Genomic DNA, 144,179 nt, shown 5'->3' with positions numbered 1-144,179 from the left:
TGGGTTCCGGGAGTTCACCGGGGGGAGGGGGGGAAACCCACCCCGGGGAAGCCCATAGGCCTTGGGGGTGGCACACCAGCCCTTAGTGGGCTGGTGGGACAGCCCAAGAAGGCCCTATGCGCCATAGGAAGAAAATCAAAGAGAAAATAAAAAAAAGGAGGAGGTGGGAAAGGGAAGAAGGACTCCACCCACCAAACCAAGTTGGACTCGGTTTGGGGGGGGGGGGAGACCTTCCCCCCTTGGCTCGGCCAACCCCCTTGGGGCTCCTTGAGCCCCAAGGCAAGGCTCCCCCTCTTCCCCCTATATATACGGAGGTTTTAGGGCTGATTTGAGACGACTTTTCCACGGCAGCCCGACCACATACCTCCACGGTTTTTTCTCTAGATCGCGTTTCTGCGGAGCTCGGGCGGAGCCCTGCTGAGACAAGATCATCACCAACCTCCGGAGCGCCGTCACGCTGCCGGAGAACTCTTCTACCTCTCCGTCTCTCTTGCTGGATCAAGAAGGCCGAGATCATCGTCGAGCTGTACGTGTGTTGAACGCGGAGGTGCCGTCCGTTCGGCACTAGATCGTGGGACTGATCGCGGGACGGTTCGCGGGGCGGATCGAGGGACATGAGGACGTTCCACTTCATAAACCGCGTTCACTAACGCTTCTGCTGTACGGTCTACAAGGGTACGTAGATCACGCATCCCCTCTCGAAGATGGACATCACCATGATAGGTCTTCGTGCGCGTAGGAAATTTTTTGTTTCCCATGCGACATTCCCCAACAGTGGCATCATGAGCTAGGTTCATGCGTAGATGTCTTCTCGAGTAGGACACAAAAGTTTTTGTGGGCGGTGATGTGCGTTTTGCTGCCCTCCTTAGTCTTTTCTTGATTCCGTGGTATTGTTGGATTGAAACGGCTTGGACCGACATTACTCGTACGCTTACGAGAGACTGGTTTCATCGCTACGAGTAACCCCGTTGCTCAAAGATGACTGGCAAGTGTCAGTTTCTCCAACTTTAGTTGAATCGGATTTGACCGAGGAGGTCCTTGGATGAGGTTAAATAGCAACTCATATATCTCCGCTGTGGTGTTTGCGTAAGTAAGATGTGATCCTACTAGATACCCATGGTCACCACGGAAAACATGCAACAACAAAATTAGAGGACGCCTAACTTGTTTTTGCAGGATATGCTTGTGATGTGATATGGCCAAAGATGTGATGTGATATATTGGATGTATGAGATGATCATGTTGTAATAGATAATATCGACTTGCACGTCGATGGTACGGCAACCGGCAGGAGCCATAGGGTTGTCTTTATACTAACGTTTGTGCTTGCAGATGCGTTTACTATTTTGCTAGGATGTAGCTTTAGTAGTAATAGCATGAGTAGCACGACAACCCCGATGGCGACACGTTGATGGAGATCATGGTGCGGCGCAGGTGACAAGAAGATCGTGCCGGTGCTTTGGTGATGGAGATCAAGGAGCACGTGATGATGGCCATATCATGTCACTTATGAATTGCATGTGATGTTAATCATTTTATGCACCTTATTTTGCTTAGAACAACGGTAGCATTATGAGGTGATCTCTCACTAAAGTTTCAAGACGAAATTGTGTTCTCCCCGACTGTGCACCGTTGCTACAGTTCGTCGTTTCGAGACACCACGTGATGATCGGGTGTGATAGACTCAGCGTTCACATACAACGGGTGCAAAACAGTTGCGCCCGCGGAACACTCGGGTTAAGCTTGACGAGCCTAGCATGTGCATATATGGCCTCGGAACACATGAGACCGAAAGGTCGATCATGAATCATATAGATGATATGATTAGCATAGGGATGCTTACCACTGAAACTATGCTCAACTCACGTGATGATCGGACTTGAGCTAGTGTAAGTGGATCATGAACCACTCAAATGACTAGAGAGATGTACTTTTTGAGTGGGAGTTTAGCGAATAATTTGATTAAGTTAAACTCTAATTATCTTGAACATAGTCTAAGTCCACTTTGAATATATTTGTGTTGTAGATCATGGCTCACGCGACAGTCACCCTGAATTTTAATACGTTCCTAGAGAAAGCTAAGTTGAAAGATGATGGAAGCAACTTTGTAGACTGGGCTCGTAATCTTAAGCTAATCTTACAAGCTAGGAAGAAGGATTATGTCCTTAATGCCGCGCTAGGAGATGAACCACCCGCTATGGCTGATCAGGATGTTAAGAACGCTTGGTTAGCATGTAAGGAGGACTACTCAGTAGTTCAATGTGCAGTCTTGTATGGCTTAGAACCGGGACTTCAACGTCGCTTTGAGCGTCATGGAGCATTTGAGATGTTCCAGGAGTTGAAGTTTATCTTTCAGAAGAACGCCCGGATCGAGAGGTATGAGACCTCCGATAAATTCTATGCTTGCAAGATGGGGGAGAACTCGTCTGTCAGTGAACATGTGCTCAAAATGTCTGGGTACTCAAACCGTCTAGCTGAGCTGGGTATTGAACTCCCGCAAGAGGCTATCACTGACAGAATCCTTCAATCACTACCACCAAGCTATAAAGGCTTTGTGTTGAACTACAACATGCAAGGGATGAACAAGTCTCCCGGCGAGTTGTTTGCGATGTTGAAAGTCGCAGAGTCTGAACTCCGTAAAGAGCATCAAGTGTTGATGGTGAATAAGACCACTAGTTTCAAGAGAAACGACAAAGGCAAGAAGGGTAATTCAAAGAAGAGCGGCAAGCCTGTTGCCAATCCGACGAAGAAACCCAAATCTGGACCTAAGCCTGAAATAGAGTGTTACTATTGCAAGGGTATGGGTCACTGGAAGCGCAATTGCCCCAAGTATCTGGCAGATAAGAAGGCGGCCAAAGAAAAATCAGGTATATTTGATATACATGTTATTGATGTGTACTTAACCGGCTCTCGTAGTAGTGCCTGGGTATTCGATACCGGTTCTGTTGCTCATATTTGCAACTCGAAACAGGAACTGCGGAATAGACGAAGGCTGGCGAAAGATGAAGTGACGATGCGCGTAGGAAATGGTTCCAAGGTTGATGCAATCGCCGTCGGCACAGTTTCACTTCAGTTACCATCAGGATTAGTTATGAACTTGAATCATTGTTATTTAGTGCCTGCGTTGAGCATGAACATTATATCTAGATCTTGTTTATTGTGAGACGGTTACTCTTTTAAGTCAGAGAATAATGGTTGTTCTATTTCAATGAGTAACATCTTTTATGGTCATGCACCCAATGTGAGAGGATTGTTCATATTGAATCTTGATAGCGATACACACATACATAACATTGAGACCAAAAGAGTTAGAGTTAACAATGATAGCGCCATATTTTTTTGGCACTGCCGCTTAGGTCATATTGGTGTAAAGCGCATGAAGAAACTCCATGCCGATGGACTTTTGGAGTCACTTGACTTTGATTCACTTGACACGTGCGAACCATGCCTCATGGGCAAGATGACTAAAACTCCGTTCTCCGGAACAATGGAGCGTGCAAGTGACTTGTTGGAAATCATACATACCGATGTGTGTGGTCCGATGAGCGTAGAGGCACGCAGCGGATATCGTTATTTTCTCACCTTCACTGACGATTTGAGTAGATATGGTTATGTCTACTTAATGAAGCACAAGTCTGAAACATTTGAAAAGTTCAAGCAATTTCAGAGTGAAGTTGAAAATCATCGTAACAAGAAGATCAAGTTCCTACGGTCTGATCGTGGGGGTGAATATCTGAGTTTCGAGTTTGGTGCTCACTTAAGACAATGTCGAATTGTTTCACAGTTGACACCGCCTGGAACACCACAGCGTAATGGTGTGTCCGAACGTCGTAATCGTACTTTATTAGAAATGGTGCGATCTATGATGTCTCTTACCGATTTGCCGTTATCGTTTTGGGGTTATGCATTAGAAACAGCTGCATTCACTTTAAATAGGGCACCATCAAAATCCGTTGAGACGACACCATACGAACTGTGGTACGGCAAAAGGCCAAAGTTGTCGTTTCTTAAAGTTTGGGGATGTGATGCTTATGTCAAAAAGCTTTAGCCTGGAAAGCTGGAACCCAAAGCGGAAAAGTGTGTCTTCATAGGTTACCCAAAAGAGACAGTTGGGTACACCTTCTATCTCAAATCCGAGGGCAAAGTGTTTGTTGCTAAAAACGGGGCTTTTCTCGAGAAGGAGTTTCTCTCGAGAGAATTGAGTGGGAGGAAGATAGAACTTGATGAGGTTGTCGAACCTCTCATCCCTCTGGATGGTGGCGCAGGGCAAGGGGAAACCTCTGTCGTTGCAACGCCGGTTGAGGAGGAAGTTAATGATGATGATCATGAAACTCCGGTTCAAGTTTCTGTCGAACCACGCAGGTCGACGAGACCACGTGCTGCTCCAGAGTGGTACGGTAATCCCGTCTTGTCAATCATGTTGTTAGACAACAATGAACCTGCAAATTATGAAGAAGCAATGGTGGGCCCAGATTCCAACAAATGGCTAGAAGCCATGAAGTCTGAGATAGGATCCATGTATGAGAACAAAGTGTGGACTTTGGTAGTACTGCCTGAGGGCCGTAAGGCTATTCAGAACAAATGGATCTTTAAGAGGAAGACGGACGCTGACGGCAATGTGACCGTTTATAAAGCTCGACTTGTGGCAAAGGGTTTTTCACAAGTTCAAGGAGTTGACTACGATGAGACATTCTCACCCGTAGCGATGCTTAAGTCCGTCAGAATCATGTTAGCAATAGCTGCATTTTTCGATTATGAAATCTGGCAAATGGGTGTCAAAACGGCGTTCCTTAACGGTTTCCTTAAGGAAAAGTTGCATATGATGCAACCCGAAGGTTTTGTCGATCCTAAGAATGCTAACAAGGTGTGCAAGCTCCAGCGATCCATTTATGGACTGGTGCAAGCATCTCGGAGTTGGAACAAACGCTTTGATGAGGTGATCAAAGCATTTGGGTTTATACAAGTGGTTGGAGAATCTTGTATTTACAAGAAAGTGAGTGGGAACTCTGTGGCGTTTCTAATATTATATGTGGATGACATATTGCTGATTGGAAACAACCTAGAGTTTTTGGAGAGCATAAAGGATTACTTGAATAAAAGTTTCTCTATGAAGGACCTAGGAGAAGCTGCTTACATTCTAGGCATTAAGATCTACAGGGATAGATCAAAACGCCTGATAGGACTTTCACAAAGCACATACCTTGATAAAGTTTTGAAGAGGTTCAAAATGGAACAGTCCAAGAAAGGGTTCTTGCCAGTTTTACAAGGTACGAGATTGAGTAAGACTCAGTGCCCAGCAACTGATGAGGATAGAGAGCATATGAGCACCGTCCCCTATGCTTCAGCCATATGTTCTAACATGTATGCAATGTTGTGCACTAGACCGGACGTTAGCCTGGCCATAAGTATGGCAGGTAGGTTCCAGAGTAATCCAGGAGTGGATCACTGGACGGCGGTCAAGAATATTCTGAAGTACCTGAAAAGGACTAAGGAGATGTTTCTCGTGTATGGAGGTGACGAAGAGCTTGCCGTAAAAGGTTACGCCGATGCAAGCTTCGACACAGATCCGGACGACTCTAAGTCGCAGACCGGATACGTATTTATTCTTAATGGGGGTGCGGTAAGCTGGTGCAGTTCCAAGCAAAGCGTCGTAGCAGATTCTACATGTGAAGCGGAGTACATGGCTGCCTCGGAGGCAGCTAAGGAGGGTGTCTGGATGAAGCAGTTCATGACGGATCTTGGAGTGGTGCCAAGTGCACTGAATCCAATAACCTTGTTCTGTGACAACACGGGTGCCATTGCCTTAGCAAAGGAACCACGGTTTCACAAGAAGTCCAGACACATCAAACGACGCTTCAACCTCATCCGCGACTACGTCGAAGGGGATGACGTGAATATAGGCAAAGTGCACACGGATCTGAATGTAGCAGACCCGCTGACTAAACCTCTTCCACGGGCAAAGCATGATCAACACCAGAACTGTATGGGTGTTAGATTTATTACAATGTAATTCGCATGATGATGTGAGGGCTAGATTATTGACTCTAGTGCAAGTGGGAGACTGTTGGAATTATGCCCTAGAGGCAATAATAATATAGTTATTATTATAATTCCTGTATCAAGATAATTGTTTATTATCCATGCTATACTTGTATTGAATGAAGACTTATATACATGTGTGGATACATAGACAAAACACTGTCCCTAGCAAGCCTCTAGTTGGCTAGCCAGTTGATCAAAGGTAGTCAGTGTCTTCTGATTATAAACAAGGTGTTGTTGCTTGATAACTCGATCACGTCATTAGGAGAATCACGTGATGGACTAGACCCAAACTAATAGACATAGCATATTGATCGTGTCATTTTGTTGCTACTGTTTTCTGCGTGTCAAGTATTTGTTCCTATGACCATGAGATCATATAACTCACTAACACCGGAGGAATACTTTGTGTGTATCAAACGTCGCAACGTAACTGGGTGACTATAAAGATGCTCTACAGGTATCTCCGAAGGTGTTCGTTGAGTTAGTATGGATCGAGACTGGGATTTGTCACTCCGTGTGACGGAGAGGTATCTCGGGGCCCACTCGGTAATACAACATCACACACAAGCCTTGCAAGCAATGTGACTTAGTGTAAGTTGCGGGATCTTGTATTACGGGACGAGTAAAGAGACTTGCTGGTAAACTAGATTGAAATAGGTATGCGGATACTGACGATCGAATCTCGGGAAAGTAACATACCGAAGGACAAAGGGAATAACATACGGATTATATGAATCCTTGGCACTGAGGTTCAAACGATAAGATCTTCGTAGAATATGTAGGATCCAATATGGGCATCCAGGTCCCGCTATTGGATATTGACCGAGGAGTCTCTCGGGTCATGTCTACATAGTTCTCGAACCCGCAGGGTCTGCACACTTAAGGTTCGACGTTGTTTTATGCGTATTTGAGTTATATGGTTGGTTACCGAATGTTGTTCGGAGTCCCGTATGAGATCACGGACGTCACGAGGGTTTCCAGAATGGTCCGGAAACGAAGATTGATATATAGGATGACCTCATTTGATTACCGGAAGGTTTTTGGAGTTACCGGGAATGACGAATGGGTTCCGGGAGTTCACCGGGGGGGGCAACCCACCCCGGGGAAGCCCATAGGCCTTGGGGGTGGCACACCAGCCCTTAGTGGGCTGGTGGGACAGCCCAAGAAGGCCCTATGCGCCATAGGAAGAAAATCAAAGAGAAAAAAAAGGAGGAGGTGGGAAAGGGAAGAAGGACTCCACCCACCAAACCAAGTTGGACTCGGTTTGGGGGGGAGACCTTCCCCCCTTGGCTCGGCCGACCCCCTTGGGCCTCCTTGAGCCCCAAGGCAAGGCTCCCCTCTTCCCCCTATATATACGGAGGTTTTATGGCTGATTTGAGACGACTTTTCCACGGCAGCCCGACCACATACCTCCACGGTTTTTCCTCTAGATCGCGTTTCTGCGGAGCTCGGGCGGAGCCCTGCTGAGACAAGATCATCACCAACCTCCGGAGAGCCGTCACGCTGCCGGAGAACTCTTCTACCTCTCCGTCTCTCTTGCTGGATCAAGAAGGCCGAGATCATCGTCGAGCTGTACGTGTGCTGAACGCGGAGGTGCCGTCCGTTCGGCACTAGATCGTGGGACTGATCGCGGGACGGTTCGCGGGGCGGATCGAGGGACATGAGGACGTTCCACTACATCAACCGCGTTCACTGACCCTTATGCTGTAAAGTCTACAAGGGTACGTAGATCACACATCCCCTCTCGTAGATGGACATCACCATGATAGGTCTTCGTGCGCGTAGGAAATTTTTTGTTTCCCATGCGACGTTCCCGAACACCTTCGTCCTCATGGCCGTGTACTATATATGAAGAGGAGATGAATATGAATATCAATCATGATAACAAAGAATGACGGGTAAAAATAGAGGTGTGAATGTTCATTGCTTACGTCGAATCTGTGATCCTTGTGCTCAGAGGTAAACGTGTGAATGGTCTCGCAAACATAGTATCCGCATAGATGCGTTCCCCGTGGCTGCTGGTCGCACTTTACGAGAATAGAATATATATAATCAAAATAATAATCTAGCATCATAAATGTATTGAAAATATAAGTATATCATACTACTACTTACCTGAGCCGCTCTAAAGGTCAGCTTCTCAGGCTCGATACCGGGAGTCACGCACTTGAACCGCTTCCAAACCCTGCCCGACAAGGATGATTATTTGCCAAGTTTTTCATTAATTGATATATCAGAAAATCATCGAAAGAGACCGATAGAGCGCAAGAATGATTGAAATTACCCTTGGAGCATGTCCTGCAGGCTTTGGAACTGTTCCAAGGGTCTCGATAATGGGTCGAAGGCATCAACTCTTCCCTTATCAATTTGAATGTCCAACAGAATCCAATGGAAGCTGCACATGTATATATATATATATATATATATGTAAGTAACTTATCAATTACACTTATAAGTTAAGGGACACAACAGAGTAAAGACCCTCACCTGAAGTTGTATGGAAATAGTATGTGGTCACAGAAATTTTGATCTGTTAGAAACCTTAGAAGGTTTTCCTCCGTCTCCTTGGGTTTATCAGTTAGCGTCGCTATATGTATTTTATCTGGGTCAATAAACCCAATATTTAGGATGCTCTTACTTCTACAATCCAGAATCTTCATTCTGCATAATAGAGTACAAGTTATATATAGACAATGAATTGGAATAACTAAACAAGTTATATGTAGACAATGAATTGAAAAAATTACAGACAATAGCAACTCATAAGCGATTTGTCGAGGGCGTCTCCATTGTACATCTGGAAGAGTTCATCAAAGTCGATATGGATTTCTTCGGGGCGGCCGTAGTACTCCCGTGGGACACTCACCACGATCATCGTTCCCCCATTCTTTGATTCACTTAAGTACCATGTATGCAAGTAACGCATATTTGTTGGGAGATCATCTTTGCTGACCAAAGGCGCTCCCATGACAAACTGTGGCTTAGGGGCTACCACAGCCTTGGGTAACCTGTCGTCTTGGGAAGCCAGAATGTCTTCAACCGGGATACCCCATTCAGCCGCCCACTTCTTTGCTAATTCGAAATCTTGCCCCTGCACCGGAGGGGGTACATTCTCGGTTAACACCCTGAGGGGTGGGATCGACTGTTTGGCCTGTTGTCCAAGCTGAGGAACGTCTGTTTTTTTCTTGCTTGTAGTTGAACTTGATTTGCTCCCACTTGCACTTGCACGTGTTCTGCTCTTTTTCACTTCCTTCTGCAATGTGCGTGTATAGTCATCAGGCTTATGGTGTAAGTCATACTGTGATGGAAGGGTCGTGAAGTATTTTGCAAATGCTATTTGCTTCTCGGTGTATTCCGGGCGGGGCTCGGGTTCCTTCTTTTTCATCTGCGCATCATGATGTTCTTTGCTATCCTGGCGTTTTCCTCGGGGTTACGATCATAAGGTCTGGTAGGAAGATTAGCATGAGGTACCTTTGGGAGGGGCGACCGTTTGCGCTTTGGGGGGCTCCGTCGCTTAGAAATCGTCGGCAGAGCGTTCTTGCTGGCACGCTTCCGCTTAGTATCCGGAGCGGGCGGCGGCGGAGACGGACGACCCAAGTCCGGCGGCGGTGATGGAGATGGACTCGTGTTGTGCTGGCCGACGTCATGTGGAGGGCTTGGAGGTAATGGAGGTGTAGGTGACGTGCGACGACTCGGAGGCGGTGTTGTCCTTGGGGCCGAGCCTGGAAGCATGATGTAGTTCTTGTCCCATAGGATGACTCCAACCAGTACTTCTTCGAGTGTCCTCTCATCTTCGGGTCCAGCTATGTCGAGCTCCATATCATGAAACCTCGCCATGATTTCATCCACCCGGACTTTGGCAAAGCCAGTTGGAATCTCACGGCCATGCCAGCGTGCATCAGAGCCAGAAGGTAAAGCTTGTCCGACGGCCACCTTCATGGATATGTTCTTGAATTTCTGATGGAGTTCACATGATGTTGACTCCTTGATTCCATCCACGGGGTAGCCGGGACCACACTCTATCATTCTTCGTGCATCGTCGGGCGGGGCCTCAGATTTAGCCACGCTGCTTTTCCGCTTAGATGGGGCGCCGGTAATATCAGATGCAGGATCTTCCTGGCGCGCTACTCCTGTAAGCTCATCAATCTGCTTCTGTTGCTCGTTAATCCTGGCAAGCAACTGGTTGAACTTGTCATTCTCCTCATCCTGCTGCCGCTTCTTTTCTCTCTCTCGGCTTCTGTAAGTGTCTTGGTCTCTGGCAAACCCAAGCCACCACGGGTAAGAAGGACTGAAGCCTCACGTTCGTCCTCCATGTTTGTCATTGCCGAGGACCAGTGTGAGCAAATCTTTCTCTCTATCTATAGTGAACTTTCTTTTTCCCTCCTTAATTTCTTTCACTATCCTTTTCCAATTCTCCCTGGGTATCCTAAGATCGTCACTGCAGATGAGGTCCCCTGTTTCTTCGTCGTACGAACCACCATGCGCAAGGAACCAATTTCTTGCTCTCAATTCCCACTCATCACGGAGTGGTTCAGGTACGATGCCTTTAGCTAGCAGATCTTGCTCTATCTTATCCCACTTTGGGATGGCAGTCTCATAGCCCCCTGGCCCCAGCTTGTGGTGATATTTCTTCTTGTCGGCATTTATCTTGTTCTTTTCTGATAATGCCTGGGCATCTTCTGACTCCTTGTACTCTTAAAATGCCTTCCAGTGATTCGCCTGCTTGGCTAGATACCCCTCGAATATTGGCACTTTCTTTGTCTTCAGATAGTTTTTCCATAGCTTTTTCTTCCAGCTACGGAACAATTTGGCCATCTTCTTTAGAATCCACTGCTTGACTTTGGCCCTCAGTTTGTCTGCGGCGTCTTCATTCTCACATTCCAAAGATTATCTTTGTACCTTCCGGCGACATAGTCACTATCGGCTGCCCCTTTGCGCTTGTTCCACTCCGAACACTGATCGGGACGTGATCCCTAACGAGAACTCCGCATTGCTTCTTGAATGTGTCAGCAGCATTCTTAGGAAGCTTGGGTTCACCCGTAGGCAATATCACCTCAAAGGTGTAATGCGTCCGTGCATCCAACTTTCTATTCGGGCCTCGTTTCGTAGCTTTGCTCGATGTGGAGGCCTAAGAGGGAGAAACATTCGTCAAATGAATGTATATGTATACAATATATAGCTATCTCCAATATTTTTCACATATTACAAGTGATTGTCGAACTTCATATGTATACCTTGCCGGACTTTAATATTTCTTCACCGGCTTCTCCACCGGCTTCTCCAACAGTGGAGCTATCACCTTCTCCGTCATTGGACCTATCTCCTGCCCCATCGGCTTCATCTTCGTGTCGGTCGACCTCCATTCCATATCCGGAGGGGTTTAGATATGACGACGGAGATTCAGCTGGTTCAACGTCGGGGCCGTCTTTGATTATATCTTCGAGAAGTTCTTCCTCTTCGAGGTTCCTGATATGTGGATCCATAGTTCTGGAAAAAACGGACATTTGATTAACTAATAAACTAACAAATTATATAAGAGGGGTTGGAAACTTCGAACTGTCATTTTATATAGGAGGACCTTTAGTCCCGGGTCTAGGCTAGAACCTAAACTCTAAAATATGTCTAACGGATTCTCTTAACCTTTGTACCAAAAAAGAATTATTCTATCAGGAACTCCGTTCCAAAACAACTTTAGTCCCGGGTCGTGGCTCCACCCAGGACTCCTAAATTTCTGCATAGTATTCAAAGTAGGAGTACTTTTCCAATTTGAGCATTCAATATGAAAAACCAAATCGTAAAATAGAGTAGTATTCAAATTAGCATGCATTCAATTATAAGCAAATACATCATCTCTTTTGTCCGTACATCGTCGAATATTATCACTAATACTCCTCGAATACTATCATACATATAGCATCACTGATACATCTAGAACCGTAGCGCCCGACGGGTATCGGCGCGGGCGGTGGACACCCAAAGAGAAGGAACCATCACAGGATCATAGCTCCAGTGAGATCCCCGAAGAACCTGCCAGGTATGCTCGAACCTGCCCTCCAACGCAACCATGTAGCGATGGACGTGCTCATCCTCCTCGCTGACACGGTGACGTACCACCGCCGCGGTGTCCGGAAGCCTCGGCACCCTCACTGGCCCACGCGACCGCCACCAAACAAGGATCGGGTCAATGACGGGCTGGCTCCTCACCAACCTACGCCCCCGGAAGGTAGCACCTCCCAATACCAGCCGGGCGGAGCCCAGTCCCGGACAGGGTCCCTCTGATCAAGCAGGTGTCCTCCGCCGAGTCGACGACGAGGATGCGAGATAGGCATCGTAAAATGAACTAAAAAAATAAACTAGTTCTATTAATTTTCTTGCTAAAATTAAACTATTAACACTTAAGCATATACAATAGAAAAATTAAGCAATAATCTAAGAAACACTATTAACACTTAAGCATATACACTATACAATAGCAAAATTAAATGACAAAAAAATATTTCTTCTTCTTGTAACCCTAAACTAATTTTTCCTCTTCTTCTATTTCTCCTCTTCTTCTACTTCTTCTTCTACTTCTACTTCTCCTCTTCTATTTCTCCTCTTCTTCTACTTCTTCTTCTACTTCTACTTCTCCCCTTCTTCTACTTCTCCTCTTCTTCTACTACTTCTCCTCTTCTCTTCTTCTACTTCTCCTCTCCTCCTCTTCTAATTTTTTCTCTTCTTCTACTTCTCCTCTTCTTCTATTTTTCCTCTTCTTCTCCTCTCCTCCTCTTCTTATTCTCCTTTTTCTTCTTTTCTTCTCCTCCTCTTCTTATTTTCCTTTTTCCTAATTCTAAATATTACTAACCCTAATAATCTAGCACAAACCTAATAACAATAGGAATTAAATGACAAAAAAAATCTTTTTCTTCTTTTCTTCCCTTTTTCTTCCTTTCTTCTCCCTTTTCTTCCTTTCTTCTCCTTTTTCTTCCTTTCTTCCCTTTTTCTTCTTTTCTTCTCCTTTTTCTTCTTTTCTTCTCCTTCCCTTTTTCTTCTTTTCTTCTCCTTTTTCTTCTTTTCTTCTCCTTTTTCTTCCTTTCTTCTCCTTTTTCTTCCTTTCTTCTCCTTTTTCTTCTTTTCTTCTACTGGCCGGAGTGTTGGGGAGGAGGGGGCGGGGGGCTTACCGGCGGGAGGTGTCGACGGCGCGCGGTGAGGAGGAGGGCGGCGCGCGGCGAGGAGGACGGCGGCGACGGTGAGGAGGACGGCAGGCGGCGGCGAGGAGGACGGCGGGCAGCCTGACGGCGTCGTCGAGGTCGTCGGTGTGCCGCGCCGGGCAAGAGAACGAGAGGAAGAAGAAGAGAAACAAACGATTTGGGTTGGAATTTTTCTAACTGCCGCTTATATAGGTGGATCTTTAGTCCTGGTTCGTGGCTCGAACCGGGACTAAAGACCCCCTTTAGTCCTGGGTGGAGCCACGACCCGGGACTAAAGGCCTCTTTTCGGGCAGACCAGAAGGCGGGAAGCAGGGGCCTTTAGTCCCGGTTGGAGCCATGCACCGGGACTAAAGCCCCTCCTCGGCAGGCGGCAGGCGAGGGGCTTTAGTCCCGGGGCGTGGCTCCACCCGGGACTAAAGCCCCTCCTCGGTTGCACGATAAGTTTAGTCCCACCTCGCCCAGCGAGGGGGACTAACACTTGTTTATAAGCCCCGTCGGAGCTTCTCCATCGAGCTCCTCTCTAAAGCAGTCGCCTAAACTCACTGAAAATTAAAACTATATTCGAAATTATGGAGAAAATTCAACCTGAATTCAAAGTGAATTCACTTTGAATTTAGGTTGAATTTTCTCTATAAATTCTCATATAGTTTCAATTTTTTTCTATTTTCAAAATTAATTATTTTGACTATCCGAACTATTATCTATTTTGTTATTTTCAATTAAAAACTATGTTTATTAAAAATTCTTTTTGCATATTTGAGAATTTGACAAAACTATGATAATGAAAAGTGTCTGAAATTGAATAAATAATTCAAAACTATTTTCTATTTTCAAAAGTAATTATTTTGACTATCCAAACTATTAACTATTTTGTTATTTTCAATTAAAAACTATGTTTATTAAAATTCTTTTTGCATATTTGAGAATTTGACAAAACTATGATAATCAAAAGTGTTTCAAATTGAATAAATAATTCAAAACTATTTTCTATTTTCAAAAGTAATTATTTTGACTATCCAAACTATTAACTATTTTGTTATTTTCAATTAAAAACTGTGTTTATTAAAATTATTTTTGCATATAAGCGTTTCGAACGAGAACTCATCTCTTACAAAGGGATTTCATTTTTTTGAACTTATTTGAACTCCATACTTTTTGTGTGTTCAAAATGCACCATTCAAAGGCACATCACAAAATTTCAACAATTTCTCACTACATTTGGTATTCTTCGTGCATTTACTTTTTTTTTGAGCTAGTTGACCCTGAAATTGAAAAGCACTACAAATGAACTCTGAAAATGTTGAAAGTTGGCATGCTATCATCATTTCACCCACATAGCATGTGTTAAAAAGTTGAGAGGGCTACGACAAAAACTGGAGGCACTTCGTGTACAAAACGGACAATCTCTCTCGAAGTATCACGGTTTCGAACGAGAACTCATCTCTTACAAAGGGATTTCATTTTTTTGAACTTATTTGAACTCCATACTTTTTGTGTGTTCAAAATGCACCATTCAAAGGCACATCACAAAATTTCAACAATTTCTGACTTCATTTGGTATTCTTCGTGCATTTACTTATATTTTTTTTAGCTAGTTGACCCTGAAATTGAAAAGCACTATAAATGAACTCTGAAAATGTTGAAAGTTGGCATGCTATCATCATTTCACCCACATAGCATGTGTTAAAAAGTTGAGAGGGCTACGACAAAAACTGGATGCACTTCGTGTACAAAACGGACAATCTCTCTCGAAGTATCAGCGTTTCGAACGAGAACTCATCTCTTACAAAGGGATTTCATTTTTTTGAACTTATTTAAACTCCATACTTTTTGTGTGTTCAAAATGCACCATTCAAAGGCACATCACAAAATTTCAACAATTTCTGACTTCATTTGGTATTCTTCGTGCATTTACTTATATTTTTTTGAGCTAGTTGACCCTGAAATTGAAAAGCACTACAAATGAACTCTGAAAATGTTGAAAGTTGGCATGCTATCATAATTTCACCCACATAGCATGTGTTAAAAAGTTGAGAGGGCTACGACAAAAACTGGATGCACTTCGTGTACAAAACGGACAATCTCTCTCGAAGTATCAGCATTTCGAACGAGAACTCATCTCTTACAAAGAGATTTCATTTTTTGAACTTATTTGAACTCCATACTTTTTGTGTGTTCAAAATGCACCATTCAAAGGCACATCACAAAATTTCAACAATTTCTGACTTCATTTGGTATTATTCGTGCATTTACTTATTTTTTTGAGCTAGTTGACCCTGAAATTGAAAAGCACTACAAATGAACTCTGAAAATGTTGAAAGTTGGCATGCTATCATCATTTCACCCACATAGCATGTGTTAAAAAGTTGAGAGGGCTACGACAAAAACTGGAGGCACTTCGTGTACAAAACGGACAATCTCTCTCGAAGTATCACGGTTTCGAACGAGAACTCATCTCTTACAAAGGGATTTCATTTTTTTGAACTTATTTGAACTCCATACTTTTTGTGTGTTCAAAATGCACCATTCAAAGGCACATCACAAAATTTCAACAATTTCTGACTTCATTTGGTATTCTTCGTGCATTTACTTATATTTTTTTGAGCTAGTTGACCCTGAAATTGAAAAGCACTACAAATGAACTCTGAAAATGTTGAAAGTTGGAATGCTATCATCATTTCACCCACATAGCATGTGTTAAAAAGTTAAGAGGGCTACGGCAAAAACTGGATGCACTTCGTGTACAAAACGGACAATCTCTCTCGAAGTATCAGCGTTTCGAACGAGAACTCATCTCTTACAAAGGGATTTCATTTTTTTTAACTTATTTGAACTCCATACTTTTTGTGTGTTCAAAATGCACCATTCAAAGGCACATCACAAAATTTCAACAATTTCTGACTTCATTTGGTATTTTTCGTGCATTTACTTTTTTTTTGAGCTAGTTGACCGTGAAATTGAAAAGCAGTACAAATGAACTCTGAAAATGTTGAAAGTTGGCATGATATCGTCATTTCACCCACATAGCATGTTTTAAAAAGTGGAGAGTGCTACGATAAAAACTGGATGCACTTCGTGTTCAAAACGGACAATCTCTCTCGAAGTATCAGCGTTTCGAACGAGAACTCATCTCTTACAAAGGTTTATTAAAATTCTTTTTGCATATTTGAGAATTTGACAAAAATATGAAATGAAAAGTGTTTGAAATTTAGTACATTCCATACATGCATTACATAAAAGGTTTAATACATTATTACATTATTGCACCAATATTCCTATCTATTATTTCTGTTTTCTTCTGGGTCGTAGCCATAGACAATCTTCATCATTCAGTAGGATGCTTGGGTCAGTTTTCACTTTGAAGGGTGGAATTTCATGAAATTTATTATAATCTTCTAACATGTCTGTCTTGTATCTACTCCCACGATGTTTCTTTTCCCTGAAAGAACTATGTGGCGTTTTGGCTCATCGGACGATATCTTCTTTTGCTGATTTCTTTTTCTCATTTTTGTAGACATGTCCTTCACATAGAAAACCTGAGCGACATCATTGGCTAGGACAAATGGTTCGTCCATGTACGCAAGATTGTTGAGATCCACTGTTGTCATGTCATACTTTTGGTCTACAACTACCCCGCCTCCTGTCAGCTTCACCCATTTGCACCGAAACAAAGGGATCTTAAAAGTAGGTCCATAGTCAAGTTCCCATATCTCCTCTATGTACCCGTAATATGTTTCCAAACAGTGTCCATTCTCGTCTGTTGCATCAAAGCGGACACCACTATTTTGGTTGGTGCTCTTTTTATCTTGGGCAACCGTGTAAAATGTATTCCCATTTTCTCATACCCTTGGAAAGTACATATAGTCGAAGATGGTGGCCTGTCCAAACAGTGCAGCTGATCTCCAACGGTGTCGTAATTCATGAGATGTGTCTGCAACCAACTGCCGAAAGTCTTCTCGTGTTCCCCTTTAATCCAAGAGTCAGCCTTCCCCGGGTTTTCAGAGCGTAGAATATTCTTGTGTCTCACGATATACGGAGCCACCACGATGGAATTGTGTAGAACTGTGTAGTGTGCTTGAGAGAAAGAATGCCCATCCATACATACTTTTGCTTTCCTTCCTAGTGTGCCTTTTCCTGTCAGCCTACCCTCATACCGAGATTCAGGAACACCAATCGGCTTAAGGTCAGGAAGAAAGTCCACACAAAACTCAATGACCTCCTCTGTTCCATAGCCCTTGGAGATGCTTCCTTCTGGCCTAGCACGGTTACGAACATATTTCTTTAAGACTCCCATGAACCTCTCGAAGGGGAACATATTGTGTAGAAACACAGGACCGAGAATTCTAATCTCTTCGACTAGGTGAACTAGGAGGTGTGTCATTATATTTAAGAAGGATGGCGGGAACAACAACTCAAAGCTGACCAGACATTGGACTACATCAATCTGTAACCCTGATAGACTTTCTCGATCGATTACCTTCTCAGAAATTGCATTGAGGAATGCTTTCCAGGCGAACATTTTCTGGTAGAATTCCCCTCAATACAACCGGAAGCAATTGCGTCATAAGCACGTGGCAGTCATGAGACTTTAGGTTTTGGAATTTTTGTCTTTCAAATTTACGTTTCCATTTATATTCGACGAGAAGCCAGTCGGGACCTTGATACTAAAAATGACTTCAAAGAAGATTTCCTTCTCTTCCTTAGTAAGAGCGTAGCTGGCACGCCCTTGAAACTGCCCTCGATGCATGCCATCTCTTCCTTTATGACGTTCCTGGTCCTCCCATGCTTCCGGTGTATCTTTTGACTTACCATACAAGCCCAGGAAGCCTAGAATATTCACGCAGAGATTCTTCGTCAGGTGCATCACGTCAATTGCCGAGCGGACCTCATGGACTTCCCAGTAGGGTAGCTCCCAAAATATAGATTTCTTCTTCCACATGGGTACACGCTTATCAAGGCCGTTAGGAACAAGTTGGCTGCCAGGACCCTTTCCAAAGATTACTTTTAATTCTTTTACCATATCAAATACTTCAGCACCAGTACGGATGACAGGCTTCCCCCGGGGTTCTGCCTTGCCATTGAAATGCTTGTCTTTTTTCTTTAAGGGATGCTTGGGCGGAAGAAAACGACGATTGTACGGGTACACATTCTTCCTACATTTATCCAGATATATACTTTCTGTCTGATCCAAACAGTGCGTGCATGCATTGTATCCCTTGTTTGACTGTCCTGAAATGTTACTAAGAGCAGGCCAATCATTGATGGTTACGAAAAGCAACGCTCGAAGGTCAAATTCCTCTTGTTTGTTCTCGTCCCACACACGTACACCTGGTTCGGCCCACAGCTGTAAAAGTTCATCAACTAATGACCTTAGGTACACATCAATATCGTTGCCGGGTTGCTTTGGACCTTGGATAAGCACTGACATCATAATGAACTTCCGCTTCATGCACAACCAAGGAGGAAGGTTGTAGATACATAGAGTAACGGGCCAGGTGTTGTGACTGCAACTCTGCTCCCCAAAAGGATTCATGCCATCTGTACTCAGACGTAACCATAAGTTCCTTGCGTCAGCTGCAAATCTCGGGAACTCTCTCTCGATTTTTTTCCACTGCCGACCATCAGCGGTGTGCCTCAACTTATCGTCTTTCATACGATCTTCCATGTGCCATCGCAACAACTTCGCATTATCTTTATTTCTGAACAGACGTTTCAACCGTGGTATTATAGGAGCATAACACATCACCTTGGCAGGAACCCTCTTCCTGGGTGGCTCGCCCTCAATATCACCAGGGTCATCTTTTCTGATCTTATACCGCAATGCAGTGCATACCGGGCATTTATCCATATTCTCGTTCTTCTCACCGCGGTAGAGGATGCAGTCATTAGGGCATGCATGTATCTTGTGCACGTCTAATCCTAGAGGGCATACAAGCTTCTTTGCTTCGTACGTGCTGGCAGGCAATTCGTTCTTTCTTGGAAGCATCTTCTTCATTAGTACCAGCAACTTTTCGAATGACGAGTCAGTCACACCGGTCTCTGCCTTCCACTTCAGCAATTCCAGTGTACTACCCAGCTTCTTCTGGCCATCTTCATAAGTTGGGTACAACAATTTGTTGTGGTCCTGTAACATCTGCTCGAACTGCAACCTCTCCTTTTCTGTGTCGCAACCTCGCCGTGCATCAGAAATGACCCGACCAAGATCATCAACGGGCTCATCTGGTTCCCGTTCTTCATCCTGTTCTTCTTCTTCATTGTCTTCCATTGCGGTATCAGCATACTCAGGGAACATAGATTGGTAGTTGTCATCATCGTTCTCTTCTTCTTCATCGTCGTCTTCCATCATAACCCCTCTTTCTCCGTGCTTGGTCCAAACATTATAGCCCGACATAAAACCGGACCGAAGCAGGTGGCTCTGAATGACTCTTGAGGAAGTGTAATCCTTCTCATTCCAACATTCAACACATGGACAAAACATATAGCCACCATCATGCTTGTTCGAATCGGCTGCATCTCGAAAAGAATGCACGCCTTCTATGTAAGCGGCTGTGCATCGATCACCGTACATCCATGGATGACTCATCTGTGTTATACAACAGTATATCAAATACAATCACGATCCTAAAAATTAGTACCGCACGGTCTAAACGAGGAAATATAGTTGCTAACCTTTTAGAATAAGTAGAAATAAAGAGGAAGAGGTTTAAGCATGGCTCGGGCATCTCATATCGTAGTTGTGTTCGGTGAACTGAAGCGGCATCGCTCTAACACACATTTCAACAAACACCTCTAGTGCATCCAAAAAAAATGGAGAGCTAGCACACACCCACACTCTTCCATCCAAGAAAAATGCAAGGAAGAGGGGAGAGGGGGGCTGTGCTATATATAGGCAGAGGACTTTAGTCCCGGTTTGAGACACAAACCGGGACTAAAGGTGGCGCACATGCGGGCTGCCCACCGCGTAGCCCTTTAGTCCCGGTTTGGGACATGAACCGGGACTAAAGGCTCCTTACGGGCCGGGACTACAGCCTCGAGGGAGGCATTGAGAATTGGGGCGACGTGGCCGGGCCTTTAGTCCCGGCCCAGAGGCAGGCTGGGACTAAAGGGTCCCGGCCAAAGGCCCGTTTTCCACTAGTGAGGGAGAGAAGAAAAGGAATGAACTAGGGTTAGGGCGAGGAGCCGAGGAGGCTTTTGTGAGTGGGGAGTTGGGCCGGCAGGCCGCACAAGTGCTGAGGTGCAGCCGTGCTGACGGATGGGCTGCTCGTGTTGTGTACTTCGGTTAATATGGCTATTTCGGGTTTTCACACCTACTAACCGAACCCGTACCCGAAGACCGAAACGTTCTAAAACTAGGACCGTACCGAAGCCCGAAACCCGAATTAACCGACATTTCGGGTATTACGGTTCGGTTCGGGTTCGGGTAACGGTTTCGGGTACCCGAACGCCCAGGCCTAGTCTAAACGACCTCCTTTCTTCTTAGCACAAACTATTGCAACTGACTCAATTTACATCCATATACTCCCTCCGTCCGATGAAGAGTGTACATTTGGTTATAAAATTTGTCCACAAAAGAGTGTATTTTATCTTTCCAATACACTTTAAAGTAGGAAGTTATGCTTCTCTCTCATCACACGGTAATCAAGACCAATAACATTCTGTACATTGTCTCTTTAATTCTACATGCACTTAGCTCATTGGGGGTTGGATAATTAAAGAGGAGAGAGATGGTGGCTTGCACCTTTCCATTGCATTTACTACTCCACTTCATAATTTGTTCTAAAAAATCTATATGTACACTTTTCACCGAACGAAGGGAGTATGTACCTAATCAAGACGTAGTACCCACGCTCGCCGCGGTCACCCCACCTACGCTTCCCTGTTGTGTAGGTCATGGCTTAGGGGGTGAGTATTGGAATAAGCCACACCCAACGGTGGTGACCAACGTTTGTGCGTCCAGGTCAAGTCAACGGCAGATGTGTGCATGTGTGTGCGTGTTTGCGTGTGCCTTGATCGTTGTGGTGTATGAGCTTGTGCTCCCGTCCGAGTCCACCAGGTTGCCCAGCTCGAGTCGATGGCCTTTGGCGATAGCTGTGAAAGAGGCGGCGTCGTTCTATTGGGGGAGGCCCGCGTCGTGTTGGAATTATGCCCTAGAGGCAATGATAAATAAGTTGTTATTATAATTCATGTATCAAGATAATAATTTATTATCCATGCTATAATTATGTTGAATGAATACTTAGATACATGTGTGGATACATAGACAAAACATTGTCCCTAGCAAGCTCTAAATTGGCTAGCTAGTTGATCAAGGATGATCAAGGTCTTTTGACTATGTACAAGGTGTTGTTGCTTGATAACTGGATCACATCATTGGGTGAATCATGTGATGGACTAGACCCAAACTAATGAACGTAGCATATTGATCGTGTTATTTTGTTGCTACTGTTTTCTGCGTGTCAAGTATTTATTTCTATGACCATGAGATCATATAACTCGCTGGCACCGAAGGAATGCCTTGTGTGTATCAAACGTCACAACGATGTGATCCACCTTCCAATCCTAGTTGGACTAGGATTGGAAGGGGAGGACTTCCCCCTTGCTTCGGCCGACCCCTTGGGGCTCTCTTGAGCCTCAAGGCAAGGCCCTCCCCCTCCCTCCTATATATACTGAGGTATTAGGGCTGATTTGAGACAACTTTGCCACGACAGCCCGACCACATACCTCCACGGTTTTTCCTCTAGATCGTATTTCTGCGGAGCTCGGGTGGAGCCCTGCTGAGATAGATCACCACCTACCTCCGGAGCGCCGTCACGCTGTCGGAGAACTCATCTACCTCTCCGTCTCTCTTGCTGGATCAAGAAGGCCGAGATCGTCGTCGAGCTGTACGTGTGCTGAACGCGGAAGTGTCGTCCGTTCGGCACTAGATCAGAGTGGATCGTGGGACGGATCACGGGACGGTTCGCGGGGCGGATCGAGGGACGTTCCACTACATCAACCGCGTTCCTTAACGCTTCCTGCTGTGCGATCTACAAGGGTACGTAGATCGGAAATCCCCTCTCGTAGATGGACATCATCATGATAGGTCTTCGTGCGCGTAGGAAATTTTTTGTTTCCCATGCGACGTTCTCCAACACGTCGTGCACGTGTGGAGCGCATCCAACGTGTGAACCAGGCCAAACAGATCGAGGCGTGCATGAAGCATAGTGTGTGTATGGTCACCGATTTGCCTGGGTATAAAACTCTTCGTGTACCGATCGTTGAGGTGGGGGAAGTGCCAGTTTGAGCTGAGAAAGAAGGTCGTACGTGCGGCTGGGTGTTAGTGTGCCTGAAAAATTCTTTTGTGTTGTGTATCTTGTTCTTCTACCTTCAGTTTGTGTGGGAGAGAGAGAGTTGTCCCTACATAGGACCAATGTAAATAAAACCTCAGACTCCCAATCCTTGAAATTGATACCATGAACTCGTTAATCCCGGTCAATTCCAACCCAAATACCGACACGATATTGTCACAGCCGGGATTGTCGCTTCTTTCACTGACTATGCGGTCCCGCTTGTCATTTTTATCTTCTTCAATGAGAGGCAACGGAGCCGTCGGAGGTGCCGGAAACTCAATCGACTCCGCAATCCTCGCCCATGGTGCCAAACGGCAGACCCGAAGCCGTCAACCACGGAGACCGACCATGGGGACGAGTTGTTGTGGTGTTGCACGGGGAGTCGAACTAGAGGGGAGTGGGGGTGCAGGTAGGAGAGAGTGAAGTGAGAGCATCTACAACCGCACCCCTCAAACCCTCCTGAAACACCGGGCAGGCCGGCGGGTCACAAAAATTCGACCCCGACAAGCCTCTCAAATGCCAGGGCTGACCGACACCCTCCATTTCGAGCTAAAATATGGGGCGCATGTGGGGGATCCCGAGCACGCCGGCCACATCGGATTGACGGCTTGGCCCCACGCGGACTCGTTGGGAAACCCGATGGTCCGACGAGCGCCTCGACCGTCGGTGCCGTGTGAACCCCGCGTGGCGCCGCTTTGGGCTCGGGCCGGCTCCGGCGCCCCCAGCCCTAGGACATCCGCCTCCTCCCTCTCTCCGCCGCGACCCAAGCACTTCTCTCTCCGAGCCCATCAGCCATGCCACCACGTCGTCGGCATTACATGATCCAGCATCGTCTCTTCCTCCTTCAGCAGGTCCGAATCTGAAGTAAAGCGGGGCTACCTCTCGAAGCGGGGGTGGATTTCAAGGAGGGGAGGAGATGGGAGAGGAGCCCGAGGAAGAGCCACATGCGCCGGAGGAGGAGGCGCCGACAGTCGTCGATCTGTGTCCGGAGTAGCTGGCCATCCTCAACTCCATCCGCTCCGAGTCGACTGCGATGACCAGGCGTCGGATGGAGGAAGCGCACGCGGAGGAGGATGCGGTGGAGGCGGTGAGGCTCCGGCGCAGGTCATCTCCGACATGGAAAAAATTAGTACACCAGTTAATGCGTAGGATATGTTCTGCATGTTTTATATGGATATGAGGGATGAAATATTAAAAAAATGTGAAGAGAAAAATTTAAGACGGTGAGTAGTCAGTGTCCTATCCACGGATGTTTGATGACCGAATTTACAAAATCCGGGTGTAAACGCTCTCACGTGCCTTCACTCCGCGGATCATAACTTGAGGAGGGAAAACTCCCCCGAAAAAGTTTGATCCCCAATTATTGCGAGTGAGCGGCCACGCAAGCAAGGGGTACGTGGTGCAAGCAGTTGCTGGTCCACACACACACATGCTCAACGTACGTACATACGTACGTACCGGCCCATATATAAAACCCGGGAATCCGGTGGATGATGCCAGCCCCACTAGACGTTGCCGTCCATGCCACGAGGACCTCGTCTCCCTTCTCTCCCATCGCATGCCCAATCATTCGTACGCGCGGCGGCCGGATCGATGGATCCAAACGCGCCCAACTAGAAACGTACCGGCGCCACTATACCACGTGACAGCGAAAGAAGTCCATCGCTCCGTCCCGCCGCTGATCGGTCGCCGGCCATGCATGTCCGTCGTCGCGACGTCGCCGGTGGCTTCCAGCGAGGCCACGGCCACGGCCATTGACCGTCGGCCGGCTCGTGTGCATGCATGCGTATCGTCCTCTCCGTTCCGATCGCTCGCCCGGCCCACCGCGCGTCCATCGTTTCACTTTCACGGCGTTGGTCGTGTCGGGTGCCGATTACACCCAAAGCTGCAAACGTCCACGGGAACGAAATCCCCTTTCATTTTATTTCAATCTTTTTGACATGTGCGTTTGATAGGGAAAAAAACGTTTCCGTCCACAATGAAAGCATCCGAGGACTTCATCAATCGTAAGATGATGTGTCTCCTCAATCTTTTAAAGATTCTTATAGATTATGCATTCATGCATTCAGGAAAAAAAGAAATGTATATATTGGGTTCAAAAAAGAAATCACGTTCCATTTTTCCTCCGAAAAGGATTCAATATATTATAACAGTTCATACAAAGTGCAAAGCATCATAAGCCTAACAAAAACTATACCAAGATCCATGGACAACTGAACGATCATTGTTGCCGTCAGGATGAGTCGCTCACACATTGCTATCGTCGCTCCCATACAGGGTGTTAGCGCGACCTTGTCGATTATAATTTAAAAAAAAGCCTTCGTGCATGCGTCCTTAAAAAACACCCCGCTAGAGTTGCAATCGTCGACGAACCTGACATCAAATCTCACCATCGTGTATACACGACGCAGAACAGTAACCCTGTCGCACCAAGGACCCGACAAGAATCTATAGTGAAACTTCGTCTAACACGAGGACCCGACAAGAATCTACTGCGGAACTTCGTCTAACCCAAGGATCCGACAAGAATCTACCGTGGAACTCCGTATAGTCCGCCCTGACAGTTGAAATTGGATATGATCGAAAACCGAAAGACTGACTCGAAGAAGAAGTGTCGCCATCAATCCGAGTGATGCCCCTGGAAAGACCAATACCCTAATCTAACTACAAGGCGGGCTTGAGGGACTATAATTCCCTCGCCCCACCGGCCGTCAGAACGGCAGGTAGAGGGGAGGTGGAACCATGGGCTCGTCGACGAAGATCGGCGGAAGGAAGGCTTCACCCTAGCACTCTTGTGAGAGGGGAAAGAAAAACGTGCTTGAATTGGGGGTTTGGAAATCACGTTACATATGTAGCATATCGCTCATGACATCACATATCAAATTATCAGAGGCTTCATCGTTCTAGTTACACAAGGCTCTACGGCTTAGTAAGGTCATCTAACGTTGTGAGTTGCGTCATCATCGCTCTTGTGGGGATGGATAACTTCAAAAAATTCAGCAACGAAGTACCTACAAGCACGTGTAGAGGATCAAATCTCAATGAGTTGCCATAATGATAAATCGTCGTCTACAACAAAAAATGTCATATTCAAGTGGGGATCCCCCTCCCCCACCCCCTAACATGTTCAAAAGAAAACCGCCGTCTATGATAAGAAAATGTCAACCATGCAAGCATATTAAGGACGCCACTACGATCTATACATGCGGCCGTGCGTGCCAACGTCATCAGACAAAGTATTATCCCGCTTGTGAATACTCAAACAAGAGGCCGTTGAAGAAGAGAATGCTACCACTATTGACACCCGTGAAGACACGTTGATAAGCAATAGGCTTACCCCAACTAATCATCCACGAAAGTCGTCAAGTTCCTCAGCGGCGCCAAGCTTATGGGTGTCGATATGAGATTGGAGCCGACGAACTTTTATCAAACACAACATCGCCGCAGTCAACGAATTGACGTCACCGCGACACCGAAATCTAACCAGAAAAAGCCTTAAACCCACAAGGAAAGACCAGAAACCCCTCCCCCTCCGCCCCGTATAGCCGGAGGGGCGGCTGGAGGAAGGGGAGAGCCGAGATCGGCTCCGGAGACCGATGGCTAGGGTTTTCTTCTTTTCCACTAAGAGAAGAAAATACTAGTATATACTCTCTGTACCTGAATACTGAATACTTGAATACTGAATACTTGTTGTCAAGGAAAACTATACTAAAACCGCTACAATAAAGAGATCTGCAGGGAGTGGGCCCAGCCGGAGGCAAGTGAGCTGAGGCTGAGCAGAGACCAGAGCAGAGCAGAGCAGAGCATAGCTTTCCCGTAATAATTGCTCAACTTCTCCCTCCCACCCCCTATCACATGACGAGCAGCACTAAATTACTCACTCTATCATGGAAGCTCGCTAGCCCGTAGGCCAGCCAGCCAGCCTCCCTCCCCTCCTCCCTCACCTATTATAACCTCCAAAGTCCAACCCAGCCCACCACAATTTACACACGGCGGAGCAGCAGCGAGATACCACTACAGAGCTTCCCCCCCATCCCCATGTGACGGATTCATGGTGGTGAGAGGACGACCAAGCAGAGCATCGTCATCATACTTATCATCATCAGTATAAGTAGAGGAGCCGGCCGGCGCCATTCTTTCTCTCTCTCTCTCTCTCTCTGCGGAGACTTTGAGCCAGCCAGCCACCCAGCCAGACACCCAGCGAGCCAGCCAGCGGCAGGACTGACCACAGGCCGGCGGCGAGGGAGATGGGGACGGGGTGGCGGAGGGCGCTGTGCACGTCGGTGAGCCGGGACGACAGCGACGGCGGCGGGGGCGGCAGCGCCAAGCGCCGCCCGCCGCCCGCGGCGGCGCCGGCGACCCCGCGGAAGCTCGCCTTCTTCTCCGGCATGGGCGGCGGCAACCCGTCGGCGCCCGCGCTGCGGTGCCGCACGAAGCCGACGGCGGAGCCGGAGAGCGTGGCGCCCGTGACGCCGCCGCCGCAGCAGCCGGCGTCGGCGCCCGTGTCGGCCCGGAAGCGGATGCCGCTGCTGCAGGCCATCTCGGCGCCGTCCTCGCCCAGATCCCCCTCCAGATTCGCGCTCTTCAAGGCCTCCATCCTCCCCACCAAGGTAACCACCCATCCCATCCCAAGACCCCATTTTTACTCCCCCTCCCCGTCTTCTTCCTCCTTCGGCACCCGAATGCAGCATGCTTATCACGTTGCTTGTCGCTTGCAATGGCGGGTGGCGACTGCCGATCCCCATTTCCAGTGCAGAGAGATCAGAGCATCGGGATCAATCAATCATTGCCGCCCTTCCTCCTCTGTTTTGTCCTAACCCCCATCATCATCTTGAGATTCGATTCTCCCCGTGATAATCATCCAACTATCATTATTATAACAGCAGCAGCTTTCCAATCCCCACTTCCCTCTTCTCTTTTCTTTTGTTTTTCATTCCGTGCCACCTTTTCTCATCATTCCTCCAACTCCAACGAGAAAGATCTTCTTTCGGCACACACCCAATTCGGCTACACAACAAACAAATCCGGAGCGAGGAAGATCTCCCCAAGTTGTTCTTCCAGAACAATTTCCGAATGGAAGTGAAAGAATCTCATCATTTGGAAGAAGATGCAATCGTGCGACGGAAGAAGAAGAGGATAAAAGGCTGCTCTGCTCCCCCTTTATGTCAAGTGGAAGGAAGAGTGGAGCCTAGATGCGGAAAAGTTGCTTCGGATCGGATCAGATCAGCTTTACCTTGATTCTGATTTGAGCAACCGTCCAATGATTCAATCCCAATCCCATCCCGATGAATCCTACTGCAGCTACTGACCAAAAAGAACGGACGGAAATCTTTTCCTCATCCCGATGCTGCTTTAGCTCATGATTTTCATGGTGATTGATCGGGTGTCTTTGCTTGCAGGCACGGTGCGGAGTGTGCACGAGGGGAGTCAAGAACGGCGGCGCGGCGGCGGTGTTCACGGCGGAGTGCTCCCACTCCTTCCACTTCCCCTGCATCGCGGCGCACGCGCGCGCGGCGGCCTCGGGCGCGCTCTGCTGCCCGGTCTGCTCCGCGCCGTGGCGCCAGGCGCCGTTCCTGGCCTCGCTCCGCCTCCACCTCGACGTCGGCGGCTCCCCGCACCGCAAGCGCAGGACCTCCGACGACTCCCGCAAGGCGGCGCCGCCGCCTGCGGCCAAGGCCGCTGGCGTGCCCAAGGTGTACGACGACGACGAGCCGCTCCTGGCGCCCAAGGCCGCCGCCAACGGCAGTGGGTTCAACCCGATCCCGGAGGCCGACGAGGACGACGAAGACGAGGGCGAGGATGCCGCCGGCAGGGAGGGCGAGTTCCGGGGCTTCTTCCCGCACCCGCCGCGCGCGAGGACCGGGCTGGCGGTCACCGTGGCGCCGGAGGCCGCGCTGGTGTCGTCCGGACGGAGGCACGGCAAGTACGTGGTGGTCGTCAAGGTGAAGGCGCCCGGGCTTCGGTCGTCGGCGTCCCGGCGCGCGCCCATCGACCTGGTGACCGTGCTGGACGTGAGCCAGGGCATGATGGGGGAGAAGCTGCAGATGCTCAAGCGCGGGATGCGGCTGGTCATCGCCTCGCTCGGCCCCGCCGACCGGCTCTCCATCGTCGCCTTCTCCGGCGCCGCCAAGCGTCTGATGCCGCTGCGGCGGATGTCGCGGCAGGGGCAGCGGTCGGCGCGGCAGATCGTGGACCGGCTGGTGGTGTGCGCCGCCGCGCAGGGGCAGGAGCAGGCGCAGATCGCGTGCGCCGGCGACGCGCTGCGCAAGGCCACCAAGGTCCTCGAGGACCGCCGCGACCGCAACCCCGTCGCCACCGTCATGCTCCTGTCCGACACGCAGCAGCAGCAGCAGCAGCAGCAACAGGACTCGAGGAAGCACGGCGATCACCACCCCCTGCGCCGCCCGCAGGCGGCTCCGGCGGCGGCCACGCGGTTCACCCACGTGGAGATCCCCATCGCCGGGCCGGCTGACGACGCGCCGGCGCGGTCGCCGCTGGCGCCCAAGGAGGAGCACCTGGAGTCGAGCGCGCCCGCAGAGCACGCCTTCGCGAAGTGCCTGGGCGGGCTCGTGAGCGTGGTGATGCAGGAGGTGCACCTGGAGCTGACCTTCCCGACGGGGGAGATCACGGCGGTGTACTCCTGCGGCGCCGGGCAGCAGGCCGCGGCCCTGGCGGGCGGCGCCGGCGGCAACGGCGGGTCCGTCCTCAGCGTGCGGCTGGGCGAGATGTATGCGGAGGAGGAGCGGGAGCTGCTGGTGGAGCTGCGGGCGCCGCTGGGCGCGCAGCACGGCCACCCGCACTCGCTCTCCGTCCGGTGCAGCTACCGTGACCCGGCGTCGCAGGAGACGGTGCGCGGCGCCGAGCAGCCGCTGCTCCTGCCCCCGCTGCACCACCACGACGGCGGCGCCGCCACCTCCTCGCAGCAGCGGCTGCACGACCTGTTCGTGGCCACCCGCGCCGTGGCGGAGTCGCGGCGGCTGGCGGAGCTGAGCGACTTCTCGACGGCGACGCACCTGCTGTCGTCGGCGCGGAGGCTTGTGCTGCAGTCCCCGCCGACGCAGCAGCAGCAGGACCTGCTGGGCGGGCTGGACACGGAGCTGAGCGACATGCGGTGGCGGCGCAGCCAGCAGCAACCACCCACGCCATCATCCCGGTCAGCGACGCCATCAGGCACGCCGCGAGCATCGTCCGGCGGAGGAGGAGGAGGCGGGGGAGGCGAGCCGCTGACCCCAACGTCGGCGTGGCGCGCGGCGGAGCAGCTGGCCAAGGTGGCCATCATGCGCAAGTCCATGAACCGGGTCAGCGACCTGCACGGCTTCGAGAACGCGCGCTTCTGACGACGGCGACGGCGAGGAACGACGATCGACGGAGCTCCATGATCTTTGTTTTGTTTTTTTTGGTTTGGTTTTGTGAAATCGGACGTGAAGAAGAAGAAGACCCTGCCGGAGTGCGGTGGACGGACGGACGGCTAGAGGTGCTGCTGCCATTGTTGTTGTTAAAAAAAAAGAGTAGCAAGTGAAATACTAGGATCTGCCATGATATTGCTTTTTTTTTCCTTTCATTTCCTTTCCTTCTTGTTAATTAATTAATTATAAGACTTGATTCATTCTTGCTATGAGCTCTTGGTTGATCACATCACTCCATGGCAATTGGTCCTCCATGCTTGTATGATCGTGTATCCACTCATCTCCTCTCGTCTCCTCCGAGTTTCTTGTCTGAAGAAGAAGAAGAGGAAGCTCTGCCTCATTCATTTGTAAGTGCATCCATCAGCTCAACAGATGGATGAAAGCATTCACTGAATCAAGTTCAGCTCAGCAGAAGCTCTGTGTGCACTGGCTCCAAGTTACAGGGCACCGTACACCGGATGCACTATTGTTGGATGGTTGCTGATCATCAGCTTTTCTGCCATTACAGTCACCCAATGTTCACCCTGCTGCCACAGTGAAAATGACCTGGTGCTGGTGGGTGCGATCACTGAACCTGAACTACCACCAAAGACCAAAGTGCTGTGTGAGGTGAGATGACATTCCAGGGAAGTGATGGCGAGCGATCCAAGCATGCATCTTGTGTGCTTGCATTAGAGCATGATATGATATGATAGGGGTCAAAGATAGATAGATAGATAGGTGGATAGGGGAAGAATATTTAGGAGCAGTGAAGTGATTGGCCATGTTAGCACCACCAAAACATGGAGACATCACACACAGTTAGTTTAACAGTGCACCTCATCACATCAGTTACATTGCAAAGATCATTCCTCGTCTCTTTCCTCTTGCCCTCCTTCCTTTGTGGATGCATGGCCTAGCAACAGTCCCTTCCTGTTACGCTTGTCCTGGAACGGACTCTTGGTTTGGTTACAGGCTTTACAGTGGCCACAGTGCACAGCACAGTGGCGCCTCTGTTGTCTTTCTCCTCTGGCAGCGACGGACTGTTGCAGGTACTGCCTGCCCCTGCTGCTGCCCAACGGATCCGGCCGCTTGTCTGCACCCACTTCTCCCTGTTTTTCCCCACTCCCCTCTCTCTCCAAATAAAATGAAACATGTCCTCCCTCAGCGACAGATAATATGGATTGGAGGGCAAAAGTGAATCAACGACAACTAACAAGGGAAAACTTGTATGAAAGCAAGCAACTCCTACCGTCAACCGCGCGCGATCCAAAAGGATGCACTTTGTTCATATTTTGTCCGTTTAAATCGACCTGATAGATATCCGTGTCCGTTTTTGTAATTAGGTCGGCGCTTGCGTCCAATCCGACTATGATCCATTTTTAAATGACATAAAAAAGCATAATATATATTTTTGAAAATATGTAAACCATTTATTAAACATTAATGCAGGCTTGTAAGACACGCGATAGTCCCAGACGAATCCACATTACATTAAACAGAAAATTTAATAAACTAAAAACGAGGAAGCACACTGTCCTAGGCGTCCTCCTCGTCATCGTGGTTGGGGCCGGGCCAGCCCAGGGGAAGGCCGTCTCTCTAGCGGCGGCAACGTCGTTCACCGGTGGTTGCACCGACGCTCGCTGGAAGGCACGTCCTCCCCCTCCACAGCTTCGATCTCGCGCTCCATTAGCTCGATTCGTCGGGCCTCTGCGCCCTCCTCCGCCACCCGCCACGGTCGCAAGTGTTCCAGGTAGGGCGCCTCCTGCTCCGGCGTCGCACCCAACCAGACGGGTGGCACGCTGATCCACTCGCGCACCATCCTGTCCCAGGCGTACAACTCGGACCTGAGGACCAGCGACCCTGGGTCGGCCTTCGTGGCAGCACGACTGTGTCACCGACAACGGAGAGCGTCATGGCCTCCTCCTTCTCGAGGCACACTTCCTCCTCGCTTGCGCGTTCTGGTACGCGGCCTCCGCCTCTTTGTCTTCTTCGCGTACGACGAGGGGCGGCGGCGGTCCAGCCACCATGACGCGGATGCCACACCGGAGTTGCTCCTCGTGCTCCCATGCAAACCAGGTCTCCCATTCGGAAGAGTCTGTAGCGTACACGGGGATGCGCCGCTGCTCTGGTGTTAGCTGCTGCCGCCGGCGCCTCACCTTCTACGCATGCACCCGTGCCGACCGCAGCACCGCTGACACTTTGATCCTCTTCGGATCCAAATGCCAGTCGTGCGGCAGTGTGACATCACGGTAGGGGAGGGGGACGCCGTGCTCTCAGTGCCACCTCGGCCTGGTGTACTGGTATGCTGACCCGTTGCCGAGGCGGACGGGAAGACTCCGGCGACGGGAGCGCGTGGACAAAGAAGGCGGGGACAGGTATCTTGTCAAAAAAATATCAGATATTTTTAAATTGTCTAAATATGAAATTTTGGTGTTGATTCCACAATCTCAACTAAAGGTCAGATCCTATACAAGTCTCCCGCCAATTAACATGGATCGAAGGGAGTAGCTATTTTTGCTTTTCTTTCTTGCGTTTTAAGAAAAAAAATCAAGATGCAATGCAGTGAAATGTTTTTGCATACATGACTCATGAGCTCACAATGAGGGCGTCTCCAGCCTGTACAACTGCCCGCTCAAATTTCATCCATCACCCAGGAAAAAAATAAATTTCTCGATTCGTCAGTTCCGCATTTTTCTTTTCAAGGTAATGGGCTGCGCTTCGTCGATCAAATCACAATAAAGTCCATTACATAGTATATCTCGGATGAAATCCGGAGATAGAGACTCAGCACCCTCTCCACGTCGCTACCGAGTGCCCATTTTCATATGTGCAAGAATTCCCCAACGAGAAGTCTATGAACTCAAGCCCCTCACATCCAGGTAACTTCAGGATCAAGGAAGGAAAACAGAAAGCGAAATGCTCCGTGCCGCGGCACGGATCACCGTCGTAGGGTTTGTGCGGGATGCCGTGCGAGGCGCTCATCGTACGGCAGATTGTGCACGCAACACGCAGCACTCCTCTTTATAAGCAACATACATGGTTGAGAGAGGCTGTGATGCCGAAAACATCGCAGGATTTCATAGCAAAACTCTGCCTGTTTAATCATCAGTTTACACAGGAGAGAAGGAAACCAACATACATTTTCCAGGTTTATATTTCTTTTCTTTTTTCTCTCAAGCCTATTTCATTTCAACAAAAGGTTGTAAGCCGGCAGGTCCTGGATCCGCTGGAGGTCCTCCAGAGAGAGCTCCCTCTCCAGCTGCGCCTTCGTTGCCTCCAGCACATCCTGGTGGATCCACTCAGGCAGCGTCAGTAACTTGTTCGTCCTAGTTCGGTTAGATTAACAATGGCATAACATGTTTTGATTTATGAGGAAGAAAGCATGTTCTTACATTGAACTGCATGTAGGAGGCGCGCATCGCTAGCCACTGAGCGTCCATCATCTCGAAGGCAATGCAGTACAGGATGTCGAACGCCTCTTCGTGCTCTGAGGACATTAGCAAAACACACGAGGTGTTAGTGTTTCTCCAAGAATAAGAGACCGACTCGAAACCAGGAAAAGAATCATGACAGGTCTGAGCTCACCGGACAACATTTTGACGAAGTTAATCCCCGGCAAAGTTTTTGGCCGCGCTGCGCATCCAGAGTTTAAAACAAAAACAGAAAAGAGAGTGACGTCAATGGTATTATTTTTTTTGTTGGTAACATCAATGATAGATTGTGGCATTGACCAATTCTATATGTTAGATGAACCAAGAAAAAAACAGTACATCTACTACCAATTATGAACCCAACAATGATCCAGTAATTGCAGCCAACTACTTGCATTCAAACAGCACATGAACAATCAAGCAAGGCCTTTGTGCAAATCATAGAAATTTTGGAATTATTGGCCATCGGCTCAATGATTCTGGCGAGACCTACCGATGCTGTATGTATGTACACAGGTAATAATAGCGGGGCCACTCTAATCACAGCACAATGAGACTGTTGTTGGCCATCAGTTAGCAGTTAGCGCCAGCTGTATGTATGTTTATTGAAATGCTTGTGATTAAATTGTCATAATCAAGTTAGAAGATTCCACATATTTAAAAAATAAAAATATCCCTACTGAGGGCCAGCACCAGATCATTCTGGGGTTCTATGCTGATCTAGTGGTTTAACTTGTGTGGATGTAGCACATGGTACGTGTACCCTCACCACTAGATTTAATGGCCTGACCAGTACTGATACAGTGCATACAGGCCATGTAATTGTAGGCTTAGGCTTAGAGTTTCATACATATACATGTACCACTTATGTGTCATATACATGGGAAGATCTTTTATCATGTAGTGTGTATACCTGAATTAAGCTCCAACAGTTGGATCAACATGTGTGAGACGTTAACGCCTGCTGTCGCAAAGGGGTATTCCCATGTGGCTCGCAATCCTTGTGTTTTCAGCAACAATTTCTGGAAAGAAGCCTGCATGTTGAACCAGGCAAGCAGCAACAGCATAGAGTATGTCATTATGAAGCAGCCGAATGCCACTTTTCTCAGCACATAAGAAGTTTAAAATATTGACTTCATTTTGCTTGAGATGGCATACCGGGTATCTTCTTCCGAAAAATAAAAGATTCTCAAGCGAGACAACACCACAGCCCCTGAAAATCAAAATGAGACCGTTTCTAAGATCTTTGTTCCACATATGAACAGATAAGCTATAGCTAGTGAGCTAAAGAACAGAGAAAACACACATCTCAAATAGATAGGCAAACTAACAATACAGTTTGAGTGTAGGTTATGACAAACACTGTTGAAGAACGAATACTTGCATAACTCGACCCTTATTCAAGTTAAATTCAAACTGGCAATTCATAACTTTTGGGCTGGTCTGATGAGGTTAGGTGTCTTCTTATGATGACTGACACCAAAGGAGGCTGGGTAATAACAGGAATGAGTTTTCGGTAAGATGATTGGCTGGGTTCTGACACTAGCCAAATCTATTCCAGTGGCTGTACAATCTTGCCTTTAGCAAGAGGATTCCAGTCTCCAAGGTTCTTCCTAATGGCTGTAACAGGATTTCTTTTTGCCAAACTTTGTTGGGAGAAACTTATCAATTATGGGTTCAGTTACTGTCTTTTTGCAGCAACACTATACCAGTGGAGGTTAACTGCTGGTGGGAAGTTTTCAGTAGAATCTTCTTTTTTTTGGAAAATCAATAGTATTATTCAGGGAAAGTTTTTTTTTCCTTTGGCTGGTCTCTTGGAGAAGTATTTTAAACAAGGGGACTTTGAAACAGAGGTTGGATGGGTTCAAGGATATGTCAGTTCTGTAGCCACGATTTAGATTTAGACCATATTTTCTTCTCTTGCCCTCTCACACGTTTGGATTCACGGCACCCATGAACGTCAATCATCTTCTGGGAGCATGGCTGCACTCCTCTGTACTGGTGAAGCTACAGTTAAAATGTTGGGCGGGCCAGGCGGGTTAGGCTACAGGGGATCCCGAAATTTGGTACAAATTTACCTTCACTCCTTTGTATATTGGTCTAGGTATGGGCGGGCCATGGCATTGTTTTGTTTGTGTGTAGCTCCGCCACTGCTCCTTTGACCACGACAAAAAAAGCATCTGGTTTCGATTGGGTCAGCACCTGTTTTGTTGACTATGCGGAAAGATTGGAACTATGCATGTTTCGGCTGGGCTGATGACGAGACCCTTTATTATTTTAGTTTATCACTGGTTAAGCTTCTGGGTTTTGATGTAGAAGCGGAAGACCCACAATTGACCGTGTCTGGCCTCCAAACTACTTCAGCAGGTCCCACACCGCAAGGACTTCAGGGATGAATGTTCAACATAGATGTAGTCTGCTTGCCAAGTTCACTTGTTTGAAACTAGAGTGGATTTTTGGTGCCCGGGTGCATTGGATGACCTTATTTTAAATAGTTAAAAGATCACATTTAAGGTTTAAAATTTTTCAAAAAGATTTCTACGTGATCATATGGATGTACATTACACATGTGTACAGTTTGGTGATAGAATAAATAAACATGTGAGCTATAAAAAATGACAAAATGGTGATTTCTAAATAGTGAAAAATACATGCACTGTCGTCTTTCCAAAATCCCGATTGTCATTTTTGTGTAACTTACATGGTTACTTATTTCAGCATCAAAATTTACACATATGTAATATACATCCATATAGACATGTTGATTTGTTTTCGGAATTTCTGAAACTTCAAAATAGCATTTTGGCACTATTCAAAATATAGGGCTCCAGTGCACCCGTCCTCCAAAGTGACTTTTTGGTTTGAAACTTACTACAGCCATACTAATGCAATTATTAACTTTGCTGGGATGACTACTTCTATGTACTGAACTTTGTAGTATTGGTTTCCTAGGAGGCCAACCCCCTCTTTTCTCAAAGATAAAAAATAAATCATACAGTTAGAACTAGAAGTACCTGAAATCAGTAGCAGGATTTGGGCCCTGCCAACCCATATCTTTCCACTGTTCGGAAACTAAGCTTGTGAGCTCTGTCTCGGGAAAGGAAATTTTCCAAAGAGCCTTAAGGGATTTCTACAACCACAGTCCGAAACATATACAGTAGAGATAAAATTGTCAATTGGAAGTCGGTATCGTAGAAATGGGGAAAATAACTAATTAACTGAGTGTAAATTTTGTCTATTGCATTTCATACCAGATGATCCGGTCGGGTCTCGTCGAAAGGAATGTTTAGCCTATCCTTTAATTTTTGCATCCGCTGTTCCTGAGTAGTTAAAAGAATGTTGGTTCAGTTGCAAGAACAGTAAGGGAAGGCATTTTGCAAACATATCATAAAACAAGAGATCATCCGAATTGTTGCAAAGTTAACTAGCCAGATACTGCATTTGTTACTTTAAATGGCAACCAAGACTTCTACTACAGAAAAATCAAATCGTGAAAGAAATTTGGGAGAATAAGGTTGAAACATAGTGTGTGTTTCCACATGCTAATCCTAATACAACTTTACCTGAAGAGGGGTCATTTCAAAGTTCTTGTCGGCACTGACTTGACGCCTTTTACCCGAGCCATTAAAAAGCCCTCCAAACCATGTCCTATTTCCGACCATAGCATTAACTGCAATCAGGTTACCAGAAAACAGTACTAGTCATCAGCAATGAAACATCTCTCTCAGAGAAGCATGAAACATTTGCTAGGTTTATTAAGCACACAACTGACAACAAGGAAAACCTGCAGAAAAAATGTCAATCAAAAATCTCAAATAATTTTGATCTACATGACAAGGCAGTCAGGGAGCAGGGATACGGATTTTGCTCTCCATCAATGCCTACGATGTTCACAATGCCAATGAGTTCTGCTAACAAGAATAATGCTAACGAGTTCAAATCAAAGAACAAGGGAAAACAATGCCATCCATGTCATGTCAAATATGTAAAAGTCTAAGTTGCAATATGGACGTGTCTAATATTTTGTGATCAGATCAAGTTTCTGACCGTTTGAATAGAAGACAAAAATGATTCTGCCATTTCCAGCGGTGTCATAGTATGAAACCAAAAATCAACAAGGAATAGTACCTTTTGAAGGTTTGTGGCCTAGAATACTAGCGTAAAAGAGGCAACCTCTGATGTGCAACTACCTTGTGGTGGAACCATACAATTAATTTCCATTCTGCTCACCAGATTAACGTAAGATATTCTTAAAATATTCTACGTGTATGTCAGTATAATGTATACAATAACATGTTACCAATTTAAAGTTCAAATTACTTGTACATTTAAAAAAACAAACTGTAGAAATATCTGACAAGCAAAATGTAGAAATATTGGGCAAACAAGAATAAATATATAAATATTGGTGAGAAGCCTCTTGAGAGAATTAATCACCCTTGGCAGCAGTTGCCATATTTGGCTTCGGAGTGGATGCATTTTTGACAGGTTTTTCCCCCCCAACGGGTTCAGATGGAGAAGATTCCTTCTACATGATGTACAAATATTAAGAGTTAGAACTAGTCAAACAGATAGCGAGGACACTGCCGACTGTATGTGCTAAGCTCCTAGTCTGTACATGTAAATAATTTATACATACTTTGATCATTATTTTATTTTCTGCTAGTAGGGCCTTCGCTTGGTGCATTCCCTTCAAAAAGAGAAAAAAAAGGGAGGATAAGTTACTAATCGAATCACATAGAACTTAATTTTTTTGGGTAGTTGTAAATGTTTTACATTCAAAAGTTAAATCAAAGCACAAACGGAAACTCTAGTGGCTACATTATAATGCATGTGCTTCTAGCTTAATACTGGGAGAGAGGATGTTCACTGCCACCCGCCCATGATCAACACAATGTGCCATATTTATCCCTACTACACAGACGCCTGCAGATTCCGTGGTAGAAGAATCTGCCGGTGCTACACGAGGCTCTCATGGCTCCGAAAATTCTCTAGCTTGTGGTGTGGATGTGTAGGTGTATGTGCACTACACGATAAAAATCCAGGACTTTCGATGCTGATTTGGTGCCTGAACCAGATGTCGATTGCACCTAAGCTGCTTGGCATGGTTATGTATTGTGTAAGTGCACTTTTTGGAGTGAAGAGCCGCGCAGATTATGAAGATATACATCGGGAAACACGATTTTGAATATTTCAATTTTGGATTGAGGCTCGACAATTCTGAATGGAAGTTGCATGCTCTGAACTCTGAAGTTATGAAAACTGTCAGCAAAATGCCTTTCAGGGCAACATGTTTCTTCCATCTTTCAGAAACACAACCGGTAAATTTGCACGAAAATTAAGAATGATGTTTGCATGCTGATCCTACGAATAACATACAGAGGTATCATCATACATTCTACTACGAATAAAAAGAAGAAAAAATCAGCTATGATGCACATACACCTTCAGGTTCAGAGATTGGGAATGTAGCACCACTAGTGTTGAGAAAAAAAAAACTGCAGGGTGGGAAGGGAGGATGATGAGGATGGTACCTGTTGGGATTGGAGCTGGAACGGAATGCCCATCAAAGAAGAGGGAGCTATGGCGCTGGCTCCTCCCGACCCCTCTCGCCCGCCTCGTCCCGTCGCCCTCCCCGCCCGACCCTCCTCGACGCGCGCGCTACGAGAAGAAGGCAGTCAGCGGTGTCTGGACGCCCATGGAACGCGCGCATCCGCGGGGGGAAGCGCCGCCTTCCTTCCCGCCGCCGGCCGACCCGTCCAAAGAACGCTTCTTGGCCCTCCTCCGGCGCGCGGCTTGCTGTCGCCGGGCAAGAGAGGGATCGAAGGAGGGAGGGGATTGAGGGAGAGAGGAGGGAGGAATTGGAAATAGGGTTTCCAATCCAGCCTCCTCCTCCTTCCTTCCTTTGCTTTGGTCTAGACCTTCCAGCGGGGGAGGGGAGAGGGATTGGTATGCTATTTGTGCCCGCAAATCCTGGCCCTGCTCCCTCCCTCTCTCTCCTCTCTCTGAATGGATGGCGGTTTGGGAACGCCCGCCGCCGATCTCGCCCCACCATCCATTCCATTCCCTCCTCTCCTTCCGCGAGTGGTGGAGGAGTGGAGGAGGCGAGGCGAGGAAGAACATGTGACGTCATCGCCCATGGTGCTGATGGCGTGTGCTTGGGCCGGGCCATTCCCTGGTCTACGATAGGCCTGCATGCATTGGGCTGCATTATAATCCCAACAGTCCACAGAAGGCCCAACAGAACAACCATACACATTGTCTAAAAAAAACTGTTTTTAAGAAAGAGAAAAAGGTAGACTCAAAAAAAAAGAGAAAAGAAAATGTGTAGGCGACGTATTAAGATGTCATTGATAGAAGAAGAAGTTAATGGCCGACACTCGGTTTATTGGAGGGATAATCTGCTCAAAGGACACGCCACCTAGGCTAAACTACGCCTAATACACCACAAGACAACCAGAAAAGCACAACGTGGAAAAAAGCCGCAAAGTTGTACACTGTAAATCACGATCATGGCAAGACCACTTCAACTTCATCACAACTTTACCAAAGCGCGCTCTTTCCATCACATCGTTCGTGCTAGCCACACACATGTCCGCCAACCTCATCGACACTGGGACGAGAAGATATATCCAAAGGAGAGTCGGCATGTGTCGTTGTGGTCATGAGAGAACAAACATTATGACTCGTATGATGCTCCCATGGCAAGAGTGCTCCTACTACACACCGCCACCAATCGACCTTAGACGGATGGCATATCGTAGGCGCCATGCTCACCCCCATCCTTGGTTCCTGACCAGCCACATCAACAGAAACCAGGTGCACATGCCAAAGGACCATGTCTCTGAAAATGATGCTTTCATTGAAGTAACAACACCGCGGACGTTGCTATCGTTGATCAAATGAGATGGATCTTGGTTTTCATCCGAGACTACATTTCTAGGTTGCAAGAGTGGACAAACTCCTCGGTGATGCCTCAAATAAGGAAACACCACTGACAAATGTTGCCATCACCGACATTAGCAGGACTTCTACCAGGAGAAACCACAAATGTACACCAAGCACATTGTTGCAAACATGTTCACATACTACATATGGTGTGTACACACACCGGTTGATGATATGCACTTCTTGGACTGAGCACAATCGGTAACCGACATCTTTTCCACCTAAGACAAGGCCACAATCGGCACAAATATCAGCTGCCAGAGGGGTCATCGGCCCACATCTTGCTCACAATTGACCGCCAAAGGAGAAACCTCTAGGGCACCTAGAGGAGCCACGACATGGAGTTGCCCCAACATAACCAACCAAATTGGCCACTCGGCTATGCATCCCATGGACAACTTCTGTTGGTAGTTGGTAGAGGATTCAACAACCTAGTGCAGGTCCCGGGGGAGACCCCTATGAGGATTCAACAACTCCCAAGCCACTGCCCAATTGCAAATCTAAAGGAGTGTTGGTTATCACCAAGTGAGGGGAACTACCACAACACTTTCCAAGTGCATGGCAGAAGGATATGAGTGTCGATACCCTTGTAGAAGCTAAAGGTTGGTTAATTTCCTATTCTCTCGAGTTATGTACGCCACTTACACACTATCTATGCTCTTTACTGTTTAATTTACCTAGACTCTCTAGATGGCGTTTCGTGAACAACCGCCGCCGATCTTGCCCCACCATCCATTCCTCGTAACTCTCCCCCTCCTTTAGTTCGTGCTTTCCTCATTGCATTGCTTGTGGTGAAGCGGAGGAAGCGAGGGAGGAGGGAGGAGGAAGCATATGCCATCGCCTATGGTGAATGATCGATGTGTACCTGGGCTAGGTCATCCCGTGGGAGAACTATGATCGGCATGCCCAACTCAATGGTCTATGTGTAGTAGGTTGGATTATGTTGCCCAGACATCCTATTTGACGCTGCAAATGTTGTATCTCACCTACTATGAGACGGTACAACGCCCCGCTTGAAGCGACCGCCCTACATGCCGGCTCAACAACATTTGTGATGTGAGCAATTTGTTTCCGGTTTGAACGGTTTTAGTTTCACCCCGTTTTTGGAAGGTTGAACTAATTTTGTTTCCCTGTTTTTTATTGATTCTTATTAGTTTCCCTTTTCAATTTATTTCTTTATTTTCACTTTTTTATTTTCAAAGACATGCCAACCTTTTTATTACACGTTGAACATTTTTCGTATACATGCTAATCATTTTTTAGGTACACATTGGGCTTTTTTTAAATATATATTGAACATTTTCTAAATAAAATGTTGAACATTTGTTAAATTTGCATTGCATATTTTTAATACATGTCGAGAAAAAACCCTCACAAAATCAGCTTTGAATAGTGCCAAATAGTAATGTCACTATTTAAGACTGAAATTTGTCTTTTTCGTAGCTCACATTTCATAATGTGTTTCAACTTGAAACTTTCTGTGGCGATAAAACATCATCCTCTTAACATCTCAGATTTTTTTAGATTTTTTTAAAACTTAAAAATAGGGTTTCCATAAAGTCTTCATTGAATATTGGTTTCCGTATGATATTCTCCCTTTATTTACAAATTTTGTCAAATGCGCACTGAACATTTTATGCACACACGGTGAACATTTTCTTAACACACATCTATCATTTTTATAATAAATTCCATTAACATTTTAAAACGCGCAAATGACTGTTCTGTGTTGGCACATTTTTTAAATGTCATGAACATTTTTTAGTTGTCCTAAACATTGTTTTGAATCTACAAACGAAATTTTAGATCATTCTAAGATTTATTTACATTGTATGAATAAATTTGGAAAACATGATTTCTTTCAATGTTATGAACATTTTTAAATGCCACAAATATTTCTTGAATGGTATGCTCATTTTTTCTAAAATTGCACAAACAATGCTTGTACACTACATGAACGCGATGAACGTCTTTAAAAGAAATTAAAAAACACAAAGCAAATTGTATTTTAGAGAATGATAAGCATGCTATCGGGCATACAATTAGTACAAAAGACATTAGAAGTTTGACTATGTTTTTTTACGATTGATCAAAAAAGCATATATGTTATTTTTCCCGGCCTGCAGCTATGAGGCACACGCTGTGGCACAAAAGCAACTTGAACCAAATGCCTTCATCACCACAGATGGTGCCATGTCACCGCTTGCATGCATAAATGACAAAACTGATGATATCAACGTGAATTTTTTAGTTTTTCAGTTTTAAAATGTTTTATCTCTTAAATAAAAAATCCAATTAAAATTCATTTTCGTTATTAAATCCGTTCCAGCGAGATCTTCGAAACTAGATCTCGTATCGATATGGTTCGCCGACATCTTTGTTTTGTCTAAAACTTATCATGTCTATTGCACATAAATTTTTATGGTGGTTACACTGAAGTTGTCATGATATGTTTCAACTACATTTTCTTCTAGATTCAAAGTAAATTTTGACATTTATAGAAAGGGGAATTAAGAAACTAAACTTACCATGATGAATTACAAAATTTTGACATGACCCATGAAATAATTTTGACATGATTCCTAATTAAAAAGAATTTTGTCATCAATTATTTTAAAAATGGATGATCAATGACTCAAATTGCTATGAACCATAAACTAAAATCGCCATGGTGAATTACTTAAATGTGACATGATACATGCACTAAAATTTTCCATGGTTTATGTAAAAACAATTTCCATGGTAAAAATACTACAATTACAATGAACAAAATACTAAAACCGCCATAATCTATAAACTAAATTTACCATGATGAATTAATAAAAAATTATCGAAAAAGGCAAATGGAGGACCGGCTCAGAGGAGGACTGGAAAAAACATGATTTCACATCACAAAAAAATCGATTTCTTTTACATACAAAAAATGTATATAACACGTTCATGAAAAATTTCGTAACAACATACTTTCATATGTGGAGTATACAAAAAGACAAATACATAAATGTAATTGGGCCATTTTTGTACTTCTTGGCCGGATTTTTGTTATATCTGTGCCTTGGCCGGATTTTTGTTATATCTGTGCAGCTTGCGGACAATAATATTTTTGAAAGAAATTTTACAGATCTGTCACAAATATGTATAATTTCACATATTTTATTATTATTATTTTGAGCTTGCAACTATTATTTTTGAATCATTTAAAATAAGGTGCACCAATGTACCCGTCCATCAAAACTTCACACTCTTATATCAGGTGCTAAGGCAATTCTATTGAATCATGACGGCTAGGTCTAGGCCCAAAATGGGACGCGTTCAAATGTTAACATATTTTTTTTCAATCCGATATGGCCGCCTGTGTGGATGAGTATTTTTTTTTCTTTCTATTTTGTTTTACACTTTACACTTTACACGTTACATTTTTCATTTTGTGTTTTCGAGAGGAAACAATACAATATATTTAAAATCACATGAATATAGCAGAAACGAATAACTACTCTCAAAAGTATACACTTTAATATATATATATATATATATATATATATATATATATATATATATAAGAATTTGTACACAATTTCAATATAAGATGAACATTTATTTTTAGGCAGATCAACAATTTATTACACATTTAATAAATTTCGTCATTATCAAACCTAATATTTTCCTATATCTTTTACAATGTTTTTTTTCTAACATTTTCTTATACAAGTAATTTACTTAGAAACATGTATTATTTATTTTTAATAGGCTCTATAGAGGGCACATTATCATTCCTCTTCAATTTATAAGCCCATCAGTCCAGGTTGTGAAAGCTATTAGGAGACTTAGGGTTGTGACACTAGATCCTATCTTCATAGCTTTCGACGAACTTTTTTCAATGAAATCTATCCTCCAGCTAGTAATAAGATGTGCTTTCCATTTGAACTAAACTATGCCCTCAACTAGTACTAACTTGTGCTCCTGCCCAAGAGAAGCACACATGTGCTCCCGTGGGGAGGCACATTTCTGCTTCTTGTGAGAGTACAACTATGCTCACAAATGCACTAGATTGTGTCCCCTTGGATGAAGCACAATTGTGCTCCCCACGAAACTAAATTGTTCTTCCAATGCCGATTAAACTATGCTTCCCACAGAAGCATAACTGTGCTCTGGAATGAAGCACACAATTGCTCCTCACGGGGGTGAAGAAGCATTATGCTTCACACGGGTAAGCACACATATGGTTCATGTAGAAGCACAACACACCCGTGCTCCTGACAAACAACAACCGAGAAAGCTGGATAAACAGAAAAACAAACCCATAAAAACAGGAGAAAAGAGTTGGAAAAAAACTAAAAAAAAGAGTAAAAAAATGTCCCGTAGGAGAAACGTCCAACGTGTGACAGATGTCAGTGCTCGAACACCCAGGCAAGGGGTAACCCCCAACTAGTTGCTCCCGAAGTTCTAGTGGAAGCTTGTTCAATGGTGTCGCAAAAGCTATATCTCGCGCTTTATGAGATTGAAGAATCACTCATGGAGTCAGCTGGCACAATTTCTTTTGCCAAGCTTTTCCCGGTTCTATACAGTTTCCATTGAGCTTATTCCTTTTCTTTTACAGCATATTTTTTACCAGTTTATCATATCTTTTCATCTTTCATTCATGTTTTTTGTTCCTTGACAAAATCCTATTCCCTTTCCTTTCCTCGGTTTACTTTTCCATGTCTTTTTGTATAAAAGAGTGAACAATTTTTATATGTCATGAGCACTTTTTTTGCAATTGCGCATACAATTGTTCATATTTGAGGAAACTTTTGTGAAACATTTAAACATTTTTTAAGTGTCACGATTTTTTCAAATGTTATGGACATTTTTTATATGCATGAACTTTTTATATATTAAATTACACATCTTTTTACAACCGTGAGCGTTTTTTAAAAAATTTCATGAACACGTTTTAAATATCTGAACATTACTGTTGAATGGTGTAAACATTTTTCTAAATGTCATCAACATTTAATGTAATGCACGAAAACATTTTCGCTGCATGAAACAAATTTTTAGGGGCACATCAGGCAGTTTTTAGCAAAATAAAAACTGCAAATATATTTTTCTAATATTTCTAGAAATAGGAAAAAAGATTAAAAAGTGAATAATAATTAAAAAAAATGTTCGTACTGGCACTAGGATCCCAAAAAGCGCATGTCTCACCTCATGTGCTGGGCTGGCTCATCCGCAGGGCGCTGCCAAGGTGTATGGCGCAGACGCTCCCCAACAATGTGGCCTAAGAAACGAACTTGTAGCAGCATGCTACAATATATTACTCCCTCCGTATCACAATATATGACGTTTTAGCAGTTTATTTAAGCTGCTAAAACGTCATATATTGTGATGCAGAGGTAGTATTAAGCAGCTCGAACTCCTTACATGTGAGATACTGGACAAATTTGTCTCGGGATGCTCAATTGCTGCTTCCCTTTCTTTGTGGAGTTTTTCTGCTTATCTGAAACGCCGGTGACGGAAGTTTTCAGTTGAGAATGTCATTGGTCATCTGAGACTGAGTGTAGAAGAGAATTCCATAGCGAAGTACTCATACGTCAAAAGCGTTGAGGGATCTTCTAACCGCAATGTGGTACAGAAGAAGTTTTACAAGTTCAAGGAAAAAACGCGGTACATACTACCAACTTGAAGAAGAAGGGTAAGAAGAAGAACACAGGTCAAGACTAGGACACATATGAATGCTTTACTTGCGATGAAGTGGGTCAAGTAGGTCAAGGGTCCTCCAAGTGCCCACAACACAAGGGTAGGAAGTCTGGACATAACTCTTAAGTTTGTTAATGTGACTAGGCATAACAACCATGACAATGGAGCATCTAGGTACGAGAAGCGGGTATTAGGGAATAATTCAGTATCATTGCAGAAAACACGGGTTTTTGACAGGTTTCTTGGCCAATTATCACTATCAGTATGACAATCTGTCAAATCATTTTGTGCAACACTTCCGTTATATTCTGATCGTGTTAATCTGAGAGTGTCGTTCAGGTTGCACATAAATGCTCTCACTATATCTCTGTATTATTTTAGTCGTGCTATTCATGTGCCTTATGATGGGGATCTTGCTAAGCCACAATCACATGATTCATCGCTTGAAGATTTTTATCATTCACTTTGCATAGGTGAGCGTAGAGATTTGACGAGGTGTAGATTAACTAGTACTCCCTCCATCTCATAATTCTTGTCTTAACTTTATCTATAAATAAATGTATCTAAATACTAAAATTTGACTAGATACATTCATATCTAAACAAATCTAAGACAAGAATTTTGAAACGGATGAAGTATTCAATATAACTCTTTGACTTATTTTGTTATTTTTATTATTCGCTGCTTGATTGCTAAGGGAAATCCTAGCAACGTCTCACAATTAAAAGATGACTATAGGACTTCTCTAAAACCGGCGATGCTCGAGACTTTGGTTTGTCGTGCAAGTTATATGAAGGGTGCACACAATGACTTGAATGTGGTGGTATGTTTGATATTTGTTTTACTTATTTTTTCTATTTTGGTTGTTGTCTTTGGTATATGAGAATTTGGCTAATTTCCACAGCTGTAGCCGAGTGGTGAGGATGAAGAAAATGATGTCGAGAACATCAAGTTGCCCAAGAGTGTAGACGAGAGCAACCATTAGTAACTATTCTTCCAACATGTTTCACTTGTCATAAACCAGTCGATTGAACATGTGTCAAAACTTGCTTATTTTCCTCCATTTGATCTTTTCTTGCAGCATAAAGATATATATGTCCAAATTCTAGCACCTACATGTCAAATTATGACTTTCTGGCAACGAAAAAAAAGATAGATTTGCATAGTTGTTTTTGGGAGTAGTTGACGCCATGCAGATGTCATCATGACAAGCGCTGCGTGTCAATAGCCCTGTTGTAGTCTTGTCTGCCACCAGACACCAAAACGATAAGAAGCAAATTAGTTGCTCCTATTGATAAGGCAAAAAGGCAATGAAAGAGCCATTCCAGCTAGCATGTGATGTCGAGCGCATGCAAGTGTGTAGTCCAGTGGAAATTGGTGCTACTGTGTAGTCCATGCGAAAAGGCAATTCAAATTGGTGCTACTGTGTAGTACAGTGCCTACTTACAATGCAAGTCTTTCAATCGCTGGCTGCACCCTTGAGTTACAAGATCAATGAAATATGTGCAAAATAACGTTTTCTTACAAGAAGGATGGACAGAAACATCGACATGAAAGGACTTCATAGTATTGGGTTATCTCACTTTCGCTTGTCTCTTGACCTCACAACTCATATATGCATAGTGATCGATCGGTGTCAACTGATCATAAGTGACATCGTACCAAGTATGTTCATGACTGGCCACCAATCATCGCACGATCTCGGTGCCTCGCAAGCTTGGGTTCAGCTCCAACAACTCCCAGTCTGTGGCCGTGAGCACGCTTGAAAAGGGTTGGTGTGGTTGACTTCGATAGCAACTAGCAAGGTCACTTTCCTCTGCTGAAACTAACTGTCGGGAAACATGATCCATTCATTAGAGTTGGTGGCTTAAGTTTGGTGCTGTAATGTCATTTTCGAGGGCAGAGAGGACGGCTGGAGAATGACCTGGCACCAAAGTTCCTGTCCACAGGAAGATATATAGCACCACTGAATAACTAGACCAATTAATTTTAACACGTTCGGAGCAACTTACAAGTTCAGAAGCTAGATTATTATTACAGACAAAAGCCTGCTCAAAACTGAGGCAGCACAAGAACAAGCAAAGAGAAACTACTCAGTCCGGTGGTTTATTCCATCTTGTCAGCACCTTGTTGTGCTATTCCTGGGCCTCCCAGTTTCTTCATCACTGGAGAGCAAGCTAGGTAGCTCAAGCGGCGTGCCTCAACATATATATAAACCAATTATTTTTTTATAGCCCAATTAATTGCTTACAGAAATTAATTGAACGCAATCTTGGTCAGTTTGAATCCCCACAAGAGGAAGGAGTTCAGTTTCGAAGATGGTGCCTGGTGCCAAAAATAAAGGAATGGTGTTCAGTTTCGAAGATCGATGGTGCCTGGTGCCAAAAATAAAGGAATGGCGCACGCCTAAGGCTGATGTGGACTTCCCCTGAATAAAGGGAAAGAAAAAGAGAACGCTACTGCTAATGTGGACTACTCAGAGAGGTTTAATTGAAGTTACATACGCAAAGGTAGACATCCATGCTTGCTCGCCTCGCCTATATAGACCCGAGCTGTGGTTCAATTGACTTGGGGTAATGAACTAATCTGAGCCATCAGAGATGCCCAAGTGGTGAAGTGACAGGGGGGGGGTGATAATGTATTCAAAGCATGTGAGTTTCAGCTTTGCTTCACTGCACCCCCTGGAAAAATTTACCGAATTTTGATACAAATTAAAAGCGGAGATTAAAAGGTATTCCTTTATAATAATAAAAAGATAATATAGTCTTACGTATCCAAATCAATCTATTCGATATGTTTGGTCTGCAGGCTAATATGTTGATAGCCTTTTTAAGTAACTTCAAATTCGTGCAAACTTTTAGAGTGGGTGTACCGAAGCAAAACCCAGTGACTTTATATCTATGTTTTGTTGTTGTTATCTACCATAACTAGAGACAAGCAAAAAAAGGCTTTGGGCTTGTTGTAGATTCAATGTTAAAGCGGTATCCCACACAAGTTTTTTATTTTGCATTGTTTCTTAAGAACACTTTTTTTTATACAAACACTCATACATACACTCATACATAAACCCTACTTCTATGAGCACCTCCGAAAAGCTTAGCTGGCACATCCCCCCCCCCCCCCCCCCCCCGAACGCACATCGCCAAAAGGCCCTAAATAAATTCAGGAAAATACGAACACGAGTGTCAAGTTTAGGACTTGAACCCTGATAGGCTGGGTATACCATTGTCCTTCTAACATTCCAACCATAAATTGGTTCGCTCATGAAAAAAATTTGCTCATTCTTCACAGAATCTTAGCCTTTCTAGGCTATTGTTGATAATAGGATGCTACTTCTTCCAACAAAAACTAGGTTTCATTTGTTACTCGTCGTAGTCGGCGACGATCTGCCTCGTCTCCGGTAGCCCTAGGGCCATCAGGGCGTGGTAGATCCTGGCACTTCCCAGCGGGCTGGCTTCGGTTTTAGATGTTTTTCTTGGTTTTGTTACGGTTTGTGTCTGCTCAGGAAGACGATATGGCAGCAGCTCCTTGGAGATGGAATAAGGTTCTCATCGCGTAGCCACGTTCCCTGAAGATGGAATAAGGTTCTCCTACAGACCTCATAGGATTCGGTAGGTGTGTTGTCTTTGATGTCTCTACTCTGACCCGGTCTTTGTTTTCTGCCTTCCGGTTGGATCCTTCCGATCTACGCGTCTCTTAATCATCGACGGTTGTTGTTCTAGTGCGCTAGTCTTATGGGACATTACCACGACAACTATCTCACTGTCTAGTACAATTAGTTTTGCCCGATTCTGGCAAAGGAGGGGCGAGGACGGTGGTGCACCTTCATCTTGGTAGTATTTCTTAGGCGGTCTACCAATCAGAATGTAATTTATTTTTTCTAGATCAACATTCGACTTTATCAGTTCCCCACATTCTTCAGCAAAATACACATAGTGTTCAGGAAAAGTCCAAAACAAACCTTGAAATTGTAGAAGAAAACAAATTCAAACCCTGAACTTTGAATCTCGAAAATTGGCATTCTAAACTTATCAATGTCAGTTTTTTTGGACCCTAGACTTGTTTGACACACCGGGAATAATACAATACCGACCAGGACAACATGTTACTCTCACAAAGAAGAATTTCAGACGGCTCACTATACCACAACAAGAATTGGGTAAGTTTAAAAAATGTTTGTGCATTTCTAAAATTGTTCAGGAGTTAAAATGTTCATGTTTTCTCTTCTTGGCCAAATATATTTGTCAAAAAATGTTAGGAATTGCAACAGTTTTTCACATGCTATGAAAAATGTTTCTCATGTTTAAGATAATATTTTTTGAATTTAGTAAATTATTTGAATTTTGAAACATTCGGCACTTAAAAATTGTTCACAAATTTTTAAAGAAATGTTTTAATTTTTTTCATAACTTTTTTATCATCCCCTACCCGCACCTCGAGTGCGACGTCATTGTATCGAGAACTTGCAACCTTTGTGTAACTAAAAAATAAGTATTTTGGAAAGTTGTTTTTTCGAGGAAGTTATTTAGGGAAGTTTCAAAAGGTAAGTGTTTTTTAGGGAAGTTCTTTTGAGTAAGTTTTTGTGGGAACATAAAGATAAAATTATGTGTATTCAAAAATATATTTTAAGGGAAGTTTTTATTTACGAAGTTTTAAAAAGGTTACTGTGTTTTTTAGGGAGGTTTTATTTGAAGAAGTTTTTCAGGGAAGTTCAAAAAATGTTACCGTGTATTTGAAAATATGATTATAGGAAAAAAAATTGTGCTGTTTAAAAATATGTTTTATTGTCATTAAGAAAATGTACAACATCTATTTCGAAAAATGTTACCGTGTATTAAAAAAAGTGCTCAAATCATGTATTTTCTTAAATGATTATAATGTATTTGAAAATGGTCAAAGTGTATAAAAATATGTTTTTCGGGAATTTGTTTGAAGGAAGTATTTTAGGGAAATTTTAAAATAGTTTTATTGTCATTTAGAAATGCACACTGTGTATTTCGATAAAGATTGCCATGTTTTTTAGGGAAGTTTCTTTTCAATAATTTTCTTCGGAATATCAAAATAAAATTGTGGGTATTCAAAAATATGTTTTTAGGGAAGTTTTTCCTGAGGATGTTTAAAAGACGTTACCTTGTTTTTTTGGGAAAGTTTTATTTGAAGAAGTTTTTCAGGGAAGGTCAAAATAATTTACAATGTATTTCAAATAAATTTTAAAGGGAAGTTTTTTAGGAAGATTTTGAGGGCAGCTTAAATAAATATTTTAGTATGATTAAAAAAACGTACAACATATATTTCGAAAAATGTTACCATGTAGTCGAAAAACTGCTGAAAACATGTATCTTTGAAAAATGTACATAACGTATTCGAACAAACGTCCAAAGTGTTTTACAAATATGTTTTGAGGGAAGTTTTCTGAATGAAGTATTTAGGGAAGCTTTGAAATATGTTTGTTGTCATCAAGAAATGTACAACATGTATTCCAAAAAAAAGTTACCGTGTATTAAAAAAAGTGCTAAAGACATGGATTTAAGAATATATATATTGTCCAGCAGACAAAGGTGAAAGATTGCACGAACAGAGACACGTCACGTGTTCTTTTCTGTACTACCGTGGGGTGTCATGAGACGATATAGCGGCTGCATGATCTGCTTGCCGTCACCCACCGTGATATTCACACATCACGGCGCGAATACGTACGATCGATCCATCCATCCTAGGGAAGCTTGCTGATAGATCATGCATGGTCATCCATACCTTTACCTACCAACAACGTGTCCTATATAGAAACACAACAGTCCGTGCGTGGTGGCAGTGGCAGTGGCAATGGCAATGGTGTCCAGCATGCAGCAGCCGGCGCTGCTGCTTCGGCAGCTGACGCAGGACCCGGTGACGGCCTCCCTCCTCGCCGTCGCGCTCGCCACCGCGGTCCTTATGATCGCCGCCGTGAGCAGAGGCGGGGGGCAGCGGAAGCCGCGGCTGCCGCCGAGCCCGAGGGCCCTCCCGGTGATCGGGCACCTGCACCTGGTGCGCCCGCCGGTGCACCGCACCTTCCACGACCTGGCGGCCAGGCTGGGCCCGCTGATGCACATCCGGCTCGGCTCCACCCACTGCGTGGTGGCCAGCTCGGCCGCCGTCGCCGCCGAGCTCATCCGCGCCCACGAGGGCAAGATCTCCGAGCGGCCGCTCACGGCCGTGGCGCGCCAGTTCGCCTACGGCGACGACGGCTTTGCCTTCGCGCCCTACGGCCCGCACTGGCGCTCCATGAAGCGCCTCTGCATGTCCGAGCTCCTCGGCCCCCGCACCGTCGAGCAGCTCCGCCCCGTACGCCGCTCCGGCCTCGTGTCCCTGCTGCGGAGCGTGCTGCACCGGGCGTCGGCGGGGGCCGACGCGGTGGACCTCACCGCCGCGCTCATCCGGCTGTCGAACACGTCCATCATCCGGATGATGGCCAGCACGGTGCCCGGGAGCGTCACGGAGGAGGCGCAGGTGCTGGTGAAGGCCGTGGCGGAGCTCGTCGGCGCGTTCAACGTCGAGGACTACATCGCCGTCTGCCGCGGCTGGGACCTCCAGGGCCTCGGCCGCCGCGCCGCCGACGTCCACCACCGCTTCGACGCGCTGCTCGAGGAGATGATACGGCACAAGGAGGTGGCCCGGGAGGCCAGGAGGATGCGTGGTGGGGGAGTGGGAGAGACGCCGGAGAAGAAGACGGCCACGGGAACGACGACGGAGGGCAGCAAGGACTTGCTCGACATCCTGCTGGACAAGCTGGAGGACGACGCGGCGGCGGAGGTGAAGCTCACCAGGAAGAAGATCAAAGCCTTCGTCATCGTAAGACCAAAGCTCTCAATTAATCTTCGTCATCTTCTTCCACCGTTAACTGAATTTTTCTCGAGCAAAAACGTGGATGCACGATGCAGGACGTGGTGACGGCGGGCTCCGACACGTCGGCGGCGATGGTGGAGTGGATGCTGGCGGAGCTGATGAGCCACCCGGAGTGCCTCCGCAAGTTGCGGTCGGAGATAGACGCGGTGGTGGGGCGCGACAGGATCGCCGGCGAGGGCGACGTGGCGAGCCTCCCCTACCTGCAAGCAGCGTACAAGGAGACGCTACGGCTACGCCCGGCAGCGCCGATCGCGCACCGACAGTCGACGGAGGAGATGGTCATCTCCGCGGCCGGCGGGTTCACGGTGCCGGCGGGCACGGCGGTGTTCATCAACCTGTGGTCGATCGCGCGCGACCCGGCCAGCTGGGACGCGCCGCTGGAGTTCCGGCCGGAGCGGTTCATGGCCGGCGGGCGCAACGAGGCGCTGGACCCGCGCGGGCAGCACTTCCAGTACCTGCCGTTCGGGAGCGGCCGGCGCGGGTGCCCCGGCATGGGGCTGGCGCTCCAGTCCGTGCCGGCCGTCGTGGCGGCGCTCGTGCAGTGCTTCGACTGGGCCGTGCCGGGGGACGGCGACGACGCCAAGATCGACATGGAGGAGGCCGACGGGCTGGTGTGCGCGCGCAGGCACCCGCTGCTGCTCCGCGCCTCGCCGCGCCTCAGCCCCTTCCCGGCGGTCGTCTAGCCTGGCCCGGCCGGCCGTGCCGCACGTACGTACGACGCCAGGTCCGGCCGGGCGTCGCCGTCGTGCATGTCCCTATGTACTTTTTTTTCTTGTGTCGTGCGTACGTACGTGCGCGTCAAGAGTGTTTGTTTCACCTACTTATATTGGTGACCATGTTAACATGCTACTGCCGCTGTCACGCTAATTAAGATGCGTGTTTGCTAAATCTCAGTTCTTACTATATTCGTGAATTTTTTTACTACTCGTCCGTTCCATAATACTCCTTCGGTCCTGAAATAACTTAACTGTCTCAAGCTTAATACAAATCTGTACTAAAACTAGTATAAAATTGAGACATTTATTTTGAACGGAGGGAGTATAATATAAAATGTTTTTTGAAGTCTATATCTTTACCTCTATACCTACCTAATAATAAAGTGGCTATTGCTTTCGTCGGAAAACCCACCACGATATTTTTATAAAAATGCCCGTGTAATTTCTGTTATTCAACCCGCGCTTCATCATTTATCTGCAACGCAAAAGGAAAAAACGATTCGCTGTAAAAATTATACCCGTACGCATCGCCTCCTCCCGTCGACCATGGGCCACCCTGGCCTGTGCCCAGGCCGCCGCCACACCACTCGCCGCCGCGACCGACCTCAACCGCTGCCGATCTCAACCCACCCGCCTCCGCGACTGTACCTCTCTCCGCTCACTGCCCCCATTGCGACGCTTGAGCGCATCGCTTCGACCCCTGGTCCACCATGGCATGTGCCCAGGCCGCTGCCACACCACTCGCCGCCGAGGCCGACCTCAGCCACCACTGCTGTCGATCTCAACCCACCCGCCTCCGCGGTCGTACCTCTGCCCGCTTGCTTCCCCCGTTTCGGCGCTCGGGCACAGCTTCTGTATCAAATCAACGCAACAGCTACAGCGACTTGAGATGATGTGTCTGCTCGATGCAGAACGGCGGCGGCGCGCGGATAAGGCGCGGCGGAGCGAAGTACTTACAGGTGAAGGCGGACCTCCATGGCTCACACGGGGAACTCCGAGGTTATGGCGCGGCAACGGCGACTCCTTATGGCCAGATAGAGGCGCCTAACCCTTGCCTCCCTCATCGTATCCCCACCTCCGGCAGGAACTCATCATCTGGTGAAATCCCCTCCCCATGCCTCCAATCGTGTAGCAAGCACCGACAAGAAATTTTGTTTTGTGAGAATTTGTTTGCTGATGAATGAATATATTGAATGTATGATTGTATGGTTGTAGAGAGAGAGCATGGAACACCACCTTCAGTTTGTCATCTGATGCCACATTCTCTACCCCATGAGTGAAATAAGATAACAGTACATTGATCAATTCACGTAGCCTCTTTGTTTTGCTTTGCTTGTCCCGCTCAATTTCTCATCATGATGGAATTAACAATGGACGGGTTGATTTCTCAACAAAATAGGATAAGACTGACTACATTAGTTAGTTAGCTTATTATTTTAATAAATCAAAAGGATTATAAAAAGATTAAAAGCGCGTGGTATTTTTTCTTCCGTTACAACGCACGGGCCCTTTTGCTAGTAATAATAAAGCGGCTATCGCTTCCGTCGGAAAACCCACCGAGGTGATTTTATAAAAAAGTCCTTAGTGTTTATGACATTAAACTCGTAGTATATATTAAATATATTTTTAAATACTCATATCTTTTAAACCGTAACTCCAAATTTAACATATTATACATGGAATTTGATTAGAAAAATATGTAGAATTTAAATATGATATTATTTTATCTGTTAAACGTTTAATAAAAATACTATCTAGGGTGCAATCTTAATAAATAAGTCATTATTCGTCTTTCTTTCATACCGGTACTCATCCGGGTTGGGAATGAACACTTCAACAAAATCAGGATTAGAGATGAAACTAAAGGTCACTTGACTGATTCTTTGTACGTATTAAATCTACATGCAAGCCGTATTAAAATAGAAGACCTGTGAAATTTTGAACTGCATTTTTGTAGGATAATACCATCTTTATTTGCATCGTAACTATAAATTCTCAAATTATAGACATTTTTATAAATTAAGAGCGTGTGCCGTGTGGTATTTCTTTCTTCCGTTGCAACGCATGGGCCCTTTTGCTAGTCTATACCTAATAATAAAGCGGCTATTGCTTTCGTCGGAAAGCCCAGCGCGGTATTTTTATAAAAAAAACTCTGTAATTTTTGTTATTCAACCCCGCTCCATCATTTATCTGCAACGTAAAAGAAAAAAACGACTCGTTGCAAAAATTATACCCGTACGCATCGCCTCCTCCGTTGATCCTGGACCACCCTGGCCTGTGCCCAGGGCGCCGCCACACCACTCGCCGCCGCGGCCGACCTCAACCACCACCGCTGCCGATCTCAACCCACCCGCCTCCGCGGCCGTACCTCTCCCCGCTCACTGCCCCCGTTGCGGCGCTCGAATGCATCGCGTCGACCCTGGTCCACCCTGGCCTGTGCCCAGGCCGCTGCCACACCACTCGGCGCCGCGGCCGACCTCAACCACCACTGTTGTCGATCTCAACCCATCCGCCTCCGCGGCCGTACCTCTGCCCGCTTGCTGCCCCCTTTTCGGCGTCGAGCACAGCTTCTGGATCAAATCAACGCGACAGCTACAGTGACTGGGGATGATGCGCCTGCTCGATGCAGAACGGCGGCGGCGCGGCGGAGCGAAGTACTTGCAGGTGGAGTCGGGCCTCCATGGCTCACACGGGGAACTCCGAGGTTATGGCGCGACAACGGCGACTTCTTATGGCCAGATAGAGGTGCCTAACCCTTGCTCCCCTCATCGTATCCCCTCTTCCGGCAGGAACTCATCATCTGGTGAGATCCCCTCCCCATGCCTCTAACCGTGTGCCAAGCACCGGCAAGAAATTTTGTTTTATGAGGATTTGTTTGGTGATGAATGAATGTATTGAATGTAAGATTGTATTGTTGTAGAGACAGAGAATGGAACACCACCCTCAGTTTGTCATCTGATCCCACATTCTCTACCCCATGAGTGAAATAAGATAACAGTCCATTGATCAATTCACGTAACCTCTTTGTTTTGCTTTGCTTGTCCCGCTCAATTTCTCATCATGATGGAATTAACAATGGACGGATTGATTTCTCAACAAAATATGATAGGACTGACTACATTAGTTAGTTAGCTTATTATTTTAATAAATTAAAATGATTATAAAAAGATTAAAAGCGTGTGGTATTTTTTTTCTTCCGTTGCAACGCACGGGCAAAAGAAAATATCCTCCATGACACCCAGGCTGCGTGGGAGCGGCGGCGCGCCGCCGCTCACTGGTAAGATGACCCAGAGGCCAGGGGGGCTGGCCCGGAGCGTCAGGAGCAATTTCTTCATATACTATAGCATCATTGACACTGTTTAGCACTTTGATGACACTGTAGCAGGCTTGAGGCCCGGGGCGAGGTCTAATCCTAGATCCGCCCCTGGCTTCAAACCGTTGCCAATACGAATACATTAGAAATTCCACATGGAAGCTCCCAATTTACAATTAGAGTGGGTAGCCCGCTCGCTATCTATGTCTTTCATTCCATGGATTGGAAAACATCTTACTCGTCATGAGGCGAAACTTCTCATCGTCAGCCTAAGTGATTGTTTCTGTAAGCTAGAGAGAAGTACCCTTGATTGGGTGCTTCGAACGCCCTTCGGGAAGTGAAAGTGAAGGTTGATCAATAGCTTGAATCAGGACGATGGAGTACCACCTTGAATACACTTCATACAATAGAGCACAAATTGCTAAGCCATGTTGACCGTAGGCACGACACAATGGGTGTGGTTACATGGAATACACTTCATTTGGAGTACAACACTTCATTTCACGGAATTAATCTATGGTTTATACTCTCTCCATTCCTAAATTTAAGTTTTTAAAGATTCTATTACAATCTACATACGAAGTAAAATGAGTGAATCTATACTCTAGAATATATCTATAACTCTATGTACAACCCTACGTGGTCCTTGGTGAAATCTCTAACAAAAATGTATTTATGAACAAAGGGAATATATGATACTCCCTCTGTCAAATACTAATGTAGTACACATTGTTTTTTTTTTTGTAAAAGTCAAGTTTGACCAAGTTCATACAAAAAAATATTTATAGCAAATACCTAATATATAGCAGATGAAAGTATATTTCATAATGAACCTAATGATATTGATTTAGTATTTAAATATTGATAATTTTTTTATTACACATAGTCAAAGTTTACGAAGTTTCACCTTAAAGGAGGAAGTACATACTTTCAATTGTGAGTAACACCTTTAGAACGAAATTCAGTTGTACCGGTTTAGTTTCACTTTCACCCCATAAAAACCACATCCTAATGAGGAAACAATTCTTGGTCAAGGCTGGAAGCTCTCCCCACATCAAAAAAGGGAGGAAGTTTTGACAATACGAATATATTACGAGTTGAGCCTGGAAGCTCTCCCCTCACTAATTTTGCACTACTCCATGCGACAATAATAATAAATGTCAAACATATTTTTTTGACACCAAACTCGTTACACTCACGTAAAAAACTGGGGGCAAAGCGACTTCCGTGATATTGTCCATCACAAAGTCAAAATCAGCACTATATTAGATGTACTAATCACTCTATATTGTCCTGGAGAATTTGTTTGTATGCTCAGATTTTTTTACGGCAGTGTTTCAGTGTTCCATTGTCACAATTGTTTTACGAGTACCAAGTTTGTTCGAGGGTTTTTTGCGACTTGATATGCTGCATAGATGGGCCGGATTGCCGCTGTTGGAAAAAAACGGGTTGCATCACTTCTTTTTCAAATCATGGGGCTTTACGCCACATACTTCATTTCATCAAAAGGAACCGATAAAACACACATCTCACAGTTACGCAACAGCAAGTGAAAGAAGAAATCCATTGATTGCATCACTGAATAGCACAACAATGCCATGCTGACCGATTGTAAGCTTGTAAGCTACCAACTATCGTTGAAATTAGTGTATCTGAAAAAGCGATAGTTAACTCCGTAGTATTATCATGGAATCCTACACACTAAATTTCACCCCAATTTCAGCAACAATGAATCTACACACTAAAACCTCAATAAGTATGTATTAACTAAGTAATTCTTGGCCCAGACCTTGTCCTAACGAAAACTAATACGCGCTACACACGGGCATGCAAGGTGCACTCGCTATTTGGTGTTGTTTGGGGAAGAAAACTATTCAGGATATGCAAGAGAATACAAAGATATTCTGTAAATGTACACTAGTGAATCGATGTAGGTCAGTGACAGGGGTACCACACAATTGCAAAGATTTCATACACAGACCAACACTGACGTTGGACAGGTCAGCTACATGAACTTGGTGTTAGCAAGCCGAGCGGCGATCAGCGGTCACGGGTCACACATTCCCACAAAATATCCATATCAAAGCAACAACCAAACTAGCAAGCGTGAACTACGCAGTACAAATCCGGCAGTAGATGGCCCATACGACGTACAGATACCATCGTTTGCTTCATTGCTTCTACTTGCCTTTTGCCCCATCGGCGCCTTTGGAATCGCCGTCATACGCAGAGAGGAAGAAATGGACCTGGTTCTTCTGCAGAAACCTGACAATTGAATCGATGCGTTTAGCAAACAAGTTTCGCTTCACTCAAGAATCAAGTCGTAACGTGACAATTTGATCAAGGCTTGCTTACTTGAGAATGTCCAGTAATTTCTGCTGCAGTTTGTTGAGTGCGTCTTCTTCCATGTTCACAGAAGAAAGTAGCTCTGGTAGTTTCACTGTAAAGTGGTGAAGTAAAGCCGCTCAGATGCCATGGTAACAATGTCATCAAAAAGTGTCAGTCATAAAAACTATACTGACATGACCAAGTTATCCATCATACTAAACCAATCAAAACACAAGCAATGTGCTTTTGGAGGTAGTGACAACTATCCCACATCGGTTCAGCAAACATGTAATACAGTTAACGAACAAGGTCAACATAGACGTAGAAAGCTAGTGGCTGCATGGCCGGTGTTTTTCGGCCCCTTTGAAGGCAAGAAACATTGGTTTGCTTCCAAGTAAACATGCCACCTTTCTTTTACTTGGGAGTTTTGGGGTCATGGGGTGCCTTGCAGAAAGAGGGCCAAACTGGGCTTTATAGGAAGACTAAAATTATAATGCCTCCATGAGAAAGCATTTTATCAGTTCACATAACAATACAAAGGATGATAGATACTGCTACAACTGACTGACAGTGGATCAAGAAAGTCAAATAAAGTAATCAGATAACATCGAACGTCATTTTCCAAAGCTCTAATAAGCACTTCAAACTGAGCCACCGAGGAGCTATATGAAAGGATAAACCGAAGACATAAGACAGCTCCTGTAGTGGATAATTTGGACATACCAAACAGGCGTAGTAGATGCTCAGCTCCATATACAGCCGAGGGTGAAATGTCACCTTTAATTTCCTCCTTATACTGTTTTTGCTCTTTCTTGTATAGAAGCATGGCAGGCAATGCTTTATCGAAGTAACAGCGTAATCCTTTTGTTACCTCAGCACAAGAGTCACTTATCCTTCAAAACAAAAGGTGGTAAACTTTAATGGAGAAAACAATGCTTGACAAATGACACAAGTAGCTTTGGGTCACAATTAGAACACTATTATTACAAAAGAACAGAATTTGCAGCACTTAGATAGCCGGCCAAATAAATAGAACTGTTCTCCATTAGCTTAAGGTGTTGGGAACTTCACCATGCTGACGGCAAATTAGTAGATTTGATGCGGCAAAACTAAAAAGCCAAAAAAAAATGTCATCTTAATACGTCCAAAAGAATTGACACATAAATTATCTGCTGCATGGTAACAAAAATTACTAGCAGGGGCGCAAGGCACATCAGCTAAATTATAAGCCCATAGTACAGCTGCACATGAAATCTGTCCAGATGGGATAAGTTTCAGCAAGCCTGATATGAAATGTTAGCATCCTGGCTGCAACAAATCATCCCAAGCCCATGACAAGCGTAACAGGCATACAGTAATAAAGGAAAAGTTATTCATAAACAAAATTACAGACCTCACTACATACTAAAAAAAACGGATTCTTTTTGTAATATTACTGGAAGAAGCCACCTGAAGTTATAGAAGGCTTGAGTTCAGTTTCAACCTAAGATGTCAATTTTTTTCACACAAACAAGCAAAAAACTGATCTTGTACCTTACATATATGCTACTACTATTACCTTCATTCAAAATTAATCAGACCAATGTTTTTTGCTATATAACTGGATGAAGCCTTCTGAAATTAGGGAAAGCTTGAATTCAATCTCAATCAAAGAAATTAGATTTGTTTTCACACAATCAAAGAAAAGCAGATCTGTGTATTCGCAACAACAAAACAAGATAGCTGTGTCTTTGACATATGCTAGATGTTAACTTTTCTTTGAATTTCGCAAGAAGCTGTTTTCCCTGACAGTAACTGAATCATTAATTAAAATGGCACTATCGTGCTTCAGCATTATGCATTCACGTCGTTCCATAATACTAAGAAAAATAATCAAAGTTCACAATTCAAGTAAACTATTACACAGTCACAAAATTCAAATGTGACCAGAAAAAGAGAGGCTAATAAACAAGATTCCATAACATAGATTACTGACTTGTTATCCTTCTTTACCCGATGCTCCAAATACTTCGTTAGAATCTCATCAACAGTGGGAGATCTAGGTAGTTTTACAAGCTGCAGGACAAGGAAAATGCTCAGATGATGTCATCAAATTAGAGCATAGAATTTCCTGGAAATAATTGAGCCAAGCAATAATTCAGCTCACAAATCTGCAAGAACGAATATATGGTTCTCTGCTTTTATGAAAGAAAACTGACGAGAATGATAACATGCCGAAAATGCAGGATTCTCATTACAACTTCCTAACAATTGCAAGTCCAAGTTTAGCACGGTGGCAATCAACTTAATGGAGACTTTTATGGATGACGGTGTAGGATTATTAAAATTTCTAGCTTGGGGACAAGCTATTTTTTAAAACAGGTGGAAATGTAACTTTATTTATGGGTGCACATTTGAGCATGGGAATCAAAGAAGGCCAGTAGCTTGTAACATGCCACACTTTAGGGTTTGGAGATCTTTTATCAAACACTAGGACAGGAAATTTTCTATGGATTTTCTCCAAATTAATTAAAGCTCAAATGAGAATTTCTAAAGTCTTTTGTGTTCAATATGATTAAATTATGCTTCAACCTAGGTTGTATGTACTTTGGGTTCAGCGTATTAGAATATGCCTCACTGGTTTTTTGTGGATTTCCTGGAGTTCATTTGGTATTTTTCTTGCTTTATTTTCCTCTCTCAGATTTTCTTAATTCCATCCAGCCTCACAGGCCATATCTCCTCCTGGTCCATCTCGCTTCCCCTCAGTCAGTTTCCCGATCCACTCACTATAGCTAGTCCACCATGTACTCCGTCCGCCACCGCCTTAGGGTAGGATTAGGTATCTCTTCCGGATACAATTAAGTAAATTAGAAAATGGTATGATGATCGAGTAAAAATCGGATTGCATTAGGATTTAGGAGATGAAATCGATTGGATGTTAGTTTGGTTGGGGTCCTAAAAAGACATCCTATGTGATCTTTTCATCAATCAAGAAAAATTGCATCCCCTGAACAAAGCGCAGCTCAGAGCCTTTTTGCACCTGGCACACGCGGGAGAGCATGAGCTATTTGTGCTACCCTTTTCATTCTCCCTGAGACAATTTCTTCCTCAATCTCCTCTTTCCCACCAATGAAAAACAATCCATAGGTCAAAAATATGCTTGAACAGAAACTCAAATCTCAACTACTGGATCATGTTTGGAAGTCAAATAATGGTTTTCTTTTCTAGTAAAATGTTGGTAGCTGTCTGATCTGAGCCCATCTTATTGAATGGCAAAGACTGCTAACTCATTATTTGATTCTAAGGTTTGTTCCTATTTAATACATGTCCTCCCATTCGCTACTTGTTATTTCTTTTTCTTGGTACATGTTATTTCCCAACCAGCTGAGACACAATATGCAACTACCAACTAGTGATGTAAGAAAGAAGATGAGTACAATTAAAATACAATAAATGAATGAAAGATAGTGCAGTCAAAGAATTGAATACCTTACCCAGCTGCGTGACAAACTCCCAATCATCAACAAGTTGCTTCTTTAGTGTTACAGGAAACTGCGACATTAGGAGACTCTCTGATGACCTTCTTTCTTTTTCCTGAATCAACCAAGATGAAGTCATTAATATGTTACAGCAACACCACAAGAAACTTGATAAAAGACTATGAAAACTGATTTATTACAGTCTGTCAATTTGACAAAGATATATGAGCGTCAAAGTTATTAGTCTATTTCATTAAGCTTCATACTGGATAAAAATGATGGTTCCAATTCAAGCTATCAAAACTAGGTAACTGATGCTAGCCAGGTCGTCTCAACTTGTGGCGATTTCAATTTTTTATGATATAGATTATGCAAATGGAATAACTTGAACAAGTATGCAAAATCTCTCAACACTCTTCCTTTTACACATTTAGCTGCTGGCTCATTCGAAAAAAAAAACTGCCGGCTGCTGTTGCAGGCCATTATGCATACCGTCCCGAAAAAGGCTTTCGCCCCGCTTTATAAATAAAGCAAACCGCCAGACCAATACAAACAACATAGGTTCAACACACCGAAGTTGAACACACACACACACACACACACACACAAACGCACATAAGTGGCACAGGACACCACCAAAGGGTTCCGCTGAGGGCAGAGCTCAACAAGCCCTAAGAAACATAAACACGCACACCCACACCCAACACCGGGGCTATGTGATGTGATGTGCTGTTGTAGGCCATTATGCATATGCTGTCTAACAAATGAATTTGGAGGTCAAACTGTTACAAGATGGCAAGAAAATGGTGTCATGCATTGCACAGTAGTCAGATTTTGTGTGTAAATTGCCATCCTCGGTCAAGGAAATTTGAAGATAAATTAACATTTGGAAAGAAATAAACTAGCCTTCAGCCCACTGGACTTATGCAAATTGCAAAATAAAGTAAACAATAAATAAGTATTAGCATTTTGGAAGAGCACAGAAGTGCAAAAGGACATATGTTTAATATTAGTATCATTATGTATATGGATAATATGCATGAGTATGAACTTTATAGAAAATTAAATCAAATACTTCACAATGTACATGTTTGGGAATAATGGCCACCTCAACGCCAAGCTGATTCTTGCGCTTCTTCCCCTTGACTGGAATTTCAACATAACAAGTATATTAAAGTATGTATTATACAATAAGTAGCTGGGAAAAATCTGAAAACAGATAAATGCACCAATAGGATAAAAGAAAAAGATGACACAAGGAATTTTGTTAAAAAGAACAGTAGACTTACCAAGACCCTTAGTGTCCTCTTTATCGACTTTTGCATCTGCTGAAAGCAAACATGAGAGCCAATCAGGAGAAATTTCAACCGAAAGTTCATAAGTATATAAATATGGTCGAGGTATGTGGACTTTCTAAATGCCCTACCGAAGTTCTGAAAGGCAGCCAACTAGCCTACCTAGGCTCTAAGAGCCACCCTTACTAGAACCTAGCACCTTTTAGAATATTGTGATCTATATTCATTACTGCATTAGTGCAAGCAGGTATAACTAGGGCATACTTATCTATCACCAAAGCTGTTTCAGCACCTATCACAAAATCACTCGAACAATGGGTTGCAACATGACAATTTACTTCAGAAGAAGATATCCAGGATGGAATTTGAGCTACATCAGATGATCAAGATGTTCAGCTATAGCCATTCCATCAATAGGAATGAATTGCAAGATGATGCCATTACTGCAAAATATCACTAACCATTAGAGGCTTTTGGGTTATGCTGTGCTGACCGTCCACCAGTCCTGACAGTTTTGTCCCCTGACTGGTTTTTCAGCTCTAGTTGTTTACGAACATTCTCCTCAGTCAACTTCAATAAACGATCACTTGCGACCCATTCATCCCAACTATAACCATTGAAAACTTAATAAGTTGAAGAATGTATACAAGTGTTCATGGAGGATTAGAACAGCAGGGATGGACAATTAATTAACTGCAGTGATGGTCACATAATTAAAATGAAAGAAGCAATCACTAAACAGGGATTCATGAAAATATTAATGGAATAACTGCGTGCAACCATAAATGTGAAGATGGCCCTGCAAGTCAATTCTTTTCAGTTGTTCATATTATAACAGCAGGTAGCAACTAACATTGGAACCCCCTTCCGCAAATGGTCTATTTACCAAGCCAGTCAAACCGCTGTATTAGTTCATTCAGATGCCCATATAAACAAAGGGCAAAGCATACACTTTGAATTTGGCAAGTGCATGAAAGCAGAATTTCAATTGGCACAATTACTGAACAAATGCCTCCATCCTTCTGCTTTATTCATATTGCCAATTCCCACTCAAAAGTGAGTCATACAAATGTACATTGTATGCATCAGTAGAAAGAACAGGAACAACATAATGATAGATTGCTGATTCCAAGTGAATATGAAAGACTTATCTAACAGCCACTGTGGTATGCACTTACTTCTTATTCCATCCCTGCAAAAAGGGAAGACACAAACTTAATAACAGCAGGAAAAAAGGACCTACAAGGAAGAGCGGACACATATATAGAGATCATATCTTCCGATATCTTAATGCTAAGAGTGGCCTGGCCAATAATTTCAGAAGAACGAGGAAACAATGCTTTGGGGTAATTATCATGGTTTACAATGGCGATTCGGGGGACTTACAAGATAATGGACGAAATACCGCCACTCGTCCTCCCGGTTTTCAGTTTTTTGAACCTTGAGAAAAATCATAAGAAATGTCATCAACAACATATTCAGCATGCATAAAGGAAACATCAGCAGAAAGTATGTACTACCAAAGAAAGATATACTGCACACACTCATATGCACTCCCCGACAAGGCATTTACAGCTTAGGTCCACAAACCAGCGGTTGAGAAATGAAGGGAAAGGGATACTACGTTTTAGCAGAAACGAAAGCGGTCTACTACGACTGGAGAAAACAAATAAAGAGTGCCTGTTTTTCCATTAACTGGGGTTGCCTTTGTTACGGGTAGTATATCACTGAGGGAAGACCTGCAGGTGTGCAGCTAGTAAAAAATGTCATGCTCATATGGCCTTGAGGTGTGCATCCAAAAGTGCAGATGTAGTCCCATCTCCCAATCCTTACTAAATGAAGCACCAACAAACAGTCCAAGAAAACAATAATCGCTGGTCGGTCTGATAGCGAGATGTTCACAAACTCGTGCCTATATGCGTGGTGACTCTAGATATAAAATTAGTCCCTAAGGCGGCGGCATTTAGTCGGTCCATGGCAGAGCGAAAAGGAATCGGAAGAAGGGTGCTGTGATTTCTCCCTGAGAAGAAGAACAGTGTGTGTGTGTGTGCGCGCCATCCGATGTACTGTGACTTGTACGGCCTTGGGTTACGGGCTCGCAACTCCCTGAAGCCTCGTCTAGTCCGACGGCGCCGCACCAAACCCTAGCCGCGACCGGGGAAGACGGAACGGAGAAGCCCGAGCGGGGCCTCCGGGGAACGGAGAAGCGGCGGCGAACCCTAGACCGGAATGGGATGGAGGGGGGAGGCGGGGAAGGGGAGGGGAGGGGTACCTTGGCCTCGTAGAGGAGGGGGCCGTGGTAGGCGAGCACCTTCTCGCCCTCCGCGAAGGAGACCGAGGCTCCCTTGCCCTTGTCCCTGTCCTTCCCGCCGCCTCCGCCGCCGCTCGTGGTCGTGTTGGAGCTGCCGCCCATCGCGCCCGCACGACGAGGGATGGGTGGTGGGAGTGGAGTGGAGCGGAGTGGGGGAATTCGGAGATGGAAACCGGCCGGCAGCGCCGCAGCGGTTAGAGTATAGTAGAGGAAGAAAGAAGAGGGACGCCGACGGGCCTCCGCTTTAGGCCCAAGACGCGCAAGACGGCCTTTCCTTTTCGCTAGGCTTTTTCTTTCTCAAAGAAAAACAAACATTTTTGGCCTTTCTCAGCCCACTTTGACACTTTGGATTTTCGGATTTTCCCCGGAGAGGGGGGAAAGGGCAATGCTATTCAGATTGCCGTGCCTGTCAACTAAACTCGCCGTCCTCGGCCAATATAAATTGACGTGCAAATCGGCCGGAATTACTATGCTTACTTTCCTGACCAATGTTCGCTGGTTAAGCCGGTCCACACACAAAAAAGGACTCTTCGGATGCCAGTGGTGTTTCCGTAAGCCAACTCCCGGTGACAACTGACACACACAGTGCAATGCAGGCTTAGCACATAAATGAGTTGGAGTATTTGCTCATCTATAACAGAGGAAATAAAAAATAGCAGTTGCCTCTTTTGATTTACCAATGGTCGGTCGCCCGCTCCGCCTCCACAAGCTTCGAGTGTGGTCGGTGGAGCTCCTTCATGTAGGTTTCGTCGGCGGCCTCAGCCTCGCGCCGCTCCCGAACCTCTCGGCCCCTTCGCGTCATTCGAGCGCTCACCATCATCGGCTCCGGCGGGACGAGGTGAACCAACGTTGTCTCGAACGGAAAGTTCAGCCGGGCGGCGCCGTGGTACCGGACCTGTCATCGATCGTACCAGCCGCTGCGAGCTCGGCCGTGTGGAAGGTCCCGAGCCACCACCATTGGTCCGTCTCCTGATCTGTGATTTCCGCCACCCATGTTCCTCATGGGGGTTGCCGGACACAGAGGTAGTTCCTCGTCAGTGGCCACACCGGAGGGAGGTCCGGGAAATACTGAAACCGGGTGGGAGCGGACGACTCCCTGCGGGCGTAGCGGCACGGAACAATGATGGCGATCTCCGGCCACCACGATCGGAAAGTCTATTTGTGATTCAGTAGAGCTAATTGGTCCCTTCATCTTGAGTTGGACGCTCTTTGTGATTCAGTAGAGCTAATTGGTCCCTTCATCTTGAGTTGGACGCTCTTTGTGATTCAGTAGAGCTAATTGGTAAGTCTATTTCACAATTTAGATGTCTGATTTCTCATGTGCCCATGCCAAGAATTCCTCTCCTCTAAGTTGGACGCTCTTTGTGATCCAACAAGCAAGACGAAGAAGTAGATGAGTTCTCCGGCAGCGTGACGGTGCTCCGGCTTCATGTAGGCTTCGACGGCGGCCTCTACCTCATGCCGCTCCGAACCTCTAGCCCCTCCCCCCCCCCCCCCCCCGCGCGCAATTCGAGCGCTCACCACCCTCGGCTTCGGCGGGACGAGGTGAACCAGCGTTGTCTCGAACGGGAAGTTCACCCGGGCGCGTGGCGCCGTGGTACCGGACCTGACACCGATCGTACCAGCAGTTGCGAGCTCGGCCGTGTGGAAGGTCTCGAGCCACCGCCACTGGTGCGTCTCCCGATTGGTAATTTTCGCCACCCATGTTCCTCACGAGGGTTGCCGGACACCGAGGTAGTTCCTCGTCAGTGGTCACACAGGAGGGAGGTCCGGGAAATCCCGAAACCGGGTGGGGACGGGCGATGCGCCAGCAGACGACTCCCTGCGGTCAATGATGGCGATCTCCAGCCACCACGATCGGCCATTGGAAGGAGAGAGGCTGGCGGATCGGGGCGAGGAGGGGAGAAAAGGAGGCACAGGAGAGGAAGAGAGGAGAGGGGGGTTTTACTGAGCCGTCGCTTGAGAAGAAATATAAGGAACGAAATAGGGATGTAGTAGAAAATTTATTTCACTAACGGTTATAAGGGGTCGGCTAGGTGCGACTTAGAGGAGGAAAAACTCAAATTTACTCCTTATGCCCGGATAAGAAATCGGTTAGAAATGGTCTAAAGTACCTATAGAGTTTCCTTCATCGTGAGTTGGACGCTCTTTGTGATTTAGTAGAGCTTGGTACGTCTATTTCACAATTTAGATGCCTGATTTCTCATGTGCACATGCCAAGAATTCCTCTCCTCTACGTCGACACAACAGGATGTTAATAATTTTCTTGGCATCAAGTGCAATAAAATTTTCCCTAAACAACTCGCTTCTCCATAACCGTCGACTTTAGCATAGGAATCGTGGTGATGGTTGTGGGAATCCATAAGTCCATCCATGCATTGATGGTAGAACCATCGCCGACACGCTAGATAGGGCCAGTACTCAGCGCATCACGTGCTAAATTCTGTCATCGGCAACTTCTATACATGTTGTCATTTTTATACTTATCGAAAAGGGTTCTTCAACGTCTTAATTATTTTAGATTCAGATTTTTCTAACAATGTGATAATAAATTCAAGAAATATCGGCTGGCTAGGTGAAGTATTTTATGTCGGCCTAAAAGTCATGGAGGCCTTGGAGTTCAGGATCTTGAGACTAAAAACATCGCTCTTATGAATAAATGAGTATACAGAATACTTATTAGGAATGGAGTGTGGCAGTAAATCATTCGTAATAAGTATGTGTGGTCCGAAGTCATTTCTCTAGTTCTTTGAAAACATGGTGATTCATATTTGTGGAGTGGCATGATGAATATCAAGGAATTCTTTTTTTTTTTAATTTGGCACTTTTTCGGTTAGGATGGTTCTCAGGTTCGATTCTGGAAAAACACCTAGCAAGGGAACACTCCACTTATGATGCAATATCCTAGCTTGTACAGGATTATCAAACATAAACTTGTCACGGTCAAACAAATTTTGAGACAAGAAACCCTGATATTTCTTTCTGAAGGGACCTTTTTGGGCCTCGGCTGGTAGCAGGGAATGAATTACTTATTCGTCTTGAGGTCATTCAGCTGTCAGGAGAACCACACAGGTTTTGATGGAATTTCCATCAGGACGGAAGCTTTTCCGCCGATCCCTCTCCTCTCCGTCCGCTGCTCCGACGACGGGAGAGGGGGTATCATTTCTCTCCTAGCCTGTACATAGTCGTAGGGATAGGTTTTACTACTGCGCTGTTGGGGTGGTTGAAACGGCACACAACAGAATAAAATTGCATTGGCTCCATTCCCATACCGGCGACGTCCTCCGGGGCAGCGTCTCGGAGTTGTATGTCGTGTTTCCTCATCGGTCCTTCGGATCGGCAAGATTAGGTTTCCTTGTTGATGTCGGTGAGATGACGACGGCATCGTCTTCTTCGGGTGTTTGCGTCCTACTCTGTCTCGTCGATGTGGCGTCCCACTCCGACGTTGTTGAGGAGCATGGTGGCCTTGTTCAGGAGGTGGCTGGTGTTTACTACTCTTGGTGGTGGCGTGAGTGTGTGCAACATGATGGCCCGACTGGTACAAGGGAAGAGGTCCGCGGATGGCGGTTCTGGTGGTCTTCCTCGACGACGTCGACTGGAAGTTCCGGAACCGAGGTCGGGATGGCACGGGGACGACCCCCGGCGGACATGCCACATCGTTATGTGCCCTGCCGCCTGCGGCGGGCCTGGTGTTCGGTTCATACAGCTCTCATGGCGATGGTGCCTCCCTGGCTATGGCAAGCAACGATGGATGTATTTCTCTTCTATCTCCGGCGAGCTACTCGACGGTGGTGTAGGTTGGGAAATGGTCAGTTCTTGCGTGTGCAAGTAGCCCTTTGTTTTTGCCCTGTCTTTGCGTGTCTCTTTGTTTCCATGTATGTGGATTCCTTAATCTTACTTTTGTTTAATGGAATGCATGGTAACCTTAAAAAAAAAGTTTCTCTCAGATCACCCTTGCATTTTGCTCCTTGATCGCTCCCCGATATAATCAAACATACCACTGGTTATTATGCCAACAACAGTAGGGAGCCCAATATATCTTTCACTAAAAACTTCCACATGAACACCAAGTATCCCTTTCAAGAACTGTTGGAAACAGAGAATTGCTTCTAGTTGTATCTGGTCTCCTAGAATGAATATAGAATCAAAGATCTTCGGAACAAGGTTCCTAAGTTAGCATTCGGCATGAATGGTGAGCTACTTGAAAAACAAAACAGTGATCTAAGTCCCAATTCATGCGTTTTTGACCTGCCGTCCAACAGGATGCAATTTAATCTGATATAAATTGATCTAAGGTTAAAAGGTGTGGCTTATATATACTGAAAAAAAAGGGTATAAGACACCCTGGAAAAAAGACACCTGCATGTATAATTAGTTGGAGGAGACTAAGTAAAAGTAGACAAGATGACATTACAAGCAGTCAATTGAGCTGACCTACCATCCACAATCCTTAACTAGCCTACCTACGCTGCGATCTCATTCTCATCGCTCTAACAACAAGTGTGATGTGAAATGCAGAATGATACATACATTTATATACATACATAACATAGTAGAGGTCAAGGTTGCTCCACCTTTCCTTCCTGCGTATGCTATTGCCATCCATGAGATCCCTTGCCATGATCATAATTGATGCAGCTAGCCTAGGTAGCCAGGTGTCAGTCGGTCAATCGGAATCAGAGGAGCTGGAGCTGCTGTTCGCCTTTGCCCTCCGGCCTTGGATCGCGGGCTTCAGTTGTTGCCGAGGGTCGCGGAAAGATGGTTGCGGCTGGGACGGCTGCCTGCCCCCTTTCGCCGGTGCTGCCGCTACCGCCGGTTTCTTGTTGGCAGCGGCGGCTTTGGCGGCCGCCTCTTTCACCTCCCTACACACCCTCTCCAGTATCACCAGGAAGTCGCGCACGACCACGAACAGGCGCAGGCCCTCATCCTTCCCGGTGCTGCCGTGGAAGTAATCCACGATGGAGCGCACCAGACCACGGAGCTTCTTCTCCTCCTCCAGCAGGTGGGTCACCTGCAGCTGGGAATGCTCTATGAACTGGGCCAACTTGCGCTGGAACCCGCTCTCCTCCTCCAGGCTCTTAATGCCCGTGTTCAAGAACTCATTTGCCTTCACCAGTCTGTGCCCGAGGCTCGCCACCGTGATGGTCAGCGCGTCCGCGTCGAGGAGCGCTGCCTTGCGCACGTTCTGGAGGTCGTCTCCCAGGCTGGACACCACATTGAGACCCAGCTGCTTGTAGTGTTCCGTGTCGTCCCCAACATCCTCGGTTAGATCATCGGTGCTGCTCACACTGGAGACGCTGCTGTTCAACTCCTTGGCCGCCCGCACGGCACGGACACCCTCCGAGCGGACGATCTCCTGGACGACGAAATGCAGCAGCGTCGTCTTGCCATCGACGCCCTTGACATCAGCCAGCTTCAGGAGGGTGTCCAGTTTGAACGCTTGTGCTCCCCCTCGAAAGGTACCATCATTCATTCGGTTGCCGGTTTTAAGTACAGCCTCCAGTAGCTTCTTGAAAAGACGGCTGTGCCTAAGCTCGTGGCAGGCAGCCTGATCGACTAGTAAATCTTAATTAATGCATTGGTCAGTAGAATGAGGCATCTGCTAAATCTTAGCTTAATTTACCTCTAGGGTTTTGAATGACTGCTCCACACCTGTAGCTTCTTCCGTCAAACTGGCCATCAAAAGCAACGTCTCCAAGCGCTGGAAAATGTATGGGATGTCAATGATGATCTTCAAGAATTGCTCCGCTTGACCAAGTTGAGTCATCTCTCCAGTGTACAGCCGAAGCCGTAGCTCCTCATCACTGGTTGGGGTCCACCGTAGCAAGGTTTGAATCAAATCGGCTGGGAGATCATGCCCTGCATGCAATTACCAAAGGGAACAAACATGCCCAACTATTGGTCCCAGCTTACCATAAAACAGAATTCAAGAGTTTATTGTAAAGTGCAGTGCTTGACTCAAACAAAAGATCTATCTACTTGTCACCTCCTCAACATATGGAGCACAGTTCATGTATCAAAGAGATAGTCGGTTTTAGACAGGAGAACAAAACACAAACTGGGCACTGCAATGTGCTTGTGGAGGGTAACATTTAAAGTATGTGTCGGTTTTACCTTCTGTAACTGCAATACGTACGTCTTCAGCTGTAACACAGAGTGCCTTCAGTGATATTGCTAAATTCTGTGCCTTCTTAGCATCTAGGATCCTAACAAACTGAGGAACTTCCTTTGCCGGCTCTTTTTTATCATTACTTTTCTTGTCAACAGGGTTGCAACCAAAAAGAGATTCAATCATCTCCTCATTAAACCTACAAATGAATTAGTACGATTGAAGAGTTAATCGCAATAGCAAGTAAGAAGTTGAGTGAGATATAAAACAACAACAGCAGCATAAGCAGAAAGAATAACAAAAGAGGACCGGCTCGCTTACTGGAAGGATCCTGCTTTAATTTGATCCCACACCATTGCTTGATCTGCACTTGCAGCAACTTTATCCCAGAAGAAGGGCTTCAACTTTGTTTTCGAAGAGTCTGCAACAGGAGCTGCAGCTCCTGGCCTCTTAAGCGGTGGAGGACCTTTTCTTGGACCACCAGGCATTGCTGGTGGCGGAGGTCCAGCTCCAGGCGGTCCACCTGGTTTTAGAGGTGGAGGTGGAGGTCCAGGTCCTCCTCCAGCCTTTGCACCAGGAGGTGCTGGTGGCCCTGGAGGAGGAGGCCCGCCCGGCTTTGGAGGTGGTGCTGGTGCACCTGGTGCAGGTGGTGGTGCGGGTGCACCTGGCGCAGACGGTGGTGGTGCTGGTGCACCTGGTGCAGGCGGTGGTGGTGCGGGTGCACCTGGTGCAGGCGGTGGTGGTGCGGGTGCACCTGGTGGCGGCGGTGGTGCTGGTGCACCTGGTGGCGGTGGTGGTGCTGGTGCACCTGGTGGTGGTGGTGGTGGTGCTGGTGCACCTGGTGGTGCTGGTGCGCCAGGTGGTTGTGCTGGTGCGCCAGGTGGTTGTGCTGGTGCACCTGGATCTGGAGGAGGAGGTGTTGGTGCTGGTGCTGGTGCACCTGGAACTGGAGGAGGAGGTGGCGGAGGTGGACCTGCAGAAGAAACTGCAGCCTTCTCGGGTTTCGCCGTCGGCTGTCCAGCGATGGTCGTTACTTCATACGAGCTAAATCTGCTGTGTCGCTCCATTAGTTCTGCCTTCATTGACGCTGCTCCAACTGACTTCAGTTTTGTGGCTGGTTTTTCAGTATTCAACTTCATTACTGGTACTGTAAATTCAGGCTGCTGTTTCTCAGATGCACTGCTGGACAATGCTCCCAGCCTACTGACATCGATCTGGGTGGCGGAAGACTTACGGGAAGAACCTGATGCACGCAAAGGAATAAATACAAGTAAATGGCATGCAACATAATGGATGGAAACTAAACAAAGCTGAGCTAACACCACCTGTTAGTTCACCACCCCCCACTAGATCATACGGTGACGCTGGCTCTTCGTCACACAAGCCACACAAGCTACCGACAAGGGCCACCAATGCTAAACAAGCCACTGCACCAATGACAGCAGTGGATGAACCCGGCTGATTGTCTTTGCGCTTCTTTCCCAAAGAAATTTTTATGCTAATGGCTAGTGGACGAGCCTCTGCTTCAGAAGAGAAAAGACTCCTGATTGCTTCTTTTGCTGGCGGTGACAAAGAATAATGTGATGTTGAAGCTCCTTCAAGAAGATATCTTATTTTTGATGCAAAAGACAGTTTGAAATTATTGGAATTTGGCAATAAGCTTCCTGCCTCCTCCTCAACATCTTCCTCCTGTGTATGCCCAGAGCCATGTGGCAAAGGAAAATTATGCTTGCTTAAGCAGTCCAAAATAGTATCGGCAGCTTCTGGCGACAAAGAAGTGTTCATTCCTTCCTTGGTGTTGAATGCAAGGGTGTAATAGGACTGGTTTTTAACATCTTGAGGGATTATCCTATCTAGACCGCAGTTTTGCCATAATTGTTCCACCTGAGTGTAATGCAATGTATGAGAAATAAGGTTAGTTAAAATGAGGATACTATACTTGAACTTGGAATATGAATCATATAGTCAGCACTTGATGATTCTTGAGTTGGTGGGTGTTTCTCATTTATAAAAAGGTTATATGGCTAAAATTCCTAGAAATTGACAAGGTTTACATAAAAATAATTAACAATTAGATAGGAAAAAAACCACCTCGGTGAAAAGCTGTGATGGTAAAAACGCTACTGATGAGGAAAAACATAGTAACAGGAGGAAAAACATAGTAACAGGATGAGAATGTGATGATGCTACTGATCAGTTGTTGTTGTTGTCATTTTCAATTGGTTTCATGAGCATAGACGAAAGACATAAGACATTGTTATTTATACTATGGTAACTAGTCAGGTTTCATAACAGATGATGGATATAAGTAAACCTTGCGAGTAAAATTCTACAAGAAATTCTCTCGAGACAGAAAACCCACTCCATTTTGAATGTACAAGACAGGATACCACAGTCCAAGCAACAAGGCAGTGGCATGGGTATCACACAGGAAAATCGATAGTAGTGTCTTTAGCACTTGCTGCATCGGTACTGCAGGTAGCCCGGTACTACGGCTTGTTGCCGTAAGGCTGCAGACGGAATACAAGCATGAGTAGTGTCATTGTTCCGGCGGTGACCACAGAATCTTGGTTTCTTGGTTTACTTTCGCTGGCCCTAAATAAATTTAAGCTAAACAATCTATCACCTTGGAAATAAGGCATATAGCAATGCAATAAAGCTTGTTACCAGAGCGCACGGTTAAGCACAATGACATGCACAGTAAGCGCAATTAAGCTAGGCATTATGGTGTCGAGCCTTTTCTTAACGATGCAATGCAAGACAGAATAACTTGAATTCTTACCAATTCATCACCTATTCGGCTCGGAGCATACGGTTGGGGAGGTGGCGGCGGCCAAAACAAATTCTTCCTGATAGCGGCGACGAGCAGCAGCCCGTCACAGTCTGTGGGCGTGAGCAGCAGGAGGGAAATGAGGCATGCGCTGAGGAGCCACTTCAATCTGCTCCTCGGCCACCTCATCCTATAATATAATCTGCTTGCTTGCCTAATCGACCCCTAATTCCTCGCCCAGCCAGCCATTGCTCCCCGGTGGGGATCGGCAGCTCAAGAACGCACAAGGACCGAGCACCGATTCCTCGCTTGATTCTCCTCCCCAAATTGCTGACCTCGGGACCAAAACTTGCCGAGGTGATCTGCCCAAAATGTTGGCCCAAACTTGGCAGGATGATACCCGCGCTCGGGATTGCCTCCTCTTGATGCTGGATCTGGATGCCTCTGCGTGCAGATTTATGCCACGGAAAAGGGGAGAAAATTAGAAACTTTTGGCAAGAAGAGAAGGAGCAGAATAATCAAGAAAATCCCCCCAAATATGTGGGATCTGCGGTTCGTCGGTCGATCCATGCAGCGGGAGAGGAATTTGGACGGACGGGGGAAAGGAGGAGGGAGAGAGAGAGAAACCTCCGATTCTCGGCGGCCCGGACCCAATCTCGCCGGAGGAAAACGATGAGCCGCCGCCAATCCACCAGCCTGGGCACCGCATGATACGGCGGACGGGAAACGAAAAAAAGATGAAAGGGGAGAAATCTCCCGTCCCTTGTTGCTTCATAGCCTTCTATTTTGGGGAATGCTCTGCTGTGAGGGCGGGTGGAAGAAGAGAGGCTGCCCTTGAGGCTAGGAGGGGAGCAGCCATTGCTCGACCACACTCAGATTCTCGTGCGTTTGGCTCTGAATTTCGGCACCGCCTGAATCAAGCGATATGTTTCTCAATCATCGTATGAAAATGATGAGAAAATTGGCTATTTGCCACTTTCAACATGTGGCTTCGCTAAATTGCCACTCTCAAGATTGCCTTTGTAAAAATGCTATCCAATTCACGTGAACTTTGATTACCATGCCATTTTTTTTCCATGACTTTTCTTTTTCTTTTTCTGTCACCTGAAAGGACCAAAGTGCCCTTGATGTTATCTACGTATTTAGGAATCAAATCAACAAACGTTGGAGAGAATCAAACCAACAAACACTGGAGATATCTCAGCACTGGACGTGGTGATGCTGCCATCAAACGCTGGAGAGATCTCAACCCTCGACGTGGTGAGGCTGCCAGCAACTTCCCTGCTGCAGTGTGCCGCCGATCTCCTTGCCGTCGTGTGCTGCGGATCTCCTTGCCGCCGCGTGCCGCCGATCTCCTTGCCATCGCGTGTCCGTCGCCCAATACCGCAGTGGCGACATGGAACCCAATCTTGTTGGACGGTACTATGTTTTACATTTTCTTTAGTATTCATCCGTATGTTCCCTGTTGATACACATTGACATAAAAAATCAGGGATTATATACCAGATTATCGAGAATGGAGATAGTAAATCATGGTGAGGAACTACAGGATGATCACAGAATTTTTTGTATTGCATATGATAATTTATATTGTGATAGATATATGATCACTAACTGAGTCTTGTGTTTATGTTTTCCTACTTTTTTTATAATAGGCATGATTCGGAGGTCGCACTAGGCAGCAGTACTCATAATTCATATTTATTGGTTGAGGCCTCTTCAATTATACAACCAACACCACATATCATAGAAGTCAACTGGGATAACTTACAAATAGTAGAGACACACGATGATGAAGATAGAATTGAATTACTAAGTGAGGATCAACTATGTGAGTTTTTGGGCTTAAAGGATGAGGAAGAGAAAAAAGTAAGTCTAAACCAAAGCATTGTAGAATGGTTGAGCACGGGAGCAATAATGAGGATGTTGACATTCCTGTTAGCGATGTCATACCAAATGAAGTAGTCATTACATATGACAAGGACCACCCAACAATGGACCTGGGCATTATGTACCTATCAATGAAGGAATTCAGGTTAGCAGTAAGGCAATTTGCCATCAATGAGGAGTTTGATCTAGGCACGGAGAAGTCAGATAAGAAGAGATTTAGAGGGTTCTGCAAGTCAAGTGAAGATTGCCCTTGGAGAATTGTTGGCAGCCTACAAGATGATAAATGTACTATAAAGGTGAACTCAGGCTAATTATCTAACCTCGATTTATTATTTAGAATATGTATGTTTGTATGTATGTGTCTTATTTTACTAATATAATTTCCATTCCTTTTAAAATTCTATATGCGCAGGTCAAAGTTTTAGTTGATCATCATGATTGTATTTCAAGTAGCAGGGTGAAGACCATCACGCCATCTCAGAACTGGGTAGCCAGCAAGGCTGTGAGTATCCTTAGGGATTCACCCAATATGGGTACTAAAGAATTACAGAAAAAGTTGCATGAACAACACTCCGTCACAATTTAATATGACACGGTTTGGAGGGGGAGAGAAAAGGCTCTCGCTGAGGTTTATGATAAATGGGAAGAGAGTTTTGAGATGTTATACAGATGGGAGGCTGAGGTACTCAAGAGATCACCTGGAAGTGTAGTGGAGATTGAAGTACTTGAAATAGATGGTAATGTGTACTTTCATCGTTTTTTTTGTGCACTTAAACCATGCATTGATGGTTTTTTGGAAGGATGTAGGCCACATCTGAGTATAGATTCTACTGCATTGAATGGAAGGTGGAATGGCCATTTAGCCTCTCTACAGCAGTTGATGGACACAATTGGATGTATCCACTTGCTTTCGGGTTCATAGCATCTGAGCCGGAAGACAATTGGACTTGGTTTATGAATCAATTTAAGAAGGCAATATGAGATCCTCCACTTCTTGCAGTATGCACAGATGCTTGCAAAGGATTGAAGAATGCGGTGAAGAATGTGTTTCCTGATGCTGAACAAAGGGAACATCTTCAGCCTCCTGTACACTCGTCCATCTCCTCCAAGTACCACCAAAAGGACCTCCAGCCACTACCGTCATCACACCACTGGTTATATGTTGTTCAGCTGCGGCATATCAAGGGGCCAGCTCCGCCAGCGTGAGCATGCGAGAGCGAGTTGTGGTTGTTCACACATGCGTCGGCCTGCTTCAGCCGCGAGCTACTGGCTCGCACAGGCGTCGTCGAGCTAGGGCGACGAGCTGAGGTAGCTCGTGCAAGCATCAGGAAGGCGAGGGCAAGCTGCGCGTGCAGATGTGGACGCGCACCGGCGGCGAGCTGGGGTGGCTCATGGAGGTGTGGGAGAGGCGAGGGCGGGTTGCACGCAGGGATGCGCCAGCACCGGCAGTGAGCCGTGGTTGTTCGCGGAGGCGTGGGCGAGCTAAGGTGGCAAGCTGCGGCGGCGCGCACATGCATCAGCGAGCTCCGGCGGCGAGCACAAGAAAAAGCTCCTCCCATAGTAATCCCACCAAGCAAGTCCACACACGCATCAAGATAAGGTTGAAAGGTCGGGGGTAGTTTGGTCCTTTCAGGTGCTAGAAATTAGAAAAGGAAGATAAAAGGCAATTGAAAAAGATAAATGGCATGGTAATCAAAGAGGACATAAGCTCCATGGCATTTTTACAAAGGCAATCTTGAGAGTGACAATTTAGCGAAGCCACATGTTGAAAGTGGCAAATAGCTAATTTTCTCGAAAATGATTACCACATATGCCCGTGCAACGGAAAAGAAAATAGGTCCCGATATTGGCCACATATATGGGCGCCAAGGGTGTTTTATCGCACCTCCCATGTAGGAGTAGTAGGTAAGAGAAACAGTCCGTAGGTTTACGTACGGGCAAAACAGGTAACCGCTCGCACGTCCGGCCTCCTACCTTGCAACTCACACGTCTAGCCTTCCACCTCACGGCCCTGCACGTTCGGCGTCCCACCTCGCGGCCCCGTGCGCCCGCATCCCACAAAACTGAAGTGGAGTTCCCCACATGACAGTCATCACATGCCCCCACCTCAAACCTCGCTTAACCCCTCTTCCATCTCCCACCTCCCGATCGACGGTCTTCCCCTGCCTACCTCCTCGTGGTTTAAGAATTGCTATGGCAACTAAAGCAAAACCCTAGCATCGCCTGAAAGAAAAACACGACAACGAATTCCACATGGATCCAAAACCTTATAGATACGGCTGTTCTCCTCTTCTCTCCCCTTACAAAATTTTCATCAGGAGATTGGAGGGGGAAAAGGTCAAACATGTCATGTTTGTAGAGTTAAAATGGCATAAGTTTTGCCATCTCCGATCAATCACATTTGTCAATACTGTTTGACTGCAGTTGCCATCTCTATTCAACTTAAGTTGCCATGGTTGCTCAACTGCACTTGCCATGTCTATTCAACTTAAGTTGCCATGGTTGCTCAACTGCAGTTGTCATGTCTGAACAACTATAGTTGCCATGGTTGCTCAACTGAAGTCGCCATGTTTAGACAACTACAATTGCCATCTCAAGTAGTTGCCCTGTACACTAGGCAGTTGTCTTGTACCACTGCAAAAACATGGAAACTCACAATTTGGGTAAAGCGAGAGTTGTCATCTCCTAAGTAAACAGTGACGGCTGAGACGCCTCGTCGCTTTCGGTTGCCTTTTGGTGCTACTCTTTCTACAAAGGGAACATGAATGATTTATAAATGTGACAAAACTTGTTCTTGAATTGATTGGAAGCTAATTAATATAAGGTGGTAATAGAACAATTACCAGTAGTCTCATGAACTCCCTCGTGTTCGGGTCCGTGTAAAAGACCTTATTGACGGGGTCCCACTTGTGCCGGGCCCTGATCCAGTCACGCTCCCGCGGGTCGGTGAACTCCGCTAAGGGTTCTGGGATTCCGTGACTTTCAGTTCGGCGTTGTCACGCCCAAGATGCGACCCTATCCTCAATTTGGCACGAGGGCCTCGTCAGGGATAGAAGCGCATCTCGTCGTGTCGCAAGAATGGATATCGTTACAAGTACATGTACTGAAAAGGAGAGATATATAAAGAGTTGGCTTACACTCGCCACAAGCTACATCAGAGTCACATCAGTACATTACATAATCATCAAGAGTAAGAGCAGGGTCCGACTACGGACGAAAACAAACGACAAAAGAAGTACGACGTCCATCCTTGCTATCCCAGGCTGCCGGCCTGGAACCCATCCTAGATCGATGATGAAGAAGAAGAAGAAGCAACTCCAAATGAACAATCAACGCGCTCGCATCAAGGAACCTTTACCTATACCTGCAACTGGTGTTGTAGTAATCTGTGAGCCACAGGGGACTCAGTAATCTCATTTCCAAAGGTATCAGGACTAGCAAAGCTTAATGGGTGAGGTATGGTTAAGTGGTGAGGTTGCAGCAACGGCTAAGCATATATTAGGTGGCTACACTTACGAGTACCAGAAATAAGAGGGGGAAGATCTACGCATAGTGGACGTGAACTACTGTTGATCAAATAAATGATCCTGAACACCTACCTACGTCAGACATAACCCCACCGTGTCCTCGATCGGAGAAGGAACTCACAAAAGAGACAGTCACGGTTACGCACACAGTTGGCATATTTTAATTAAATTAACTTCAAGTTATCTAGAATCAGTGTTAAACAAAGTTTCCACGTTGCCACATAACCACGGGCACGACTTTCCGAAAAGATTTAACCCTGCAGGGGTGCTCCAACTAGTCCATTACAAATTACCACAAGCCGCATAGAAATCCTCAATCACGAAGCTCGTGATCTTGTTGGATTCCCTAGTGGAAAACCTCAACTCTGAGATTACCCAAAGCATCACCGGAATCCCGATGCACAAGATATCTCGTCAAAGGTAAAACTAATCCAGCAAGGCCACCCGGTGTGTCGACGAACCAGATAGGAGCCGCGTATCTCGTTCTCAGGACACACCGTCTATGCATAGTGGACGGTAGCCAAACCTCGAGTTGCCCTGAGGTGGCACCGCCGATTGCTAGGTGGGTGGACCAACACTCATGCGGAGCACTGGCCCGGGGGTTGATTAAATTATCCTGGGGGTTCGGAAAGTCCCTATGCAATTTTATTAGGTGATTAGACAAATGTAGTATCAATGTTGGGCCTTGCCAGACCAGCTTTAATCTAAAACGAATTATCAAGGGGGTCCCCATAACAACCCCGATCACTAGTAGAAAACAGGGCATTGAGCCAACAACATTTGACCCGGATTGGATATAAACCGGTTCTAAAGGGTCTGTCCGCTGGGCCCCCTCCCTGCAGCAAATGGCCGGAAGGCCTTTAGGACCGGTTTGTAACACAAACCAGTCCTAAAGGTTTTTGGACCGTTTGCTGCAGGGAGGGGGGCCCAGTGGACAGACCCTTTAGAACCGGTTTGTATCACAAACCGGTTCTAAAGGTTTTCTCATTTTTGCAGCAACTGCAGGGCCCCGTTGTCAGACCCTTTAGAACCGGTTTTTGACACAAACCGGTCCTAAAGCCCTCCTCTCCTTCCTCCCTGAGCACCCTATATTCCACCCCTTTTTTCTAGCTCGAGCTCAACTCCATTTTTGCTCTCTCCTTCCTCTTGGGAGCTCTAATCCATCCCCATTTTTCTCCACCATTTGTCAAGATTGTTGGCACCCATCGGTCCTACGGTTAGCATCAACATTCCCTCTTCCGGCATTGCAAGTTTTGCTCGTTTTCTTGCTCATTTCATTTTTGTTGTGCTAGCTAGGTGTTTGATGAAATGCCTAAGCTAGAGAGAGTTCATCATTTGTTATGTATAGATATGCAATTTGAGCTCAAATTTAATTATGATTTGTGGTTTTTTTTAGTGTCGCGCGCCTTGTCCCCTTCCTCACCGCCGTCGATCGCCCCGTCACCGACACAACCTTGGTAAGCCTATTGTTTTTATTTACCAAAACAAATTTTGATTTGTATGATTTACATATTTACTTGTATATAATTTTCTTATTGTGTAAGATTTTTTTATATGTATAGCGCCATGGTTTTGATATCCGTCCCCGTTGGCCCTCGTCCAGTCTATGATTCGGATGTGTTATATTATCTTTTATAACTACATATTTTCATTTCCTGATTATATGACAATTAATTACGCCGACCAACTTGATATAGATATTTTTATCTAGGAGGTAGTGGAACCAGAAATGCCAATCGACCCTATTGGTGAGAAGTTACACTTAGTTGAACAAGAAAATGTTGCCCTAAAAGAAAGATTGAAAAAAACTGAAGAAAGGTTGGAAAAAACTGAAAGAGAGAAGATGACCTTGGAAAAGGTTCTTGCCGGTGTCGTCGATGGTCACAAGAGCGAGATGGACGCAATGCGTCTGAAGATTAGAAAGATTAGAAAATATGCAATTAGTAAAGAGGCTTGGTATCATTATGCCGTCGGGTCAATTGTTACCTTTGTTGCGATTTTGATCGCATTTGTTGTTGTTTTTAAATGCATTAATTAGAGAGAGTTTTTATGGTTGGTTTCAGTGTGTGTTTTTATGAGAACTATATATGTATGGTCACTACGCTACTTTGGTTTTAACGTGTGATCAACTTTTTGTATTAATTAATTAATTTAGTCATGATGATTTAGCATAATGGTTTTTGATAAATTTATATAATGCAGATGAACCGGCAATGGATGTACAGTGATCGACGTCGTCCCGAATTCCTTAATGGCATGCATAGTTTTCTCAATGTGGCTGAGAAAAACAGGCAGAATGGATTTATTTTTTGTCCATGTAAAAAATGCCAGAATAAGAGGAATTTCCCTAACTCAAGAACCATACACACCCACCTGTTGCAAGAAGGCTTCATGCCCAGTTATTTTTGTTGGACCAAGCACGGAGAAAGAGGGGTTGTAATGGAAGACAATGAAGAAGAAGAGGATAATGATAACTATCCTATGTTCGGTGAACACGGTGATACGGAAATGGGGGAAGACGAGCCTGAACTTGAGGACATTGTTGATGAGTCTGATGATGATCTTCGTGAGGTCATTCGTGAAGAACAGATAAACTGCGGAAGTGAAAACGAGAGGTTGAAGTTGGAGCGCATGTTAGAAGATCACAAAAAATTGTTGTACCCAAATTGCGAAGATGGCCAGAAAAAGCTGGGCACCACCCTGGAATTGCTGCAATGGAAGGCAGAGAATGGAATATCTGACAAGGGATTTGAAAAGCTGCTGAAAATAATGAAGAAGATGCTTCCAAGAGATAACGTGCTGCCCTGCAGTACGTACGAAGCAAAGAAGGTTGTCTGCCCTCTAGGATTGGAAGTGCATAAGATACATGCATGCATCAATGACTGCATCCTCTACCGCGGTCAGCACGAGAATTTAAATGCCTGCCCGGTATGCGGTGCATTTCGGTATAAGATCAGGGGAGATGACCCTGGTGATGTTGAGGGCGACGACCGCCCCAGGAAGAGGGTTCCTGCCAAGGTGATGTGGCATGCTCCTATAATACCACGGTTGAAACGTTTGTTCCGAAACAAAGAGCATGCCAAGTTGCTACGATGGCACAAAGAAGACCGTAAGGAAGACGATATGCTGAGACAACCCGCTGATGGGTCGCAGTGGAGAAACATCGACGATAAGTACGAGGACTTTGCACGTGACCCAAGAAACTTAAGGTTTGGTCTAAGTACAGATGGCCTGAATCCGTTTGGGGAGCAGAGTAGCAGTCATAGCACCTGGCCCGTGACTCTATGTATCTATAACCTTCCTCCTTGGTTATGCATGAAGCGTAAGTTCATTATGATGCCAGTGCTTATCCCAGGCCCGTCGCAACCCGGCAACAACATTGATGTGTACCTGAGGCCACTGGTTGATGAACTTTTAGAGTTATGGGCTGACGAAGGTGTACGTGTGTGGGACGAGTACAAACAGGAGGAATTTGACCTACGAGGGTTGCTGTTTGTAACCATCAATGATTGGCCCGCTCTTAGTAACATCTCAGGACAGTCAAACAAGGGATACAGCGCATGCACACACTGTTTAGGCGAGACTGAAAGTATACATATAGGCAAGAATGTGTACCCGGGGCATCGTCGATTTCTTCCAGACAGGCATCCCGTAAGAAAGAAAGGAAAGCATTTCAAAGGCGAGGCAGATACACGGAGGAAGCCAACCCTCCCTAAAGGTACTGATATATATGACATGGTCAAAGATATAAAAGTAATCTTTGGTAAGGGTCCTGGCGCACAATCTGTTCCGAATGACGCCGACAACCACGTAGCCATGTGGAAGAAGAAATCTATATTCTGGGAACTACCCTATTGAAAATTCCTAGAGGTTCGCTCTGCGATCGACGTGATGCACGTGACGAAAAATATTTGCGTGAACCTGCTAAACTTATTGGGCGTGCATGGGAAGAAGTCGAGAGATACACCAAAAGCACGGCTGCACCACAAACGTATGCACGAACGAGACGACCTGATGAATCCAGAGAATTTCAAAGGTCCTGCCAGCTACGCTCTTACCAAGGAAGAGAAGGAGATCTTTTTCCAAGTCCTGAGCAATATCAAGGTCCCGTCTGGCTACTCGTCGAACATAAAAGGAATACTAAACCTGGAAGAGAAAAAGTTCCAAAACCTAAAGTCTCATGACTGCCACGTGATCATGACCCAGTTACTTCTGATTGCATTGAGGGGGCTTCTGCCAGAAAACGTGCGAGTACCCATTGTGAAGCTATGTGCATTCCTCAACGCAATTTCTCAGAAGGCAATCGATCCAGCAACTCTACCAAGTTTACAGAAGGACGTGGTCCAATGTCTTGTCAGCTTCGAGTTGGTATTCCCACCAACCTTCTTCAATATTATGACACACCTCATAGTTCACCTAGTCCAAGAGATTTCCGTTCTCGGTCCTGTATTCTTACACAATATGTTCCCCTTTGAGAGGTTCATGGGAGTCTTGAAGAATTATGTTAAAAACCGTGCTAGGCCAGAAGGAAGCATGGTCAAGGGCTATGGAACAGAGGAGGTCATTGAGTTTTGTGTTGACTTTATTCCTGACCTGAACCCGATCGGTGTTCCTCAGTCGCGCCATGAGGGGAGACTGCGTGGAAAAGGCACGCTAGGAAAGAAATCAACAACATGTATGGACGAGCAATCTTTCACTCAAGCACACTACACAGTTCTAGTTAATTCCAGCTTGGCGGCTCCATATATCTAGGAACACAAGGATATTTTACGCTCGGAATACCCGGAGCAACCTGAAGATTTCATTGCTAAAGAACACGCGAAGACTTTCGGCGGTTGGTTGCAAAGACGTCTCATTAATGACAACATTGTTGAAGATGAGCTATACTTGTTGGCCAAGCAACCATCTTCGATTGTATTGACCTTTAAAGGGTACGAGATAAATGGTAGCACATTTTACACAGCAGACCAAGATAAAAAGAGCACCAACCAAAACAGTGGCGTCCGGTTTGATGCAAAAGACGACAACGGGCAAAGAGTCACATACTATGGTTACATAGAGCAGATATGAGAACTTGACTACGGACCTTCCTTTAAGGTCCCTTTGTTCTGGTGCAAATGGTTCAACCTGTCAGGCGTGAAGGTAGACCCGAAGTACGGAATGACAACAGTGGATCAGAAGAATCTTGGGTACGGCAATGATCAATTCGTCCTAGCCAATGATGTGGCTCAGGTTTTCTATGTGAAGGACATGTCTAGCAGACCGAGAAAAAGAAAAGATAAGGAAGCGAATACATCAGACGATGAGCCAAGGCGCCACATAGTTCTTTCAGAGAAAAGAAACATCGTGGGAGTCGAGGACAAGACAGACATGTCAGAAGATTACAATAAATTTGATGAAATTCCTCCCTTCAAAGTCAAAGATGATCCAAACATCCCGTTAAATGATGAAGATAGTCCATGGTTACGGCGCAATCAGAAGAAAGGCAAGAAGAAAAATAGATAGGGGGTGTTGTTGGTGATGTGTAATAATGTATTAAACCTTTTATGTAATTGTGTTGACCATTTTGATAAATATTAAAAATTTGACCAGTTTCCACTAAATTTGATCATTTTGATAAATATCATTTTTTATTTTTTAAGTGTAAAAATGACATTTTGACAATTTGTAAATAAATGTAAAAAAAACAGAAAAGGAAAACAAAAAAATAAAATAAAAGAAGAAACAGAAAAAAGAAAAAGAAAACAAAAAGAAAAAGAAAACAGAAAACAGAAAAAGGAAAAAAGAAAAATAAAAAAAGAAACAGGAAAAAGAAAAAGGAAACAAAAATAAAAAGAAAACAGGAAACAGAAAAAAGAAAAATAAAAGAAGAAACAAGAAAAAGAAAAAGGAAACAAAAAAAAAGAAAACAGGAAACAGAAAAAAGGAAAAAAGAAAAAGGAAAAAAACCTTTAGAACCGGTCTGTAACAACAACCGGTCCTAAAGGTGACCTTTAGGACCGGTCTGTAACAACAACCGGTCCTAAAGGTGGGTTATGTTCGTGCCCGAATTTGGACCCTTTAGCACCGGTTGCTAACAAAGACCGGTGCTAAAGGCCCTATACCTCTCCGGGGTCGCCAACTTCTCGCCTTCCCGCGCGTGCCTTCTCTCCTTCTCTCGCCTCCTCGCCGCCTCGATCTCTCCTCGCCGCCTCGCCGCGCCATCGCCGCCTCGCCGCGCCATCGCCGCCTCGCCGCGCCGTCACCTCCTCGCCGCGCCGCCGCCTCCTCGCCGCGCCGCCGCCTCCTCGCCGCGCCGCCGCCTCCTCGCGCCGCCGCCTCCTCGAGCCGCCGCCGCCTCCTCGCACCGCCGCCACCTCTCCTCGCGCGCGGCGCCGCCTCCTTGCCCGCGGCGCCGCCTCCTCGCCCGCGGCGCCGCCTCCTCGCCGCGCCGGCCGCCTCCTCGCGCCGCGGCCTCCTCGCGCCGCCTCGCCGGCCGACGATCCTCGCCGCCTCCTCGCCGCGCCGTCGCCTCCTCGCCGCGCCGGCCGCCGCCTCCTCGCCGATCCTCGCCGCCTCCTCGCGCGCGGCCTCCTCGCGCCACCTCCTCGCCGATCCTCGCGCCGCCTCCTCGCCGCAACGTCGCCTCCTCGCCGCCTCTTCGCCGCGCCGTCGTCAAAGGTATATCCATATTTTCGTATATCCATATTTTCGTATATTCACGTAAGGACATCCTATAAAAAAAGTTACGTGAAGCCGCCTTCATCATATTCCGACGATTCCGTAAAACCCTAAACCGACGATTCCGACGATTCCGACGATTCATAGTTTACCCTAAACCGACGATTCCGTAAAACCCTAAACCGACGATTCCGACGATTCATAGTTTACCCTAAACCGACGATTCCGACGATTCCGTAAAACCCTAAACCGACGATTCCGACGATTCATAGTTTACCCTAAACCGACGATTCCGACGATTCCGTAAAACCCTAAACCGACGATTCCGACGATTCCGACGATTCATAGTTTACCCTGAACCGACGATTCCGTAAAACCCTAAACCGACGATTCCGACGATTTCGTAAAACTTTCCGACGATTACAATTCCGTAAAACTTTCCTACGATTCCGACGATTCCATAACTGCGGGGAAAGTTTCCGACGATTCCGTAAAACTTTCCGACGATTGCAATTCTGTAAAACTTTCCTACGATTCCGACGATTAATTCCATAACTGCGGGGAAAGTTTCTGACGATTCCGTAAAACTTTCCGACGATTCCGTAAAACTTTGCGATGATTACGACTCCGACGATTCCGTAAAACTTTTCCGTAAACTTTCCGGTTCCGTAAAACTTTTCCGTAAATAATTTTGCTAAGTTAAATTCTTGTTACTAGCAGGTGTTGAGCTATGGATCCCCAAGAACCACATGATCAGCACGCCGATCAGCTCGCGGAAATGGGTGAGGCGGAGAAGGAAAGATACATGTGCCAGATGATTTTTGAAGATGCAACGGCCATATATCATGATGACGACGGTGGGCATGCGTTTAGCAATCAATTTTTGAACGACTCCGGTGACGGAGCCGAGAATATAGAAGATGTAGTAGATGAAGAAGTGCCCTCCGGAACAAACTCTGCCAATGTATATCTCAAGTCACTGTTGACGCAACAATTAATTTGTATTGCACTTACTAACGAATCATTATTTTCCCGTTTAGGTGCCCTCCGGAACACCTAGCGCAAGTACTGAGACAAAGTCGAAACGAGGCCCGGCCGCAAGGTTGAAAGATACTGCAAGGTACTCGATCGATAAAGTTGCTGCTGATGGCAAACCACTGGAACCCCCAGAAACTTATCGCAAATTTGTAAATCAGTGCGGAGTTGTTGTAAGAGACCTGGTCCCGATCAACTTAATAGAATGGAATAAGCCGAAGACCGGCGCCAACGTTGGAGCTACTTATGTCGATGACAGATTGAAAAGAGTGCTTTGCGACACGGTCTGGCTAAATTTCAGCGTAGCGGAAGATAAGAAAAAGAAAGTCGAGGAGTGGGCTTTGAAGAAGATGGCCACACAATTCCAGAGGTGGAAGAAAGACTTGTGGAAGAAATATAAGGACGAAGATCCAGTTTTCACTGGGCACCTAGTGAAGATAAGAGACGCTTGGCCTGATTTTAAGGCGTACAAGAAATCGGGTGTCTTTACATCCCGATCAGCGACAAATACGGAGAATGCGAAGAAGAAGAAATATCACCATATTTTGGGGTCAGGTGGCTACATGACTGCCCTGCCTAGGTGGCGACGCTATGAAGATGCGCTTCTGAAAAGAAATATCATTCCACAGACACATGACTGGCCCGATAGGTCCAAGTTCTGGTTGTTCGCGCATGGGGCAACGTTGGACGCTGAGACTGGGATGATTGTTGCGGAGGGACCATGGTCGGAAAAAATAAGACAAGTCGTATCAGATCTAGAGAAGGCAATAGAAGCTGTTCGAAAAGGAACTTTTGTTCCCGATAGAGAGAACGACGAGTTGACGAAGGCACTCGGGAACCCCGAAAAGTGGGGACGAACACGAGGCTTTGGAGCCACTACCCCGTGGAACCAAGGGTTTCCGGCGGACCTTGGCACTTACAAAAGCCGTGGTAGAAGCAAGAGGAAGGCGCTGGAACGGATAGCGACATTAGAAGAAAAGGTGTCGTTTCTCTTGAAGAAAGGGGGACACCCTGTACCTGACACTGAAGAGGAGGAAGAAGATCCTGCACCTGACGCTGATAGGCAGCAATTAGAAGACGATCCTGTAGCAGATGCCGTCCCATCTCAGCATAGAAGCAGCGTGGGTTCCACGCAGCTGCAGCTAGAAGACGGTCCTGCAGTCGAACCGTCGGCACCTCACTACCCCGTGGATGATGTCACGGAGAAGACAAACTGTGAGATACATATGCCAATGGGGAACATATCCTTCATGGTGGCGTCAGGCTATGCTTTACCGAATCAACCTGGAGCAACCTACCATGGTGGTCAGATTCCAGCATCCCATGCTCGTGTCGGGTTGTCAACAATTACGCCGGGATGCCAGTCAATTGAGCTTGATATTCCTGGAGGTGAAGGTGAGAAGACACTGGGAGAAATGGAGCTTGGTATCATCTTGTGGAAGAAGAAACACATCGTGTTTCCTAACGCGGCGCCAAGGCCACCGACTCCTCCAGGTACAATTATGCACCACCTCCAACAATTACTGAATGTTGCACCACATGTAAGCCTATTTTTAATAGTTTTTTCACTTTCGTACAGAGAATGCACGACCTCCAAGTCCACCCCCCAACGCACCTCCAAGTCCACCCCCCAACGCACCTCCAAGTCCACCCCACAACGAAGATAGGGAGCCCGAGGCCGAGTGTCCATCGCCCGTGCACTCCAGTGAGCCGACGGATGCGCGCACTACGGGTACGGCAAAGCGGAAGCTGCAGTTCAGAAGAAACGGGAGTCCTCCCAAGAAGAGAGAAAGGAAACCCAATAAAGTCAAGACTCCCCCGAAGTTACCAGGCCTGATGACTCCGGAGGAACTAGACGAGGCCGTGAAAGCCAAAAACAAAGCATGGTTCGCACGGTTTCCCCTGAAGCCCCCTCCAGACATCTGGAAGGAAACTCTGAAGAACGTACCAAAGTGGAAAATTGAGCGCACCATCGACAACTTATATTATCCTGAACCGCCGCCACCGCCGCCCCTTTCAGACTATGAACGGTTCATTGAAAAGATGCACACCGCACAGATGAAGCAGGCGGAGCAGATGAAGCAGGCGGAGCAGACGAAATGCGGGAAACAAGTTCCCCAGCTCGGACAACAAGAAGCACAGTCAATTGCCCCGCTCAAGGTGTTATCTGACCAGGCTTCAGTGTCCGGTCCACGCATGGGCGACGTAGGTTACGCTATTGCTGATGTGGTATATAAATATAAGCCCGAGCAGCCTCTGGTCGAAAATCCTAGTGCTCTAACAACCCAACTATGGAATTTACATGGTTGGTACTTGGAGGCCGCAAGGCAAAAGAGAGACTATATCATGGCGGCAGTTCAGGATCAACACTACTTCAGAGAGTACGGTGTGGAGATTGGGTTCGATGATTTTTTCCAGATGTACAATCAACGTGCCCTCGACAAAGCTATCATCAGCTGCTACTGTTTGTAAGTGATTTATTTGTGTAATTTAATTATTTAGTTAAGCTCGCGTTCATTGCCCGTATAATTATCACTCACGAGACATTCTTTTTGTACGCTACTATGCAGAATGAAGATTCGTGAATGCAGACTGGCAGGAATCTGGGACTTTGGGTTCATTGACCCGTATTCGTTTCATCAAGAGACAATAGAAAAGTTCAACAAGGATACACCGGATGATTTGCTAAGGTTTTTGAAGCGACAAAGTACCAAAAAAGAAATACTTTGGCCCTACGCATTCAAGTGAGTGTTACTGTCTTGTACACATTCCATTTTGCTTACCTGATGTTAAGTGTAATTGATGAGTATGCATGACTGCGTGTGTACACGTGCGCAGGTCCCATTTCATATTGTTCATCATTAGAATCGATCAAGGAGTGGTTGAAGTCTGGGACCCGTTAACCTGGGACGCTGACAAATGGAAGAGCGCGCGTCAGATGCTTCAAAGGTATATATATATCGGCCTCTTTCATTCATCGGCCTCTTTTTCGTTCATTTCCAGCTGATATCAAGTAAGTAATAATTAACTCTTGTATTCATTTTTCTTTGTCGGCCAGGGTTTGGCAAATGTTCATCAAGGAAGAACCCGGTACATGGGCAGACAAGCTCCACTTTCAGATTAACAAAGTAAGTAGTACTACGTACCCTGGTTTCAATACCATTACCATTCTCTTGATTATTATTAATTTGACTGAATTATGTTCTCGTATATAGGGCGTCCCGCAACAACCACAGGGCACTGATTATTGTGGATACTACGTTTGCGAGTACATTCACAGGATTATCAATGAGAAATCCCGTACTTCCAGAAATCTAGAGGTACGTAACCGGATCTTCATAACTTTATTTATGTTGCCATCAATTATGTTAGTTTTGTTCATAACTTAATTGTTTTCATCTACTTCTTTTAAAGCTGCAACGAAAGCGGGCGATGCTAAGACCAATCCAACGTTGCAAGGCAGTTGCAGAGGAATTGGCAGGATTTCTCCTCACTCAAGTCATAGATGAAGGCGGAGAATTTTTCCATCCTATGAACCAATAGCCAGCTCCCTTCTCTATGCAAGTATAGAGCTATATATAGGAAACGAACTTCAAATTATGTAATGATAATCGGTCCAGTACTTCGTGTTACATGTATATATGTACTTTTATTTGGTGCATCAACATTTAACCGCAAACACGGAATCGGAGAAACACTTAACCGCAAACACGGAATCAGTGTTTCCGGATACGTGTTTCCGATTACGTGTTCGTAAAAAACGGAACACGGACACACGGAATCGGAAACACGGAATCGGAAAGACGTAAACGGAAATACGGAACCGGAAACACGTAAACGAAAACCCTGAAAATACGGAACACGGAAACACCGAAATACGGAATCGGAAACCCTGAAAAGAAAAGGAAAAAAAAAAGAAAAAAAAGCATTAGGACCGGTTGGTGTTACCAACCGGTCCTAAAGGTCCTCCGCCTGCGCGCACTTTTCGGCGCCCACGTGGAGGCCTTTAGCACCGGTTTGTAAGAGATCGGTGCTAAAGTGGGGGGGCCTTTAGTCCCGGATACGTAGCACCGGATATGTATCCGGGTCCAAAGGCCCTTACCAACCGGTTCTAATACCCCTTTCTCCACTAGTGGATCGTGTTAGGAGCGCTCATTTATGGAACATAACACCGGTAGCCGAAACTAAGGGGGCAAAGGTGGAACAAAACACCAGGCTAGAAAGGCCGAGCCTTCCACCTTTTACCAAGTATATAGGTGCATTAAATTAAATAGCTTTTCAATATGGTGGTATAACAAGGAACCCATGTTTTCACATGGAAGCAACTGCACCTGCAACTAGCAACGCTATCAACAGGATTAAGCAAACGGTAACATAGCCAATCAGTGGTTTGCTAGGTCGAACAGGTTGAAGGTAATCATGGCATTGTTGAGAGGCTGATATTTAACAGGTGGTAGGCAACGAGACATAAACGATAGAAGCGATAAACTAGCATGGCAATGATAGTAATGGTATCTGGGGAAATGATCATCTTGCCTGAGATCCCGCTTGGAAGAAGAATGCCTCAGTGCAGCAGACGAACCGACGTAGTCGAACGGGTCCTCACAATCCGGCACGCGTGCGGAGCTCTATCGAGACGAAGCAAACCGGAAACACAAATCATCACACGAAATTCACCACACGATGCACAACACAAATGATGCATGAGCAGCTGAAAACATGCAAGTTACGGCATGACAAATCACACAATCAAACACTACACATTAAGTGAAGTTCAATATGCACGAGTTGCATATTGACGAAACTCCACGTTAATTATTTAGCTCTATCCCGATTAAGTACACGGCAATATTAAATGTGATTAAACATGACAAGAGGTGAAGCGTAATTAAACTATCTATCTAGGCATTTTAAATGAGTTCGGAAATGTCATATAGCATCTCCGAGACGACCTCACATGTTAATTTACAATTCTGTCCAGATCTGAATTAACAAATTTAATTATTTGTTAAACAGCAAAACAAATAGGTTCACGTGATTCTACGCGTCAAGACAAGCAATCTACACATAGAGAACATCTCCAACGGAGCTACGGATCAAAAGTTACAAGCACCGCAAGATATGATGGCATGAATGCAATATGTGTGCAACGACGGCTAAGAGCACTTCAACACATGCAACCAGCAAGAGAAAATGAAACTACACGAGATTCTAAGCAAGTTTCATGTAGGACACGTTCAAATCGGAGCTACGGTTCAACAACTACGAGCAAAACAAGCTCACTACAATCTGCCAAAATCAGCCACATATCATTTTCTACGCCCCACAACTACGGCTACACAACTCCGATATGCTCAAGCAAGGCATGGCACGGAAGAGGGAAAGAAGCTCTACTACGAACAGCTAACAACAACTAGCATGGCAGGAAGGAACACTAGGGAAAGAAGTCACAAAATGGCTTCCCACACACTATTTCAGACTTAGTGGAAATTACACCTCATGAAAGTGCAGTTTTCGATGTGAAGCAATATTGACAGCAGCAAAACCTATAGCTACAGGACTCCAAATGGCATGAAACATCACATCATGCTATAGAAACACAAGGGCTACAACTAACTCCATTGGACCAACCTCAAAAGAGCTACAGATCACACGATGCAAGCAAGACAAGACAACAACAAAATATAACAGATTCCAGACTTAGAAATATTTCAGCTCCTCTAAAACAACACTATTTCTAGCAACTTGAGAGCAAGCAAACCACACCTAAACATGCATTTCTATTGCAACTAAAAATACCAGGGCTAGTCTAAACATCCAAGAACAACTCCCTAGTTGACAAATCCGTCAAACGAAGAACGGATTAAATCCTACGAATTAAACAAAAGGGCATCACGGCAAAATATCGCGCGAACTAACTTGCTCTAATGCTAAAACTAATTACACAGAAAAATCCATGGGATTTTTCTACCCCGGAAACATATAAAATATGTGGGGTTTGCAACACAAAATAATGCCGCACATAAATGCGAGAAAAAATAACCTATACGCGGGAAAATAATTACCGGCAAATCCCTACACGTAAAAATACAAATGACCGCTCTAAAATACATGCAACAATGATTCCTAAAACGTGGACATTTAATCTACAGTATACGGGCAGTCCGGACTTGCGAGAAAAATAAATACGGGGTGTAACCTATTGAAACGGCACGCAAAACTAGGCATTTGGCACGTTAAACTACGGCAAATAATTATACAAGTTGTAAAATCGTGTTCTACTCGCAAAACTACCCCAAAACCATATAAAATACGCCTCGTTCCGACTTACTGTTAAAAAGATACGAACGTTTTAAAATACGTCTATTTTCTGGAATTTAAATAATTTCGAAAACAACCTAAAAATTCTAACGGGCCGACACATGGGCGCAATGTACTATCTAACGCAGGGGGCGGGGTATAGTCACCTGATGGGCTCGGCCCAGAACGGAGGTGGGGCGCTGGGCCGGCTGCTGGAGAGGAGCTGGGCCGGTGCGGGGCGACCTAGCTGGGCCGCAGCGGGGGAAGGCCCAGGCGGCTGCAGCTCCTGCTCGGCCGGGCGAAGCTGAGGCCCATGCGAGGCGACGGCGGATCCGGACCTGCGTCCGTTGGCGTCGTCCTCCTCCTCTGCCTCGACATGGGCAGGAGGCGGCGCGGCTCGAGGCGGTGCTACCCACCGGCGGCGGCTAAGGGAACGCCGGCTACCGGCGAGGAACGGCGGGGAGGCCCCATCCCGGACCGGATCCGGCCGGCGGTGGGTGGCGGGGCGCGCGGCGGGGCGCGAGGAGGCGGCTGCGGCGAGATGTAGCGGGGCGACGACGCGAGTCTTCGCCTGGCGGCCGGAGGAAGGCGCGAGGCTCCGGCGAGTACGGGAGCACGGGACTCTCGACCGGAAGGAGCTCGGCAAGAGCAGGGCGGCGACCGAGCGGGAGGCTGCCATGGGAGGAGTGGCCATGGAGCTCGGGGTCGGGCCTAGATGGGCTTCCCAGGGCCCGATCTGGGTCCTGACGGGCCTGCGGCTGTAGGAGGAGGTGGGAGAGAAGCTGGGTGGCGGCTGGCTAGGTTAGGGCGCGGAAAACGAGGAGAGGGAGGAAAGACTCCTATTTATAGAAAATAGGCTAGGTTTAGCGGGTATCTCGGGGTTTTTTGACCCTCCGATCGCGACGAAATTCGACACGCGGCCTAGCTATATCTAATCACGACCGCATGCCAAGTTTCACCTCGATCAGAGAAAGTTTTAAACGCACTTTTAAAACAGGGTTTCGACGATGCCGCGGGCGCGTGCGTGTGCGGTCGGACTCAGAACGGACAACGACGAGAACCGGCAACTAACAACAGATGCAAGTTTTGAATACGGGCGGCAACGGAGATGCCGATGCAATGCAGATGATGTGAATGATGCGATGATGATGCGACAAATGAAAATACCCACACGACGAAAACGGAAAGAAAAGGGAATCTTCTGGAACGTCGGCATCGGGGTGTCACAGGCGTCCTCCTTGGCCCATGTGCTCCTCTCCCCTCGTAACCACGGCTTCCGAGGCGGTGGGCACGCATGTTCCTAGCTTGGAGCTCCTTCATTTTCTCCGACTTTTGCTGGGCTTCTTCTGTAGCGCAAGTCTCGTTGAATTTTTCGAAGTCCTCTTCCGTTATTAACGGATTGTCAGCATGAATCTTGGACCACGGGTCATTCTTCAGAATGGATTTTTCACCCGTACTTTCTAGGAGGACAAGGCATTGGTGAACGTCACCATTGCCTTGCTGATTATCTTTGCCATGTGTTTGTCCATCCACGGAAGTTCGTCCACATCCCGACCGAGGAACAGGAACCTGTTATGCAACTTCGTTAGGGGCGTATCCTCCATATGTGGTATCTTGTTTAACTTTTCATCGTTGATGTTGGTGGTTGTTGGGGAATGTCGCATGGGAAACAAAAAATTTCCTACGCGCACGAAGACCTATCATGGTGATGTCCATCTACGAGAGGGGATTTCCGATCTACGTACCCTTGTAGATCGCACAACAGAAGCATTAAGAAACGCGGTTGATATATAGTGGAACGTCCTCACGTCCCTCGATCCGCCCCGCGAACCGTCCCACGAACCGTCCCGTGATCCGTCCCACGATCCGCTCCGATCTAGTGCCGAACGGACGGCACCTCCGCGTTCAGCACACGTACAGCTCGACGATGATCTCGGCCTTCTTGATCCAGCAAGAGAGATGGAGAGGTAGATGAGTTCTCCAGCAGCGTGACGGCGCTCCGGAGGTTGGTGGTGATCTAATCTCAGCAGGGCTCCACCCGAGCTCCGCAGAAACGCGATCTAGAGGAAAAACCATGGAGGTATGTGGTCGGGCTGCCGTGGCAAAAGTTGTCTCAAATCAGCCCTAAAACCCCACTATATATAGGAGGGAGGGAGGGGAGGAGGCAGCCTCAAAACCTAAAGGTTTGGCCGAAATTGGAGGTGGAGGAGTCCTACTCCAATCCTACTTGGAGTAGGATTCCACCTTCCCACTTGGAAACTCTTTCCACCTTGTGTTTTTCCTTCTCAAACCTTATGGGCCTTAGTGGGAACTTATACCAGCCCACTAGGGGCTGGTTTATCTCTTCCCATAGCCCATGAGACCCCTTGGGGCGTGACACCCTTCCTGATGGTCCCCGACACTCCCAGTACACTACCGATGAGCCCGAAACTTTTCCGGTAATGCACGAAAACCTTCCGGTAACCAAATGAGGTCATCCTATATATCAATCTTCATTTCCGGACCATTCCGGAAACCCTCGTGACGTCCGGCATCTCATCCGGGACTCCGAACAACATTCGGTAACCAACCATATAACTCAAATACGCATAAAACAACATCGAACCTTAAGTGTGCAGACCCTACGGGTTCGAGAACTATGTAGACATGACCCGAGTGACTCCTCGGTCAATATCCAATAACGGTACCTGGATGCCCATATTGGATCCTACATATTCTACGAAGATCTTATCGTTTGAACCTCAGTGCCAAGGATTCATATAATCCCGTATGTCATTCCCTTTGTCCTTCGGTATGTTACTTGCCCGAGATTCGATCGTCAGTATCCGCATACCTATTTCAATCTCGTTTACCGGCAAGTCTCTTTACTCGTTCCGTAATACAAGATCCCGCAACTTACAGTAAGTCACATTGCTTGCAAGGCTTGTGTGTGATGTTGTATTACCGAGTGGGCCCCGAGATACCTCTCCATCACACGGAGTGACAAATCCGAGTCTCGATCCATACTAACTCAACGAACACCTTCGGAGGTTTCCTGACCATACTTACTCAATGAACACCTTAGGAGAATCGTGTCTTTATAGTCACCCAGTTACGTTGCGACGTTTGATACACACAAAGCATTCCTCCGGTGTCAGTGAGTTATATGATCTCATGGTCATAGGAACAAATACTTGACACACAGAAAACAGTAGCAACAAAATGACACGATCAACATGCTACGTCTATTAGTTTGGGTCTAGTCCATCACATGATTCTCCTAATGATGTGATCCCGTTATCAAGTGACAACACTTGCCTATTGTCAGGAAACCTTGACCATCTTTGATCAACGAGCTAGTCAACTAGAGGCTTACTAGGGACAGTGTTTTGTCTATGTATCCACACATGCACTGTGTTTCCAATCAATACAATTATATCATGGATAATAAACGATTATCATGAACAAAGAAATATAATAACAACTAATTTATTATTGCCTCTAGGGCATATTTCCAAGAGTCTCCCACTTGCACTAGAATCAATAATCTAGTTCACATCACCATGTAATTCCAACGAATCCAACACCCATATAGTTATGGGGTCTGATCACGTCTTGCTCGTGAGAGAGGTTTTAGTCAATGGTTCTGAAACTTTCAGATCCATGTGTTCTTTACAAATCTTTATGTCATCTTATAGATGCTGCTACTATGTGCTATTCGAAAATACTCCAAATATCTACTCTACTATACGAATCCGTTTCACTACTCATAGTTATTCGGATTACTGTCAAAGCTTGCATCGACGTAACCCTTTACGACGAATTCTTTAACCACCTCCATAATCGAGAAAAATTCCTTAGTCCATCAGTTACTAAGGATAAATTTTGACCGCTGCTAGTGATTCAATCATGAATCACTCTCTGTACCTCTCAACAGACTTTGAGTCAAGGCACACATCAGGTGCGGTACTCAGCATGGCATACTTCAGATTCTACGGCCAAGGCATAGAAGACAACCTTCGTCTATTCTCTTTATTTTGCCGGGGTCGGGTTTTGAGTCTTACTCAAATTCACACCTTACAACACAACCAAGAACTCCTTCTTTGCTGATCTATTTTGAACTCCTTCAAAGATTTGTCAAGGCATGCATCTTGTTGAAACTTGTATCAAGCATTTCGATCTATCTCCATAGATCTTGATGCTCAATGTTCAAGTAGCTCAATCCAGGTATTCCTTTGAAAAACTCCTTTCAAACAACCTTGTATGCTTTACAGAAATTTTACATTACTTCTGATCCACAATATGTCAACCACATATACTTATCAGAAATTCTATAGTGCTCCCACTCACTTATTTGGAAATACAAGTTTCTCATAAACCTTGTACAAACCCAAAATCTTTGATCATCTCATCAAAGTGTATATTCCAACTTCGAGATGCTTGCACCAGTCCAATGAAGGATCGCTGGAGCTTGCATACTTGTTAGTATCTTTAGGATCGACAAAACCTCCTGGTTGTATCACATACAATGTTTGCTCAAGGAAACCGTCGAGGAAACAATGTTTTGTCTTCCTATGTGCAATATTTCACAAATAATGCAGCAACTACTAACATAATTCCAATAGACTTTTAGCATCGCTATGAGTGAGAAAGTCTCATCATAGTCAACTATTTGATCTTGTCGGAAACATCTTTGCGACAAGTCGAGCTTTTTTTAATAGTGACTTATCACCATGATCGTCTGTCTTCCTTACAAAGATCCATCTTTACTCAATAGTCTTACTACCATCAAGTAGTTCCTCCAAATTCTACACTTTGTTTTATATATGGATTCTCTCTCGGATTTCATGGCCTCCAGCCATTTGTCGGAACCCAAGCCCACCATTGCTTCTCCATAACTCGTAGGTTCACTGTTGCTCAACAACATGACCTCCAAGATAGGGTTACTGTACCACTCTGCAGTAATACGCGACCTTGTCAACCTACGAGGTTTGTAGTAACTTGATCCGATGCTTGATGATCACCATCATCAGCTTTCACTTCAATTGGTGTAGGCGCCACAGGAACAACTTCCTGCGCCCTGCTACACACTGGTTGAAGTGATGGTTCAATAACCTCATCAAGTTCTACCACCCCGCCACTCAATTCTTTCGAGAGAAACCTTTCCTCGAGAAAGGATCCATTTCTAGAAACAAACACTTTGCTTTCGGATCTGAGATAGGAGATGTACCCAACTGTTTTGGATATCCTATGAAGATGCATTTATCCACTTTGGATTCGAGCTTATCAGACTGAAACTTTTTCACATAAGTGTCGAAGCCCCAAACTTTCAAGAAACTACAACTTAGATTTCTCTAAACCTCAGTCTATACTGTGTCATCTCAACGGAAATACGCGGTGCCCTATTTAAAGTGAATGCGGTTGTCTCTAATGCATAACCCATAAACGATAGTGGTAATTCGATAAGAGACATCATAGTATGCACCATACCAAATAGTGCGTGGCTATGACGTTCAGACACATCATCACACTATGGTGTTCCAGGTGGCATGAACTGCGAAACAATTTCCACATTGTCTTAACTGCGTACCAAAACTCGTCACTCAGATATTCAACTCTATGATCATATCATAGACTGTTTATCCTCTTGTCACGACGATCTTCACTCTAAAATAGCTTTGAACTTTTCAATATTTCAGACTTGTGATTCATCAAGTAAATACTCCTGTATCTACTCAAATCATCAGTGAAGTAAGAACATAACGATATTCACTGCGGGCCTCGGTCACTCATTGGACTGCACACATCAAAAATGCATTACTCCCAACAAGTCACTCTCTTGTTTCATGTGGCATGTTTTGCATATCTCAAGTGATTCAAAATCAAGCGAGTCCAAACGATCCATCTCTCATGGAGTTTCCTCATGCATTTATACCAACAGGTATGGTTTGCATGCCTCAAACGTTTCAAAAATGAGCGAGTACAAAGATCCATCAGCATGGAGCTTCTTCATGCATTTTACACCAACATGACTCAAGTGGCAGTGCCACAACTAAGTGGTACTATGATTTTTTACTTTGTATCTTTTGGCACTAATATTATGAACATGTGTAACACTATGATCGAGATTCAATAAACCATTGAGGGTAATTATTCAAGCAAATAGAACAACTATTATTCTCTTTAAATGAATAATCGTATTGCAATAAACACGATCCAATCATGTTCATGCTCAATGCAAACACCAAATAACAATTATTTAGGTTTTACCACCAATCCCGATGATAGAGGGAGCGTGCAATGCTTGATCACATCAACCTTGGAAACACCTCGCCTTTAGCTAGTCTCCGTTTATACCGTAGCTTTCATTTCGTGTTACTAATCACTTAGCAACCGAACCGGTATCCAATACCCTCGTGCTACTAGGAGTACTAGTAAAGTACACATCAACATCATGTATATCAAATATACTACTTTCGACTTTGCCAGCCTTCTTATCTACCAAGTATCTAGAGTTGCTCCACCTCAGTGACCGTTCACCTCATAACAGAAGCACTTAGTCTCAGGCTTGGGTTTAATCTTGGGTCTCTTCATTAGTGGAGCAACTGTTTTTGCCGTTTCACGAAGTATCCCTTCTAGCCATTGCCTTTCTCGAAACTTAGTGGTTTTACTAACCATCAACTATTGATGCTCCTTCTTGATTTCTTCTTTCGCAGTGTCAAACATCGCGAATCGCTCAAGGATCATTGTATCTATCCTTGATATGTTATAGTTCATCACGAAGCTCTCACAGCTTGGTGGCAGTGACTTTGGAGAACCATCACTATCTCATCTGGAAGATTAACTCCCACTTGATTCAAGTGATTGTCGTACTCAGACAATCTGAGCACACGCTTAACGATTGAGCTTTTGTCCTTTACTTCGTGGACAAAGAATCTTGTCGGAGGTCTCATACCTCTTAACAAGGGCACAAGCATGAAATCACAATTTCATCTCTTTAGAACATCTCTTATGTTCCGTGACGTTTCAAAACATCTTCGGCGCCTTGCTTCTAAGCCATTAATTATTATACATTGAACTATCGCGTAGTCATCAGAAACGTGTATGTCGGATATTCACAACATCCACAGACGACGCTCGAGGTGCAGCACACTGAGTGGTGCATTAAGGACTTAAGCCTTCTGTGCAGCAACGAGGACAATCCTCAGTTTTACAGACTTAGTCTGCAAAGTTTGCTACTATCAACTTTCAACTAAAATTTCTCTAGGATCATATAAAAAACAGTAGAGTTATAGTGCAAGCTACATCGTAAATCGCAAAGACCATTAGACTATGTTCATGATAATTAGTTTAATTAATCATATTACTTAAGAACTCCCACTCAAAAAGTACATCTCTCTTAGTCATTTGAGTGGTACATGATCCAAATCCACTATCTCAAGTCCGATCATCACGTGAGTCGAGAATAGTTTCAGTGGTAAGCATCTCTATGCTAATCATATCAACTATACGATTCATGCTCGACCTTTCAGTATCATGTGTTCCGAGGCCATGTCTGCACATGCTAGGCTCGTCAAGCTTAACCCAAGTGTTCCGCGTGTGCAACTGTTTTGCACCCGTTGTATGTGAACGTTGAGTCTATCACACCCAATCATCACGTGGTGTCTCGAAATGAAGAACTGTCGCAACTGTGCACAGTCGGAGAGAACACAATTTCGTCTTGAAATTTTAGTGAGAGATCACCTCATAATGCTACCGTCGTTCTAAGCAAGATAAGGTGCATAAAGGATTAACATCACATGCAATTCATAAGTGACATGATATGGCCATCATCATGTGCTTCTTGATCTCCATCACCAAAGCACCGGCACGATCTTCTTGTCACCGGCGTCACAACATGATCTCCATCATCATGATCTCCATCAACATGTCACCATCGGGGTTGTCGTGCTACTCATGCTATTACTACTAAATCTACGTCCTATCAATATAGTAAGCGCATTTGCAAGCACAAACGTTAGTTTAAAGACAACCCTATGGCTCCTGCCGGTTGCCGTACCATTGACGTGCAAGTCGATATTAACTATTACAACATGATCATCTCATACATCCAATATATCACATCACATCGTTGGCCATATCACATCACAAGCATACCCTGCAAAAACAAGTTAGACGTCCTCCAATTGTTGTTGCATGTTTTACGTGGTGACCATGGATATCTAGTAGGATCGCATCTTACTTACGCAAACACCACAACGGAGATATATGAATTGCTATTTAACCTCATTCAAGGACCTCCTCGGTCAAATCCGGTTCAACTAAAGTTGGAGAAACCGACACTCGCCGGTCATCTTTGAGCAACGGAGTTACTCGTAGCGATGAAACCAGTCTCTCGTAAGTGTACGAGTAATGTCGGTCCGAGCCGCTTCGATCCAACAATACCGCGGAATCAAGAAAATACTAAGGAGGGCAGCAAAACGCACATCACGGTCCACAAAAACTTTTGTGTTCTACTCGAGAAGACATCTACGCATGAACCTAGCTCATGATGCCACTGTTGGGGAACGTCGCATGGGAAACAAAATTTTTCCTACGCGCACGAAGATCTATCATGGTGATGTCCATCTATGAGAGGGGATTTCCGATCTACGTACCCTTGTAGATCGCACAGCAGAAGCGTTAAGAAACGCGGTTGATGTAGTGGAACGTCCTCACATCCCTCGATCCGCCCCGCGAACCGTCCCACGAACCGACCCGCGATCCGTCCCACGGTCCGCTCCGATCTAGTGCCGAACGGACGACACCTCCGCGTTCAGCACACGTACAGCTCGACGATGATCTCGGCCTTCTTGATCCAGCAAGAGAGATGGAGAGGTAGATGAGTTCTCCGGCAGCGTGACGGCGCTCCGGAGGTTGGTGGTGATCTAATCTCAGCAGGGCTCCGCCCGAGCTCCGCAGAAACGCGATCTAGAGGAAAAACCATGGAGGTATGTGGTCGGGCTGCCGTGGCAAAAGTTGTCTCAAATCAGCCCTAAAACCCCACTATATATAGGAGGGAGGGAGGGGAGGAGGCAGCCTCAAAACCTAAAGGTTTGGCCGAAATTGGAGGTGGAGGAGTCCTACTCCAATCCTACTTGGAGTAGGATTCCACCTTCCCACTTGGAAACTCTTTCCACCTTGTGTTTTTTCCTTCTCAAACCTTATCGGCCTTAGTGGGAACTTATTCCAGCCCACTAGGGGCTGGTTTATCTCTTCCCATAGCCCATGAGACCCCTTGGGGGCGTGACACCCTTCCTGATGGTCCCCGACACTCCCAGTACACTACCGATGAGCCCGAAACTTTTCCGGTAATGCACGAAAACCTTCCCGTAACCAAATGAGGTCATCCTATATATCAATCTTCGTTTCCGGACCATTCCGGAAACCCTCGTGACGTCCGTGATCTCATCCGGGACTCCGAACAACATTCGGTAACCAACCATATAACTCAAATACACATAAAACAACGTCGAACCTTAAGTGTGCAGACCTTGCGGGTTCGAGAACTATGTAGACATGACCCGAGTGACTCCTCGGTCAATATCCAATAGCGGGACCTGGATTCCCATATTGGATCCTACATATTCTACGAAGATCTTATCGTTTGAACCTCAGTGCCAAGGATTCATATAATCCCGTACGTCATTCCCTTTGTCCTTCGCTATGTTACTTGCCCGAGATTCGATCGTCAGTATCCGCATACCTATTTCAATCTCGTTTACCGGCAAGTCTCTTTACTCGTTCCGTAATACAAGATCCCACAACTTACACTAAGTCACATTGCTTGTAAGGCTTGTGTGTGATGTTGTATTACCGAGTGGGCCCCGAGATACCTCTCCGTCACACGGAGTGACAAATCCCAGTCTCGATCCATACTAACTCAACGAACACCTTCGGAGATACCTGTAGAGCATCTTTATAGTCACCCAGTTACGTTGCGAGGTTTGATACACACAAAGCATTCCTCCGGTGTCAGTGAGTTATATGATCTCATGGTCATAGGAACAAATACTTGACACGCAGAAAACAGTAGCAACAAAATGACACGATCAACATGCTACGTCTATTAGTTTGGGTCTAGTCCATCACATGATTCTCCTAATGATGTGATCCCATTATCAAGTGACAACACTTCCTATGGTCAGGAAACCTTGACCATCTTTGATCAACGAGCTAGTCAACTAGAGGCTTACTAGGGACAGTGTTTTGTCTATGTATCCACACATGCACTGTGTTTCCAATCAATACAATTATAGCATGGATAATAAACGATTATCATGAACAAAGAAATATAATAACAACTAATTTATTATTGCCTCTAGGGCATATTTCCAACAGTGGTTTCCCTGAGGATGCCTCCAAGTTGATTGCCGTAGCACTTGCGCGCTTTCTCTGGCTCCGATGGCTCTAATTTCGTGGGGTGCATCGGGGTGACCATGATTTGTACGGTCCCGAGATCGTATGGTTTTCTTGCCCTCTTCGGCTTCGGTCCTTCACCGACTAAGTCAACATCGTTGGCGGTCTTGGGGGCGGTGTCGATGCCGGTGCCACTATCGGTGCCGGTGCCAGCGTCGGTGTCGGGGTTGGTCTCACTGCCATCTTGTGTCCCGAACGTGCATTGGTCCAGGTAATTTATAAAATCATATGCTTCCTGAAAATAGTCATCTCCGGCGCGACCAGAACCCTGATACGTACCAAACGTATCTATAATTTCTGCTTGTTCCATGATCTTTTGGGTGACGATATTATATGTTTTGCTACAGTTTCATACCTTTTTACACATATTTGGACTAACCTACTAACTCAGTGCACCTAGTGCCAGTTTCTGTCTGCTGATGTCTTTTTTGCAGGGACTTTTACCCAAATTTACAGAGCCCAAAAATCTCGAGAAAATATATAAAAATCAGCGTGACGGAAGCTTCACGAAGCACGAAGATGGGCCAGAGGGGAGCTAGGGCCTGCCCAGGCGGCCTAGCCCCTGGTCGCACCACCAGGTCGCCTAGGTGGGGCCCACGCCCTCTGGTGCCCTCCTTCGGCCTATATTTACCTATCCGATAGGAAACCCTTCCATCATATCCAGAATCGCGAATTTCTTCATCGTTCCGCTGCCGCAGCGCTCCTGAGATCGGGAGCGCCAGAAGACATCTTCCCAACACCCTGTCTGTCACGCCCAAGATGCGACCCTATCCTCAATTTGGCACGAGGGCCTCGTCAGGGATAGAAGCGCATCTCGTCATGTTGCAAGAATGGATATCGTTACAAGTACATGTACTGAAGAGAAGAGTTATATAAAGAGTTGGCTTACACTCACCACAAGCTACATCAGAATCACATCAGTACATTACATAAACATCAAGAGTAAGAGCAGGGTCTGACTACAGACGAAAATAAACGACAAAAGAAGAACGACGTCCATCCTTGCTATCCCAGGCTGCCGGCCTGGAACCCATCCTAGATCGATGAAGAAGAATAAGAAGAAGCAACTCCAATTGAACAATCAACGCGCTCGCGTCAAGTAATCTTTACCTGTACCTGCAACTGGTGTTGTAGTGATCTGTGAGCCACAGGGGACTCAGCAATCTCATTTCCAAAGGTATCAAGACTAGCAAAGCTTAATGGGTGAGGTATGGTTAAGTGGTGAGGTTACAGCAGCGTCTAAGCATATATTTGGTGGCTAACTTACGAATACCAGAAATAAGAGGGGGAAAACCTACGCTTAACGGACGTGAACTACTGATGATCAAATGAATGATCCTGAACACCTACCTACGTCAGACATAACCCCACCGTGTTCTCGATCGGAGAAGGAACTCACGAAAGAGACAGTCACGGTTACGCACACAGTTGGCATATTTTAATTAAGTTAACTTCAAGTTATCTAGAATCAGTGTTAAACAAAGCTTCCACGTTGCCACATAACCGCGGCCACGGCTTTCCGAAAGATTTAACCCTGCAGGGGTACTCCAACTAGTCCATCACAAATTACCACAAGCCGCATAGAAATCCTCAATCACGAAGCTCGCGATCTCGTCGGATTCCCTAATGGAAAACCTCAACTCTGAGGTTACCCAAAGCATCACCGGAATCCCGATGCACAAGATATCTCGTCAAAGGTAAAACTAATCCAGCAAGGCCGCCCGACGTGTCGACGATCCCGATAGGAGTCGCGTACCTCGTTCTCAGGACACGGCGGATGAGCTAGACGTCGGGATCGCTAAACCTCCGGGTGACCAGAGGGGCGCCGGACATCGCTCAGGTGGGACCAACACTCATGAGGAGCACTGGCCCGGGGTTGATTAAAATAGTCCGCGGGTGCCGGTGGGTCCCTATGCAATTTTATTAGGTGATTAGGAAAATGTAGTACCAATGTTGGGCCTTGCCAGACCAGCTTTAATCTAAAACGAATTATCAAGGGGGTCCCCATAACAACCCCGATCGTGTTAGGAGCGCTCATTTATGGAACATAACACCGGTAGCCGAATCTAAGGGGGCAAAGGTGGAACAAAACACCAGGCTAGAAAGGCCGAGCCTTCCACCTTTTACCAAGTATATAGGTGCATTAAATTAAATAGCATTTAATATGGTGATATAACAAGGAACCCATGTTTTCACATGGAAGCATCTGCACCTGCAACTAGCAACGCTAACAACAAGGTTAAGCAAGCAGTAACATAGCCAATCAGTGGTTTGCTAGGTTGAACAGGTTGAAGGTTTCATGGCATTGTTGAGAGGCTGATATTTAACAGGTGGTAGGCAACGAGACGTAAACGATAGCAACGGTAAAACTAGCATGGCAATGATAGTAATGGTATCTGGGGAAATGATCATCTTGCCTGAGATCCCGCTTGGAAGAAGGACGACTCCGTGAAGCAGACGAACCGACGTAGTCGAACGGGTCCTCACATCCGACACGCTTGCGGAACTCTATCGAGACGAAGCAAACCGGAAACACAAATCAACACACGAGATTCACCACACGATGCACAACACATATGATGCATGAGCTACTGCATACGTGCAAGTCACGGCATGACAAATCACACAATCAAACACTACACATTAAGTGAAGTTCGATATGCACGAGTTGCATACCGACGAAACTCCACGATTAATTAATTAGTTCACTCCCGGTTATCTACACGCCAATATTAATGTTGTCAAACATGCAAGAGGTGAAGCGGAAATTAAACTACCTATCTAGGCATTTTAGATGAGGTCGGAAATGACATATAGCATCTCCAAAACGACCTCACATGTTAATTTACAATTCTGTCCAGATCTGAATTAATGCATTTAATTGGTTGTTAAACAGCAAAACAAATAGGTTCACGTGATTCTACGCGTCAAGGCAAGCAACCTACACGTAAAGAACATCTCCAACGGAGCTACGGAACAAAAGATACAAGCACCGCAAGACATGATGGCATGAATGCAAAATGTGTGCAACGGCGTCTACGAGCACATCGACACAAACAACCAGCAAGAGAAAATGAAACTACACAAGATTCTAAGCAAGTTTCATGTAGGACGCGATCAGAACGGAGCTACGGTTCGGAAACTACGAGCAAAACAAGAAAACGCTACAATCTGCCAAAAACAGCCACATAGCAACTTATACGCCTCACAACTTCGGCTACACAACTCCGATAAGCTCAAGCAAGGCATGGCACGAAAGAGGGCAAGAAGAACTACTACAAACATCTAACAACAACTAGCATGGCATCATGGAGCACTAGGAAACGGAGACACAAAATGGCATCTCAAACACTATTTCAGACTTAGTGAAAATTACAGCTCATGAAAGTGCAGTTTTCAGCCTGAAGCAATATTGACAGCAGCAAAACCTATAGCTACAGGACTCCAAATGACTTGAAAATTGACAGGAAGCTTCACAAACATACCAGGTTCAAAACACTAGCACTGAACTAAGTCCAGTCCTCAACAGAATGACCAGCACATCCTTATCTACAGGGGAAGAAAATGTTTCCAGCATTCCAGACTTGGTGAAATTTTCAGAGTTCAAAAATCTGGAATTTTCCAGCCACATGCCCACTTTGTCTAGGCATGGTTTGCACACACATGTCACCAAGAGGTTATTGACACCACTATGGTGTTGAGCACAAACCCCTACTACTAACACACAAAGATCCATACCCTTGGGCTCCATCTATACCATGGAAACAAAGCCCAAACTTTCAACAAAATGAAAATGCAACTCCATAAGGTATGCTTATAAGATGACAATTACATAGGAGAGTTTCATGTGCACAATGACAAAGTGACATGGGGGTTTGAACCCCATGTTTGTGTCATGCACATCAACAACACCAACACACACAATACCTCACTAGCACTAGCATCAAGCTCACCACAAAAGTAACTCTAAGCTAACAAGAGAGTATGCACACCCCCACATATGGGCATGTGATGGTGCACACTCTCACTAGCACCACTAGGATCTTCCTAGTATTCATGTCATCCTCAATATGCAACCACCACAACAATCCACACCCTCACATGCTAACATAGATAGCTACCTAGTGCAACTCATCACCTCAAGACATGTGGTGAGGGGGAGGCATCCACACCCCACTAAATCCATGCAAACAAAAGGAACTACAAGATCAACTTAGACCCTCTTGAGCTCAAAAGATGCGACCCAACATGAATAGCTAGTGCTTCTATCACCCCTTAAGAACAACACACACAAGAAGAACACATCATTATGCACAACTCCTACTAAGTGTACTCCACACCATGCATGGATGCTCAATCCCTAACTATGCTCTTACTCCAACCTACAAAGGTAATCAAGTGCCACCTCATCACAAAGTGACACTTCCGCGGAACTGTCCAGAACTGGAAACTAGTGTCTCCATTGGAATCCTTGGGTTCTCCTACCCCAAAACCATATATAACGCTGCTATATATGCGTGCGGAAAAACACCAGAAACAACAAAGGAAAAACTACCAAGATCAAACTACGATAATAACAAGAACATGGGCTGTTCTTGATATGCCTGATTTGGCAACAATATGCACAGGGAAAAAAATAACATGGAAGAAGGGGGACTCGAACCGACTTCCTACTTGCAACACAACAGGACAATCACCACTGAGCTAGGCTCAATTCACTGCCCTAACAGAAGAAATAACCTACTTATGCCACCTATGCAAGCAACGCGACCACATGAGAACAAAATAGCAAAACAAATTGGGTTGCCTGGGGTTTGATCCCAGCACCTCTAGGTTGCAAAACGATGAGCTAACCAGCCGGGCTACTGTAACTCTATGATAACAAAATGATCCTTACTTTACATAAATCTTACAAGACTCTAACTGACGAAACTGAAAACAAAGACATAAATAAAATGAGGCTGGAATGGGATTCGATCCCAGGCCCTCTCGGTGGAACTACAGGGCGCTGACCAGCTGGGCTAAGGCCGACTCGTGGTTAAAAAAAAGGATGCCTATGTTACATGTACAAAGTCCACGCTGAACGTGGAACCTGAACAAATCTGAATCGCAGGATGGGGAAACTAAACCCGACGAACACGGCTGGCCCTGGTTCTGCTCGCGGCGGCGCGGTGCTGTAGCGGCTCTCCCGCGCGGATCCTAGGGGAACGGAGGTGCCAGACCCGGCGGTTGGGGCTCCATTCCCATCACCAGGAGCTCGAATCGAAGTAGGGACGACCAAGGCATGAGCTGCGAGCTCTCGTCCATGGCGGGGTGGAGCTGTACCTGTTGGACAGGACAGAGAGGGAGAGAGACGAGGTGAGAGAGGGAAGAGGGAAGGGAGAAGGAGCAAGGCAGGCGGCACGAGGGGGCCAACCTGGAGGTCCCGACGGCCGGCCGGAACAGGGCCACGGCGGACCTGGAGGAGCATGGGGCGAGGCTGCGCGGCGGATGCTGGCTCCAGCGACGCTTGCTGCAGGTGACGGCGGCAGGGCCTGAGCGGCAGAGGAGCTCCCGGCTGCGCTTGGGGCAGACGACGCGCGCGGCGTGGTTCCCTCCAATGACCACGGCAGGCACGACCTAGCGAGCTGCTGCTTGCACACGGAAGAAGGAAGCCACGAGCATCCATGGACGCGTCCGGGAGGCAGGGGAGGAGGCTGACTCGAAGGCTTGGGACGGTTTGGACGCGAACTGGATATTGGGGATCCCGAGGAAGGAGGAGGTTGGTCGGGTGGCGGCTACGAGGGAATGGGTGGATGGGACAGGGGTCCTAGGTTCTAGGGTTTCATATTCTTAAATAGCTAGCGGAATCTCAAGCCTGATCTGGATCCTCTGATTTGATCGGACGGTCGAGAATAAATAGCCTGAGGAGTCTAATGGACAAACCGATGACGATTTGCAGTAAAACCGGGTTGATCCGGACCCAACGGTCACGAGCACCCGGTTCGGGCTTCGGGAGGTTTCCGGACTAGGTTGCGTGTAGGGTCGGTGCACTGTGCAGAGGGGCTAGGCGGAGATGAGGGAAAACGGGCAGCCCGGCAACGAGATTTAAAATACCGGAAAACGTCCGACGGTAGACCGAATACGGTGCCGCTACGGTCGACCGTTCGGGTACCAGACGGACTCCGATCGCGATGAAATTCGACAGGCGGCCTAGCTATATCTAATTACGACCGCATGCCAAGTTTCACCTCGATCAGAGAAAGTTTTCATCACACTTTTAAAAACAGGGTTTCGACGGTGCCGCGGGCGCGTGCGAGTGCGGTCGGACTCAGAACGGACAACGACGAGAACCGACAACTACTAGCGGATGCAAGTTTTGAAAACGGGCGGCGACGGGATGCCGATGCCATGCTGATGATGCGCATGATGCGACAAAAGAAAAAAAATAGACACACGACGAAAACGGAAAGAGAGGGGAATCTTCTCGAACGTCGGCATCAGGCTGTCACACTGTCGGAGGGAGGATTGACCTCGAGGAGCTTCTCCACCACCATGGACGCTTCTCGGACGTGCCGTGAGTAGTCCTCCTAGGACCATGGATCCATGACCAGTAGCTATGTGATGTATTGTCTCCAATCTTGTGCTTCAATGTTTAGCCCTTGTGAGCTGCCCTACATGATCAAGTCATCTATGTAATTTCCTTGTTATTGCTATGCTTGATTTGTTGGGATCCGGTGGATTATGAGATTATGTTCATATGGTGATGAGTTATGTATTTGATTATCCTTTTATATTATGTTCTTTAATGATTCATGCATGTTCTTCGTTGCTTTTTATTGCTTTGGTCGAGTAGTAGATTGTAACTCCAAGAGGGCGTTATGCATGATTGTGGATTAATCCCCCCTAATGTCTAGCTTGAGTGACAGAAACATGAGACTAGGGGATGTGTTGTTGCCACCAGGGAGAAACACAACGGTGCTTGTGACTACGGTTGCAAGGATTGATTACCTTACACAAAGTTCGTTAATGCAATTGTCCGTTGCTTTGAGTTTACACTTTGGGTGGGGCTCGGAACTTAATACCAGTGAGATGTTCTGGATAGATATCTCAAGATGGATGATTAGTAAGTAGATGCTGATGAATAAATGGTCTACTTTTCTTGGCGTACTACCCATTACTTTTGAGTCTCTAACTTTCTAGTAGCATGATTAGCATTGCCGTGCGTTTATAATTCTGTCAATTGTCCAGCTGTAATTTGTTTACCCATGCATAGTTGTTTATCGTCTTTTGGGAGAGAGACATCACTAGTGAATATCATGTGACTCCGGTCCATATTACCACCATTGCTTACACCTCCACCACTTACTGCTTTTATTTACTTTTCCGTTGCAATCAATATCACTATTCCCGCTTGTGTTTTGATCTTTGCAAACTATAAGGCCGGAAAGATTGACAACCTCTCTGTACTCGCTGGGAGCAAAGTTATTTTTTGTGTGTGCAGGTCCACGTCTTCTGCTAGCGCCAGAGCAACGGACACCTACTTGTTGATCCTCGGAGTCCTCCTAGTTCGATAAACCTTATAGTTCCCGTGTAAGGGAAATCTGCTGCTGACTACATCTCCACCTTCCACTTGGGGTAATCAACGAGGGGCGAGAAGTATATCCATCAACTCGTCATCAAACCCCCGGCTTCGTAGTGGCTAGACATATTAGTTTCCTACGAGTATTTAAGTATAATAGTTTAATTCTAGGCCGAATAACATGAATAATAAAAAGGGACCTATATTTGGTCGGAATGTTGATTCATTCCCCTTTTCGGCAATTCCCGGGCACTCCATATGTCCTAGTTTCTAGCACTAGTCATGCCGAAATTCATGAAATTTTTCGGCATGACCTTTGCTAAAAAGTGGACATATGGAGAGCCTGAAATTTGCCGAAACGAAAATGAATCAACATTCCATCAAAACATAGGCCACTCAGACATTCCGACAAAACTTGCCACAAACTTAGCATAAATAGAGCACATTGGATTACCTAATAACAATAGCAATTAAATTACAAATAAATAAATAAATAAGAAATCCCCTCCCCTCCTCTTCTTCCTCTCCTCCTCCTATTTTCTTCGCCTCCTCCTCTTATTTTCTTCTCCTCTTCTACTTCTACTTTTCTTCTACTTCTCCTCTTCTTCTACTTCTCCTGTTCTTCCCCTCTCCTCCTCTTCTTATTCTCCTTCTTCTTCTTCTTTTCCTCCTCTTCTTCCTCTCCTCCTCTTCCTCTAATAATTCTAAAACAGAATTAACCTAAAACCTAATTCTAAATATTACTAACCCTAATAATTCTAACAAAAAACATAATTAATCTAAAACAAAATTTAGAAAAACTTTATTCCCTCTCCTTCCTCCTCCTGTTCTCCCCTTCTTCCTCTTCTTCCTCTCATTCCTCTTCTTCCTCTTCCTCTTATTCCTCCTCTTCTTCTCCTCCTTCTTTTCCTCCTCTTCTTCCTCTCCTCATCTTCTTGCTCTCCTTCCTCTTCTCGTCCTCCTCTTCTTCATCTCCTTCCTCTTCTTCCTCTCTTCCTCTTCTTCCTCTCCTCCTCCTCTTCTTCCTCTCCTTCTTCTTCTTTTCCTCCTCTTCTTCTTCTCCTTCCTCTTCTCCTCCTCCTCTTCTTCCTCTCCTCATTATCTTCCTCTCAGGGCAGGGCAGGGGACATGGACGTCTGGCGGCGGCAGCAGCGGCGACGACGGTGTCTGGAGGCGGCGAGCAACGAAACGGGCGAGCAACAGGGAGAGAGGGAGGAGTGGAGGGAGATGGGGAAATTTTGGGCCGGTTTTAAGAAACATAGCAGTAGCGTCGGACTTGTCCTAGAGCTACTGCTATGTAAGAAGTAGCGCGGGTTGTAATCCAGCGCTACTCCTATTGGCCCTAGGGCAGTTAGTAGTAGCGTTGGTTCGAACCAGCACTACTGCTAACTTTGCAGTAGCGCTAGGACAAATCCAACGCTACTGATAATATTATTTTCTTTATTATTATTTTTCTTTATTATTTTTTCTATTTATTATTTTTCTTTTCTTTTTACTATTTTCCTTTCCTTATTTGTTTATTTTTGTTTTTCTTTCGTATTGCTTTCTCCTTTTTGTTTTTATCCCGACGGCCTCGCACGCAGTCGACGACGAGAACGTCTCCCTCCCGACCACACTGCGCGAATATTACCGGAACTATGTGTTGTTTCGTACACAAAATACATACATATATATAAATGATTGTTTCTCAGCTGCGTCGAAGACGTTTCACATTGAGAAAGGAGGGGATAGGGTAAAGGGGGGAGGAAGGGGGAGAGGGTGTGTGTGTGTGTGAAAGGAGGAGAACAATGGTGAAGGAAAGGAGAAATGAGGAGGTAGGAGAAAGGGGGAGGAAAGGGGAGAGGGTGTGTGTGTGGGTGATAGGTAGAAGGAAGAGAGAAGAAGGGCAACAATGGTGGAGAAGTAACTTAGAGAGAGGAAAGGAGAAAAGAGGGGATATGGCAAAGGAGGAGAGGGTGTGTGTGGGGGTGAAAAGCTGCCCACAACCACGTGTAGCAGTAGCGCTTTTACCATGCCAGCGCTGCTATTACAACAACTACAACAACTCTCGCGGCGACAATGGCAATCGGCGCCCCTTCTACAACAACAATAGGGGATGCCAAGGTACTTTCCAAGGTTATGAAGTTTATGAGAATAAATGTCAAATCTGCAAGAAAAATAACCACATTGCGAAAGATTGCGATTGGCGTTATGCCGAGGACAATTCTCAACGCAAGAAAGTTACAGCAGTGGCAGATACCTCCTATGATGTTGATACAAACTAGTACGCTGACACCGGTTTCCATTTGCAAAGCGGCGACAGATACCTCCTATGGTGTTGATATGCGCGTCTTCAACCTATACTCACAGTCCTTACATTCCACTTGCAAGCTAGCTGTCTAAACTCAGTTGTAAGGTGAAATGTTAATTGACTGACCAACATTCAGTATGACGCTTCAACGAACTTCAGGTCAACAAACATTTGGCTCTGACTTGGGGGTGCGGTTGCATTGACGCAAAGGAATGAGGCACAGCCTCCAGACGGCAGCTGACATGTGGGTCCGCATCACTTCACCGGCTCAAACTGCTTTGATTCTATTTTTTTTACCTCATTAACTTTACAAGTATATGAAAATAAAAACTATATAGAATTTCGGTTTAGATGTAGTGTCAATGCCCAGAATGGCGCGGTCTGTTGCTCAAGAGAATAGTAGCCTCATACAAAAGTTTGTCGATTAATGGGATGTCAGACAACAGCCAGATTTATCTTTACCTTTATATCCTTGTGTGTCTTTAAACCCAGCAAGCAAAGAATCTAATGATGGGTCTGGGTGTGAAGGAAGCAAAGAATCCACAGCTTTTATTCAGAGGGTAAAGAGAGAGAGAGAGAGAGAGAGAAGCAAAGCAGACACAAGGAACGTTGCTACTGGGTATGCTTCTTCATGGCCGTTTCCCATACCATACTATCTGAAGCATAAGTCAGCATGCAACTTTCAGTTTCCGCACCCACGCTCTAGTTTGCTTGTGTGGTGTATCTACGCTTGTGCCAGTGCAGCAATTGATCAAGGTAACTATACCAAACCTTCTATGTACATGTCTGCAGATCAATTCATTGCTTCTCCCGATTTATGCAAGTCCTTATTTAACAAAGCATCTAGTGAAAAGAGTTTAGATGAGGACCGCCTCAGGAGGCGGAGGCGACAGCCGGCGTCCTTCCGAGTCGTGCGTTCCGATCCACCTTGCGCCGGCGCCCATCGAGAAGGTCGCCCCATCGCCCTCTTCCCCGGAGGGTATCCCGCCCTTCTCGCTGCCTACGCGGCCGCCGGCGTCCAACGAGAAGGACACCCTTGTTGCATCGCCCTCTGTCCCGGAGGGTACCCCGCCCTTGCGTTCGCAGCCGCCGGCGCCCATCGAGCAGGATGCCGCTGCATCGTCCTCTTTCTCGGAGGGTACCCCGCCCTTCTCGCTGCATTCGCGGTCGCCCCTGGTGGCCTTCGCTGTCCCGGGCAGGAGTCGATCCCATTGTCACCACACTGCCGGATCTGCGAGGCCTTACCTTGTCCCGGTTGCCGATGGGGGGGGCCTCGGCGAGATCGGGTCTCAGGTCAAGATCTCTGGCAATGCCCATGATCAGTTGGTGGACATAGATTCTCCCAGTTCAAGTGATGATCCGGGAGATCAGCAGGACGACGCCGGAGCCAAGCGGCCCTATACTTTACTTTCCGTCGACCCCGGTGTTCAAGGAGGTGGTGGGGAGGTTCCTGTCGTCGACAAGACCTTCGCGAAGCCGAGGCAGACGTCCCGCGATACCAAGGTATGTACTCATTCTTCACGAGGCTGTTCTGCAGGTGTTCATCGTATCTGGGAGGTGAGTTTCTGGATCTCTAAGGGTGCATCTAAGGTAGAGCAGCGTGGATCGCTAGTTGTGCACCTTTCTTCTGGGTGGGCTACGATTCGAGATGCCGAGGGAGATATTCTTGCAGGCTCATATCTCATGTATCAGGATCTCAGGAGTGGACTACAATTAGAGATGGATGGTCTTTTAGTTCTGCTCATTAACCCTGACCACTTCGGGGGGGATTTTGAGGTGAAGAAGGCTTCAGCTCCTCCCCGGGTGGGTGGAAAATTCTGGGTACTTGCAGATTATAATTCCGACACAGACATTGAGGAAGAGATTTCTCCTTCTTCTCCGGTACCTTCTCCGAGTTCTCTAGCATCGCCTGATGGGATATCGGTGGAGTGTAAGATCCAGCGAGATTTTCATCTACCGAGGAAGAAGATGGATGTTCCGAGGCCTAAACCTTGGATTGGGCCACTTCCTAAGGTTAGTAGGAGTCCAATTTTACTCTCTGATTTTCTTGTTCCGGGTAGTTGGCCCGTGGGAAGGAGCCGACGACAGCGTAGACTGCCGAATGCCACGCATGTGCCGTTGGTGATGCAGTCCACAGGAGCTGTACGGGAGGCGTTTCTCGCGGCAGCAATTGAAGCGAACGAGACGGGTCAGGTGCCTAAATTAGAACCGCAGACTGGGTATATGGCCCAGTCGAGTTCTAGGCGACCCGATGATGCCCGAGAAAACTGCCAGAAGGAAGGAAAATCTGCTGTTCTGCATGCTGCCGATCGGGCCTATGTTCAGTCCGATTCGAGTCTGGTTGTTGGGCAGGAGGCGGTAGTGCCTGTTGCTGATCGGGTTGATTCTATAGCCGAGTTGTTCTCGGTTGCTGGACAGGAGATGTACCAAGTGGAGTCCAAGTCCCAGTCGGCTTCTAGGAAGCCCGATGGGATTAGTCTATACAGCCAGGAGGTGTCCTGTAAGGCGGTACAGCAGGTTCAGGCCAATTCTAACTCGTTTCGTACGCAGGAGGGATTCCAGCCGGACAACAACTTTGGCCAGGACTCGGCTGCTCGGGTCTTTTTAAAGCAGCCCAGGGTCGGATTCCCTAGACAGAAAATCACGAGGGCGCCGCGAGTCCCTTACACTAGGTCGTTCGTGATGTCCGGCCGAGATGTCCCAGCACAGTCGCAACAGCGGGCGCTGGCGGCATCGCAGAAGCCTGGCAGAGAAGTTCCAGCTCAGTCGCAACAACGGGCGCCGGCGGCCTCGCAGCAGCTTTCCGGTAGCCGAGGACCGGCGCCTCGGCTGCCTCCTAACTCGGTCCCAGCGACTGCTAAGGCAGGAGTGGGCGGGGTTTAGGCGGCCTCGCAGCAGGTCTCCGATAGCCGAGGACCGGCACCTCGGATGCCTCCTAACCCGGTTCCAACGACGGTTAAGGCAGGGCGGCTGATGGTCAGGCTGTTCCTAGATCGGCCGAGCCAGGAGGGCAAGCTGGGGCTGATTTTAATCGCATGCAACCCCGCGGACGATGGGGAGACGATGGGGTCAATGCGTATGGAGCTGGTCAGCATCGTGGTTCGTCATCACAAGGGGGAGGCCGAGGATATGCTTGGCAATCTAATGCCGGTTCTGGATAGGGTTTCTCGGGTCCTTATGGGAATTTTGTTCCAGGTCCAGCAGGTCCCAAGAGAGGTGGATATAGAGGACGTTGGGGAGGTCGTGGTGGGGGTAGGAAATTGCCGCCCAATGCGGGTCCTGTTGCTGCTGACAAGGAGTCAGCGCAGAAGCCTGCTGATATTCCAGTAAATGCGACCATTGGAGGTGTACCATCTACTGTGGGTGTAGACAAAGATATTGGACCTCTACGGATAGAAGGGGCAGATCGTCCAACTAAGTGGGCGCGTAAGAAGGAAAAGATGACGTGCTATCGTTGTGGTGAGAATGGGCACTTTGTGTCTGAGTGCTCGGCGGTGCTTTGTGAGCTTTGTCTTAAGCCAGCGCATGGTTCATCCTCATGCCCTCTGATGAAGGGACCGATGCCCGTTATGAATATCTATGGGGTCTGTTCTGAGGAGTTGATGTTCTTCGAGTCCCCTGCGATTTCCACTTTGACACATACGCCAGATGTAGCTCTTATAGGCAAGATCACCGTTGCCACTGGTAAGATGACTGTTGACCAGGTGGTGCAACAGCTACGAGATCTGGTGTCAGCTACTTTTAGGTGGGAGCCGATTGCGATTTCGGATTCTGTCTTTAAAGTCGTCTTTCCTTCTAAAGAAGACCTGGCCCGTCTACTCAAATTTGGTATGTGCAGAGTTCCTAGCACGAGTTGTATTCTGGAGTTTGATGTTTGGGCGGATGATGAGCCTCAAGGGGTGCCTCTGGACCAGGTCTGGGTTCGCTTTTATGGTGCTCCGTCTAAGGCAGTTAATGATTTTACTGTGGCTTGGAGTTTTGGCTCTCTAATTGGTAAAACGGAGCAAGTAGATATGGTGTTCACTCGGGCTAATGGAGCGGTACGGTTGTTAGTGAGTGTTCTAGATAGTGCACTGATTCCGGAGGAAGTACTTTGGATTTTCGAGGGTAAGAGATTTACCCTACGTCTTGAGATTGAGATTCCATCGGCAGCTGTTCACACAGCGATGGACCCTGACATTGATATGCCGGACATGGACGGGGATTCCGGTGCTGGTAATGCTGATAAGGGACAGTTTCCTTCCCAACCTCATACTGCTTCTGGGTCGGCTGCAATGGACTCGAAGGAGGGGGAGACTGAGCCGGCAGCAGGGGGGTGTGACTCCAGGGGCTCAGTTACGCTTTGGTTCATTCCTGCCTGAGGCGATGCCGGTCAGACTCGGCGATTCACAGATGAAGAGGTCCTTTGGGAAGCAAGATGCTGGGGCATCGGCGCAACCTTCCTCCCCGGCTGTGGGTCTACAGCCGATTTCTCTGGATCGTTACCTCCTGCAGGTCAGACAGGAGGATGATAGGACAACACTGTCTGTGCCGAGTATGGGGTCAGTGCAGGAGGTTGCTGGATTTTCTAGTTTATCCACCCAGGCAGGGACTATGGTCGCCGATTCTCCGACGGCCCCGCTGATGGAGACACCTCATACCTTTATTTCTGAGGAAGCGGTCATACAGTTTGGGGGTATTCCAGATCCTGTGATGTCGGACCGGAGGGTTAGCGACCGGATTCATAGCCAGCCAGATGCGGATGATTGGCAGATGGATCGGGCGGCTAGGATTGCAAAATTGAAGGATGCTGAATCGTCAACAGGTATGTCGGTTAATTTGGAGCATTCTATTTTGCAGTTTTCATCTCCTGAAATTATTGAAAAAGCGTCAGCAATTGGGGTCTCGCTTGGTAATACGAATGCGGAAGTTGCGAAATCTATTAATGAATTATTAGACCTAGAGGTTGATAGGGCGTTGGATATCGTTAGGAATTTAGCTGCGGTTAAACCAATGACAGATGCAGAGATTTCTAACCTTGGGGGGCTGAATTCTTTATGTCAGAATCTATACCCCATAGATGAGCTTAATGAAGGTCAGGATTCGGTTCTTGATAACACTGTAGGTGACGAGGGTGTTGGTCATAATGACTCCGATGATCATGGTTATATGGACCAGGGTCAAGGGCAGAAAACTAAACGGACCTGGAATAGGAAAGTCTATCCGGTCTCTGCTATTCGTAGGAGTGCATGCTTTAAGATTGCTAAGAAATTCTATGATGAAAGATGAGAGGGATTTTTTGGAATAGCAGAGGTCTTCGCGACTTGGCTAAAACTAGATTCCTCGCTGAAGCCACGACGGAGCACAAGCTCGACTTTATTGCCGTCCTAGAGACTGGGAGAGATAAGTTCTCCTCTCAGTTTCTGAGCTCCCTCTCAGCAGGGATTGATTTTGATTGGCACTGTCTTCCACCAAGAGGAAGGTCTGGAGGGATATTACTAGGAGTTCGATGTGATACACTCCAGGTTAGGGAAGTAGTGTTCGGCGATTTTGCGGTAAAATTCAAGATTACATCCAAAATGGATGGTTTCAGGTGGGCTCTAGTAGCGGTGTATGGGGCTGCTCAGCCTGAGCTTAAATCTGAATTTTTGGCCGACTTAGTTCGCATTTGTGATGAACAACTGCCTTTACTGATTGGTGGAGATTTTAATATTATCCGTTGGGCCTATGAAAATAATAATAGCAATTTTGATGGTAGATGGCCATTCTTGTTCAATACTATTATTGAGAGCCTAGAACTACAGGAGATAGAACTCACAGGTAGGAATTTCACTTGGGAAAATTCCCTTCCAAATCAAACTTTTGAGAAGTTAGATAGAGTTCTTACCAGTGTGGACTGGGAACAGAAGTTTCCTTTGGTTTCGGTTCGTGCACTCCAAAGGGCAATTTCGGATCATACCCCCCTGTTGTTGGATACTGGGGATGCATTATATCTGGGTAATAAAGATAGTTTCTCTTTCGAATCCAGTTGGTTCTTAAGGGAGGGATTTATGGACCTGGTTCATAGGGAATGGAATAGGTCATTGGGCGGTTCAACGAGTATACAACGTTGGCAAAATAAAATCAGACACCTGAGACAGTACCTTCGCGGTTGGGCCAAGCATGTCTCGGGGACATATAAAGATGAGAGAGATAGGCTCATAAACTTTATCGATGAGCTGATAGAAAAGCAGAGAACTCTGTTTTAGAGAGAGATGAACGTCAACTAAGATTTGAGGCGGAACAAAGGCTCCGTTCTCTTCTCAGAGAGGAGGAGATGAAGTGGGCGAATAGAGCTAAAGTTAAAGCTATTATTCTTGGGGATAATAACACTAAGATCTTCCATTTAATAGCTAATGGCAAGCACAGAAAGAAGAGGATAGTGCAGCTTGAACAGGATGAAGGCACCATAGTTGGTCACGAGAATCTAAAATTATATATCTCTAACTATTATAAACAGCTGTTTGGTGCTCATCAAGATAGTTTTGTGACTATGGACGAGTATCAGGTTGCAGATATACCCCAAGTTGGGGAGGCTGATAATGAGTCTCTATCTGCTCCATTCTCGGAGAAAGAGGTGTTAGATGCGATAGGAGGTTTGAAGTGTGGTAAGGCTCCTCGTCCGGATGGGTTTCCGGCAGAATTTTACAAACACTGCTGGCACATCATTAAGAAGGACCTTATGGCTATGTTTGATGATTTGTATGCTGGTAATCTCCAACTATTCCATTTGAATTTTGGTACTATTACGTTGATACCAAAGAAGGAAGGAGCGTCTCGTATTGAACAGTTTCGCCCGATTTGTTTGCTTAATGTTAGTTTCAAAATTTTCACAAAGGTTGGAACGGATAGACTAACGAAGATGGCACACTCTGTCGTGCTATCTTCGCAAACAGCGTTTATGCCTGGGCGTAATATACTTGAAGGGGTAGTGGTTCTACATGAGACTCTACACGAAATGCACTCTAAGAAACTAGATGGAGTTATCTTTAAAGTGGATTTTGAAAAGGCATATGACAAAGTCAAATGGTCGTTCTTGCAACAAACATTGCGGATGAAGGGGTTCGATGAGGTTTGGAGAAAACACATAGATTCCTTTATCACAAGAGGGAGTGTCGGGATCAAGGTCAATGATGATATTGGGCACTTCTTCCAGACACTAAAGGGACTAAGACAAGGTGACCCTATGTCTCCCATTCTCTTCAATATTGTTGCGGATATGTTGGCTCTGTTGATCAAGAGAGCTAATGAAAAAAACCTTGCTTCTGGATTAGTACCTCATCTGGTGGATGGGGGAGTTTCAATTCTACAATATGCTGATGATACGTTTCTCTTTATGGAGCACGATTTACTCAAAGCCAAAAACCTCAAACTCATCTTGTGCCTTTTTGAACAGTTATCTGGGTTGAAGATTAACTTTAATAAAAGTGAGTTGTTTTGTTTTGGGGAAGCCAAAAAGCAACAACACATATATAACCAGTTGTTCGGATGTGTGGCAGGGGAATTTCCGTTTACGTACTTAGGAATCCCCATTCACCATCGTAAACTTTCTAATGCGGAGTGGAAATGTATTGAGGAACGGTTTGAAAAGAAACTTACTACTTGGAAAGGCAAGCTTCTTTCTTATGGAGGCAGATTAGTCTTGGTGAATTCGGTATTAACAAGTATGCCTATGTTCCTCCTATCCTTTTTTGAAATACCTGTTGGGGTACGTAAAAGATTGGATTTCTACCGCTCTCGCTTTTTCTGGCAGAGTGATGAGGTTAAGACTAAATATAGATTGGCGAAATGGGATATTATTTGCCGTCCTAAAGATCAAGGAGGATTAGGTATTGAAAATTTGGAAACTAAAAATAAATGTCTGCTCAGCAAGTGGCTGTATAGATTGTCAATGGAAACCGATGGAATGTGAGTGGAAATTCTCTCAAACAAGTACCTGCACTCTAAATCCTTATCGCAGGTAGAAGCGAGACCTTTTGACTCGCCATTTTGGAAGGGTCTAATGCGGGTAAAAAGTTCATTCTACCACAGATCGAGGTTCATAATTGGAAATGGGGAATTGACTAGATTCTGGGAAGACACCTGGTTAGGAGAATCGCCTCTGGCAGTTCAATACCCGCGGTTGTACCATATCGCCCAACGTCGACAAGTGACAGTTGCGGCGGTATTGCGGGAGATTCCCCTTAATATTCAATTCCGCAGATCTTTAGTTGGGGATAGATGGGTTTCATGGTTGCATCTAGTTAGAAGATTAATGGCGGTTAATATTTCTGATAGGTGTGATCGTATCTCCTGGAGATTAACACCAAATGGGCTGTTTACGGTTAAGTCCATGTATTCCGATCTCATTGACTCAGTACCAATTCTAAAATCAATACACATTTGGAAGGTTAGGGTCCCTCTTAGAATAAAAGTTTTCTTGTGGTTTGTTCACAAGGGAGTTATTTTAACTAAGGATAATTTAGCCAAATGGAATTGGAAAGGAAGTTCTAGATGTTCTTTCTGTCCAAGCCTAGAAAGTATTCACCATCTCTTTCTCGACTGTCCTTTGGCTAAAATTGTTTGGCGATCAATTCACATTGCTTTTAACATCGCTCCTCCTGTTGACTTGAACTCGTTATTTGAAACGTGGTTACAGGGAATTGATGTTCAATTGGCTAAATCTATTCGTGTCGGAGCATGTGCTCTTCTTTGGGCCTTATGGAATAGCAGAAATGATTTGGTTTTTAACAGAACTCGTGATATCCAATTCTTGCAGGTTATCTACCGAATTACCGCACTGATCCGCACATGGTCGTTACTAACTCCTGTGGCAGCCAGGGAGCTTATGGTTACTGGGTGTGCCCGCTGGGAGATGGTAGCACAGGGTATCTTCAACCGGTTTGGATGGCGGCATATTAATAGGATAGGTGTTTAGTCATCTTCATCTTTTAGCCATTCCAGGCTGCGGCGCGATGTTCGTCATGTATCTCCTTTTTCCTTTTTATATTCTGTACTTATTGAATACTTATTTGGATTAATATATGGCTGTATGCATCACTCGATGCAGAGGACGGGGCAAGGCCTCCTTTTCGAAAAAACAAAGCATCTAGTCGTAACTTCTGCAAATGCTTGCACCGGTTTTATACATGTCAGGAAAGGAAGGATATTAGATCTGGAGATTGCTGCCGATTGGCCCATGGGTTAGAGTTTCCAACTGCCGGAGCTGCTGTAGTTTCAAGGATTGATTTGATTCACCATGTCTAGAGGGGAGGTAATCCATCACCCACCTAAATCTTCAGCGGTTAATGCTGCATATTTGTCACTTGCCTGATATCTTTAGCTAGTGAGCTCAACTGGGACCTTTGGTTGTTGTACAGACAAGAATTAAATAGGGCATTGCTTCATTTGACCTATTTTCCTTTTTTATTTTACAAGAATTAAATAGGGCATTGCTTCATTTGACCTATTTTCCTTTTTTATTTTACATCAGTCGTGTGCTAGCATTTGAGGTTTGAAAAATCTAAAGCAGATTTCATTGGAATCTGTGGTACTTAATTCTTTGCACACTAGGCCAATGACCAGGTTTTTATATATACAAACGCACAATTGATCATTACAACAACAAAACCTTTAATCACAAACAAGTTGGGGTGAAAGCTAGAGGTGAAACTCATACGATCTTGCGACCAACTCATGGTTCTAGCACATAGATAGCAAGCTTTCCCGCATCCCTGTCCATGGTTAGTTCTTTGGTGATACTCAAATTCTTCAGATCTCTCTTTATGGACTCCTCCCATGTCATGTTCGGTCTATCCCGGCCTCTTTTGACATTATCAGCACACTTTAGCCGTTCACTATGCACTGACGCTTCTAAAGACCTGTACTAAATATGCGAAACCATCTGAGACGATGTTGTATAAGCTTTTGTATTTATTTGTGTGCATACGCACAATTGGTCATTGCTTTCATATTTATTTGTGCTAGTAAATTATATCTTAGTAGTATTAAGGAAAAGTTTTATTCATTATGCACCTTATTGTTCAAATTGAAAGAGTTAAAGAAATAAAGCTAAAAGTGACAAATCTCATTTGGTGCTATTAACATTGAACACTCCAGACGTTCGAGATCCAGGCAAAAACCATCGATGGGGCAGCAGGAGAGATAATTGATGTTTTGGAGGATGCAAGCAAAGGAAATTTAATCTACTTCCATGGATGGAGTGGATTAGGGGCTTCAGCGGCACTCACGACAGTAGCCCAACGTCTGAAAGCATCAAAATCAAAGTTTGAGAAGGTTATTCATTTGGACTGCTCGGTGTGGAAAAGCCTAAGGGCCCTGCAAAAGGCAGTAGCGGAGGAGCTGGAACTTCCACAATCTGTGATGGCCATCTTTGATCAATGCGACACAGAAGATGATTTCAATGGGATAAACGAAGACTCTAGAGGGGTGATATCAGATATCAGAAGGGAGATCTTCGAAAAGCTTGTTAACAGTAGATTTGTGGTGATTTTTCAAAATGGGAGTAGAAAATACATTGATTTTTACGAGTTAGGTGTCCCAGCAATACCATTCTTGAGGAACAAGGTGTTGTGGACTTGGCGCGGGAGGTTTCGGCTCGGTCTCATGCGAGTCACTACAGATGATGAGGAACTAGAAAAGGCGATTATGCAGAATAATGTTGTTTTGTCTTGTTCTCTTGAACGTGAAGATGAAGAATTGCAAGATCTAGTAGTGCGTGAAGAGGCCGAGGAGGTCGCCAAGTCCACGAGGTTTGCTGAGCCTGGCTACCTGAACCACAAGATAGTCTGGCAGTGCGTCATGTACGGATGGTTACTAAGAAGAATCACCTCTGCTACATGTCTATACTTTGACACCCATGGACCGAACTATTGGGTCTGTGATGGGATTATACAGGGCCAAGGCAATACATCAGCATGGGAAATTGGCAATTCTCTGCAGAGGAACATGCACTTAGATTGGATAAGGAAGGACCCTGTAAAAGCAATTTATTTGGCAGATTCGCTTAAGAGAAACAACGATCTTGATGATGATCGCTGGGTTTACGTCACACACAAAGAACCTCGATGGGGTGATACTGTGCTAGCTCCTATGGTGACATCCTTCTTCTTGTATGCAGATGAATCATCAACAAATACAATACCAATGTTGCCGGTTAGCATATTCCAACATTTACAAAACAGCAAGCTGCGTGTATTACATCTCTCTCGCTGCACCTTCAGTTTTGCATCTCCTCCCTTCCTCTGCTGCAGCCAACTGAGATTTCTACAACTGGACCATTGCACAAGTATTACAGATGATGACGAGTATCAAAGCCGCAATGAAAACATACCATGTTTCCAGAATCTATGGGTGTTAGATCTGAGGTATACAGAATGGTATTGGCTATTGTCGGAAAAGATGAAGAGATTAATGGTTGACCTCAGGGAGTTGAATGTGGAGGGAGTCAAGCATGGGGGCATTAGTGATTTGTGTGGTGGTAGACCTAGCCTTGTCATACTTCGAGTAACAGCAGGTCCAGTCCATGCGGAAAACGAAGACACAAATAATCAAGCACAATTCCCCAATATGTCCAGTACAAACAGTGTTACGACATCTAGCTACATCAACGGCATCATGCCCCCATGGCTCGAGTCATTTAGCTTCATCAACAAAGCTGCAACTCCTGCCGAGATATCTAGCATCTCCTTCCGGGGTTGTTCTCGATTGAAGAGTATACTTTTCAAAGGAAATTTGGTGAGCCTGCAGGAGTTGGATCTCTCGGGCACGGCAGTGAAAACCCTTGACCTTAGAAAAGTGAAAGCTATAAATCTAAGGTGTCTTATACTGATGGGCTGCAAGGATCTCCGTGCAATATTATGGTCATCGGACAACGGATGGGCAATTCTTTTGGAGAAGTTGCACATCAGCACCGTCCAATCTGCATCACCTAGCCCGAATCATTGGGAAGGGATCACCAAGGAGGCTAGTGCTGCTGCAGGATCATCATCCATCCTTGCTTTTGGAGCTTCACCACAAGGCATCGGTCGAACTGCATATTTTGAGTTTCAGTGGTACGTATCTTTAGTGGATCCAAGGCTCATGTGGTCTCTTTATCGTTTCCAACCACATATTATAACAAACTTTGTATATATGGAGATTGATTCATCTTCTGCAAGTGGAGCTACTGTTTTTGGTCGTGAAGTTACTCAAGGCATCGGGAGCCAGCAACATGTTGCTCAATACTTATATGCAAGAGATGTCTTTCAGGAGCACTCGCAAGTTGTCAGTGCAATCGAAGGTGTGATCAGCTGGATGTGGGCTTGCCCACCTATTCCTACTCCAAGTCCACGAGACTGGTACTTTCACATGCAAGATGAAGAGAAGCTGGAGAGAGGATCTTTACGTCAACAACATAACACTCCAGTTCATTTAGCCCCTGTTTTTATGTGTGATAATGCACGGATGTTGTATGTGCATGATAGCTCATCCACCACTTGCATTCCATGCCCACCAGATTCAGACTGGAACTGCATTGAATGGTGCCGTGTCGAGAGGTGCCCCAACCTATGCTCTGTCTTTGCTACTCCCCAACTAGAAGATGACGGGATGACCTTTTCCTCATTGTCTACGTTCTGGGCGTCCCAGCTCCCGAAGGCATGCTACATCTGGAACTGGAGTCTAATATACCAACCTGATGAACAGTCCTTCAAATACCTAAAATTCTTGCACGTGGACTATTGCCCTAGACTCATATATGTGCTTCCCTTGTCTAAGTACATGACCACTTTGCCTGGCCTGGAGACACTAGAGATCGTGTGCTGTGGTGATCTGAAGGTAGTCTTCCCTTTGGATGCAGAGCGCCAAGAGACGCAAGAAATTATAAAATTTCCCAAGCTAAGAAAGATCCACCTGTACCAGCTCTCCACTCTGCAGAGCATCTGTGGGAGCAGAATGTCCGCGCCAGAGTTGCAGACTGTCAAAATCAGGGGCTGCTGGGGCATCAGGCGCTTGCCGGCTGTCAGCGGCAGCACCACCAAGCGGCCCATGGTGGACTGCGAGAAGGACTTGTGGGAGAATCTGGAGTGGGACGGGGTGGAGGCGAACCATGATCCTTCACTCTATGAACCGGGCCACTCGCGGTACTTCAAGAAGGACCACCTGCCAAGAGGCACCGTGCTCATGTGAGTTATATGTGGTTCCGTCTCCACTTTGATTATTAATCTTACCTTTCTATGTTTGCATAATGTCGTCCCATTGACGGTTTGTTATGCTGCATTGTAGGTAATCAATTCCTTCAGTGGTCGATGGTCGCTACAGACAGGTCGACCCTATGGTGCTAGGGTGCTTAACTAGCTGAAGCTTTCTCTGGAGTGCACGTTTGTGTGTGTTGTCGCCTTACATGATGTTGCTTGATTGGTCTGTGTGGTGGTGTGGCGGTGCGTCTTCCTGTCTAGTTTGATTTGATTTGGTTTGGTTTGTCTTGATCTTGTTTGGTTTGCTCAGCTTTGCTAGCTTTGTGAAAGCCATATAAGCGTCAAAGTATGTTTGCATCATCTGGTTGGATAGATGATGCATGCATGGTACAAGCTTTGAGAGAAATAAATAAGAGAGGGCATTCAGCTGGCTGTGCTGTGCATGACCTGCCTGCTCATGCTGCTGCTATGCTGTTGCTCTCCATTTGTGTGGTGTGATTGTGATTTGTCAGCTACAGACTGATTACTGTAATGCTAAAAAATCCCTTCAACTTCTATACAAATGTTGATTTGTGTGTGTCATCACATAAACTGCATCATTATGTTTTGTTCTGTGCTGATCATATAAGCGTGTAGAATTTGGATCAGTTTTTTTTTCTGGTTGTTGCTACAAACGGTTCCCTTTTACTAAATCATAGTAGATAATAAGCCACATGCGGTTAACTGACTAATTCTACTAGTCGTCAACCCTGCGAATGCAAGGGCTAGCTATTTAGAGAAAAGCTTATAGACCAACTTATGAAAACATTGGGTATATGTACAATCAGAAATCAATTATGAAATCAAACATTGTTTACATGAAACTACACTTGGTATTAAGATCCTTAGATTTTGTTAGTTAAAACCTGACAATTTTTTCAGTTAATTATATATTTTGTTAACATTTAAGTATAATTAAAACCATGACAATTTAGTTGGTTTACACCCGTCACTATTATTAAATTCTTCTACATGTGTGAAAAGCTCATGCACAAACCAAAATGATGGAAGTTTCTTAGACGTCCTATAATTTTACTTCAGTTGTTCGTTCTCCCAAGTTAAAAGTTGTTGCAACAAATACTATTTAGAAGTTCACAAACAACGACCAATAAAACAACAAAATACTTTCTTAAATATGCAGTGCACAAACATTGAACGATAGGGAGCAACATGATGTATATAATCATGCCATTCCACCAAAGAGCTAAAAAAGGATCCCATGAGTTACTAATATATTCTTTTACTTTCAGAAACATATGTTTTCTTCCTACATAGTCTTACCCTATATACTTTACATGTGCAATCGTTGAAAGGTAGTATACACTAAACATCACGAATACAATGAGTCTCCATGATTTTTCATTCAAATATATTAACTTACGTACACTCTTGCACCTTCGATACAAAGCTTTAATATAATCTCTTCTCTCCATCCTCAAGTAGCAGCCACTTAATTATTCTCTAATCCCATCGATCAAGTCATGAATTGCTGGTGTCCTGAGAAGATACACACCACTTTTCAAACTATGAAGCAAAGCTGGACTACATAGCAGAAAGAATGAGACATAGAGTGGATCAAGATAAATTATTTTTCAAATAGAACCAGAAACATTTTTTTCTCTAAAATACACACCCAAAATCTATTTGTTTTTTATGTTAACAGGAAAAACAAAAATCTTTTCAATATGTAAAATATCAGAGCGAAATGCATGTGACTTTGCTTAGTAACTCCGAGAAATAACAGGCTAAGTATGCAAAAATAAGCGTATAGTACCAGAATGCACCTCCGGCCAGCCAACATAAAACGCATCAAGAGCTTTAATCAACAAAAGTTACGTGATACAGAGAATAGAACAGGAGTAGTTCATACACATGCATAATACTCCCTCCGTTCATAAATATAAGTCTTTCTAAAAATTTCACTATAAATTAAATATAGATATATATAGACATACTTTAGAATACAGTAACATTCATTTTGCTTTGTATGTAGCAGTAGTAAAATCTAAAAAAAAGCTTATATTTAGGAACAAGCGAGTAGAAGAGTGGCTAGAAACATACATGGCAAGTGTTGGATGAAGAGTAACCTAAGATTGATTTCTTCATGAACAGATGCATCTCTCTTTCCATCAAATACTTCTGAAGCAAGCTTGGGACATTATAAAAGAATAACTAAACATATACAGATTAGACTATAACTTTCGTTGAACAAATGGTAATATGAACCACATACTCATACTATTTAAGACTACGTTATCCTGGCCAAGCCCTTTTTCATGTATGCAATAACAACTTCATTGTTATTAGAAGATGAAGAAACTAATTTCCAACCTTGTTGAATTATCGCCAAGAAACTATTTTGGAATCCTTATTCGCATTCCGCTAGTTATAGACTTGTCTTCAAGTTTTATAAACACTGACTTTCAAGATTAAAAACTTCTTTAGACCACGAAAATGATGATGAATATTAGTCATTCAAAAAAATATCTAGTTGGTATGTATGTGGACACTATCCATATAACCAATGCTTATATAGTTACATATATTACAATTTCTAAATTGTAAGTTGCAAAATAATCAGATATATCTTAATAACATAATGATTGTTGTAAGAAGAATATGTTGACATCAACATAAGTTTGAAGGTCAGTAAAAAGCTAACTCGTGGCAGTGGGAAAGAAACGTTAAAAGGAGTAATAATTATGTGCGTCCTCATGTCTCCATGCAACTTGTGTGTCCTGGCAACTTTGTATGACAACTAAGAAAGAAAATATGTTTTATTTGTAAAATGTATAAGAAGTGGTTATAATTTGAAAATCCAAAAACTCTCTCCATGCAAGTTCAGAAGTCATATATTACAGGCTTTCACTAATGGGAAATGTAGACAGGACATGAAAATCTCACATCACTCTTAGAGTTGTATTTCCTATGTATACGTGTACGTATTGTATATCCCCTGTATTCCTTGTTGAACAAGTTGATCCTATCAATATAAAGAGATGCCAGCCGGTTGGGGCTATCCACATGGTATTAAAGCACTTAGTCTCACGACGCCGATCCTAGGTTCCTTCACCACTTCCGCAGCGCGCTGTCCCCGGGGAGATTAATCTTCTCTCCCCAGGGGCACAACACCCAATCGATGAAAGATCAGGTCGGTTTCATAGATTAGATCAATTTCCAAATTCCATCCAGTAGATTTTCTTTTATAGCCACCAAATAAATCACGACGGCCATGGTGGGCTCGACCGGGAGCTACCGGTGCGGGATTTTTTCACTGTTTTAACCCTTTTTCTAAACATGAGCACAAAATGAACCAGATTTGAAACCATTTCACGATCTGACCCTTTTAGAAACGCCACAAACCGTGGCGTTGCTGCTCCACTATGCAACGCCTGTCTACCGTGGCGTGGCTGCCCTACAGTGACACGCCTGTCTACCGTGGCGTTTTTTCTTTTTTGCAACGCCAGTCTAAGGTGGCGTTGCAGACCCACTGTGAAACGCCAACAATGCTGGCGTTTTGCTGCCCTACAGTGACATGCCTGTCTACCGTGACGTTTTTTCTTTCTTGCAACGCCAGTCTAATGTGGCGTTGCAGGCCGATTTTGAAACGCCAACAGTGCTGGCGTTGCAGACCCACTATGAAACGCAGCGACGACATCCAGCCAGCCCACGACATGCTGCCAGCAACATGTGTACTGCTGAAACGCCATGGACCATGGCGTTTCACTCGTGGCCTGCAACGCCACGTTAGACTGGCGTTTGAGTGGGTCTGCAACGCCACATTAGACTGGCGTTTTTATGTGCGTCTGCAACACCACGGGCTCTGGCGTTTCAAAAAAGTCAGATCGTGAAATGGTTTCAATCAGAGTTCATTCCGTGCAATACTTTCATCTCATAGGTCAAAATCGTGAAAAAATCCACCGATGCGTCCGGTTTCAAGATGGAAACTCCATCAGTGGACGCCACGCGTACATCCAGACGGCGGCGAGCGGATGCTCACCCAGTCCGTCGCATCGACAGCCCGGCGCCCGCATGGCGCATCCATCGACAGCCCATGCTGTTTGTGCATGGCGAACTACGTCCACGTCCGAGCATACATGCGTGCATGTACATGGTGCATCTGAGGCCATGCAATACGTGCGTACAGAAGATCTATAACTCCAACACTGACAAGCCATTCCAAGCAATCGGCTTTGATCTAGGCGGCAGCGTGGAGTGCATCTCCATCGAGCGCATGATTACTTCGACCGGCAATGCACGCGTTGCGCCGCTGTTCTTAGGTGCATGGCATGAGCCGTGGACTCGAGCAACGACCTTTCTACAGGGTGGACCAGCAACATGGGTGGTGCTGTGCTCCGCGGGCGAAGGCTTGAACATCAAGTCGACGTGCAGAGCAGAGCGGGCGCCTAAAACAGGTGGCTGCTTCGTTCCGAACGAGCAGAGCTCATGCGTCGCAATGACAAGCATTATCGACGCAGTCACCGATCTACTACGGCATCTCCCTCACACACAAGGAGACGTCGATCCCGACGGGTAGCAGCCACCTGTTTTGTTTCGAACGAGCAGGGCTCATGCGTCGGAACGACAAGCATTATCGACGCAGTCACTGATCTACTGCGGCATCTCCCTCACTCACAAGGAGACGTCGACCCCGACGGGTAGCAGCCACCTGTTTCGTTCCGAACGAGCAGGGCTCATGCGTCGGAACCACAAGCATTATCGACGCAGTCACCGATCTACTGCGGCATCTCCCTCACTCACAAGGAGATGTCGACTCCGGCGGGTAGCAGCCACCTGTTTCGTTCCGAACGAGCAGGGCTCATGCGTCGGAACGACAAGCATTATCGATGCAGTCACCGATCTACCGCGGCATCTCCCTCACTCACAAGGAGACGTCGACCCCGGCGGGTAGCAGCCACCTGTTTCGTTCCGAACGAGCAGAGCTCATGCGTCGGAACGACAAGCATTATCGACGCAGTCACCGATCTACTGCGGCATCTCCCTCACTCACAAGGAGACGTTGACCCCGACGGGTAGCAGCCACCTGTTTCGTTCCGAACGAGCAGGGCTCATGCGTCGGAACGACCAGCATTATCGACGCAGTCACCAATCTACTGCGGCATCTCCCTCACTCACAAGGAGACGTCGACCCCGGCGGGTAGCAGCCACCTGTTTCGTTCCGAACGAGCAGAGCTCATGCGTCGGAACGACAAGCATTATCGACGCAATCACCGATCTACCGCGGCATCTTCCTCACTCACAAGGAGACGTCGACCCCGGCGGGTAGCAACCACCTGTTTCGTTCCGAACGAGCAGGGCTCATGCGTCGGAACGACCAGCATTATCGACGCAGTCACCGATCTACTACGGCATCTCCCTCACTCACAAGGAGACGTCGACCCCGGCGGGTAGCAGCCACCTGTTTCGTTCCGAACGAGCAGAGCTCATGCGTCGGAACGACAAGCATTATCGACGCAGTCACCGATCTACTGCGGCATCTCCCTCACTCACAAGGAGACGTCGACCCCGGCGGGTAGTAGCCACCTGTTTCGTTCCGAACGAGCAGGGCTCATGCGTCGGAACGACCAGCATTATCGACGCAGTCACCGATCTACCGCGGCATCTCCCTCACTCACAAGGAGACGTCGACCCCGGCGGGTAGCAGCCACCTGTTTCGTTCCGAACGAGCAGAGCTCATGCGCCGGAACGACAAGCATTATCGACGCAGTCACCGATCTACTGCGGCATCTCCCTCACTCACAAGGAGACGTCGACCCCGGCGGGTAGCAGCCACATGTTTCGTTCCGAACGAGCAGGGCTCATGCGTCGGAACGACAAGCATTATCGACGCAGTCACCGATCTACCGCGGCATCTCCCTCACTCACAAGGAGACGTCGACCCTGGCGGGTAGCAGCCACCTGTTTCGTTCCGAACGAGCAGAGCTCATGCGTCGGAACGACAAGCATTATCGACGCAGTCACCGATCTACTGCGGCATCTCCCTCACTCACAAGGAGACGTCGACCCCGGCGGGTAGCAGCCACCTGTTTCGTTCCGAACGAGCAGGGCTCATGCGTCGGAACGACCAGCATTATCGACGCAGTCACCGATCTACTGCGGCATCTCCCTCACTCACAAGGAGACGTCGACCCCGATGGGTAGCAGCCACCTGTTTCGTTCTGAACGAGCAGAGCTCATGCGTCGGAACGACAAGAATTATCGACACAGTCACCGATCTACCGCGGCATCTCCCTCACTCACAAGGAGACGTCGACCCCGGCGGGTAGCAGCCACCTGTTTCGTTCCGAACGAGCAGGGCTCATGCGTCGGAACGACCAGCATTATCGACGCAGTCACCGATCTACTGCGGCATCTCCCTCACTCACAAGGAGACGTCGACCCCGGCAGGTAGCAGCCACCTGTTTCGTTCCGAACGAGCAGAGCTCATGCGTCGGAACGACAAGCATTATCGACGCAGTAACCGATCTACTGCGGCATCTCCCTCACTCACAAGGAGACGTCGACCCCGACGGGTAGCAGCCACCTGTTTCGTTCCGAACGAGCAGAGCTCATGAGTCGGAACGACCAGCATTATCGACGCAGTCACCGATCTACTGCGGCATCTCCCTCACTCACAAGGAGACGTCGACCCCGGCGGCGAAGAAGTCACGCGACCACGGGAGGACGTAGCTCTCGCGCGCAGATTTCTATCCGATCTACAGTGGGCCTCAGGCTCATGCGCGAGAGTTGGCTCCACGAGATCTGCTTCTTCCCTGGTACGTACTGTACATGGTGGCCACACATTCTACTACACTGAGCTGTTGCATCGGGCAATCTGCACCAATCCACAGCGCATCATCATCCCGAGACGAGCTACATCATATCCTCCTCCATGGCTGCATCGACCGCCGCCGCACCGACGCCTCTAGATCAAGCCAAACATAAACATCAATCAGTACGACATCACCTGCACCGAGCGATCTCCACCAACCCTTCGCCGCCACCACATCGAGTTGTACGACTACATCATCTAAAATAATCCTGGTCGAGTACGTCTATAAGAAGCGACATCAACATGCATCATCCACACGCCAAACATGTGTGGAAAGTAATGTAATTCTTCATCGACTTCTCCGACGCGCACGGCATCGATACTTGGTCGCCGCAAGGGACACCTTCAAGCGACACATTATCGTCGACATGCTGCTGCGACGTCATCGCCGACACTTCATCGCCAAGGTCTTCATCAACATGGTCTTCACCAACATCTTCGTCAACACGCCGCCACCCCTCGTCCACAAGATGGACACCTATAGCGTCCTCTAACAGATTTTTCTGCAAGGCGTGACCCCGAGACGGCAATGACCGCGTCACGACGACGGCATCAACCGCGTCATTCATGACTGCATCGACATGGCGTCACTACAGTGACGATCCTACACGGCCACACGGTTCTAGCAAAAACGATGTGTGCTCGATGTGCTTCCTCCGGTCTTGGTAAAACCGATGGACTCATCGCCGACGGCACCCTGACATCCGCAAGGTGCATCGTCCACGTCTGCAGCTCCGTCATAGCGCTTTTTTTTTGCGCCTCCGGCTTTGTACGGCTTCATCATCCACCACGATCCCACATTGACCACGTCTACCTCGACCACGGCTACATCACCATGATCGGCTACCTCGACATAGACATTCATGGCTACGTCTACAATAACTCATCGGCAATAACTCCAGTCAACAGCGTCTGCGTCGTCACTAGCGTCCCCGTCACTCCCGCTGTGACTGCGGGAGGGAACAGAGGAGAGACAAGGAAGACACCAGAAGGGGATGCAGTCACCGCCCTAGGTGCCGACCCATCAGAGAAGTAGTTGATGATGACACGGTGGAGAAGATGACAAAGGCGCAAGACTTTAAATTCAGTCGCAAGCGTCCGCTTCACTCCCGCTACGACTGAGGGGGAATGTTAGAAGTATAATTGAGTTTAACTTAGAGATAAGGAGATAGAGATAGAATTAGTTTAAACCACATGTAACTTGTCTTGTACTCCAAGCCTCTATCCCTCATGTACTCCTATATATACCCCTACAAGGGTTTAGATCAAAACAACAACACAATATACATCCATCACACAGTTTCCACCGTCGGGGCGAGTCTTGTGGCGGAAAACCCACTTGCCAGTGGCGAGTCTTGTGACAAGGTGCCATGTACGGTTGCGCTGTAGGGCGTCGAACTCCTCACGCATCACAGCAAGCCAGTTCGGATCCCGAAGGGCTACGCGAGCGGAAGAGGGTAGCGGAGACGGTGCCGAGGTGGAGGCAGCACACGCGTACTCATCAGCGGTGTAGCGCGTGCTAGGTCGAAATGTCCCTGTACGAGCCCGAGTAAGCACACCGGGGCCGGGTCCATCCCCCGGAGCCGAAGGAGGGGGGGGGGGGGCGCTGAGGAGCCCGCAACCGCCGAGCCAGGGGAGGCGGCGTCGGAAGGTGCTACCGCGGGGGAGCCCGTAGGCACAATCGCGCCCGAGGCAGCAGCCAGACCTGCATCGGTCGGGCCAGCAGGGGTGCACAGCGGAGCAGCCGCGCCCGCGGCGGGAGCATGGCCAGCGGGGGCGCCCGGAGGGGCAGCCGCGCCCGTGGCGGGGCGGGGCCAGCGGGGGCGCCCGGAAGGGCAGCCGCGCCCATGGCGGGGGACGTGCCAGCAGGTGGAGGCCCGACAGGGAGGAGTCTCGCGTGGGAGAGGCCGAGAGCGGCTCGACGGCGACTGGTACCTGGTGAAAAGGAAACACGAACTCGTCAAAGTACACGTGCCATGATGTATAAACGCGGTGGGACACTGGATCATAGCACCGGTAACCTTTGGTGTTGGAAGGATAGCCAAGGAAGATGCAGGGAACCGACCGTGGGGCGAGTTTGTGAGGGGTGGTAGACGCGGTGCTAGGGTAACAGAGACACCCGAATATGAGAAGACCATCATAAGATGGAGGCGTACCACATAGTTCCAATGGGGGCGACACGGGCGGGTGTTAAGTAGAAGGCTGGCCGTGGCGAGAGCGTCCGGCCAGAACCGAGGAGGCACGTTAGAGTGGAAGAGTAACGTGCGAACGCAGTCATTAAGAGTGCGAATGACACGCTCGGCGCGGCCATTTTGTTGGGAGGTGTATGGACAAGTGAGGCGAAAGATGAGAAGCGAGGAGGTTGCGGACAGGGACATTGTCAAATTCTTTACCGTTGTTAGTTTGTAGAGCAAGGATAGGACGACCGAACTGTGTGGTGACATAGGAATAAAATGTGGAGATTGTGGCGAGGGCGTCGGACTTGCGACGAAGGGGAAAGGTCCACACATAGTGAGAGAAATCATCTAAAATCACCAAATAGTATAGATAACCTGTGTTGCTAGCAACCGGGGACGTCCAAACATCACTATGCAACAACTGAAATGGAAAAGTGGAAATAGTAGTAGACTCACTAAAGGGACGACCAACGTGCGTGCCGAGACGGCATGCCTCACAAGTGTGGTTGTCAACCTTATTACATGAAAAGGAAAAACTCTGAAGAATCTGACGCAAAACTGTAGGGTTGGGATGACCAAGACGAGCATGCCAAAGGTCGACGCAGGCGGCAAGGGCGGATGGACGAGTGGCGGTGGTGGCGGATGGATGCACCGGGTAGAGCTCGTCGGGGGTATCACATCGGTGTAGAACCATCCGGGTACGGGCATCCTTCACAAAGAAACCAACCCCGTCAAATTCGACAGTAACAAGATTTTCACGAGAGAGACAACGAACAGAAACAAGACTAGCAACTAGCTCAGGAGACACAAGAACATTAGACATGTTAATGGGAGTAGAACTAGATGGAAAAGACATATGACTGACATGTGTAATGGGCAGAGAGGAACCGTTACCAACGGTGATACGAGCAGGAGTATGAACGGGTGTGCCGGAGGTAAGGTTACCAGGATGATTAGTCATATGAGCAGTAGCGCCGGAGTCCATGTACCAATCACCGCCACCATCGTAGTTGGCTGGCGATGGCGCCGAGTGCAGAGCGGCCAGGAGTGAAGAATCCCACGACGGCGGCACCGGGGGCGGGTAGGACCCGCCATAGGGGGCCGCGCCGTAGGAGGGTACCGGAGCGGCGCCGTTGCCGCCCAAGGCCACCGGTGCACGGGCAGCTGGATAGGGGGTGGCGCCGGGCGCGGCGAGGTAGGCCTGATGGATCGGAGGGCGAGGGCCGAGGATGCCCGGGGCGGGAGGCCGAGGCACCGGCATCGAGTACGCGTGGACGACGCCGGTCCAAGGGTTGGTGCCATAGGTCCAGGGTGGGGTTGGCTGCTGACGAGGGCCCCCCCGTAGGCCTGGCCCACACTGGCCGGTTGCTGCTGCTGTTTGTTGCTGCCACCGCCATGGCGGTTGCCACGACGCCCACCACCCTGAGGCGGCTGCGGCTGTGGTGGTGCAGCGGGAGGGGCTGGGTGCGCGGGCGGTTGGAAGAAGTCCGGCGGCGCGGGGGGCGGCGGCGGTTGCCGCTGCGCTGGTGGGACAGCCGGCGGCTGGTTGCCGCGAGAGGCGTGATGCTGCACCTGCTTCTTCACTCCCTTCATCCGGCGCTCCTCCAACCGCAAGTACGCCACAAGCTTGGGGAAGGAGGGGTCCGACATCAAGGTGAGGTTGGAGGCGGCGTTGTCGAAGTCCTCGTTGAGGCCGGCGGAGAGGGTGCTGAGGAGGAGATCATCATCAACCTTGGCGCCGATGTCGCCGAGTTCATCCGCCAACGTCTTCAAGCGGCGGCAGTAGTCGTCAATGGACTGGTCATCCTGGTGACAGTCAAAAAATTCCTGCTGTAAAAAGACGCGGCGTTGAAGCTTGTTGTCGGTGAAGAGACCGTTGAGCTTGACCCAGATGACGCGGGGTCATCACCGTCGCGTACGACCGTGTGAAACAGGTCCTTGGAGATCGTGGTGAAGAACCACCAGACGAGCGTGGCGTCAATGGCGGTCCACTTAGAGTCGCCCGCCATGGCGCGAGAGTCAACGGTGCCGTCAACATGATCTACGAGGTTGTTCTCGCGGAAGAGCGGCGAGAAGTATGTTTTTCACGCGAAGTACGAGGATTCGGTGGCGTCGAGGACGACGGGGACGCGCTCGCGGATGGGGATGTCACGGATGTCAGCAGGGTCCGGCCCGGCGAAGGGGTTGGAGTAGGTGGAGGCAGGGGAAGACATGGCGACAGCGCAGTGGAGGAGTGGCGTGGTAGGGGAGGTGGGGGCGGCGTGCGGCGGGAGGAGCGACGCGGCTAGGAGGGGAGGCGCGGCGCGGGTAAGGGGAGGCGCAGCGCGAGTAAGGGGGGCGGCGGCGGCTAGGGTAGGCGGAAGCTAGGGTTTAGGATCGACTTGCGATAGATACCATGTAGAAGATATTGTGTGCATCGATAATTCATTGATCGTGCACTAGGTACATATAAATAGGTACAAGGGATGTGACCGGTGTCTTGTCTCCCAAGTTACAGGTAAATACAGAGGGAGAAAGACACTACATGTACGGCATACAAAACCCGGACCTACGTACATGTACACATGTTCAACGCCGCCGCCATATATACTTCTTCAGATAGAAAACCATGAAGGATAGCATTACTCACATCAATCTGACGAAGACACCAACCACGAGATGCAGCAAGAGAGAGCACCAGGCGAACGGTGACTGGTTTAACCACATGACTGAAAGTATCAAGATAATCAATACCGTACTGCTGTGTGAAGCCACGAGCCACAAGCCTCGCCTTGTATTTATCAACAGAACCATCAGGACGATACTTCGTTTTGAAGATCCATTGGCTGCCAACAATGTTAGTGCCAGGTGGACGAGGTACCAAGATGGCGGCGGCGGCGGCGGCCCGAGGCGGCGGCCGCTAGGGTAGGCGGAAGTTAGGGTTTAGGATCGACTTGCCTCTGATACCATGTAGAAGATATTGTGTGCATCAATAATTCATTGATCGTGCACTAGGCACATATATATAGGTATAAGGGGTACGACTAGTGTCTTGTCTCCCAAGTTACACGTAAATACAGAGGGAGAAAGACACTACACGTACGGCATACAAAACCCGGACCTACGTACATGTACACATGTTCAACCATGTAGAAGATATTGTGTGCATCGATAATTCATTGATCGTGCACTAGGCACATATATATAGGTACAAGGGGTGCGACCGGTGTCTTGTCTCCCAAGTTACAGGTAAATACAGAGGGAGAAAGACACTACAGGTACGACATACAAAACCCGGACCTACGTACATGTACACATGTTCAACACGCCTCCCGCAGTCGAAGCGTCGCTGGTAACGCAAAGACTGGACCGAAAGCCCTCGAAAGTCGAGGTGGGTAGTCCCTTTGTCATAACATCGGCGAACTGCTGATCGGCGGGCACATGTAGAACTCGAACACGACCAAAGGCAATGTGCTCCCGAACAAAGTGAATGTCGAGCTCAATATGCTTCGTTCGGCGATGATGAACAGGGTTGGCAGCGAGGTAGACCGCGGAGACGTTGTCACAGTAGACAAGCGTGGCTTTGGGAACCTCAACAAGCAACTCCTGAAGCAGTTGTCATAGCCAGGAGCACTCAGCAACGGCATTCGCCACTGCCCTGTACTCGGCCTCGACGCTCGATCGTGAGACCGTGGGTTGTCGTTTAGACGACCACGATATCAGAGAGGGCCCGAGGTAGACGCAGTAGCCGGAAGTAGAACGCCGAGTGCCAGGACACCCACCCCAGTCGGCATCGGAGTAAGCGGCGAGGTTGGTGTCCGGTGACGCTGTCAGGGTGAGATCCATAGCCGTGGTGCCACGTATATACTGAAGAATACGTTTCACCAGAGCCCAATGAGTGTCGCGAGGGGCATGCATGTGAAGGCACACCTGCTGGACAGCGTACTGGATATCCGGCCTCGTAAGTGTGTGATACTGGAGAGCACTGAAGATGAAGCGATAGAAGGGGGCGTCGGACGCCGGAGAGCCCTCAACGACGGACACCTTAGCCTTCGTGTCGACAGGCATGGAAGCAGGCTTGCAGTTAAGCATGTGTGCTCGGTCCAGAAGCTCGTAGGTGTACTTCTGCTGATGCAGAAAGAAGCGAGTGGCACGGCGAACAACCTCGATGCCGAGGAAGTAGTGGAGAGCCCCCAAGTACTTGAGAGTGAACTCGGTGCCAAGGCGAGCTGTGACCTGCTGAAGTAGTGCTGGCGAGGATGCAGTCAGGATGATATCGTCGACGTAGAGGAGAAGGTACGCGGTGGCAGCGCGCTGATGGTAGACAAACAGGGAGGCATCAGACCGTGTGGACCGGAACCCCTGTTGTTGAAGAAAGGCGGCGATCCGCTGGTACCAGGCCCTAGGCGCCTGCTTCAACCCGTACAGAGACCGGGAGAGCAAGCACACATGGTCTGGATAGGTGGTGTCGACAAAACCAGTAGGCTGCTGACAAAACACCTGCTCATCGAGATGGCCATGCAAAAAAGCATTAGACACATCGAGCTGGTGAACTAGCCAGGCACGAGAGACAGCAAGCTGGAGGACAACGCGAATCGCGCCTGGTTTAACAACCGGGGCGAAGGTGTAGGTGAAGTCCACGCCGGCGCGCTGGCGAAAACCGCTCACCACCCAACGCGCCTTGTAGCGCTCCAGAGAACCGTCGGGGCGAGTCTTGTGGCGGAAAACCCACTTGCCATTGATGACATTGGCATGAGGAGGCCGCGGGACAAGGTGCCATGTACGGTTGCGCTGTAGGGCGTCGAACTCCTCACCTTAGCACTAATCTACTCTCCGTTTATCGCCTTGTTTCTGACAATAAAATATTTGTTGAATTTCATAAATTCTTTTTCTATGTCAAGGGCAAGTTCAGGAAGAAAATCCTTCTTCCCAGTACGAGTCGTGGCGGCCTCTACCCTCTTCCATTCGGTCACGCCGTCACCACTGGACGTCGTGCGTCTTTCGGCATTAGGCTCACTACTGAGCAGTGGCACCGACGTCTCGGTCATCCTTCGAATAAAGTAGTTCATACCATTGTTAGCTCAAATAAATTATTGTGCTCTCCAGACAATGAGTCGTCTGTGTGTGATGCTTGTCTACGTGCTAAGAGTCACCAGTTACCATATAATTATTCTCTTCGTGTTTCTACCTCACCACTTGAGCTTATTCATACCGATGTTTGGGGGCCGGCTTTGCCATCTTCCGGGGGTTTTAAGCACTATGTCAGCTTCATTGATGATTACAGTCGTTACTGCTGCATATACTTGATCAAGCATAAATCTGATGTTGAGAGCATTTTCTACACTTTCCAAAACCACTTTGAGCGTCTCTTGAATGCTAAGGTTCGATCTGTTCAGTCAGACTGGGAGGGGGGGTGAGTATCACCGCCTCAATGCCTATTTTTAGTGCATCGGCATTGCTCATCGTGTGTCTTGTCCACATACCTCCCAACAAAATGGTATAGCTGAACGCAAGCACCGTCACCTCGTTGAGACGGGTCTAGCCCTCCTCGCACACTCCTCCCTGCCTCTTCGGTTTTGGGATGAGACGTTCCTTACCGCTTGCTATCTCATCAATAGGATGCCTACGTCTGTTATTAACAATGTCACACCAGTATTTCGCCTCCTCAACATGCTTCCAGAGTACTCTTTTCTACGCACTTTTGGTTGTGCGTGTTGGCCCAGTTTGTGAAAGTACAATTCACGTAAACTCGAGTTTCGCTTTAAGATGTGTGTGTTTCTTGGTTATAGCCCATGCATAAAGGTTACAAGTGCCTTGATCGCTCCACTGGTCGTATTTGCATCTCTCATGACGTCGTTTTTGACGAGACGGTGTTTCCCTATTCCACTCCTGGTGCCACTGTTGATGTGTCTCAACTCCTTCCCGTGTTGTTTCCGTCTAATGAGCAAGTTACTCAGAGTACCGACACGCGTAATTATGACATTACCTTGTTGGTAGCTAATGCACCTGGTGTGGTTGTTAGTTCTCCTGTGCAGGTGCCTTCGCCGCTCCACGTTCCGGTTTCATCGTCGGCGCCACCTTTGCATGTCTCAGGCGGCGCGCCTGGGCATGCCTCTCCTCTGCGTGACTCGGGCGTCACACCATGGGCACGCTTGCACCCAGGCATGCAGGCCTCCCCCGAATCGTCACCGCCTTTGCATGCCTCGGCCGACGCGCCTGGGCCCGACTCGCATGCAGGCTCGCCCGGGTCGGCCTCTCGTGGCGTCGCTGGTGCTGACCCCTTCCCGGCTGGTTCGACGGTCCCGGTCGACGACCGCGGCCTCCGGTCTCGCTCTCCGTCGCCGGCACGGTCACCTGCCCCGCCGGCTCCTGACGGGCCGTCTTCGCCGCCCCTAGCCTCTGCCGAGGGCGCCTCATCGCCTCCGTTGACGCCTTCTCCACCACCAGCGTCGCCGCCTCTAGCGTCTCCACCACCAGCATCGCCGCCTCCAGCATCTCCTGCCGCCGAACCGGCCCGGGGTGCCGTTACGCGACGGCGCAATAATATATCTCGCCCCAAGGTGTATCAGGATGGCACGGTACGGTATGATCCCTATCTTCGCCGGGCGTTTATGGTGGAGCCTGCCTCACATCGTACTGCTCTCTCTGAGCCAGCTTGGCGTGCTGCTATGGAGGCTGAGTTTGAGGCATTGCAGGCTAACAACACATGGATCTTGGTACCTCGTCCACCTGGAACTAACATTGTTGGCAGCAAATGGATCTTCAAAACGAAGTATCATCCTAATGGTTCTGTCGATAAATACAATACGAGGTTTGTGGCTCGTGGCTTCACACAACAGTACGGTATTGATTATCTTGATACTTTCAGTCTTGTGGTTAAACCAGTCAACGTTCGCCTGGTGCTCTCTCTTGCTGTATCTTGTGGTTGGTGTCTTCGTCAGATTGATGTGAGTAATGCTTTCCTTCATGGTTTTCTATGTGAAGAAGTATATATGCAGCAGCCCTCCGGTTTTGAGGATTCACGGTACCCTCGGCATGTCTGCAAGCTACAGCGTGCTCTCTATGGTCTC

The 144,179-nt window shown here is 46.5% G+C and overlaps 6 protein-coding genes across 10 annotated transcripts; 3 read left to right on the top strand and 3 right to left on the bottom strand.

Moving 5' to 3' along the window:
- The first annotated feature begins 26,225 nt into the window (after nt 1-26,225).
- LOC123424448 (E3 ubiquitin-protein ligase WAV3) lies at nt 26,226-30,194 on the top strand. Its single transcript, XM_045108071.1, has 2 exons — nt 26,226-27,171; nt 27,961-30,194. The coding sequence occupies exons 1-2, from the start codon at nt 26,809-26,811 to the stop codon at nt 29,896-29,898; spliced, it is 2,301 nt and encodes a 766-aa protein (XP_044964006.1). The 5' UTR covers nt 26,226-26,808; the 3' UTR covers nt 29,899-30,194.
- A 2,795-nt stretch (nt 30,195-32,989) lies between these two features.
- LOC123424447 (ELMO domain-containing protein A) lies at nt 32,990-39,470 on the bottom strand. Of its 2 annotated transcripts, XM_045108069.1 has the most exons (11): nt 38,915-39,470; nt 38,020-38,070; nt 37,818-37,908; nt 36,944-37,050; nt 36,632-36,700; nt 36,395-36,510; nt 34,539-34,593; nt 34,294-34,414; nt 33,535-33,582; nt 33,342-33,436; nt 32,990-33,235 (listed from the first exon to the last, which is right to left on the bottom strand). In XM_045108069.1, the coding sequence occupies exons 1-11, from the start codon at nt 38,945-38,947 to the stop codon at nt 33,134-33,136; spliced, it is 888 nt and encodes a 295-aa protein (XP_044964004.1). In that variant the 5' UTR covers nt 38,948-39,470; the 3' UTR covers nt 32,990-33,133. The 2 variants fall into 2 exon arrangements, with proteins under 2 accessions (XP_044964004.1, XP_044964005.1); XM_045108070.1 differs by lacking the exon at nt 38,020-38,070.
- Nucleotides 39,471-51,673: 12,203 nt separating this feature from the next.
- On the top strand, nt 51,674-53,802 carry LOC123424446 (cytochrome P450 93G1-like). The gene is made up of 2 exons (XM_045108068.1): nt 51,674-52,835; nt 52,925-53,802. The coding sequence occupies exons 1-2, from the start codon at nt 51,831-51,833 to the stop codon at nt 53,570-53,572; spliced, it is 1,653 nt and encodes a 550-aa protein (XP_044964003.1). The 5' UTR covers nt 51,674-51,830; the 3' UTR covers nt 53,573-53,802.
- A 5,018-nt stretch (nt 53,803-58,820) lies between these two features.
- LOC123424445 (protein MRG1) lies at nt 58,821-66,484 on the bottom strand. 4 transcript variants are annotated; one of them, XM_045108066.1, is made up of 11 exons: nt 66,272-66,484; nt 65,386-65,439; nt 65,178-65,191; nt 64,461-64,606; nt 63,994-64,032; nt 63,813-63,850; nt 62,715-62,819; nt 61,222-61,301; nt 59,970-60,139; nt 59,274-59,358; nt 58,821-59,183 (listed from the first exon to the last, which is right to left on the bottom strand). In XM_045108066.1, the coding sequence occupies exons 1-11, from the start codon at nt 66,410-66,412 to the stop codon at nt 59,099-59,101; spliced, it is 957 nt and encodes a 318-aa protein (XP_044964001.1). In that variant the 5' UTR covers nt 66,413-66,484; the 3' UTR covers nt 58,821-59,098. The 4 variants fall into 4 exon arrangements, with proteins under 4 accessions (XP_044964001.1, XP_044963999.1, XP_044964000.1 ...); XM_045108064.1 differs by having other exon boundaries at nt 63,792-63,850; nt 66,272-66,412; XM_045108065.1 differs by having other exon boundaries at nt 63,792-63,850; nt 63,994-64,029; nt 66,272-66,412.
- Nucleotides 66,485-70,655: 4,171 nt separating this feature from the next.
- On the bottom strand, nt 70,656-76,124 carry LOC123424444 (formin-like protein 18). The gene is made up of 7 exons (XM_045108061.1): nt 75,817-76,124; nt 75,202-75,633; nt 73,745-74,303; nt 72,741-73,662; nt 72,425-72,618; nt 71,934-72,169; nt 70,656-71,858 (listed from the first exon to the last, which is right to left on the bottom strand). Exons 2-7 carry the CDS (start codon nt 75,376-75,378, stop codon nt 70,977-70,979), a joined length of 2,970 nt encoding a protein of 989 aa, XP_044963996.1. The 5' UTR covers nt 75,379-75,633; nt 75,817-76,124; the 3' UTR covers nt 70,656-70,976.
- Nucleotides 76,125-116,537: 40,413 nt separating this feature from the next.
- Nucleotides 116,538-128,074, top strand: LOC123424949. Its single transcript, XM_045108630.1, has 2 exons — nt 116,538-116,561; nt 125,021-128,074. Exons 1-2 carry the CDS (start codon nt 116,538-116,540, stop codon nt 128,072-128,074), a joined length of 3,078 nt encoding a protein of 1,025 aa, XP_044964565.1.
- Nucleotides 128,075-144,179: the final 16,105 nt, after the last annotated feature.

The sequence above is a fragment of the Hordeum vulgare genome, chromosome 2H (genome assembly GCF_904849725.1).
Source record: "Hordeum vulgare subsp. vulgare chromosome 2H, MorexV3_pseudomolecules_assembly, whole genome shotgun sequence".
Taxonomy (NCBI): Eukaryota; Viridiplantae; Streptophyta; class Magnoliopsida; order Poales; family Poaceae; genus Hordeum; species Hordeum vulgare.
The sequence above is the reverse complement of the archived record's forward strand: the minus strand, read 5'-3'. Positions and strand labels throughout refer to the sequence as shown.

Bases quoted from the DNA above. Each gene is read 5' to 3' on its own strand.
- LOC123424444 (XM_045108061.1), bottom strand. From the start codon at position 75,378: ATGAGGTGGCCGAGGAGCAGATTGAAGTGGCTCCTCAGCGCATGCCTC. The intron at 74,304-75,201 runs GTAAGAATTCAA...CATTACACTCAG, and splicing joins GCCGAATAGGTGATGAATTG to GTGGAACAATTATGGCAAAA. The intron at 72,170-72,424 runs GTAAAACCGACA...AATTGCATGCAG, and splicing joins ACGTATTGCAGTTACAGAAG to GGCATGATCTCCCAGCCGAT.
- LOC123424448 (XM_045108071.1), top strand. From the start codon at position 26,809: ATGGGGACGGGGTGGCGGAGGGCGCTGTGCACGTCGGTGAGCCGGGAC. The intron at 27,172-27,960 runs GTAACCACCCAT...CTTTGCTTGCAG, and splicing joins CCTCCATCCTCCCCACCAAG to GCACGGTGCGGAGTGTGCAC.
- LOC123424445 (XM_045108064.1), bottom strand. From the start codon at position 66,412: ATGGGCGGCAGCTCCAACACGACCACGAGCGGCGGCGGAGGCGGCGGG. The intron at 64,033-64,460 runs GTTAGTGATATT...GTTTGCTTTCAG, and splicing joins TAACCCAAAAGCCTCTAATG to CAGATGCAAAAGTCGATAAA. The intron at 59,184-59,273 runs GTAAGCAAGCCT...TTCAATTGTCAG, and splicing joins AAATTACTGGACATTCTCAA to GTTTCTGCAGAAGAACCAGG.
- LOC123424447 (XM_045108069.1), bottom strand. From the start codon at position 38,947: ATGGGCATTCCGTTCCAGCTCCAATCCCAACAG. The intron at 38,071-38,914 runs GTACCATCCTCA...CTCTTTTTGAAG, and splicing joins TCCAGCTCCAATCCCAACAG to GGAATGCACCAAGCGAAGGC. The intron at 33,583-34,293 runs GTATACACACTA...CTGGATGCGCAG, and splicing joins ACTGTTGGAGCTTAATTCAG to CGCGGCCAAAAACTTTGCCG.
- LOC123424949 (XM_045108630.1), top strand. From the start codon at position 116,538: ATGCCGAGGGAGATATTCTTGCAG. The intron at 116,562-125,020 runs GCTCATATCTCA...TTCGAGATCCAG, and splicing joins CGAGGGAGATATTCTTGCAG to GCAAAAACCATCGATGGGGC.
- LOC123424446 (XM_045108068.1), top strand. From the start codon at position 51,831: ATGGCAATGGTGTCCAGCATGCAGCAGCCGGCGCTGCTGCTTCGGCAG. The intron at 52,836-52,924 runs GTAAGACCAAAG...TGCACGATGCAG, and splicing joins AGATCAAAGCCTTCGTCATC to GACGTGGTGACGGCGGGCTC.